Source organism: Parasteatoda tepidariorum, chromosome 1 (genome assembly GCF_043381705.1).
Source record: "Parasteatoda tepidariorum isolate YZ-2023 chromosome 1, CAS_Ptep_4.0, whole genome shotgun sequence".
Lineage (NCBI taxonomy): Eukaryota > Metazoa > Arthropoda > Arachnida > Araneae > Theridiidae > Parasteatoda > Parasteatoda tepidariorum.
The window spans coordinates 16,240,663-16,362,615 of NC_092204.1; the positions used below are offsets into that span (position 1 = coordinate 16,240,663).

The 121,953-nt window shown below is 30.9% G+C and overlaps 1 protein-coding gene and 2 non-coding genes across 3 annotated transcripts; all 3 read right to left on the bottom strand.

Annotated features, from left to right (window-relative positions):
• Positions 1-10,867: 10,867 nt before the first annotated feature.
• Positions 10,868-71,408, bottom strand: LOC107436578 (adhesion G protein-coupled receptor L3). Its single transcript, XM_043053991.2, has 18 exons — positions 71,048-71,408; positions 45,958-46,159; positions 41,366-41,475; positions 39,960-40,148; positions 38,331-38,437; positions 37,384-37,638; positions 34,683-34,800; positions 33,627-33,828; positions 29,461-29,619; positions 27,711-27,926; positions 27,390-27,504; positions 26,453-26,606; positions 18,294-18,360; positions 16,646-16,712; positions 14,850-14,929; positions 14,645-14,771; positions 13,351-13,425; positions 10,868-12,570 (listed from the first exon to the last, which is right to left on the bottom strand). The coding sequence occupies exons 1-18, from the start codon at positions 71,133-71,135 to the stop codon at positions 12,265-12,267; spliced, it is 2,637 nt and encodes an 878-aa protein (XP_042909925.1). The 5' UTR covers positions 71,136-71,408; the 3' UTR covers positions 10,868-12,264.
• A 27,904-nt stretch (positions 71,409-99,312) lies between these two features.
• Positions 99,313-99,519, bottom strand: LOC122271727 (small nucleolar RNA U3). Its single transcript, XR_006226564.1, has one exon. It is a non-coding gene; the product is annotated as a small nucleolar RNA U3 (small nucleolar RNA).
• Positions 99,520-101,764: 2,245 nt separating this feature from the next.
• On the bottom strand, positions 101,765-101,971 carry LOC122271726 (small nucleolar RNA U3). Its single transcript, XR_006226563.1, has one exon. It is a non-coding gene; the product is annotated as a small nucleolar RNA U3 (small nucleolar RNA).
• Positions 101,972-121,953: the final 19,982 nt, after the last annotated feature.

Sequence of the window (121,953 nt, forward strand, 5' to 3'; positions counted from 1 at the left end):
TTCTATAGCTTAAACAGTTCTAAAAAATATTTTTTTTTTTAAATTAGGCTTGTTAGAAAAAAAAAAGATTTTTCGAAGAAAACTCATTGTCCTGAAAGTAAGTAATCTTAAAAAATAAAAGCATAAATTATAAATTTCAAAGAAAATGCTCAAGCTTCATGAGTTTCAATGAAAGCTAGAGTAGGTGCTTGAATTAAAATCAGATTATGATGTTCCCTTTGCAATTTTATTTATTTCTTTATTCTATTTCTTTATTCTATTTCGAAATAACAATAGAAAACATATGTTCTATAGGTTTTGCTTCAACAAAAGTTTGTCAGAGAAATGAAAGTAACAGTAAAGAAGTTGTTTTAACAGCCGTATCAGGTATGTGTGAAACAGATATTGAATAATTGAAGCTAAGAAGTAACCGTCATATTATTAATAATGTTTGTTCTCTTTCCATATAAAGGTTATGTTTAGGATTATTTTGAAAATAGAGAAATCGACAGACCTTTTTAATAAGAATCATAAACAGAATTTTAAAAAAGCCATAACCATGTCGAAAAATATAAAGGTCTCTGACTTATTCCGGGGGAGAAAAAAAACTTTGTATAACATGCCAAAAAGCCATTTTATCTTTTATGCTGTCAGAGAAACTCCGGGATGAAAGTGAATTTCAAGATTCAGAAAACTTACTAGTTCTGTCAAAATCTTCAATGGAAAAAACTTAACGAGAGCTGTTGATTACTTGAAATCTCACAATTCAAGGTTTCTGAAATAATAAAAGACACGCATTCAGGATACATACGATCTAAGTCTTGGAAATTAGCATTAAAGTTTCAGGTAGCAGCATTGCCTATCCTTTTCGAAAATCCAACTGAAAGTCAAGGTGGGGACGAATGCCTTTATTGCAACATTTTAATGCGAAAACTTCAAGAAAGATTTCGCACGAGCTGTATTCAAGAAATAATTCAAATAATTAAATCAACTCCGACATCTTGGAGCATTGAGCAAAATCAAAACATTTTCGAACCTAACTATGGTAAAAAAATTAAGAAAATTATGTTAAGAAAGTGGTGTTAAGTCAAAAGAAAGGAAAAAGTAGGAATCAGATTAGAAAAAAGTGTGGAAACACATGCCCGGAATTTTACTACGATTATGATGTAAGTCAAATGTCTCCAAATAAAAGAGATTGTTTATCTGTTTCATCTGAAAATATTGTACATGGATAAACGAATAATTTTGCGTTATTTAAAAGATGTTCACTTATCTTTTAAAACAAAATATCATGCTGACAAAATTGGTTTTTCAATGTTTTTCGAACTTCCCTCAAAAGAATGCGTTGCAGTAAATAGTCACGGAATGCATAATGTATGTGTATGTATTTATGCAATAAATGCTGTATGCTGCAAATATAACAGAAACGTATACAGAATTGTTAAAAAAGTTATTTTGTGACATACTAAGTGAAAACTGTATGCTGCATCGTCGTTCTGAATGTCCTGGAGAGTATGAACTACATCTAATGGAGCTCAAATGTTACAAGACGTTGAATATGCTATATTCAAGCGGTGAGCCCAAACTGACTGGGCACATACTCTGGATACATTACAGGATCTAGAAGAGTTTATTGAGTCTCTAGTAAAAAAAATGAAAATACTCGACGCAGTATCGCTACATTTCAAAGTCATCACTTAAAAGTACGCGAAAAAATATTATCGGATACTTCATGCAAAATTATTTTCATTATTGTGCATTTCTCAGAAAACTATACCTGTCTAGTTCAAGATGATGCGCAAGGCTTACACTAGAAGAACATTCAAGCTACTCTTCACCTATTCATTGCTTACTACATATATATATTTTTAAAACCATAATTGAACAGCTGACACAATTTTCGAGTTTCCGACTACTGATGTTTAACTCCGTAGCCTTGAAATTTTAAGCCCAATCCAGTAGGTAAGGGAACTCGTGGAACAAATATTGGGAGAAATTTGCCTTCATGGAGGACTCTTTTTGATGGAACTAACCCGCAATTGCGTTACATGGAGAGGAAGACCACGAGAAGCTCATACGGTTAGCCTGACGGCAAAGAGACTCTAACCCATGATCCGTCTACCACTGAGGATATTTCACGTCAGAACTGTGGTCGGTGCAAGCTGGATGCGGATTTGCATCGACCAGCCATCACTGGTTTTCGAATCAGGTTCACCTCATTGGAAGGCAAACGCTCTATCTGAGAAATCATTTTCTAATTATGTCGCATAATTACGTTTTGGCATGTGTTGGTGATTGTTTCAACTATGGCTGGACCACATTTTGTGCCTTCTGGAAAACTGCTTTAGCCTTCGTTCTGGAAAAATTATTATATATCCAAAATATCATTTATTTTCTGTTCAGTCACGTCCTTTATATTGCTCAATACACAAACTTTAAAAACTTTTTTAAATTTGTGTAATCACTGGCCAGAATGACAACCGAATGGAAAAATTTTGGCACCAACAAGCAATGGAATTGGTGCTGTTATTAAGTGTTTAGCCACAGTTCACAACGTTCTTATGAAAATTCAAATTGTTTTTTTTTTTTTCATTTGCCAAAAATAGCGTTTTAGGAAAGCACACGTTTAATGTTACGATTGTAGAAGCAAGAAAATGATCACTTACGTTAAAATCGCGATATCAAAATGCTATCATAATTCCAGAGACTAGGATTAAGCATTTAGGGGGTGCCCACTGGCAATTTCATATGTATAGAATATTTTTTCAAGTCAATGGGCCATCGGACATTAATTGTTATATTAAGAAAAGATTATTTTCAAAGTTTCAAGCATTTATGCAGCTGGTAACATGCTACNCTTAACGATCAGTCCACTGCGGGACAGAAATATCCTTATTGTAGAAATACATGAAATGTCTAGAATTCTTATCAAATTTTTCAAGTATTTACAATTTTAACAAATTAAATCGTCAAACTTTTTGATAAATTTTAGAGTGCTTTGGGATTAAACATAGCATATAAGCTAATGAAGGCGTTACTTTTATCAGAAAATTAAGTGGCTCATTCCATGTGAAATCGACCGATGGCTGTAACTGTCACTTAGAGATTTTCCTCAATTTTTTTGTTAAGTACTTTATGAACTACTTCTAGAATGACTTTTTCAGAATTTTTCGATCAAAATTAGAGTTAGAAGGCCACTTTGATATTTGACTAATTTTAACAAAATTGCGGCTCTTGGCAATGTGGTTCAGATGTTTGAAATCTCTACTTCGTTTTTATTTTATTTATTAACGAGTTTTGATTTTCGGTGTCAGTAGAAAAATAAAACTATCAGTTATGTGTTCAATTAAAATGCTAAATATACACAAAAAATGTTTTAAAATTTGCTCTAAAAATTTTGGGAAAATTTTTTGGCAAATTTTAGGATTTTTTTGCTGAGAAGTTACAACTTTTAACACTTTGGCCATCTTGGCAACACTTATTTTTCCGTGCTTGGCTGTAAATTTTCAGAATGAAAAGCATTCAAAAGATGAAAAATTTTTAATTATCATTAAAATAAAAATGAATAACATAAATCCATATGTAGGTAAATAGAAGCAATTATCATGTATTTCTATAAAATTATAAGTTTATAAAAATATTTTAGTTTTTTTATTGATGTTTTTTTCCTTTGTAAAATAAACAGCTCTAGTTTTAAAACTTTTGTTTCCTAACTGCTGAATATGGTGTTAATTAAGATCATTAATTCACATAATTAATAAATAAATTCACATTTTTTAAAATTTTTTCTTTTTAAAATTTAAAAGTGTGTCCTTAGATCATTCATTAATAGGAAATATATCAATTAATAGGAAAATATATATCAAAAAAAAATTTTATGTTTTCTTTTACAATTTAAAATAAATAGTTTTAACTGAAAAACTTCTTAGTCAATGACTCACCAATTACTTTATGATTCCTGAAATAAGTTTACAAATAATGAATAATATATATTATTAGGGGGACATGAAAGTAATGTCGTGTCAGTGCATTTGATATTAGTTATCAAGATTTTACCTTTAATCAGTATTGTATTGTCTCTTGTCAGCAACAACCTTCAATGCCGGATAGAAAATGGATCGAAATATATCGAGTAAAAAAAAACAAAGAATAGGTTTTTAAAACCATGGAATATTTAATACACCAAAACAATACTTTCCGGTCCCCCTAATATATAATATATTATATTATATAATCCTATAATACATTTAGTGCAAAAAAAAATTAATCTGAAGGAAAAAACACGTTGAAACTAAAAAGAAAAAGATCATGACAAGGATTAGGATTAAAACTTCCTTTTATTTCTATAGCTTAAACAGTTCTAAAAAATAATTTTTTTTTAATTAGGCTTGTTAGAAGAAAAAAAAGATTCTTCGAAGAAAACTCATTGTCCTGAAAGTAAGTAATCTTAAATAATAAAAGCATAAATTATAAATTTCAAAGAAAATGCTCAAGCTTCATGAGTTTACAATGAAAGCTAGAGTAGGTGCTTGAATTAAAATCAGATTATGATGTTTCCTTTGCAATTTTATTTATTTCTTTATTCTATTGGCGAGGAAGTGTGTGAGTTCTAGAATCTTTAACAGTCGTTTTAGTTACAATATTTTGAATTTTTTTTTTTTGAACCGACTTTCCAGTCTTATTCCCACACCAGAATTTAATTCCTTTTTATTATTTGTAACTACACACGATCGTGGGTAAATATTTGATTTTATCATGTTTATATATGAGAGACTCTTTATTGTGGTGAATTTTTCATTTCTTTAAGAAAAAGCAACGCAGTCTATTTAAAGGTAGAGTTTTTATTTGTTCATAGAACTAGATTTCGAAATAACAATATAAAACATATGTTCTATAGGTTTTGCTTCAACAAAAGTTTGTCAGAGAAATGAAAGTAACAGTAAAGAAGTTGTTTTAACAGCCGTATCAGGTATGTGTGAAACAGATATTGAATAATTGAAGCTAAGAAGTAACCGTCATATTATTAATAATGCTTGTTCTCTTTCCATATAAAGGTTATGTTTAGGATTATTTTGAAAATAGAGAAATCGACAGACCTTTTTAATAAGAATCATAAACAGAATTTTAAAAAAACCATAACCATGTTGAAAAATATAAATGTCTCTGACTTATTCCGGGGGAGAAAAAAAACTTTGTATAACATGCCAAAAAGCCATTTTATCTTTTATGCTGTCAGAGAAACTCCGGGATGAAAGTGAATTTCAAGATTCAGAAAACTTACTAGTTCTGTCAAAATTTTCAATGGAAAAAACTTAACGAGAGTTGTTGATTACTTGAAATCTCACAATTCAAGGTTTCTGAAATAATAAAAGACACGCATTCAGGATACATACGATCTAAGTCTTGGAAATTAGCATTAAAGTTTCAGGTAGCAGCATTAGAAGCATTGCCTATCCTTTTCGAAAATCCGACTGAAAGTCAAGGTGGGGACGAATGCCTTTATTGCAACATTTTAATGCGAAAACTTCAAGAAAGATTTCGCACGAGCTGTATCCAAGAAATAATTCAAATATAATTAAATCAACACCGACATCATGGAGCATTGAGCAAAATCAAAACATTTTCGATCCTAACTATGGTTAAAAAATTAAGAAAATTATGTTAAGAAAGTGGTGTTAAGTCAAAAGGAAGGAAAAAGAAGGAAACAGATTAGAGAAAAGTGTGGAAACACATGTCCGGAATTTTACTACGATGATGACGTAAGTCAAATGTCTCCAAATAAAAGAGATTGTTTATCTGTTTCATCTGAAAATAGCAAAATATTGTACATGGATAAACGAATAATTTTGCGTTATTTAAAAGATGTTCACTTATCTTTTAAAACAAAATATTATGCTGACAAAATTGGTTTTTCAATGTTTTTCGAACTTCGCTCAAAAGAACGCGTTGCAGTAAATAGTCACGAAATGCATAATGTATGTGTATGTATTTATGCAATAAATGCTGTAAATATAACAGAAACGTATACGGAACTATTAAAAAAGTTATTTTGTGACATACTAAGTGAAAACTGTATGCTGCATCGTCGTTATGAATGTCCTGGAGAGTATGAACTGCATCTAATGGAGCTCAAATGTTACAATATGTTGAATATGCTATATTCAAGCGGTGGGCCCAAACCGATTGGGCACATACTCTGGATACATTACAGGAACTAGAAGAGTTTATTGAGTCTCTAGTACAAAAAATGAAAATACTCGAAGCAATATCGTTACATTTCAAAGTCATCACTTAAAAGTACGCGAAAAAATATTATCGGATACTTCATGCAAAACTATTTTCATTATTGTGGATTTCTCAGAAAAACTATACCTCTCTAGTTCAAGATGCTGCACAATGCTTACACTAGAAGAACATTCAAGCTACTCTGCACCTATTCATTGTTTACTACATATATATTTTTTTAAAACCATAATTGAACAGCTGACACAATTTTCGAGTTTCCGACTACTAATGTTTAACTCCGTAGCCTTGAAATTTTGAGCCCAATCCAGCAGGTAAGGGAACAAGTATTGGGAGAAATTTGCCTTCGTGGAGGACTCTTTTTGATGGAACTAACCCTTGCGGGTTAGTTCCATCAAAAAGACGCGTTACATGGAGGAAGCGTTACATGAACGCGTTACATGGAGGAAGACCACGAGAAGCTCATACGGTTAGCCTGACGGCAAAGGGACTCTAACTCATGATCCGTCTACCACTGAGGATATTTCACGGTACTGAGGATATATCAGCACTGTGGTCGGTGCAAGCTGGATGCGGATTTGCATCGACCAGCCATCACTGGTTTTCGAACCAGGTTCACCTCATTGGAAAGCGAACGCTCTATCTCCTGAGCCATCAATTTCTATTTATGTCACAAAATAACGTTTTGGCAAGTGTCAGTGATTGTTTCAACTATGGCTGATATATCATTTATTTTCTGTTCAGTCACGTCCTTTATATTGCTCAATACACAAACTTTAAAAACTTTTTAAATTTGTGTAATCACTGGCCAGAATGACAACCGAATGGAAAAATTTTGGCACCAACAAGCAATGGAATTGGTGCTGCTATTAAGTGTTCAGCCACAGTTCACAACGTTCTTATGAAAATTCAAATTGTTTTTTTTTTTCATTTGCCAAAAATAGCGTGTTAGGAAAGTTACGCGCGTTACGTTAAAATCGCGATATCAAAATGCTATCATAATTCCAGAGACTATGACTAAGCATTTAGGGGGTGTCGGGTACCCCCGCCCACTGGCAATTTCATATGTATAGAATATTTTTTCAAGTCAATGGGCCATCGGACATTAATTGTTATATTAAGAAAATATTATTTTCAAAGTTTCAAGTATTTATGCAGCTGGTAACAATCTACAGAGAGAGCCAGATATTGTGAAATTCATTAAAATACATCGAATGAACTGGGCAGCTCACATTTTCAGAAGGAATGATGACTCAAATTTGAAAAATATCCTGTTACACAAACCCCTAACGAACAGGAAAAGAGGTAGACTCAGGCTGAGATGGCTGGATTTAGTTGAGACTGATTTCCTTACTCTAAAGGAGAAAAACTGGCGAACGAGTGTCAAAAGTAGAGAGAGAAGTGGATTCGAATTCAAAGGAAGGCGCTGGCCCACCCTGGGCTGTCTAGCCAGATATGATGATGATGGTAACAAGGTAAACAATAGTTTTGAAAAGACGTTGAATACAGTAGTCATGAAATTAAGAAAAATTGGTTGAATGTTTCGATTAAACTTCATTTTAATACTAAAAAAATAATTTTTTCTATACATACAGCATTAAAGTATGTAGTCTTAAGTTTAATTTGCACAAAGAAAGAAGTTTGTATGTAAAAAATTGTTCGAGTAATTACAAATTTACAAAAAAATTGGATTTCGGGTAGCCCCGCTCACATGAATGTTGGGTATCACCGCCCAATTTTATTTCGTCGATAAATGTACGGTTGCAAAGATTATTATTTTATTGCTTCAAATTTGAATGTTATATGCATTTTTAACAACAAATATATGTTTTAATATTATATGAAACATAAATTTATATATTTAAAAATGCAAATTAAATATTTTTAAAATGTAATTGATATATCCAAATTAAATTTAATATCAAGAAATCATAAATATTATGATGAGCTATTCGCATACTTATTTATTTTCACTTATTTGCGAACGAATCAGTCTACAGAAGCATTTGAATGCAATCAAAATACAAAGTGAATTTGTAATTTTATAAGAAGTATTAAGTTTATAAGTAGAGATCAAGTTAGTAGAGTAAGTTTATAAGTAGTAGTTTATAATAAGTTGATAAGCAGAGATTAAGTTTATAAGTAGAGTATATTAAGTTTATAAGTAGAGAATATTAAGTTTATAAGTAGAGATCAACCAAATAAGTTTATATTGTAAAACAACTATTGTACACATTTTGAAAAGAGCTAAAAAACATGTTTTTTTAAATTTCGATTTTTTTTAGCTAAACTATTCTTTTTTTGGTTTATTCTTTTTGCATTATTTAATTAGATGATAAAACAATAGAAACATACAAAAAAAATTGATTATTACTCAATATTATACAGAAATATAAGCAATACTCCTTAAGTGGGCGGGGCTACCCGACACTCACCTACATCAACCATAAGTCGAAAAATATTTACTGATTAAGCATGTTTAAACATAAAATCAATATTTTCCAGGTTCACTTTGGCTTCAAGTCAAAAAACTACCTACTACGATTATAAAAGAATTTTGTGGCAGCAATCTTTAACACGTTGAATGCCATGCTAATTTTACTTACATGGCTTGCCCGTCCATAGAGTTGATACACTAACCTCAATGCAATCCACCACATTTGCTAGAAGATATCAGCTTCCTACAAATGTTCTATCTAAATGAAATAAAGAAATAAAGTTTGATGCTGACAGAATGGTCAGTGTTGTAATAAGACATATAATTTTATATTTTGAATTAAAGTGGTAGATTAATTTTTCTTTTAAGAACCATCGTGTTTTTGGTGAGCCAAATTTCTTCCGCATTTTTCAAAGCCTCAATTTAACAAAATGACAAATCAGTTAGGGGGATATTTCTTTCACCATATTAGAATGGCTATATAAGAAAAATATTAATGCTTCCTACATGGAGTACAGAGAAAATGTTTTAGTCAGATTCAAAGGATATAAGTCTTAACCGCAGATTCAAAGAAAATTCTTTGTACCAATTTCATTGAATCCATTAAGAAATCGTTCTGCACAATTTGAATAGAGCTTTCGAAAAGAAAGTGTTTATTGGCAAACCTATGTTACGCTACTTACTTTATGTTTGTAGTACCTTATACTAAATGGTATAACTAAATCGAGTGGTCGGTATGGATTTGCATTCTATGAAAAGTAACGCCTACTCCAAGTTTTCTCTAAGAAATTAGGTAATAAAAATTATCTAACAGAAAACTGAGCACGAGTGAATAAATATTCATATTCACAAACGGATGAAAGACGACTGTGCCACCAGATCGATGCGTTTTAAACCCACATGTCCAAAGAATAAGATTAATGTTTTAAAAAGCACATTTTATACAAAGTAGTTACAACAATTCCAAAGTAGTTTGCAGTCACTGCATTTCAAAAAAAAAAGTATTTGTATTTATGATTAACTACGTTTGTTACAAATTAGTTGTAGTAAACTACAGAAATAATAATAACAATGTAGTTCTAACAACTACTGTCTACGACGTAACCATAGTGCCGATTATACTGGATTTAAAAAAAAATGTGGAAGAAGCAAGTGAAAATAAGGTAGCTGCTTGGAAATATTTAAAAAATACTTGACTTAAAACTAAAATAAACTCTTTTTACCTGCAATTTCATATTCCTATGTAGTTCGATAATACTTTTTTGTTCAAAAAAATACCAACAAAATTTTAAGATTGCCAGTTCTTAAACGATTTGAAACCCATTACTGTGATAATGGGTTCACCTTTATACAATCTTTGGTTAAACCTGTTGAAGCGCACTTGGAGCGCTCGGCACGCTTCAACATTATTAACGTTTACAATGAAACTATGACGAATTTCATTTTAATCTTTTGGATTATGATTCTTGAAACAGTGAAGAGCATAATTAGATAGAAAAAAAATTTCCCGACCAACCTAGGTGTATATGCCCCCTTAAATAATTTTTAAAGTATTTTATTTATTTTATAAACTATTAAAAAAATTATTTTTATTTTTTTTTTAATTTGGGGGGGGGCATGACCCCTATGACCCCCCCCTGCTGGATCCGCCACTGAGGACTGGAAACTATAGATATCCATTTAAATGTTGAAATTGAACATTAGTTTCATATAAAATGATTTGTTTCCAATCAATTTTAATTGTATAAGAGGTTTGTTCGATTATCCGATAAGCAATTAAGTGAGGATGACGGTATCAGTTAAAAGAATAATGTATTAAATGAACTGAAAAGTTTTGTCCGCAGAAAAACACGCTTCATTTTACAGTAATGCAAACGGTTCTTTTATAAGAGAAAGTTATATGCAGTTTATCCTTTAACTCATTCATAATGTTCTAGCTTAAGGAGACAAATGATGACGTAGAAGAGCATATGTATGCATGCTTATGTGTATATCTGATATATACATTTAAGGCTAAATTAAAGGCCCAACCACTTTTGGAAGTCATTTTTTGCATCCTTGTGTAATTGGGTGTGTTCGTTTGCATAAAGAATTTTCAGGACCTAATATCAAATAATTACCAAACAAGACATTATTTTCGAACACATTTTCATTTTTATAACAATGTTTATAAATTTTGTATCGATTGAAAGTAACAGCAACTGTCTCTATTTATAACAATGGTCTTTATTTATAACATTTCTTCAGACATATTCAAGTTTTATTATCTCTATACATATAACGAAACATTTTCTATACAAAAGAGCAGTCCAGAATTCCCCAAACTTAAGAATCCCATAATCTCGTTTGAACAGGAGATGAAAGTTATAAAAATTATGTAGTTTAAATTCTAATACTTTCATCTCTAAACATGACAAATCCATGAACTCTTCGCGTTCAAATAACGATTCTGCTATCCTGTCTTCACTAACGTCTCATGAGTCACTCACCGATTTCTCTCAACAAGATTAGTGAGTTAGGCCTGCTGGTTAGTTGAACACGGTACAATAAGCTTACCACATTCTTGGGAATACTAAGAAAATTCTGGAAGTTTATAAATATTAAGTCGAAATGGTAAAGCTTCAAGTTTTGGAATATATTTTTTCAGAAATTTAACTAATATTCCATGAAGTTATCCTAGCTGCTGATACTGATAGCCACAATTGTCCACTGCCCAGTTAAAAATGGCGAACTTTTAAGTGTATTTAAATGGACGTCTAGTGATTAGTGAGGTCACTTAGCTGTTTTATTTTTTTTTATGAAAAATTTACTTCAACTTTGTTGGTATTCAATCTCAGGAAAGAGTTACAACTTGTTCCGTTCCCTCCAACATACAATGGAATTTCGTAGATATTTTTTCTAGTGGTAGCAAAGTTGATGTATTAAAAGTTTTAAAAAATTTGATTTAAAAGAATACTATCCAACATATAATGAAAGAAACATGCATATTTTACAGTCAAGTAGGGTAATAGTCATGTATAGTAAGCCATTATTTTCTCTTAATTTCTTCTGTTAATTCATGATAAAAGCTACTACGAGACTAAGTATCAAAAGATCGAGAGGAAAAGACCCCACTATCCTGAAGACATCGGAACAACCAAATAAAATGGCTATAAAATGGCCAGTCATGCTTTGAATTCTTTATAAAAGTTGTGTAAAAAATCAATTTGTTTTAAAATTTTTAGGTTTTAGCTCGTTACTACTGATAATTACGTTTGGGTCAAAATTCAAATTTCGGATGGTATGTTGTTCTGTAACTTATCGAGTTATGAGTGCTTCCCTATGGTGAAAAGGGCCAAGACGCTTCCAAATTTTACCGGTTTTAGATTGTTGAGATTTGGAACAAGGTTGGAGCAATATTCTTCCTAGCCAATATCAGAAAAAGGATAAGAGGTTGCCAGGCAGATAAAAACAGTCTTAATTTTTCAATTTTTTGCTTATTGACTAGCAGATGCTATAGCCATAGTGAAACAGTTATATCGTAAACCTTAACACCTAAAGCGGCCACAGCCATTTAATAATTTGTTAAAAGTAATTCGAATGCAAAGGGTTAATACACATTTAGTCTAGCAGGGCTTGTCTCCCAAATTGTTCCATTGTAATATAACAGGCCTAGTAGGCGTTTCTGTAGTTTTGTAAGTGCTATTGTTGTCGCTATCAGCTACAGGCATATCAAAGCAAAATGTCCATGGTTTGTGCCACTTTACCCATGCTTTCTTGCTTTTTTTAAAGGATAATAAGGAAGACTTGTTCATATCTCCGGTATTGATGGCTGCGCCATTTTGCGCAGAATCCAATTCGTCTTTAATGGTGTCTTTGGTAATGTTCTTCTTTTGAGTTCCAGAGCTACCTGTATTCACAGACGCACTTTTCTGGAAATAGATAAGATAATAGATTAATATTAGATAAGACATTAATATTATAAGAAGATAGAGATATATGGAGATATAATTTTATATAGAGATGTAAAGCAACATCTGTTTATAATATAAAAGGATTGATCTAAAACCGTGTCTCATTGTTGTCGTTGCATTTTATATGGAAGGATTTTAAATTTTGGTTATCATTAGCTAAAATTAAATAAAGTTATAACGGTATTTACTTATAACTAAATTCCTCCATCTTTAACTTAATGGCATTTTCTAGCGATATTTATTTATCAACCATTTTTTTTCTTATTTAATCTTACGTTTTGATTTCGATGATTGTTTTAAATTAAGGGATGGAAATTTAAAGTAAAATTCTTATAATATTTTTAAAACAAATCTACGATATTAACTTGTTATACAACATTTTGGGATAAAGATATTTAGTTATCATTGTAAAATGGTTAAATGATTATGAAACGATGTTTGCTGACAATATTATCATTGCAATTGATAGCATAGTTTAGAAATAATTGTATTTAAATTAAAAATAGTTTACTAACAAAAAATTACAATATTGCTTAGTATTGATAGGATTTATTGTTAAACCAACATATTTGAGATATTCATTAGAGATTAGATTTTATACATGTTAGGGGATTGTCAGGACAAAATTTTTCAAGGTATTCTTTTGAAGGAAAAATATCACTTTTTTAACTTAAATGTCTAGTTAGGTTAAATAAAAAAACTACATTTCAGTTTTTCAAAAAATACACAAACTGTTACCTTTTTAAAAGATGCTAAAACCATATTTCTTGCTTTTTTATCCAACAAGCAATGACACACAAAAATTCCGAAACCCTGAAAGAAAGAAATGATAGATGGTTTTTATTGAATAAATATAATTTAGCAGAAACTACCTCATAACGAGAGGGGAAAAATAATTAGTTAAAAGAAACAAATAAAAAGCATTAATGAGTTTTAATTAAGTATAATTTGCCAACAAACTATTTTATTATTTATTTGAATAAAAATAACTAAATTTACAAAACAGCGTTTAAAAATTACTTTGCAGGCTATATTATAAATAATAAAAATAAATAAATTTTTTATGAACTACGTTTTTCGACTAAATATGAGGGACTAATTATGTTATTGGGAAACCAGCAGGATCTGACAATAATAATCAGGGTATTAGGAGGAGGATTGAGAGCAGATACACATCTTCCTTAAGCATCCCAAATATGCTCGNCTCCCACTGATTCATCGCATCTGACGTGACTCAAGGCGATAAAATAATGACAGGGCTTGGCATATAGTCTAGTATTACCTTTGAAGGTCTTTGAATTAATTAGAAGTAGTGATGAGTAAAAACCCTATAAATAACTTATTAAATCAAGAATCGTACATTACCACTCAAAAATATTTATCCGCTGTCCGCATCTCTGCTAGTCGTCCAATAGATCTCAATCTTCGGACAAATGATGCTTGGAGCTAATGTTATAAAATGGCCAACTCGAATATCTGATTACAGAAACTCAATGAAATTTGCAAGCTCTTGATCAAACATATAATTTTATTCTTATTGCTGATGACGTCATTCTATTACATCGTGACTTATTTACATATTGCAGTTTTACCCTTTATTGACAACATATTCAAATTTCATTGGAATTGGCTTATTTTTGAGAGAGTCGTTGTTCCTTAATGTATGATAAGCAATAAATTTCAGGACAGTTCCCAGACCACTGACTCTCAAATTGACTAACTCCCATATTTTGAGGGTAAAGAATCTAAATTTGTCAACAAAAAAGTGTCTCATGTCGTCATTTAACTATTATACGCATTAATTAATTGACTTATTTAAGTTTAGGCCATCGAACCATCTTAAATAAGAAAATACGATAACGTCTTTGTTTTTAGAAAGATTTTCGATGCTTTTCGTTTTTGAGTTTTGAACCATTAACTATCTCCCCCAGTGCATTTGCTCCATTGCTGGCCATCTTTATTTTTCATTGATTTGTTTATTTAATTCAACGAAAAAAAATCTACTCGAAAGCTATTAGGGGATTTTATTTACCTGTAACGAATTAAAAATTGCAAAAAGATATCCAATAACGATGAACCTCCTTTCGACATACATGAAACCAAGTAACCACGTGATTCCAAGCACAGGAAACAGAATAAATGTTATCCGTAACCACCGTCTGTAAATAAAATTCTCAGTAATTTTATTTAATATATCAATGAAAACACAATTCAAATATAGTCAAAGTTATACATACTTGACTAATGCAACGTTATCATTTTTAACTGATATATTGCTTGCTTTATACTGAGCTAATATCAAAGCCGCTACATTAAGCTGTAAAAAAAAGAACATCACTTTGAGAATAAATAACTACACGGTAAGGCAAAAAAATAAAGAAATGAAGTTTTGATATTATTTTTGCTAATACGTAAACAAAATGACCATCTAAAATCCAAATACCACCAGTTTTCCCTCATCACTCCCGTAATACCGCCATTTTGGAAACACCTTCCCGATTTTAATTCTTCTCGATAATTTTAAAGCTATGAGGTTGATTTGGGGGAACGAAAAAATATTATGTTAATTCTGTGAAACTTCTGATGCAGGTCTAGATTTAAAAAAAAAATCTAAGAAATAAACGGTTATATCATGAAGGGAAACATTTGGAGGATTTTTCGCCGTAAATTGTTTTTAAAAAACTTGTCTCCCAGTGAGGTCGCATCCGTTTTTTTGTTGTTGTTTTTCCTGACACAACCACCCTCTAAAAACAAACGAAATTAGCCGCAATGAATGGGAGAATAAATGTATCTTTTAAACTTTTCGAATTATCATTTGTGAGACTTTCGGGTCCTCACCGCAAAATTTTCCTGGGGTAAAGTGGTAAAATATTTTAATTGATAAAAGTTATGAGTAATTGTAGGACATCTTGTGGAAAATTTCATAGTTACATTATTAAAAATGACCAATTTTTTAGTTTACTTCTCAATTTTCGACATATTTTCTAGATATTCGAGTTTCTAGTTCCCTCTTCACTCGCTCAAATACTCAGCATTATAAGAACATAAAAAACTTTGTCAAGCTTTTAAAAGTTCAGAAGCATCATATCATATCTTACTATCGTTTGATAAACTGGTAATAAAAATTGATAATAATCTGATTGCTACTTTTTTTTATAAACATTCAAAAAACTTTCTCAACCTTCTGAAAGTTTATAAGCATACATATCATATCGCTGGTTCAAAATTGAAACGACAGATGTGTAATTTTAGTTTTGAACCAGCGATATATAAAATCTTTTGATAATAATGTCAATAAAAATTTATAATAATCTGATTACTGTTTCTTAAGATATAGTCTTAAAGAGAATTGATTTCTTAATTTTTCTTCACTTAAAGACAAAAATTCTGTAAACGCTTTATGAGATTTTTCTTTCCTGTCAACAAAAATAAAAGTTATATGTTGTACCTTGTACCATATGCACGTGATCCTTCGGGAATAAAAACATTTTTAAATCTATCATGGTTCGTAAAATTTTAAGAGCTTGTACCACACGTTGACAATCACCTCATGATTTTAATCTTTAAATTAATATGTTTTAATACTCACAAAACAATTTGCCAATTAATCAGGCAAAATTTTTAAGTAGGTAATTTAAAGTTCAAAAATTATTCTATTTGCTGATATTGCATCCTGCTTAAAAGTGGGTAGATATTTTTTAGTTTTCAAAAATCTTGATAAGAAAGGGAATTGAATATTTTGGGTAGGAATGTTTTTTTACGGGCCTGAAATAGTTAAGCATAGCGTGAAATGACAATGTGTAATACTATTAATCAAAAATAAGTTCAAATTTTCGTCAAATAAATCTTCCTGCGTTAATGGAATTTTGAAATACAGAAAACGAAATTACTTCTCATTTAAAAAAAATTGTACTTTCTAATAACTTGAAAGTATAAGTGTTAAATTCAGATTTGAAAGTAGATCTGATGTAACTTAATAAGTGGAAAGCAGATAAGCATAAATATAATAATTAAAATAGAAGAGCTTTCTTACTATCAGTATACAGGCCACAGGTCCCATAAACGCAAAGATTGTTCCCTTTTCCGTAGAAAGCCAGCATCTAAGAGAAACAAGACTTGTGTATTAAATTTTCGTTTAATAATATTGAGTTGTGTAGAGTTGTGTAGTAAGTTTTTAAAAAAAAAAAAATTAATACATAACTTCTCACATTAATTTTTTTTTTTTTGTTGTTGAAAAAAGAAGAAACTTAATACACAACTCCTCATGCTCCAACTAAGTATAACACGAGGTTTACAGTTGTAAGTCAGCAAAGTGCAAATGTAAATTAAAAAGAAGCAGAACAAAATTAAAAGTCTTAGCAGTAAGCGAAATTGGGTAAAATATTTACGTTTTAAGTGCATTTAAAAAACAAAAGAGACAAGAAATGCCTGAGTGAATGAATTTTTTTTAAATAAATTTTCTCTTTGACTTAAATACAAATTACAATAAAATGTAATGTATTTTATAGTTTCAACATCCTGACAACAAGAAAAAAAAAAATACAGTTCAAAAAAATTAAGTCTAAATAAGTAGCTGTTAAAATTTCCATGCTATGTAAGAACCTGAGTTAACGCAAGAGTAAATGACCAAATGAAAAGCAGCAAATTTTAATTTCAAATTGGGCTAAAGTTAAAAGGGCAATTTCATGTTCATCTTAACAAAAAAGAATCTATCTTGAATCGTTCCTAAAGTTGAGTTTTTATATTTTCGAAAAGCTACATGCCGAGTATGTTTTGAAATATCAATACTGGAGGACAATTTTTGGACTTGCTTTCTTTTACGAAGATTTCTTTTACATATTTCACGTCGCTTATTACAAATCACTTATTAACATTAAGGGGTCCAACGTTTGGACCGCTCTCTTACCTAAGCTATTGGGACTATATTTCCCATATTTTGGATACCCACTATATTTTGGTGGGTCAGAAATCCGAATCCGTCGAAAGAAAAGTATGTTTATAGCGTTTTTGTGTCTGATTTCATGTCTGATCTGATTTCGTGTCTGAGATAGTGCGTTTTTGTGTCTGATTTCGTAACTTAAAATAGCGTCTGCTCTAATTAATTAGCATATTTTAGGTCACTCCCTCGAACCATTAAGATTGAGTCCTAGAATGTGAAGATCCGATCATTTAATCGAAAGTTATTCAGGGTGGACAGTTTATTTTTTTGCGCATTGCACCTGATCATTCCAATTGGATGCTTCTTAATGTTTACCATTCAGGTGGTGGCGATAATTTGGACCTCCAGGATTAATCAGACCCCTTAGTGTCTCCTCCCACCTATTCTATTTTCCCCTTTTACCAACTTATTTTCTTTAAATCCGATGAATCGGTTTATCTTGAAATCCGATGAATCGGTAAGTGCCACATTTCGGTGGCTGATGCCGAGATCTTGTATACATCGTGAACTGCAGTTGACTCGTGGTGATACTTAATCGAAGATTGGGTGTAATTATCCATATTCTACAAGTTTTACTATTTAATTCACTACCAATTTATTAAAACTTTTGCAGAAATTGAAGCAGTTGGCATCCCTGAGTATATTTTGTAAATTAAGCAAAATAAAATAAGATTTAAGAAAATATATTCAATGCATAAAAGAGATCAAATGAAAAAGAGAATTAAATATTAAAATTACTTACGCTTCATCAGTACCATAATACGTTGGCCTTGCTATAGCAGTGATGGCGACAACAATCAATGGAAAACCTGCGCAAATAAATAAATAAATAAAATAAAAGAAAATAGAATAAACAAATAAAATTGAATTGTACTACATTCACATTTATTTTATTTATTTACCAATTTTTCAAATATTTTTTGATTGATTTACTCCATTAAAATTCACTAGGAGGCTCCGCCCCCTGCTCGCTAACGCTCGCCAATCCCCGAGAATTGCTGTGCAATCTTATGTGGTTCACGCCGTGAACCATGGCTCGCTGCGCTCGCTCGCCAATGAACACAATGTTGTAGCACAAAGACATAATATATTATCATCAAAGACATAGTATTTTATCATCAAAGACATAGTATTTGTACTTATGTAGAAGAATTCTACCAATGTTCTTATTGGCTTTTAAAAAAGTATATTAGCTATTTAGATTGTACATGGTGAAAAAATCAAAACATTAGCTAAATAAGAAACATATTAGCAAAATAAATTATCAAATATTGCTTCACTAATATTCTGCATTTTAAAGCGTGAAAATTCAATGCATAAATAAACGCGAAATATAAAAAAATTCAATGCATTCAATACAAACACTTAAACATTTTTTAGACGTTAAGGTAGCTCCCAGGAGAAAAATATCAATTCAACAGCGGCCTTTTAAAGCATTCTCACTTCAATTAATTAATTAATTCCTAATTGAGTTTAAATTAAATATTGTCATGTTTTTAGTGCATGAATCTGAATTGAACAACCTGATAATGCTCACTCTGGTTATTGTTATCTGGTTGCTCACTACGTGTTCCTGCTCGCCGAATCCAATCAAATAAAAATGAAAACTGTTGCCAGCGCGAGAAAAGAAATATCATCGGTTTTATTGATACATACATACGTATTAGCGTTTTATATAATATAGATTGTTTTTTCTTCCTTTTTTTCCTCCTCTTGGGGGAATAGAAAATGAACCTTTAACCTTAAAGAATTTTAAGATATTTTTGTGGTGTTAAGCTGGATTTTGGACTTATTCGAAGTTGAATTCAAAAACAACCTTAAAAGACCAACCTCCCAAGGTCTATAATCAAGGTGCATGAAGATGTTTTATTCACACTTGAGGTTGTTTTGAGGTTAATGGAAATCTACTTAAGAGCAACCCAGCATAGGAAGGTTGTTTTTGAGGTATATGAACTATTTTTCTACACTTCAAGCAAATAAGTATAGTTGAGTAATAATTTCACTAAATAATTTGAATAATTCCACTCGATCTAAACTAAAATTATTTCTGAGCTATATATGAGGTTGATTTCGTGTGGTGTAAATGAGGTGGAAATTGTGCTTTATTAATGAGGTTATTTTTGGTGCAAAACCTTAGGTGTAATTTTTACACCAATCAACCTCAAAAACACCTTAATTTTTTATAAGGGTAATTTCCCTTTACTATCTTAGTCGATTAAAAGTTGTATAAGATGGTGATTATAAGATAGCATTCATTTAGAATATTCATAATCAAATTTTAGGTTAAATTGTAGGCTAAGACCTTTCTATTAACGCGAACAACAGTTTAAACTAAAAAAATTTCTAGTATCAGCAGTTTGCTAATAAAATATTGAGAAAAAGAAACAGAACTAGCAGCACGGAAGTTCTGTTGTTTAAAGTTAATAGTAATCCTGAAATAACCACCATGTCATCAAAGTTTTCTTTTTCTTTCTATTTAATTAGTATTTAAAATATCCGTACTTATTAGATGTTCTTAAAATTTAAAAGTCATGTTGGTCAAAACAATTTTCATGTAATTATCTTAATATAAATTTTGTAACCATTTTAAATATTTGTGAAGAATTTCAGATTAAAAGATGGAAAGGATAGCAAATTTGCAACTATTCGATAAACAGTACGGGCTTAGAGAAAAACGTTTAACTGCTAAACAGTTCATTAGATTTTCTGAATTTGTTTCTATAGTTCCCACATTCTTTCTTAGTCTGAAATTATTGCCATTCTGGCACATTTTTCAGTTTGCCAACGTCCAACAATAAAAATTCTTCTGTTTTGTTCTTACTTATGGCCATGACTCAACCCAATGGAAATACAATAAGCTGTTGCTATCGGAACCGTGACGGTGCTGGATCTGAGAGACAGGCAGTGCATACTTTCCTCTCTCTGCCCTGCATCCTTCAACATGCTCTTGTATGTTGAGGTGTTGGTGATTTATAGTTATCTGTGCGTGCCTCTAACTTCTTTGCTATCGGTCATTGTAAAAATCTAGTTATTTTTTTACTGTTTCTGATATTTTACCAATGCACACTTTAATTGTATTTTTGGTAAGTGCAGTACACTTTCGATAAATCGAACTTCGATATCTCGAAAACCATGTTATATCGAAAAAGTCTTTTCCCCTGCCATTGTATAACCACATAACGTTAATTTGAATCGAAGAGTTTCTTCTCAAAATCTAGTTATGCCAAATTTTTTCAAAATAGAAATTGAATTTTTTTGGAAAAATCACAAAGAAAGTTTGTTGTGAACCAATTCTTTTCTATTTAATACATAGTTATTTTTGACTTACTTTTAAAAATAAAAGTATCATTGTTGTATTTAGACTTATGGACTATTATTATATACAAGTTTAATAGCAGTTACTTTTAGGTTTCATGACTCTACTTTTTAGAGTAATATTTTAGAATATATTTTTCTACCTTTTAGAACATATTTTGTTCTGAACTTGCTCTCTCGAAAACTCGCTATCCCCAAATTTTTTTTTAGCATCCCTTCAACTTGGTGATATCGAGAGTCTATTACATGTGTGGCTGAGAGGATAGAGCGTTCGCCTTCCGATAAGGTGAACCGGGTTCGAATCGCAAGGATGTTTGGTTGATACGAATTCCGCATCCGGTTTGCATCGACCACAGTGCTGATGTAAAATATCCCCAGTGGTAGACGGATCATGAATTATAGTCCCTTTACCATCAGGTTAACCGTGGGAATTTTTCGTGGTTTTCTTCTCCATATAAAGCAAATGCGGGTTAGTTTCATCAAAAAGTCGTCCATAAAAGCAAATTTCCCTATATACTTGATACAGGAGTTCCCTTGTCTTCTGGATTGGATTCAAAATTACAAGGCTACGGAGTTGAACATTAGTAGTCGTAAACCCAAAATTGGGTTAATTGTTAAAAGAGCGGTTATAAAATAAAATAAAAATGTAAACGAAGAATATTAATTAAAGAATATTAATTAAAGTAAACAGATAATTTAATGTAGAGTGGAAATTCGACTATTTCTTTACTTCTGTGAAAGATAAAATTGTGTGCTTATTGCGCAATACGGTTTCAACTTCTTCGGAAAAAGAGAAGGCAAATGAGCACTATTTGACTCATGAAGAACCTAAATATTTCAATTAAGAAGGTGAATATTGGCAAGAATTTATTGAAAATTACTTCTACTTTTTTTTTATTTTCATGTAAAACAATATTTAAATATTTTTGGTTTTTAATCAGAAACATTGAAGTAAATAATATACAAAAATATTATTAGCTAATATACAAATAATAATATACAAAAATATTTAATATTGTATTCCTTATTTTCATAAATGACAATTTTCCCCCCATTATGTCTGCATAATGCAAAAAAATGATAATATTATAATTTTTTGACACAATTCGTATTTATTGGTATACCAATTTATGCGGTCACCTGTGTGACTGAATAGTTTAAATGTGGTCTGTCATGACATGAAAAATTCACCTTCCCCTCCTCTGGCCTAAATGAAAGAGTTATTCATTTTAATTAGAGTGTATAATTTATACATCAATTATACATTATCTTGGTATCATTTATACAGAGGCTCCCAAAATTTTTCGGCTACGAAACCTTGAATAATAAAATTTTTTAGATGAAATCTTGACTTTTTAAATAAAGTATTAAAAAACAATGCAAAATAAACTATATAAAAGCAATTTTAACCGTACAAACCTATGAAAGACGACCTTATTTTGAAACTATTTTATCAGAGTTACGGAATTTTTCATAGTTTTGTTCATATGTTCATGATATATCAGAAGTCTTAACTTAGGTTTTATTTGGCTGTAAAATGATTTTTGTTGAAATGACATCTTAAAGAACGTTGAAAATGGCTACCAAGGAAACATATTTTATTAGCGAATTTAATTATTTTTAGAAATACAAATGCAGCCCACTTCTTAGAATTTAATGAAGATATTGTCATTAGAGAAATAATAATTCTAAAAAAAACTCTATTTTTCATTAACAATTTACTTTTATTTCATAAACAAGATCAAAATATTATTACATTCAATTACAAATACAGACTTAAAAAAAATCCTTTAAGTGTGAGCTAAAAATAAGTCCTTTCTCCTGTGGAATCCCTTTCACGAAACTCTTGGGTTCCGCGGAACACCATCTGGGAACGGGCGAACTGTCTTTCTAAATAACTAGCTCACACGATCATAACCTAAATTTAGGAACCGCAGAGCACTACATTATGCACATTGACATTGGCGCCCAACTTAACTCCAACGCGTTTTAAAAAAATATTTAAACTTTTTCTTTTATTAATTAGTGGTATTAATAAATCGGACATTTTATTTATTTTCGAATCAAATTCTTTTCAAATGTTTCTCAAACTAGATTACAGGTTATTTCGCATAAAATATACTTTATATATATATATATCATACCTGCCAACTCTTCCGGAAGATTTTATTTTCATATTTAAAGAGGTAGCAATACTCAGGTTATTCCAATTAACTTTCTGAATGATAATTATAAATGAGTTTGACCACAACTACATATAAATAATTACAATAAAAGCATAATAATCCTTGAGCAAGCGAATTTTAACAGAATCTAAATATATTTTTGAGTTAGATTGTTTTTCGTTTAACAACCACTCTGACTGAAAATCCATTCTCGGAAAAAATGAAAGTTGGCAGGTATGATATATATATCCGTCGTTGAACAGCAGAAGCAGACCTAATCCTGGGCATTCTTAGTAACTTGCTCACTCACACGATCATAACCTAAGTGACTTTAGGGATCGCAGAGCATTTCATTACACACTGGACGCGTGGCGCCATCTAATATAGCTTTTAAAAAAAACATTTAAACTTTTTCTTTTATTAATTAGTGGTAGTAACAAATAGGACAATTTATTTATTTTAAAATCAAATTCTTTTCAAATGTATCTCGAAATGTATTTCGCCTAAAATATACTTTATATATATATATATGTCCATCGTTGAACAGCAGACCCAATTTTAGTCATACTACTACTAATGTTCAACTCCTTGTAATTTTGAACCAATCCAGAAGATAAGGAAACTCCTGGATCAGTACCCCCAGAGGTTTGATTTGTTATAGGAACTTGCAGGACTTAGTGACTAGACTGTTCTAACTCACATCAGTCACCATTTACTACACGGGGAGTCTCCGCTCGAACCCACGATATCTGGGACATTGGCTCAGTGCCTACCAAGGAGGCAATCCCGGCTCAATAAAATATACTTGTAATCTTTTTCGCACTATTAAGCATGTAAACTATTAATTATACTTCTATGTCAGTAGTTTTTAAATATTGATGAGATTTTAACAGCCTACAACCACAGTAATTGTTTTTTTTTTTCAGAATGGATTTTAGAATTTGATTGCAAACAAAAGCAATTATCTTTGCGCAGTCTAAAAACCATGGATTCAATAAACGCGCAATATTCTATCGTGTCCTTACAGTCGAAATTTATAAAAAAATATTATTCGAGTATTTAAAATTTTAACAAATTATATCTTCAAAATTTTTGTTACATTTTAGAAAAATGAAATCATATATGTTTCGCATAAAGTTTTATTTTGGATGGTTAAGCTCGCGTAGCACATAATCCAAAAGGGGAAATAAGTAGGCGTTACTTCGGCAAGAGAAATAAATGCTTCTTTTATTGGGGAAAAAAAAATAAGCGTCACTTTCCTTAAAAGAAATAGGCGTTACATTTAATTTTTTCTTCTTAACTTTTCTGATTAGTAATTTTCTGATTAGTAAGTTAATGATTAGTTTATTTTTAAAAGACAAAAACAGCGGTTCCTAAATGGTGTTCCGCGGAACTCTTGTGTTCCGCGTATGAGTGAACGGGGTTCCTTGAGATGGTACTGCATGTTACCAGTGATGAGTTATAAACCTTTCATTATATTTCGAAACAATCTGCAATTCAGAACTTATTTAATCTTTACCAGCTCAACGAAATATATTTTCAGACGAAAATATAATATTTCTTACATCATTATATTGAACAAATTATGAAAAGAGCAAGCATTGCTATTTCCTATTACTCTTCTCAAATCAAAATAAAAAATTAAAATTGTTTAATAAAGAAGTATGTTTTCCAAATAATCATTTTCAACGTTTATAGCCGTTAAGTCTTCATTTTGAAATTAACCATAATTCGGCTTATTCTATTCGTCTTTAGCTTATGTATACACACCAAAAACAAATTCAAAACTAGACTAGATATAGCACAAGGACTGCAAATTTAACTGCCAGACATAAAAATTAATTTAAGTTTATTAATAATCAAACGATGAAAAATATTCCTTCCTTTTATTAAATATTATCTTCTAAAGGTTATAAAGTTCCCTCTTACCTTAATACCAGGTTTACGAACGCGTGTCAATTTGACGCATGAACGAATACATATAACAGCATTAGCAAAATTTACTTTGTTATTTACCGTTTTTCTAATCATTTTAGCGTGTCCGGAGCAATTGGCATCTCTGCACTTAGAAAGCAATGTAATTATATACTATAAGAAAAAATATGAGATATATATTTATGAAATATTCTAGTATTTTATTTTTCAATACTCGAACTAAGTAACTGAAACCTTCAAAATCTGACATCAATTGACATTCTGCGTCTGTTCTTTCTATTAATGTTTATCGGCAACAGTTGTTTATCGCTTGTTTCATTACAGATAACGATATCGGATAACGGATCGAAGTATTGTCGGTACATTCCTATTTATTATTGTTGTGATGTTTGCATGTTTACTCAAAATTTTGTCTAAATTACGATCACGGCAAATTGACGCACATCCGTAGAGATAGGTATACTACAAAGAGCCTCAACGCTTTTGAGGAAAATAGACTTCAATATATATTTACCTCGATCAATGAATAAAAGTCATTACAAGAGATAAAATAAAAATGCAAACGGATTTTGTAATTTTCCTTATGAAATTCGAAATGGGTTAAAATAACTCGTCCCCTATACATAGTGTTAATAAACTTTCTTTATAAAATCCGGATACCGTCGATAGAAAGTTCATTATTTAGAGTTCCACCGTCGAAAAAAATTTGGAACTGCTGGACTAGAGGTCTCTTCTCCGTGATTATTTTATAGATCATTGTTCCCAGCTGCTGATTATGCAGGCAAGTTTCAACTTAGCCAAGAAATAATTCTTTCAAAAAAGGCTCGTATTAGCCAAGAAATAATTCTTTCAAAAAGGCTAGTATTGAGTATTGAAGCAAATTACTATACACGCTATATTTCTGCTAAGAATTATGAGATTTTTAATTGATCAAACATCTTAAAAATTTAAATAAAAGCTGTTAGCTAATCATGCAATATTTTTTTTTTGACCTAGGTGAAAATCACAAATGTAAAGACAAATTCTTAATTTTATCATATTTTTACCCAAACAATTCAGTGGTTTCAAGTTTTAGTACATAAAAACTTGAATACCACTGAATTGTTTACCCAAACAATTCAGTGGTATTCAAGTTTTTATGTATCATGTCGACAAATATTTTTTTTTAATTTCAAAAAACTGTCTCTTTTTATTACTCACATTTTGGGCCATTTTCATAATTCGCATTAAGTGTGGAGGCTGGAGATGGACTAAACTTAATCTGACAGTCATGAATGACAATTACAAACTCACAAAAATCATAAGAACAGCATTTTATTCCCTAAAAAAATTATTTTCATTGGACGAATAAATGTTAAAAACAAGTAAATAAGACAAATTTTCATTGCACGCAAACGATAAATATGGAATTCAGTTAGAAAACGATTTGATTTTGCACTAATTTAGAAGGTTCGACGGTAATTAATAATTTATATTTTGAACTCACCATAGCCGAAAAGGTAGTATTTTTCCCAGTGGGAGCGCCGCGATGCGAAAACTACGACGAGAAGCATGTAGATATGGACACCTTCCAGTAACATCCAGCTGAATGCAGATAGGAAGAAATAGTGAAGCATACCAGCTACAACAGCACACAAGTTCTAAACAGAGAATAAAAAGCATAAGAAGTTATAGTAGTAGAAATTATCAATGAGTGTAATTTAAAAAGTCGTTTATGCTGTTCTTTATTCTGTTAAGTCAGCCTGTTATTATTTTCTTCTTTATTCTATTAGGTCAGCCTGTTATTAGGTTGTTCTTTACTCTGTTATGGCAATCTCTTATTAGGCTGTTCTTCAAAGACAATGTTGTCATATGAAGTTACTCTTCTTTTATTCTAATAATAAGCTACTTATTAAATGTTGTGAGTTTGTAACAAGTATTTCCAACCATTAGGCTAGGTTCCATTTATTTTAAGGCAGTGACCTCTGTGCTAATTATGAGAATGGAGCTTCAATAATAAGATAATCCACAGTTTAAAAAAAAAAGTGCTTTCAGTTTTTATTTATTTTGTTTGGAAGTTACTTCCAACCATGCGTTGTTTGTACTCATAAAATTTTTTGTAAATTTTGATGTCTTAGAAATCTATATATTAGGAATAAAAGGGCAACTATTTTAAGGGGTTGTTTTATCGTTTTAAATCTTAAAATTTCTTTGTGGAGGGAATATGTTTTTGGCTGACATCTATTCTGCGATGCATCCCAAGTTGTACGTCCAATTTCTTCTCCGATTTTTATTTATTTTCTTTTTATGATTAATCTTTCCAAGTTTCGGGCTAAATAAAGACATATATATAAGTCCCAAGTAAAAGTCGGCGATAAAAGTGAAAGAAGGTAATAAAAGTAATAAAAATTAGCCCATAAATGAAAAATATAAGTTCTACTAACCTCATCATCTGTTTTGTCTATTCCTAGAATTAAGACAAGATTAGCTATGAGCAAAGTAAGGCACAAGTTTCGATGTATAACGTATCTAAGACCCCATGAATGCTTACTATGGTAGCTAAAATATCAAAATACACAAAATTAGAAAACAAAATAAAAAAAGGAAGACTGAAAAAAAGCTTTAATAAAAGGGGAAAGGATAGTCAAAATAAAGAGTTTTAAAAACTTCATCGTGGAGATCATTATCTCCAAGAAGAATGTTAAATTTAATCTTTCAACAAATTGTTAATATAGGGCAGCAAAAGTGATATTTATTCATGTTACCTGTAGCAAGAAAAGACTACCACGCAAAAGGAGAGGCAGATGATGGATAAAGAACAACCAATAATAGTGATCCAGTTGAATGCGAGCTGATCAACGTCATCAAGAACGCCTTTAAAATCCATGAGAACAGCGAAATTAGTCAGGTGATCGCAGACGCACAAAGTATAGCTGGCATTGTTTCCTTCCGCTCGACATCCCCACGTAGACCACTGATTTCTGAAAAATTAGACAAAATTTATGTATTTTTTTACAGACATAAATGGTTACATCTACAAGCGGTAAATGTAACCATTTACCGGGTGTCTAAAAAGTCTGGATTTTGAGAAGTACGAACCCAATAAAATAATTTAAAAACGAAATTCGGAAATATTTCCAAAAGTTGTATTCAATGATACTTGACCCCAACCTCACCCTCTAGACCATTGATTCCTAAACCGAAAAAAAGAAGGAAAACGCTTGAAACGTGACGTTATCAGAACATGACGCCCACCGTCAACTCTATTTAGAGATGTGTCGCTCTAGACAGGATAGGACTACAAACGAATGGAACTAAGTCCTTTATTGTGATGAATCCAGATAGAATTTAGGTTGTGATGACCATCGTGTAGGAGTGCGGAGGCCCCCCTTGTGAACGCCTCAATCCCGCCTTCACTGTAAAGCAGCACACCGCTTCTACAACTGGTGTGACAGTACGGGTATATGATACATGATCACTCCTTAACATTAATCCACGGGGTGTCATGAGAGTCCAGCTGTACGTTCGTGACATCCTGCAGCCACATGAATTGTCACTCAAGGCAGATCTGTAATGACCTATTTTTCACACAGCCACACAGCAAGGGTGCAACAGAAATGCTGGCAGGGAGAGTGCCACATTACCACTGTTTCTTGGCCAGTTTGATCTCCATATTTGTCACCAAATGAACCTATCTGGGACCACTCGCGACTGCAAAATAGACAACTTCCCAGTTTAGTTGATTTAGCGGAATTTTTAGAACTACTCTGGAGCGAGATGCTGCATGACATCATAAGTGACTTGTATGCCTCAATACCGGACCGTATCGCATCCTACGTTTGGGGTTGAAGTAACCAAACAGGGCTTTAAAACCTCCATTCATTTGTATTTTTGCAATAAATAATTAGTTTGCGTACATTTTTTAATCACTAACTTGTATCAACGTTGTACTTACGTAAGTAAAATTCCGTTTCATTTTGACAACTCTTTCTAGGTGTGATAAATCTTATGGAAATGAGCGTGATTCAAATAACAATGTTTTTGAATGAATTAAATATATGATTTTAACGAATCGGTCATCGGGACTAATAGCAAGAACTCTGAAACACATGGTCTCTATAAGAACCCGCTCAAATAGTCCCCAAGTGACAATATCAATATTACTTTTATTGTAATGGCTGGGAGCTTCCATACAATTACAATGTTTCCTAATATTCTTCTTGTAAAAAGATGAATTTTTTAAACTGTGAGTAAAATTTTAAGTATCACCCTATTTATAACTGGATTTACTTAGTAGGGGACGCACAAACAACCATCAATTGACAGTGGCAATGTAGCTATTGTCACTATACTAGCAATTCCGAATTTTTTTCAGATATGGAATCCGAAAGGATCGACCTTCTTTTATTAGAAGGTCATTGGAACACTTTTCAGGAAACGCTGTTCTGTACCACTACATAGTTTTATAAAGCTCATCTTACCGAAAGTCAAGGAAGGCAAGAATGCTTGACTCACTTTTCTATGCTCCAGTACACGCAGGCAGTGTCGTTTGGGTCTGAAGTCAGGTGTTCGACGAGTATCTTGACTGTACTACTGATTCCTACGCTCTTTCTTGATTGGGTGACCGTAGCGCTCACGACAGCAGAGTTTAAACTAGTTGGTATCATGCCCTTTCTAAAGGTTAAAAAAATTCTAAGTCAGTAAATGATAAAAAAAAGTTATCAGTTATGCGTATTTCTTACATTTATGTTACATTACATTTACTTTTTTAAAATTGTATACATCATATTAATTTACCACTCTGCAACTTCCGTACATTGCATACATACATTGCACAGCGTGGATGATCAAATAAAGCAGAAGGANAAAAAAATTCTAAGTCAGTAAATGATTAACCCCTTAACGATCGGTTAATTTTCAAGAAAGTGGTCATAAAAGTGCCTATTTTTTTGGCTTCTGTATTTGTATTACGCATTTGATTAGTGCTGCAACTACTCATTACTCATATGTGGTGGTTATCTTACCAGGTGCTCTAACTAATTCATCTGAGTGGGAATATAAATAATAAATCGCCTAAGCGCAAATGAATGGTGAAAGTTGGGGTTCAGTAACATTTTCTGAGTGAAAATTAAAATTAAGTAGCAAAATTAAACAAAAAAATTTAAGAGAAAGAAGAGGTTTTTGTGGCAGACTGCCTCGCCTTCCCACGAGGTTAGTGCTGCAACTAATTTAAAATAAACTAACTATCTACAATTACCTTAAAAATATCCCGGTACTGCCATCAGGTGTGCAAAATGAGAAATAAAATTTTTTCCGGGCAAAAGAAATGAATTAGTTTTATTCTTATTGGTTCGTTACTACTGAACACTCCAGGTCGTCAACATCACGGGAACGAGAAGTAATCAGTTATGCATATTTCTTACATTTGTGTTACATTATATTTAAGAAGATCATTTACTTTTTCAAAATTGTATACATTATTAATTTAACACCACTGTACAACTTCCGTACATACATTGCACAGCGTGGATGATCAAATAAAGCAGAAGGAACAAAGTCGGGGGAATGAAGTGCAATATATAGTTNATTAATTAAGCACATGACGTCATGTTGAATTTTCTTCTGCCCATAAAGATGACGTAATGATGGTTTGCTTTATATTCTCGTCTGTAAATTTTTAAATGTTAGTTGTAAAGAAATATCCTCGTTCCTCTAAAACACAACTGTTGAGTTTGAACTGGCTCAAATCAAATGCTAATGTGCTTCAATCAATGTAGTGATCAAGCCATCTAACCGAGATAAAGATATCACCTAGGAAAAGGGTTCAAATTTTCAACCTTTAAAAAACTGTTAAATAACTTAGCTGTACATAATTAACACCTTCTATTATTTCGAAGGATTGATGCTAAGAAGGTGAAATTAACTCGGTGCCGTGTAGTTCAGGAATATGAAAAATAAAAATAGAATGTGAGGGAAAGTGAATAGTAAGAATATAAAGAATGAAAGGGAACATTTAAAAGACTTGAGGCAATATTAAAGATAATTGACAGTTTTAAATTGTCCAGGTGAGCATTTTCATGAAATCAATACAATGATTTGGATGTATGCAAAATCATATTCTATGAAAATCATTCTGAAATTTCCAGACACTTGTTAAGAACTGATTTGAAAACAATACAATGCAACAATTTTTCACAATGGTAGGGTAGTATAACGTGTAGTTTATCACTATGTAGTCCCTAAGCCCTTCGTTTATACAAGCGCAGACCAAAAATAACTGTGATTTCCGTATAAAAGTAGCAACAGACGCAATGGTCCACATATGTAGGAACTTCCAGTTTTCTTTAGTTTTCTTTATTTATGTTGTGATTACAGAACTTAAAAAAAAAAGTAACACTGAGTTATGGTACCATATTAAACACATAAGTTGTATTTTATTTTTAAAATGAAAATTACGCGATTGATTTTGATAATTCTTATAATGAACGCTTTTAAAACGTCTCTTCATCAATTTTGTCTTATGCATACTGCCTTCAGAAGGCATTTACTCATTTATCTGAATTGAAAAACGTAAAAAAGTTAAAGAAAAGGGGGAAGGATAGAAATCTTGCACAATAGCTAATAGGGATATATGAAGTGGTGAAAAATGAAGAAGATTTACTATAAAATAAAAATAATTGTGGACAACTTTATACAGCTTTTAAATTGATGGGAAAGGACCCCATCTCAGAGAAAGAATGCAGTTAACGAGCTATATTTGTCCCTTCCTTCGATGATCTCGAAGTTAAAGACGTCTAAGTAGTTCGCAGTGGTGCATTTAATTCTTACACTTAGGAATTTAACCCTTCAGACAAGCAATATGCTCGTTGATGGCAGGAACCTTGAGAACTCTTCTTAGTGTGGTATTTCGAACAAATCTAAGCGATCCAAAAATTTTTCTACGAACTTAGTTCTAGAGAGTTTACTTTTACTGAGCATAGGTAATAATCGGGCTGACACATTGTATCACCTAACCTTAGTTTTCATCTCTAGGTGCGAATTATAGTTCATGAAGTCTTGATGGAGGGCGCCGAACACTCTATTCGCTTGCTACGTGATGCTATTGATGTCATCGGTCCATTGGATTTGTTGTTGATAGCCACAATCAAATAATTAAGTTTGATTACTCTTGGTATGATCTCAATACTATTATTTACTATTATGACCAATAGGGCCGATTTGCTAGTATTAATGTCAATCTTAAACTCGGTACACCACTTCTCGATGTCTGCGATAACTCTGTTGATATAGCTTTATTTGGGCAGACAGATTTGCTGATTAGTTCTGTATCGTCAGCGTAAGAGACAGTAAGGAAATAACGATTATTGTTGACAAAGGGGAAGTCTGCACAATAGACAAGAAAAAGTATATCTCCAAGAATAGAACCTTGTGGGACACTTGTTCTGATTTTCCTTATAGTTGAGAACTCACTGGCTAGTTTTATCAGGCACATCTTATAAATTTGAAAGATTCCAAGTGTAATTGTTGAGGTTTTCGTGAACTATTTTTTCCAGTAGTATGGAACCAAAGTAGATGAGTTTAAAATAAATAGAAAAATAATTATTAAACTTTAATCAGAACTTAAGCAAATAGCCAATTGAGCTGACCTTTAATATTTTGCACATTTTTTTAAAAGTCTAATTTATAAAAGTATTAAGATTATTAACTTCGCTACCACTAAGAAAGAAGACAACGAAAAATATTAGAAGTTTGTGGGTATATAGTTAACTAGTAGTATTTTTCTCTTTTAACTAGATCGGGTAATTAGCTGTTGAAAAAAATGTNATATATATAAAGTCATGGTGGAGGGCACCGAACACTCCATTCGCTTTCTACGTGATGCTATTGATGTCATCGGTCCATTGGATTTGTTGTTGATAGCCATAATCAAATAATTGGCTTTGATTACTCTTGGTATGATCTCATTAAAAAGACTATTGTTTTTGTCCTTTCTTTTACTGTTATGACCAATAGAGCCGATTTTCTAGCATTAATGTCAGTCTTAAACTCGGTACACCACTTCTCGATGAATGGGATACCCTTGTTGATATAGCTTCCTTTGTGCACATAGATTTGCTGATTAGTTCCGTACCGTCAGCGTAGGAGACAGTTAGGAAATAACGATCATTGTTGACAAAGGGAAAGTCTGCACAATTGACAAGAAAAAGTATAGGTCCAAGCATAGAACCCTGTGGGACATTGCTTCTGATTTTCCTAATAGTTGAGAACTCAATGTTTAGTTTTATCTGTCACATCTTATAAGTTTGAGAGATGCCAAGTGTAATAGTTGAGGTTTTCGAGAAATATTTTTTCCAGTAGTATGGAACCAAAGCAGATGAGTTTAAAATAAATAGAAAAATAATTGTTAAATTTTAATCAGAACTTAAGCAAATAGCCATTTGAGCTGACCTTTAATACATCTGTTTAAAATATTTATATCTAGTGGTGCACATTTTTTTTAAAAGTCTAATTTGTTAAAATATTAAGATTATTAACTTCACTACCACTAAGAAAGAAGACAACGAAAAATATTAGAAGTTTGTGGGAATATAGTTAACTAGTAGTATTTTTCTCTTTTAACTAGATCGGGTAATTAGCTGTTGAAAAAAATGTTTGCAGTGAAATTGAATATCAACACATACTTTTGAGATACCTGAGGCTGAAGAATGCCGCTTAAATTCGAATACAAAGTAAATACGACAGCGATGTTCCCCAATGCAGGATTCAGATGTTTGTCATAACCTTCATCTAAAACTATGCTGCTTTTCTTGCTGTAGTGACTGGTCACTGTCCATTGCGGAAGTTCCATTGATTCACCATATTTAGTCCGAAGAACTTGCAAAGCTGAAAAAGAAGTAAGGCTATATTTAAGGGGCTTTTGTTTTGATAATCAACTCTTCTCTCATCTTACACTAGAGCAGGTTTTTATGTTTTTAATCACACTTTTCTTTGAACTGATTCAGCAGATTGCTAAGTCTTTTTTGTGTTTTGCTGGTTTAAATCGTAATTTGCAACCTTCTAATGTGCATACTTATGCTAGTTCATTTTTGATAGTAGTTTCAAAATTATAAATTATAAAGGGTGAATATCACGGAGCATATTAAACGGTTTTTATTTGAAGTTCTTTGTAGAAAATGAAGTGTTGAGGGGGTCGATAAGCGGACTGTTTAAACGTAGATTTAGGGATTGACAAACTATGACTATTTAACAATGTTTATTAATAAAACGATCAATGAAGCCATTCTTCAAGACTTTCGACTACAACAGAACAAGAACAACAAGTGAGCTCTTCTTTAGCCAAATTAAAGAAAAAATAAAAAACGTAGCCAAAACAGCGAGTAGCGCCAACATAAACATTAAAGGTTTATAAGTAATCGTTAAACACATTAATGCCTAGCCACTGTAAGTGATCTACACGTAAAAGAAAAATTTTATACGAAACAAAGTAATAATATATATTTGATTATACGAGGTGGAAAGTTCTTTCTGTTATCTACTACTTCAGCTTAAAAAAAATTTTCTGTTCACCATCAAAATATAATATAGATAATATTAACAGAAATATATTGTCTTTGCAAAATAAATCACAATACAGAAACTTTCCAGCAAGCATGTTTTTTTCTTTCCATTCTTGAGGAAAGAACTGTCCTTTTAAAATTAGCCTCCTTTAGCGTTAAATTCAAATGATTATAACTTACCCATGTTCTTTCCAATAACACTTTTCTCCACAATATCGTCCGCCATAGTATCAGCCAATAAAATTCCAAATCCATCCACTGAGGATAACAAGTCAGTTCCCATTATTGGTTTCTGTTTCTGTTGAAAATATAGTTGAGTAACTGAAAATATTTTGATTGTAACTTACAAAAGCAAATATAATTAATTATCTCCTTTTCTACACAAAATTCCTCTACAAATTTTATTTCTGTTGAACTATTTCAAAATGTGATATATGATAGACAGTTTTAGAGTATACCATGCTTAATGTAGAGTATACCAGGCTTAATTGATTACCATGTGATAGATAAATCTTGACAGATTAAGACAGAATAGAAATTAAAGATTTAGCCACCGTCTGATTCGGTAATAAAGATCAAAATATTTGGTTTGCCAAGCATTCATAAGTGCCAAGAAATATGATAGAACAAAAACATTGTACCCTGAATGTTAAACAGTAGCAGGCCGTTTGCGATACATAAATGCAAATTACAACAGTGCATATTTACACATATAAATTTGCTTGAAGATTCAGTTTATAGGACATGGAAATTTTAGTATTGCTCCGTAAAAAACGATTAAATAAATATTAATTTAAATTAAAAAGTATCTTCATAATTAAACTGCAACTGATAAAACTTAAGTAACGGAAATTAATTCAAAGTGCTTATAAGCTCCTTTCACTTCAAATTGTAGTAGTTGAAAAAACCATTTCCGTATAATAAATTAGTTGCTTTATTTGGATTTAGAACTAATGAACAATTAAAATCATTTTTTTAGAAAAAAAAATCACAATGCATTCAGTATCACTTATAATCCATCGAAAACATGTTATTACTTTTCTAAGAGTGCTAATTATTAAATTATTTTTTAGCCAAAAAAAAGTTTCCTAACGTTTTTATCTAAAGCTGAGAGTCACGTGATTATTAACGCACTGGAGTCACCCGAACAAACATACGTATAATGAATTATGCCCTAATGTAACTTAATGAAAATGTGGGCTTAATGTAACGTATTTAAAAATACGTTACATTAAGCCCACATTTTGTTACATTTCAATGGTACCTTTTGAAATATAATAGTTGATGAAAATTTCTAGATTTGAAAATTAAAGATTATTAGTTCAGTAAGAAAGATGTAAGAATGATACGGATTTGTAGTATACAGTAATTATGCTAACAAACAGTTTGTAAGGATTATTTCAGAAAATTTAATACTTTCTATCACCTTCTGAGAAAAAAATAAAATCAATATTGTTTTCGTAGCCTAGTGATTTTTTCACGAATAAAAAAGAAACAATTTTTTTTTATCTGTTAAAGTTAGTCAATGTAACCTTCTTAATTTGACTTGTTTAGAATTAAGCTCGAAGTTTAATGAATGTAAAGTTTAACAAATTTAATATTTGCTTGACTAAATTATGTTAATGCTAATATTGAATATTCAGTGTTTTCCATGCAGAAACAAATTAATATTGCGATTTATTATCTTGAAAAAATTATGTGTCTTTATTTTAATTATGATGCACGCTAAAAAATGTTTGATTTTTATACCAGATGCATCTATTTATATTATTATTATTATTACTATATATTCAAGTGCTCAGTCTAAATAATATTATTTTACATACTTATGACATTATTAATTTTATGTCTAAAATGACATGGGTTATAAATTTCTCAATAATTTTTTTAGTCATTAGTCTAAATTTGATTGTATACGATTTTCCCAAATTCATTTGTTTAAGTGCTATAATTCGAGTAAAATAAGATAATGAGTGGATTCCAGCATACAGTGTTTTTATTGTTTTCATTTTAACATTTTCAGATGAAAGTTGTTTTGAAAATTACAGCTCTTTCCCTAAAAATGTTTTTGAATCTTTAATAAGCTTATCACAAAACTACAATAAAGAGAATTAAGCAAACACTAAATTTCGCTCCACAAGTTCCCGTAATGCTTAAAATCCCCTGTTTATGTAACACATTTGATACTTGGACTTTCAACTGTTTCTTTCAATCATCAAAATTTGTCAATGAAAAAAAAATATCATCATAGTTGGCCAGACAGCCCAATGTGGGCCAATGCCTTTCTTTGAAGATTTCTCCATAATGACTTCAGATTTATCTTTGATCTCCATTTCTTTTCATTAATAAGAAAATCAGACTCCACCGAGTAAGCCCCTCTCAACCGCGGACTTCCCTGTTTTCCTGTCCCTATGGGTTTAAAAGGCAGCATCTTTTTTATTGCTTTGTCATCACTCATTCGAATCACGTTGGCCATCCAATTCATTCTATTTATTTTTATGTAGTTAATTATATCGGGTTGTTTATTAATCTTGTACAGATCAAAGTTAAATCTCCTTCTCCAGTTATTGTTTTCATTTACACCAAGTATACTAAGTATACTCCGCAAAATCTTTCTCTCAAATATTGTGATACAATTTTCCTCCAGTTTTGTCATTGTCCAAGCTTCAGAAGCTTATGCCAAGACTTGCCTGACAAGAGTTTTGTAGATTAAGAACTTTGTTTTTCTCGAAAGAAACCTAGATTTAATAAATCTTCTCAGCCCATAGACTATCTCAGCCCTATTTGCCAGATAGAGTCGGTTTTTTAATTCAGGAGTTATTCTGTTGTCAATTGTAATATAATTGATCTTAAGTAAGTATAGAAGAAAATATATATATACCATTTCTACGTCACTCCATGTGTTATGTAGTTCAACCATGCTATCAACAAGGGATGCAGACTTTTCAACAGTGTCAGAAATGAGAGACCATTTCGCGTGAAGCGGAAGTTTATCCATTTCTAAAGACATCTTATCAGGCAAAACTTTCATGATGGACACAATGTCAACAAGATCTTCGACAAAAATTTCTTTTTCTTGATCTTTAAAAACATTTTCGATCAATGAAATGGTCTCTGATACGCTAGAATTGTCCATCTACAAGAGAAAATATTCGTGTAAATTAATGTCTGAGAAAGAAAATCATTTGTTAAGTTTTAAAACAGTTCATTGTAAAAGTTTAATATTTCTTTTGATTTTTGCTTTCCAAATGTGATGTAGATTTTCACAATTGCTTTTACTTCAAAAATTTAACTGTGGATTCTTATTTCAAGTTACTTTTTTTTATTTGTGTTTTCTAAAGGCCAAAATGTCTTAGTAAGTTGAGCTCTCATTTACGAATGCATACTTTGTTGGGAAGCAAATCACAGACGTCAACGCGACAGCACTAACTTCTTTGCATGAAATCATAAGAAATCCATATGCTAGGCTTCAAGTTTACACATTAGAATTTCAAAATGATCATGAATAGTCGAATTCGATAAATATAATATCACAGGGATTTCATCGCTGGTTTGCATTAATTAATCCTTTATTGCGTCTTCATTATCTTAAATCGAACTTCTTTTATCAGCAAACCTTGCTCTATCAGTTGTCCATATATGTAATGATTATGTGTGAATTCGGCTGTGCAAAAATATTAAGTCATCCGTTGGGGGAAAAAACCGAAATTACTTTTCGAACAATTAGAATTCATATTTCTCTTTACCCCTTATCAGCATTGTTTAGAATTCCAAAAGGCAATACAACTTTTACCACAATTTCTCTTTTACTTATTAAATTTAACGTACCTTATCCTTAATGTTGATAACATCCAAAGATCTACATTTGCTGAAATCAGGACCTCTGTGTCTCCATCTTCCGCCATTTTGACTTTCGCACACCCATTTTGCTTCCCCTAAAAGTCAAATAAAGAATTAATTGCACGAATGGAATTGCGAAAGGCAAGTTTCTGATCAATAACAGGACTCATAAGTTGCAAAGTCAAAGTATACTACAGCACATTATTATTTTTAATTGTTGTTTAGAGTTTTTCAATGAATCCAGCAATGACTTTTATTCACGGTTTTGATTCCTAGTTGATTGATTCGTATACTGTTCTTATACCTGTCTGACCACAGTACTATCACAAATACCCATAATGATAGAATAATCGCGATTCAGATTCTAATTACGGTTAGATGATTTATCTTAAATATATTGAGAAAATAAAACTTGTGACCACATAAGTATTAAAAGCAATAATTTTAAACTCTACAATAGCCTCGGTTTTTTCATCTCCTATCTTTTTATTCACATATTTAATTTCTTTATGATGGAGAGTTTAAAAGAATTATCCCAAGCTCTTAATGAAGAATAAATTTTTGCCTTACAATTGAAAAAAAAAAGAGTAAGTTGTGTTTGCGATTGAAAAATGTTCTTGATTTGCATTATTTAAAAAACAAGTATAAATGAAAACAGCCAACAATTTTTGCACAAAAAAAAATAGTTTCAATCATTTATAAAAATCTATTTGGAATCAGAAAAAGTAGAAACATTTTATTCATTTAAATTATTTGCATGTTTATCTTAGCTGAGTAAATTCAAATTCAGTAAAAGTGAATTGTTAAAGAAATATTAGTTTCTTAAATTATTACTTGACTAAACTTGCGAACCATAAGTGTATCAAATTGGAAACCACAGGTTTAATGTAATATTTACACTTGGTCTATGACTATTACTTTTACCAGAAAAAAGACTGTCGATATTCAGTAGAAGAAATTGTAGTAATAAATTCTGTTAAAAATGTGTTCTTCATTTATAACAAAATTTAATCTTATTACCATTTGAGATTTCTATGGAGGTAATTTGAGTTGCTAGATTAATAAAAGAGCGATTTTTTAAAAACTTGTACTAAGAAAAAACTCCCCAAAAAACGACAATAAGAATCGATTGACTATAAACTAAAGAATATTTAGCAAATTTGGTGCCGGTACAAATCTGTACATAAATTTAAATTTGTCATTAGAATAATTATTTTTTAAGAATAAAGGTCTCTCTCTAGGTAATTTGCATGCCTAATGGAAGAAAATCTTATAAAATATATCCTATAATCCTCATACCCTCATTTCAACTTGCGGGTATTTTTTGCTTGGTTATTTTCGTGATCTCAAAAATATCAATCGAAATCTAAAAAAACAAACAAAAACAAAAACTATCTAGTGTGTGAATTATCACATTTCGATTCAGAATATTAAAATGTTAGATATACTAAGTAAACAGCAACCAAATTTGATTCTCATTTGATAATATAATAGGTATAACAGTCAGGTATAATAGTTTGCTCAGACATTAATGTTAAAGCATATCCATTTAATATATCTATATATTTTTGAAAATACGATCAAAATTATTATTGTATGATTAAAGTTCCAATTTACCTACAGAATTTCCAGGACATGGTAGAATGGCAACTTGTCCGAATTTCGTGTTTGGCCAGTAAAGTCCTCTTCTTTTTTGTCCATGGCAATGATTGGCCAGGGTGGAGGTTTGAACTGTAGTTGTGGGTGAAGTGTCTGTATGAAGGCTTGAAGGCATGGAAGTCCATGGGGTCGTTGTGGACATATTTCCTACATAACAGACAAGAAATTCTTTAATTTATTTTTACAAAAGACATGTTAAAAAAAAGATAGTAAATAATTAATTCTAGTTTAGACTATTATATTTTAAATTACAGTAAAAGCTCAATGTATCGAGTACGGCATCATTTACTATTACGATGATATTTACAGTTACTGTTAGTTAAAGATACAAAAATTGTAAGTTGGTAACAAGTTAAAAATTACCTTAACCACAACCACTAAAAGTTTACTAGATAAAACTCGGTGTTTGTACATTTTTCATAATACCTGGAGACCACTAGATAAAATGGGAGCATAGTCTCTAAGCATTTAAATGTGACATACATTACAGTACAATAATGGAATAATTTTCAGTGCTTGACATTTTTTTTTAAATTTCTCAGTAAATACTTAGAAGATTAATTTGTGACTTGAGAGTTGTTTAGTCATGCAATTTTTCTGACTTATCAATATGGTCTAAAGCTTTCGAATATTTAAGAGACTGACTGTATTGATTACGAAAGAAAACAAGTATTTTTGAACATCCTATGAAAGAAAATCAAGCAATACGCTTGCAACTTGTATCTATTACTTTGGTTGTCCTTTTCAACAGATGCATTGAATTTCATAAACCAGCTTATTACGGAGGTACGGACATTTTTAGAAAAACTGCGTTACATTTTTTACTATAAATTTAAAAATATTGAATAAAATTAAACATAATTTTAGGATATTAATTAATTAATTAAACAATATTAATTGTAAAATTATTGTTATCAAGTTTGAAAAAAATTCGTAAAAAACTGCGCAAAATATAGATATTTAAACTAGTTATTTTATATTGCGCATGCGGGAAACAATTAAAAATATTGTGTTTTTTTCTTCATAAATTTTGTAGTGAGTCGTATTTGGCAATTTTAATTGAATATCTTAATTTAAAAAGTTTCAAACAATTTTAAGTAGCTTTTATACTTTTTAAAAAGGAAGCTCAAAATGATTAGGGGTTTTCTACAAATTTCATTATAGGGTAGTGTAATTTAAAATACTATAAAATATATGGTTTAGGTGTGTTACTTTCAAACAACATATAGTTTGAAAGTAAAATTTTTTAACAATTTTACATTAATTTTGTGTCTTTTTTTTTAAAAAAAAAGCATGTTACTTTGTACGTCTTAGACTCAACAGAATGAAGTGTAAATCGCGAAATGGATTGAGCTAGAACTTACCTTCTTTAATACAACATACAAATGGCAGCCTATTTCTGCAATCACTTTGGAAAAAGTGCCAAATACTTGATCCTGACTTCTGAATATGTAGCGAAAGACATTTTTCTTCTCTGAAAGTAATGATAATAAAATAAATAACTTCCAAAAACATAGCTCTACCACATACCAACCTAACTACATCATTACAATACAACTTGTCCTACAGTGAATCTTAAGCAGTGTTAACGGTCCACATATTTAAAATTCTAAAAAGGAGAATACAAGTTCCATGACAGAAATTATGTAAATTTTACATGTTCACTCTCCGAAAAAAGTTGATTATTTCCGTAATTAATTGTGTTATTATGCAGGTATATATAGTTTCTGAGGTAAGAATTTTATATCGTGATATGCGGCAGATTAATCGCCAAGTCTTGTCAGCTTACAACTGGGAAAAAGATCATTACAAAAGGTACCTAACTCTAAGGATAGTAAAACTCATAGCCAGCCCTAGGCACACCCCATCATATTTTTTTAAAATTTTTTTTCTTCTTAAATTTGCTAGTTCGAAATACATTTGGCATCTTGGCGATAGTAGTAGGCGCGGCAGATCACGATACGGAAATATCTCAGTTTCTGAAATTATTCATGTTGTCGAACCCTGTGACACGCTTTAAACGGAATCATTTTGGTAGAAAGCGAGCTTGGTTTGTAGGGAAAAATAAATAAATAATAAGCTATGATTCTGTATGAGATAGCGCTGTAGTTTTGGGGCAAAGAGCGTTAGGAAGTAGGGATGGTTAGTATTCGCCACCTCGCCAAATGTGTTAAAACCGTAAATTTGGCAAATAAAATAGTGTTTTGGCGAAAGTATTGGTGAATGATATTTTTTTCCACTGGAAAGAAAAATATATATTTAACTCGATCCTCAAAATTACGCCAAAATTTTTTTTTATTTTTCTAAATAAATCAGTGCTTTTTTTATTCGTTTACAGTAATTACTGGTTGATGCACCGCATAACCAATTAGAAATGGGTCCAAATAACATAAACCTGAAACAAACTACTGTAGAATAGTTTTCTATGGTAAAAAATTAATCATAAAAATTTTTCAAGATTTGCATTTGGAGAAGACTTTTGAAAGTTGGGGAATGCTTTTGAGATTTGGCTAATTTACTGACTAATAATTTGGAATCCTCAGCACAGGCGCTGCATTAATTTCTTATTTTCGCTTGTATGAACAAAAGAAAAAGAAACATTTGAATATTTTTGGGTATAATGATCGCATTTTCACATAATAACGACAATGTGATATGAAATGTTCGAAATAGCTTGAATAAACTTGTTGAATAGCTTAGAAACTTCTTGGTCGGCTGCCGCGGAGCGGCATTAACCGATCCGTCGATGTTGTGTCCATGAGTAGATGTGACGAAAAATACATGATGAAAGAGGTATGTTTATTACAACTTATATTGTATAAACTTATAAATGTTTAAAGCTGTCAATAAGTCGTGACAATACGGAGACACATCTTGTTATTTTAATACATCGGCGAACACAATTGTATGATTTTTTAAATAAAGCATACTTGTATAAAAATGTGGGATCCTTAAAAAAACTTCATATTAGTTTTAAAATAATCTCACTATTAATATTTTTAAGGCATTTGGGAACTCCGTATTGTGGAAATGATTTACAAAAATTTTAAAATTCCCATGTTATAGCAATTTAACTTTAATCATTAATTAATTAAATAATTTAAAAATAAATAATAGTTTTTGAAAAAGTATTTGCATGTAATTAATTATACGTGATGGTTAAAATTAAACTAACAAGATGCAGGCGCCGGTAGTTCTGTTTATGCTTAACGGTAATGGACAAAACGTCAAATGCAGTATACATCATACAGTTGATGTTTTCGTCGTAAAAATTTAGTTCGAAATTTCGCTAACAGTTAACACTGTACTGTATTTGAAAATATGAGTTTTTAACAGATGCGTGCAAAAACTTTTCGTAAATTAAATTTTTGCTACACAAGTCCATTACCTCAGAATTATCTATCGAAACATTACAATAAAGATATCAAAAAACTGTACGCAAAAGGATTGGTTAATAGGCATGCTGCCACTGCAGTTGCTTCTTTGTATTTAATGTAATTTTTTTCCCATGTATGGATGTGAGTTCTTATAGATTTCTTGACTCTGCTCAGAAATTGCCATTTACTATTCAGCAATGGTCTTTATAAATTGCCGCAAATGGGCGGTCTTTACGCAGTTAAACACGCCTTATTAACCAACCCAACTGTTCTCTGGCAGGTAAAATTAATATACTATGGTGATTGAAAGTAAGTATTTAGTGGTAACTTTTAATTAAAATTAATTTCAATTTCCATTGATTTGGGCCCCTCTATATATGACACGGCTAACCATAGTAAAGAAAAACGACAATTATTTAACCATTATTAAGTGAAACAGCGGACTAGATTGAAATGGTTTTTATAATGTATTGTTGCTCGCGATATACCTTCCTAAATAAACAAGACCTGTTTTCCGTTACTCTTGCGTACAATTAAATTTGGTTAAGTCGCTACGGAATTAATAGTTGGTTTCCAAAGCGATTGCCATAAACACATCAGGTTAAAGACAGATAATAAATCATTAGGGGATATTTCCGTAGCATGTCGCTCAAATTGCAATTTCCGAGGTGCCAAACAGATTTTAAACGTTTTTCTTTATTCATAAAAATAGATTTTTTAAAAAAAATATGTAGATGTTTCCCCAGGGGTGGCTACGAGTCAAGCCTTTCAAATTGCTCCCTTTCTGTAACTTTTTTTTTTCTTTCTCGCAGGCAGCTGCCCAGAAGTTGCAGAGATTTGGCGATTATTCTGCCATAGATCACGATACAGAAATCTCTCCAATCATTGCACTACACAATGAAATGAAAACAAACAGGTTTTAAAAAAAACTTGTGAACTTAATAGAAAAAAATTAAATAAATAAAGTACATTCGAGTTTTTTTCATTATTAAAAATAAATCTATAAAATTTTCAATGATTTTCGTCCACATTAAAAATTCAAATTCTGAAATCAAAAGGCATAGAAAGGCCGAGATAACTTGGTCGGTAGGACGCTGGACCCATGTTCGACAGTTCGTGGGTTCGAACCCCGCTGGCCGAAGACTCCCCGAGTAGTAAATGGTGACTGATGCATGTTAAATCATCAGTCTCCATCATCAGTTAAATCATGAGTTGTAAAGTCCTCCATTTTCCCATAACAAATTAAAACCTCTGGGGGTACTGTATTGGAGATCGATCATTCTCTAATTCAGGTCAAAATTACGACCTGTGGATGAATGAATGAGTCCGCCCTATAAACGTGTGTGACGTAGGGGTTGGCAGAAGTCAAAAACTTGGCCATAGATGGCACCACTGGAAAACAAGAACAATCACACCCCTTTGCCTAAACAGGCATATGTTGCGAGTAGAGTTTTACTGATGGAGCTCATACTATCAATCTAACAAAGCAATGTCAGCATGGCAATCGTGTGAAAAGGAATTTTTTTTAATGAAAAAAATTTATAACGCATTAAAATTTGAATTAAGCTGATATTTACTTATGTTAGCTATCAAATAAGTTTATTTTTTATACATTAAAAAAAAACACATTTATATGATTAAAAATCGATATTAGAAGCATTGCTTTTATTTAAATCATGGTGATCAAGTTATTGACTATTTCCAATTAAAGGAAAATCTAATAAAGAAGTATATTGTCGTATTTGTTCTTAACCTTTTGAGGAAAACTAATCGTAACGCTCACATTGAGTTCTAACGAGTAAACACGTTAATAGCTGAGTATAATTTATCTTATTAAAAAATGAGATGGAGGCTTTGAATTCGAAAACACCAAAATGAAAGATTGGAGACATTTTTATAGCGAGCTAGAGGAAAGTTGTCTAAATCGTACCTCTCTCAAACCGTACCGCAAACCATATAGCAGAGTTGTCAACTTGTTCTGCTTTGTAAAAATGTATTGTCTAGTGGTAGCGAAATATAAGTTATTTTTAGTTTAGAAATTTTCTTTTAAGTAAGTTTTCCACCATCACATATCAAAAATCCGCATAATCATATTAAATGAAAATTTATTGCTGAAATCGAGTGATATCACTTTTAATAATTCCGCGTGATTATCCTTAATCTATAAGCCTATTAATACTTTCGCAGAAAGCAGAGCATTCTATAGATCACATACATAGTTGATTTATAGAAAGAATTCCCCTCGCCACGAAGTCTAAGGCTGTCTGCTGCTATGGAAACAAGGTTATAGCCCATTTCAAAGAGGGGAGCTATTTTCTTTCCAGATTCCCTTGAGCTTGCCGATCCGAACCAAAAACCTGTCTTAAATTATGTCCCAGGTGAACGGAGGAGGGAGTTCTTTGCTTCGCTTCACTTATTCGTTTGAGTTCTGCGCTCCACAACATGAATCCTTATGCAACGACACGAATTATTTATAAGAAATATATTCGCATACTAATAACATTATTGTAACTGCTTAGTTACAAATCAGTTACTTTTCGATTTAGAAATAATAGAAAAAATAAATGATTTGTACTGACTCGTCAGGTCTTGAACAGTTTCTATGTGACAGCCAAAGTTCCAGCTCGGCATCACCATAAGCAGATAGCCTAAAAGCTTCTGTAATGTCATCGATTTCCTTTTTAGAATTGTAACAAAGAAGTTTTTTGTTGTCTGTTTCGCATGTATTATTTGCCGATTCCCAATCCACTTTCCAATAGTAGAAACTGCATGTGTTATAATCTGTAAAAAAAGTTGAGAATAAGTTACAAAACGGAATAAGTTATAAAACGGAAACAAAAATTTAAAAAAAAAATAGAATCAGTAGCGCATATATCAATAAAAGCCAAAACTGACTTTTCCCGATGTAACTTTCCTAAGAAACTCCTCATGATATCGCTTTGAAATTTTTGGGGATATTTGAGATTGTATCAGTTGTATGCTGTGATAATAGTTTAGCGTTAATAGAAATACTTTTTGAGTTAAGAATTTTTTTTTTTTTTGATGAAACCATTTCAAAAAATTAGAGGTTTTTAGTTTAGAAATTTTTCAAAAATTTTCTTCCAAAGATATTGTAACGAATCAAGCTATATTAAGAAACAGTTCTTTATTTTTATATAAAAAAAACACATTGATTCAACAACAACAAATAAAGTAACAAAACTAAAGTATCCGTAATTGGGTTAGTAATAACCTTGCAAACAAATATGGAAAAACCCGTAACAGGTTAGTATAAACCTCAAATTCGAAAAACAAAAACTATCTCCTCAAAAATCGCCAACTCTCAAGTAAAAATCTCGTGCTTTTAATTTTAATTTATCTTGTTATATGTTTTGTTTCTTTTATTCGCGCTTTTGTTTGCCAGATATTTTGAAATATTTTTATATTTTACAATATGAATTAATATTTATCATAGTGTAAACATGTATAAAAGCTGAAGTAATATCTTATTTAAAGGTTGAGAAAAGGTTCATCGAAAAAGGTCAGTTTTAGCAATATTTGCTTACGCCCCTTAATGCTTAATTGAAGTTATTCAGAACTAGAGTTTTGGTTTTATAATTTACAAAAGTACTATCTTATATTGCTCATTAATTTTTCACAATCAGTGGCAAACAGCAAGCCAAGTTTTTGTTTTGTGAGCCCATAGTTAAACTCCATAGCCTTGTAATTTTGAATCCCAACCACAGCCCTGAAAACAAGGATAAGAAAATAAGGTAATCTAGCTCCCGTGGAGATTTACTTATTCAACAATTACCATTTGCGTTACATGGATAGGAAAACTACAAAAATATCTTACTGTTAGACTGATGGCAAAGGGATTATAACCCATGATTTGACCCTCACAGGGGACATTTTACGAAGCATTGTGACCAGTGTGGATCGGTAGCGTCATTCGAATATGCCAGCCATTGTGAGGATTAGAACTTAGAACGTCAATATATATTCCCTGAAGGGCGGTAGTGTCGACTGAGTCTTAAAAAAATCAAAACCCTAATGACATAGAGAAATTTACCTGTAAATTTTTTTTTTTGAAATAGTTTTTTAAATTTTAAACAACTTCTAATCTTCTGAAGCACGACAATTTGCTACTAAAATATTACCTTTGTACTAATTATTACATGTTTGAAATTTAAGATTAGAAAGAGAATACCTAATATCATTCATTTACATTATTGCTTGTTCACATACGTGAACAAACAAGTTCTTGACAACCTCTGCAGAGAATCGAAATTGTTCTTTAGTGGTTAAGCTGTGCAGAACATACTTTCGGGATGCCACCCGAAAGTGCTAAATATCTTTAATATAATTTTTTTTTTATGGAATCTGTAAATATTTACGAATGTATCTTATTGTACGTTAGTTGCGGAAACCTGCTATATTTAATGTTTAACAAGCATCAAATGTAAATTAAATCAGCAGAGTTTTTAAAAAAAATTCAATATAATATTAAGATTTGATAAGTGTTATAAATCAGGCACCTAATTGTAAGTGCCCAATCAGCACATGACTTTAAGTCATAGTCTCACAGTTTTATAATTTGAGTTGGGTGATAGAGGCCTTCACATTCCCATTCATCATGTAGTACGGGTCTTGTGGTAGTAGCAATCAGTTGACTGGAACACGAATGGAAGTTTAGGGTAAGGTTTGTACATTGCTCAGAAGACAAGTGAAACATTTTATAAAGTGGTAGACCATTAAAAACCCAAGCTTTTAGAATTTCCGGTAATTTTACTAACATTTTAAAAGCCTCACCACGAAAGTGCTGGATTGAAGTGACGTTCTCTTCAATCATTTATATGGAGTGGTGTAGAAAATAGGTTTAAATGAATAAAAAATAATACATTGAAAAACTAACTTAGCTACCACTAGACCTGGCCACACCCGCATCTTTATACATTTGTATCTCTTCGCGATCGCCATTATATAATCTTCATGTAACATTTTTTGTCAGCAAACTTATTTCATCACGAAGGTGGAGTGCCATTTATACCCTACCTTCCATCCTATTTGTCCACTTTATTAACCAACCCCAAAATCCAATATTTAAAGATAAATGGGAAAAGAGCCTTTCTGAAACCTCAGACTCCCAGTTCGAACTCTATAATTTAATGCTTTAAAGTTGAAGTAAATTTCAAGGTGTTTCCCTTACGGCACCTGCATCTCCAACTAAGTTTTTTGCTATAGGCAACGAATGAATTAAATCTGAGTTAAAAGTACAATAATGTGAATTATATATAAAAGAAAAATTCTGAATATTATAATATAATGTTTACAAGAACGGAAGAGAAATATTTTCAAATAGCGGATAGAATATTTACAATTGCGGATCCAAATGAGATAGTACAAGGAAGTACAAATTCGCAAATATTCAAAATCAATGACTAATACGGGATTAGACTACATCATCCCTCTGCCTCGTGTCTCCCCGTATTAGGCTTCGCAGGAACCTTATTGCAGAATCTGACAAATTATACGCCACTAGATGGCATTTCATAATAAAAATGCTATTCAGGGCCACTAGATGGCGTTCTTATAATGTAAACAGAACATAGATTGTATTAAGAACCCACTGAAATAAAATTTTTGTTACTGTTTTAAAAGGAAAGCTCATCTTTGAATTTTACACTAATAACTATGAGAACTTTGCCACAAGCGACTAGAAGTGTTAAAAGTAGTAAGAACTCAATTAATTTTTATTTAATTATTGTCTCTTTAATTATTCAATCATAGCTGCCACTATGTATTACATTTCAAATCAAACATACTGTATGCTCTTTTAATATTAAGCTAAAGAAATAATATTAAAAAGTTGCTAATTTTAATCTCTTTTAATAAGATTTTGGCTTCTGTTACTCACCGCTATTTGTATTTTTAGTCGCTCGTGGCAACATTGTTATGTACTCTACTCAATTGTGCAGAAATAGTAACGCCTACTTTCGACTTGGGATTTGACAAAAACATGCAAAATCGAGTGCGATGGACTACAGAAACAAGTCATTACGCTGCGTGGGACCTTTTGTCACAATAACAACTGGAAATTCCGAATACACATCCCTACTATCATAGATTTTATGTTTTATTTTAAAGTTTAATTTCATTGATAATTCTTTGTGCACAACAAACTTTTGATGATACAGTATTATTTGACATTACGAAACCTTTTTAAAAAAAGGTAGAAAGTAAAAGGCTCGCTTAATTAGATGAAGAGAAATAGCAGTTGATAAATTTTAGAATTTTTGTGGGATATTACACAAAACTTTAATGACCAATAAGCTGTTTTGAATGAGAAATTTAAAACTACATATTACTCAGCTAAACTGAGCCAGATTATAGATTTTTATTTTTATTTTATTTAAACTGACGATCACAGATTTACGCGATGGTTTAAAAATTATTTTATCGCAAATTGCACAAAAGCAAAGGCAAATTTCCAAAATCTAAAAACAGACATATTTATAATATGCAACTACCATTCAAAAACTGCTGCTTACAGAATAGTATAATTTTGTCCGGTTATAATTTTGTCTGAATAATTAAAGAATCTAAAAATAACCCTGACTTTATATTTAAAATTCTGATTGGATGAAGGTCGTGTATTTTACATATATCGAAAGATACTGACAAATATAGTAAATATCCACCATCAGTTTACTTTTTAAAATTAAATAAAGAGGATAGTAAAGAGAAAGGTCTTATATATTAAACCCAAACTGAAAAATCAAAGCCAAGCCAAAGGTCACTCCACCAGGTGGCAGCAAGAGGCTGAACTGAGGGATGTTAATTATCATATGATTATTTTATGCATCGTTTGATTATGTTCATCTTTAGTGTAGGGGAGAGTGTCGCAATTTTTTTATAAATAAAAAATTTAGTTTATGAATGAAAAAATCCACTTAAAGTATATTCACACTACTCCCACGAGGCATTCGTTTATTCTTTCGATTCATTCGTTAATTCGTTTTTATTCGTTCGAAATCTAAGAATTGGAAAAAAAAGCCCATAGGTTGCTGTGACTAACATTATAACAATGAGTTATGACTCTGTAAGCGAAATCAAAACAAAACATGTTAAATATAGTGATCAGATGATCATCAGTCTTCATAGTTCTATACGTATATGTTAAACACATGCTTAACATCAAACTCAAGGAATCGATTAACAAAAAGAAAGAGTCGATTAAAGTATAGATTCGTTTGTTTTTCAATAACTGAATAAAATTTTTCATAGCACAATCATTTAATATTGTAAATCCACAATATATTATAATATTTTCATTATATTTTATAACCGTCATGGAACAGCCGTCTCAATTTTGAATTTTCGACTACCAACGTTCAACTTCTCAGCATTGTAATTTGAACCCAATCCAGAGGACAAGGAAACTCCTGTATCAAGCTTCGGACGAAATTTTCCCTTCATGGAAGATTCTTTGATGGAAGTAACCCACATTTGCGAGGAAAGCCACGAAGACTTCTCACAGTTATCCTGACGGCAAAGGGACTCTAATCCATGATCTGCCTACTACTGAGAATAATTTACGTCAGCAATGCGGTCGGCGTGATCTGGATGCGTAAGTCGTATCGACCGGAAGTCGCTGGGATTCGAACCAGGGTAAGCTCTTTGAGAGGAGATTGCTCTATCTTCTGAACCGCCACGGATGACATTAAAATATTAACTTAGTTGAAGCACAAATATCCTACCAATTTTTTTCTATGAAGATAGTTTGTTTTCACGAAAAGTTGTTCACCTTGCTAGAGAATGGATTAAAAAAAGGAAATTTTTTGAAAAATTAATAGAAAATGTTTTGATAAATTTTTGTAACACACACGCAAAAGGAAAGGGAAAAAATAACGACAGGTCAAATTGAACTTTTGATATATAATTACGAAGTTAAATGCCATTGTATTTTTATTAAACTTCGTATTTTTAATAAAAAAAAATGCAAGCTCATTATTTTTGAATACAGTCAGCTTATCTTAACATCTGTTCCATTTTTCTTTTAACACCTACTTGTGGCCTTTTTAAAACATATTAATCCACTATCTCAAACATTTGAGGAGTGAGCGATAATTTTGTCAAGTTTTATCTGAACTCTTCCTTTTCGCTTGACAGGTAGATCTCATAGAAATGATTTAGAAAAGAATAAGGCCACAAATTTAATAGAAATGTTGATCGACCTTGCTGCCCGACTCCAGTGCAATCACGTTGGGATGTATTATAAATGTTGATGTCGCACGGAACAGACGGTAGTGATAAGCGGAGACATTCTTTTAAGAGATAACGCCAACAGATATCAGGTGTGAAAACCCCTTAAGATAGTACTTCGATTTATAGTTTTGTGTACAAGTGTAATTTCTGATGTCTTGCCACCATTAAATATTTTTGAATCATTTATGTGCAGTTATGGGCAAAATTACCTAAGGTTTATTAAGGGGGATAAACAGAGAAGAAGTTTTAAAAAAATTTTTAAAAAAGTTTTTTTTATTGCATTCTTTGATATTTAATCTTTTAATGATTTATTGTATTAAAATATGAAATTGATTTTTGTAAAAATTGTAGAGAAGCCAACTTGCTCCGAACAGCAAATGAATATTTTAAAGTGGTAGTTCATCAGTTGTGATTCTTGGTTTAATAAATTCAATTTAGTAGATTTTCATCCACCACTATTACTAAATAATTCGTAGGCTTATATAATTCACCACTATCAGAAATGCCAACTGCTCCGGACAAGCCAATATTATTTAAAAAACGGTATATAACTACAACTAAAATTTGCACATATTTGACTAATTTTGCTTACTTTTTACTTGGCATGCCTTAACTACAGCGAAGTGGTGAATTATATAAGCCTTCGAATTATTTAGAAATAGTGGTGACTAAAAACCTAACAAATTGAATTTATTAAACCAAGAATCATAATTAGTAAACTACCACTCGAAAATATGTATTCCCTGTCCGGAGCAAGTTGGCATCTCTGCACTTTAAAGTACTTACGTTATGCTATAGTATACCCTTCAAAAAGCAAGCAAAAATAGTCAAATATTTGCGAAATTTATTTTGCAGTTATTTACCGTTTTTTTTAAAATTATTTTGCAGTGTCCGGAGCAATTGGTTTCTCTGAAAATATAAAAATTACTGCACCATATGCCGAGCGAGGCAAGTGACACAAGTGCGCTCAGTTGATTAATGGATTTGGTAACTCCTATTAAGATATTTTAGTAAAATGCTGTTATTTTAATTGTTTTATTGAAATAATTTAACTAAATAACGTAAAAAAAATAAGTAGTGCTACTTTCAATATAAATAGTTTAAATTGAAACTTATTTTGCTGCAAATTTTAAGGAAGGTTGTCAAGGGTTTAGGCAGTAATGGAACAATTAGAAATAAATATTGGCCCACCAGTTAAAGAATATGATCAAACTAAAGTTCACCGCTGAATTACTGTTGCTGCACTAAAAATATCTGAGGAGTCACAGAAGGGTAGATCAAAAAAAAAAGAGCACGAGCACTTGATACTGCTGAAAATGATTGCGGCGAAGCCTATGAACTTGCTATTGATACTTTATAGTTAGTTGTAAGGTTTCATGCTTGTATTTATATGGATTATTAATAACAAAATTTTAAACACATTTTACTCGAAACTATGTTTCTCTTACTTGCGGTATCTCTAACCAGTATAATTTTCAAAAGATTTACTTCACGTTTTGAATGTTCATGATAATAACAATTTTCGTTGCACCTAGGTATTTTTTTTAAATGGGTAGCTGGTTTTGTGTAATCCAAGAAAATGCAACCTATTTTATGTCATTTTTTGAATTATTTTTGAAAGATCGGTGTTTTATGGAGAAGAAAAAATATTTTTTTAAAAGTCCTACAAACAACGAGAATTACATTCATGTAGTTTAAAAAAAAATCAAAATGGAATCAAATTTAATTCTTTTATTTTTGTTAGCTTATAAGAGCTACAAGCTTCTTCATTTAAAAATATCTGTAGTAAGCACATTGTATTATCTAGGCAATTTTTTTAAAAAAAATGTTTCTGCTTAAGACATGATAAATTTAAGATAAAAATATGTACAATAAGATAAAAAAAAAACTTATTAAGTTAGTCACAATCGTAGCAAAATTCATTAAAATATCATTCTGGTTTTACGGGTTTCTACTGTGTTGCCTCCCCCCTTTAAAGCAAGAAACATAACTAAAACATAAAATTTAAAAACCACCAGATAAATTTTTTCTTAAAGCAGAGAAGTTGGCATCTCGTCCTTTCTGCATGTTTATCAGGCTTTATACATTTGTTTAAACTGTATATACGTAATCATTGTCGAAATATTAAAAAAATGAATGTTAAAATATAATTTTTTATGTATCTAATTTACTACACAGGATCATGAAGGATACTGATTTAATTTTAAATTAGCAGAACACTTAGCTTTTAGCTTTTGAAATTATTTTAAAATAACAAAGAAATTATTTTTAATTCTAAATATTCAATTCCCCTCTCATAAACTATTCAAAAACAGCATCGAAACTGTGGTCTTCCCTAAATATTGTGATCTATAATTTTTTCCATAAATTATACAAAAAAAAAAAACAGCATCGTAGCTCTAGTCTCCCTTAAATATTGTGAACTGTACATTTTTTCCATAAATTATACAAAAAAACAGCATCGGAGCTCTGGTCTCCCTTAAATATTATGAACTGTAAATTTTCCCCATAAATTATACAAAAAAACAACAACATCGGAGCTCTGGGCTCCCTTAAATATTCTGAACTGTAAATTTTTTCCATAAAATATTCAATAAATATTTCATCAGAAACCAGGGCTTAGCTTGAACATAGTCAATCTCTAAAAGCAATGTAATCAAAGCGGCACGGGACTGATTCTTTATTAGCTGCTCAGACTGAAGCTGCTAACTTATAAAATACTAAAAAATAAAATAAAATTGCAGACATTTTTATGCGCAGCGTATTGATATTATGACAACATAGAAAAAACAAAAACGAATAAAATATGCCTTCATTTGTGTTTTATTACGTAAAGGGAAACAATTTTATTATTAGTTTCGTTAGGTTTTCATTTCGCAGCACGTTTTGTTAGGAAAATGCGCAATTCACTTGACATATTGGTTAAATTCGTGACGTTTAAGAACGATTTTGATTGGCGAAAAACGTTTCTTTGTATTCCCTAAATTCTGCATATAACGCAACACATATTTTTTTTTACTGAAATGATTGTTTTTTTATAGTATTTTTTACGCAAGAATTTTTTTACAGAACGTCATCAATCTAGTGACCAGTTGTCACGTAAGTATTAAAATACCTGAAAAATATTCAATTTTTTTTAATGTTTTATAAAATTGAAGATAATGAAGCCGTAGTAAAATATTCTAAATTAAAGTAATTGTACAGTGAGAGAAATCTTTTATAGCGAATTCTGCTTCACTAATATTAGTAAGTAAAATAGAAATTAAAGTAGAAGTGTTTAATCGAAATTAAGTGTCATTAGTAAGTAGAAATTAAGTTGGCAAAAGTGAGTTCAGATAATCTAAGAGTAAACCACGAAGCTTTGAGATCTGAACTCTTCTTTTCAATATAGCAAATCACAAACGAATTATAACATCAATCGTTGCAGATACTTAAAATCTTAGACATAAATTCAATTTCGAAAATTCCAAAATTATTTCCACACCAGTCACATCAGCTCATCTTGGTCTCATGATTTAATGAAATCTTTGTTCATTCATATGAGTGAGGAGTTTCTCATTAATGATATTAGTTTATCGCTACATCTCCATAACTCCTGGAAATGCATTTTACCCTAATTTGCCCCCACGGCCTCCGCGACTGTTTTTGTTCTGTTTTTTAATCTTTTTTTGTCCCACAGTGGACTGATCGTAAGACACTGTTCTCAATAGAACATCGAAGTCAAGCATCACTGTCTGCGCTCATTGTGTGGGTGACATACTACTTTGATTGGGCTACGAAAGGACCGAGGGTGTGCGGAATAGGTCCTCGTTAAACTATTCTACCGTAAAGTACTCGACTTCGCGCACAGGTTGTTGCGCTACCAAAGTGGGGGAGCCATCACCTCCGCAGAGGATTAAAACTGTGATGGCATGTCTTCGGACCATCCTCAGGGATATTTGCTGGACCGTTGTCTATAGCCCATTGTGTAGCTCTTGTGTGACGTAAAAAGACAACTACAGCTATTCATCTTTTTTTCATTCTCGGTTACTGTTTTTTTTGTTGTTTTGTTTTCATTTTCTATTTTTCGTAGGTAACTTTACGTTTTATATTTTAAATCTTTCTTTTTTCACTTCTCATTCACGTCTGGCATGTCTTCAGAATGGGTGCCTAGTTTTGAGTGCTTACAACATGTCGACTTTTATTTCCATCTGCATATTTTTGAAGCCAATGAGGATTTTAAATGAAGCAAATTATGAAAAGATTACTTAAGATTACGCAGGAGGTATTCAGCCATAATTTGATTCACCTTTATAATCTAAAAAAAAAAAAAAACATTCATCATTTAAAGTTTTATATAATTTCTCCTCTTGATTTTATTGAACTCACTTCTTTTATATTTTAAATTATTAATGTAAGAACGACAAAAAATGAAGAAAAACATTCAGCATTTAAAGCTTTATATAGTTTCTTCTCTTGATTTTATTAAACTCACTTCTTTTATATTTTAAATTACTAATGTAAGAACGACAAAAAATGAAGAAAAACATTCAGCATTTAAAGCTTTATATAATTTCTCCTCTTGATTTTATTGAACTCACTTCTTTTATATTTTAAATTACTAATGTAAGAACGACAAAAAATGAAGAAAAACATTCAGCATTTAAAGCTTTATATAATTTCTCCTCTTGATTTTATTGAACTCACTTCTTTTATATTTTAAATTACTAATGTAAGNTCTATGTATCTATATCTATGTATCTATATCTATGTATCTATATCTATGTATCTATATCTATGTATCTATATCTATGTATCTATATCTATGTATCTATATCTATGTATCTATATCTATGTATCTATATCTATGTATCTATATCTATGTATCTATATCTATGTATCTATATCTATGTATCTATATCTATGTATCTATATCTATGTATCTATATCTATGTATCTATATCTATGTATCTATATCTATGTATCTATATCTATGTATCTATATCTATGTATCTATATCTATGTATCTATATCTATGTATCTATATCTATGTATCTATATCTATGTATCTATATCTATGTATCTATATCTATGTATCTATATCTATGTATCTATATCTATGTATCTATATCTATGTATCTATATCTATGTATCTATATCTATGTATCTATATCTATGTATCTATATCTATGTATCTATATCTATGTATCTATATCTATGTATCTATATCTATGTATCTATATCTATGTATCTATATCTATGTATCTATATCTATGTATCTATATCTATGTATCTATATCTATGTATCTATATCTATGTATCTATATCTATGTATCTATATCTATGTATCTATATCTATGTATCTATATCTATGTATCTATATCTATGTATCTATATCTATGTATCTATATCTATGTATCTATATCTATGTATCTATATCTATGTATCTATATCTATGTATCTATATCTATGTATCTATATCTATGTATCTATATCTATGTATCTATATCTATGTATCTATATCTATGTATCTATATCTATGTATCTATATCTATGTATCTATATCTATGTATCTATATCTATGTATCTATATCTATGTATCTATATCTATGTATCTATATCTATGTATCTATATCTATGTATCTATATCTATGTATCTATATCTATGTATCTATATCTATGTATCTATATCTATGTATCTATATCTATGTATCTATATCTATGTATCTATATCTATGTATCTATATCTATGTATCTATATCTATGTATCTATATCTATGTATCTATATCTATGTATCTATATCTATGTATCTATATCTATGTATCTATATCTATGTATCTATATCTATGTATCTATATCTATGTATCTATATCTATGTATCTATATCTATGTATCTATATCTATGTATCTATATCTATGTATCTATATCTATGTATCTATATCTATGTATCTATATCTATGTATCTATATCTATGTATCTATATCTATGTATCTATATCTATGTATCTATATCTATGTATCTATATCTATGTATCTATATCTATGTATCTATATCTATGTATCTATATCTATGTATCTATATCTATGTATCTATATCTATGTATCTATATCTATGTATCTATATCTATGTATCTATATCTATGTATCTATATCTATGTATCTATATCTATGTATCTATATCTATGTATCTATATCTATGTATCTATATCTATGTATCTATATCTATGTATCTATATCTATGTATCTATATCTATGTATCTATATCTATGTATCTATATCTATGTATCTATATCTATGTATCTATATCTATCTGTCTATGTATCTATATCTATCTATGTATCTATATTTATCTATGTATCTATCTATATCTATCTATGTATCTATATCTATCTATGTATCTATCTATCTATATATATCTATGTATCTATATCTATGTATCTATATCTATCTGTGTATGTATCTATATCTATCTATGTATTTATATCTATCTATGTATTTATATCTATCTATGTATCTACATCTATCTATGTATCTACATCTATCTATGTATCTACATCTATCTATGTATCTATATCTATCTATGTATCTATATCTATCTATCTATCATATCTATATCTATCTCTAATTTGCTTTTATTATTTCCGACACTAACTCAATTGCGTGTATATAAAATCTATATCTGGAGATAAAAATAAAATTTTCTAAGGCAATGTTTACAAGTCAATAAGTAAAAAAAAAAATGCTAGAAAAAAATTGCGAAAAAAGCAATTAGAAATGAAAAGTCCTTACGAACAAATCGGAATGCCGAAAAAAAAAATCCCTCTAGTTTTGTTCATAAAAAATGGTCCTTTCGGTATGTTGAATTTCAACTTGTGAGATGCTTTTCTGTGGGCAACCGAGTATTCTTTACGAAAAGCTGGAAAATTAATAATTCTCGAATTATTGAATGTTAATTTTTTTTAAATTCCATCGCTCCCTGTATATTTTTCTACACGCCTTCCGTTTTTGCAAAGTAAAATAGCAGCAGAACATTCAAAACAGCAGCGATTAAAATTTTTTGAAATGGGGAGACTATACAAATTTACTTTTTTAATTTTTATGAACTTCTAAAGAACGCAATCTTTCATTTTTTTATAAGAAGGGTTGTTATGAAGCCACATAAAAAATAATCCGAAACATATTATATCAATATAAGCCTACGCTTCATTGTAAAGAATTCGATTAATTGAAACCGCTTCGTTTCAGATTCTGAACGGTTGTAGCTTATAAAATATTCTGCGAAAACTGTTTTCGAAATCTGAATTTTTAGAGGAGTTTGGATTGTTTTATATGCTGCTCTTACTTTTTTCATGTTTCTAAAAAATCTAGTTTTTTTTTAAATTTATTTTTATTTATAATTTTTTTACCATGCTTAATCACTACAGTACCTCAGTAACTATTATACAGTTACAAAGAATCAATTTCTTTATCATAAAACATTTTATTTTATTTTAAATTCCGACGTTGAACAGTTGACCCAATTTTGCGTTTACGACTATCAATGTTGAACTCCGTTATCGAAAACGTTCAAAATCCTCGAGGATCTTTCAGTTTGTGCGAGCCGGGAACAGTATCAACCAGCCATCGCTGGGATTTGAACCTGGGTCTCCTTATTGGCAGGTGATGCTCTATCTCCTAAATCCCGACGGCTCTTATGTAATATATCTATATATTCCTGACAGTGGCTTACATAGATTTAAGTGTGCCCCTTACAAGATTTATAAATGCAAGATTTATCTTTAGATTTAGCACAATTTTTTTAAAAAATTATGATATGAAACAAGAATACTATGAATAGACAGTCAGGTGTTTATAATCATTCATTTAATTTTCACTTTAATTAATTTGCGAATTTTGCTTTTAATTATTTTAATATTAATTAATAAATAATTGTGATGGATGGGCGAATTTTTGAAAAATATACTAAATTGGAACATTGTATACATTTACCGACTTAACACATTGAAATAAATTTAATAATAATAATACGAGAAAATAATTCAATCTCTTACATTAATTATGTTCAAAGTTTAATTAAGGGTTATTTTTATTTGCAAAGCGAATTATAAAATATCTAATTGAAGAAATTTTTTTATATTTCAATACACAAACTATATGAATACATAGGAGTGCACAACCTTTATCAATGTGGGGCTCTGCGTGTCCAAGTATTTAGACATGATGATGGCAAATATGATAATTTTAATGTAAACATCAGAGCTTCAGACAAAAAAAAAATCAGCTAACTTAATAAAATATTTGCAAGATAATAAATTATGTTAAATATTTATAACTTTTTTTATTAATTTCATTTTTTATTGATTTCATTTTTTTACTATTTTAATTTTTTTCTTCTGACTGATTATTTTTTTCCTTCTTTATCAGTCGACTTAGTTATATATTTGCATAAAATTAATGAAAACTCAGAACTGAAGAATAGTAAACTGATATTTTTCAAAATAAATCTATTTCCTTTTAATCAAAAAATGGATTTATTGAAAAAAAATATAAAGATGTTGCAAGAAAGGTTTTTATCACATCACATTACACAAAAGTGTATTTTAAAATAAATTAACTTCAATATCCGTGAGTAAAAGCAAAAAATAAAAAAACAGATAAATATTTTATTGAGCGACAGAAATTGTATGAGATCTAAAATGATTTCAAATAAAACAAACGCTTTATAGCTCAAAATAAGATTCACAATTCAATTGAAGTTAAGTATATTTTTAACTTTAAGCTATTTATATTTAATGAATCATGAGAGATTTTATGAATTTTAAATCTTACGACTGGTTTTTAGAGACTTTTAGCTACAAAAAATTACAAATAATGTTCGAAGACATAAATAGTTTGAAAACTCACGTTCGAATTTGCGCGTTTTGTCAAAACGTCGCGTGATAAGATAATGAAAAAGGCCCGATTCGATCAACGCAAGTAATTCGATGATCCATCGCAAGTTTGTTTGGATGAGTTCATCTCGCGTCATAGCGAATGCTCAAAAGATTGAACACTTTACAGAATTTATATCGAAATAAATATTTCCCCCCTGCTGTTTTTGAATAATTACGGTGTTTAAGCATATTCTGCAAAAATGATTTTCTGATACTTGTATTTTTGGAGGAGTTAAAGTTGACACGTTTCCAAAAAAGCGTGTTTGAGCAAAAGCTTCTAGAAACCATGTTTATAAAACTCGCCTCGTGGGTACCTCAGAAATTATTCATTTGATTTATATTTTTATTTCGTGATGTTACTTACAATCGGAATCCACATAGAATAGACTTTCGCTCAACGGACCGGTATTTTTCGAAGGATGATGAGCCGCTGGGGTTGCGGAGTTTTTATTTACGTCACCGATTCCTGCTGTTTAATTTTTAAGAAGCTTTTTTAAAAGTTACCAGAAACATCTTGAACTTTAATAATTTCTACGATTATTTCAAAATTCATTAAAAATGAATAGTTTTTGAACAGTCGGTGAAACTAGATTTTTAAACTTTAACGGATTTGAAATTTGATTTAACGGATTTAAAATTTTAAAATAAGTACTGCTTGTAATTTGAATCTCTTTTAACCGCCTAAACTTGACTAAAAGTTCAAATTACGAAAAATCATTTTTGCATATTACCATTAGCTTACACAATATAAGTACACAGTGTAAGCTACGGATGTAAAATGCTCAGAAAGCTTACACAATGTAAGCTTTCTGGAAAAGAAATATTGAAATTTAAGAAATGCAACACAATGCAAATAATTTTGATAAATTTTAAGGTGAGGTTTCCACTTAAGGCCTTCTAATTTATTATCATTATTATTATTATAGTTAGTATTTTTATAGTTATTATAATAGTAACTTTTATTATAGTAATTATTATAGTATATTATAGAGTCAGCATTATTATATATTGTTTTTGACTCCTGTATTTGATACTCAGGTTCAAAAACTAAGGTGTTTTTTTCCGTCTAGATCATTTGTAATGTATTATGGATTTAGTTATTTGTTAAAGCATTGAATGGTTGATGAAGTCATTAACATATAATTATACTGTTAAAAATATTCACCTTAGATTTTTTTTTAAAAAATGTTTGCATTTTTTTAAAACTGTTACCAATTGCAACACTGTTACCAAGAAGAATAATACCACTGAACTCACATGGTTGGGCCTAACCACGTAGTTGTCATTGGCGTTTTAACGTTACAGCTATTATGCTTGGTTTATTATCACGCTGAATCAGATTCAATAGAGTGCCTGCAAACGACGTCACACGTGTATGTCGAACCTGATTGGCTGCTGAATCGTAGCTAAAATAATTACCACGATATACCCACGCTTGACGTCGCTTGCAGGCATCAAATCGTACTACAAAAATATTTTTCAAGCTTATTATTATTAACTTTCATTGATTGAAATCTCAAAACCCATTTTCATTTGTTGCTGCGCTACTTGGAGCTATTAAAATGTTGATGTGATTCCTAACGTGTTAAGATAGTTTTAATCATCTTGACTGTCAAATTCATTATTTATAAAGTTTTTTAACACTAATAATATCAAGCACTGCTGATTACTTTTAAATCTTAATTAAAAAATCTTCGTATGTAATAATAATATTTTTTATTACATAATGTGTTAATAATACCATACGGATGTTTATTTCTATATAACTTTTCGTAATTCTTAAAAAAATATTTTTAAAAATCAGAAATATTTTTCAGTGTTTTGATAATCTAAACAATAACAATAATAATAGCAACGTACTTTAGCATAAATACACCAAAATTCTTTATCACTTAAACGGTTTTAAATTTACTCCAAATATTTTTACATTAAGATATTTCTTTTCATTATTTTTGTAGATGAAGATTTTTAAAATTAATTTAACTTTTACAAATAAAAAATTATTTTATTTTTTTATCGTTATTCTAATGCGGACATGGTTTACCATAGAAGTGTAAATTTAATCATTAAATAAAAGGTTAATAATAAGGGAGTTAACAAATATAGACCAATTTTTAGCAATCTAGCGACGAATTTCATAACACCTAACCACATTTTATATTCTATTTACAGATGAAATATCAAGAACACTTGAAACTAGAGAATGCAGACGATTAAATCACTAAACAATCAAAAATAGTGCGGCGCGATTACAGTTTTTCTTTCTATTGCACAGTTCATACTTAATTTTCTTTATTGAAGTTTTCAATTCAATATAATCGTTAACCAAAACCGGATGTGGAAAAATTTTATTGCGCTTGGATATCGGTCTTATTAAATTAACAATGTGTTTTTGATTTTATTTAAAGCAAATTAAGTTATACTGCTTGAAGTGCCATTTGTTTGATCTCTCATTGTTTGTTCAACTTTTTTTACTAATTATAGCTGCATATAAAGAGTTTAAAAATACCATTTAAAAAGAACGACGTTATTGATCATTCGTTTAAGTTAAAAGAGATTGTTAACTATTGTATCCGTTTGTGGATACAATATTATTCAACAAATAATTACATACGTTATTTGTTTTTGAATTGATGATTTTGGAAAACATTATATATATATATGTATATATTTATATTTCTGGAGCTCTAATTACAAACAAAAGTATAATTTGGCAATTTTTAACTATGAAAAACAGTTAAATAAAAACATTCCTACTAAGAAAGTCTGTTAGATTATAGGAATTATATTTGTTTGTACTAAAATATAAGATCTAAAATATAAGATCTAAAAAAAGTAGTTCGAACATTTTTTTATTCTTATTTAAAAATTTATCACTAATTGTTTTTGTAAATTAACGAAATTTCAGTAGTGAATAAGAACTAAATAACTGCAAATCCCTCTTTGAACTAAATAACTGTAAATAAAGGCAAATTTGAAAAATTCATTGTTTGGAAGTGAGCCGTGTTTGTAACATTTGACTTTTAACGCAGAAAAATATTGGCAAAATCACCAAAAATTCTGAAAGCTTTAGTTTTTAAATGCCAATCAGTCTATAAAATATATTTTAAAAAGCGTAATAGTTTGCAGGCCTGCTATTGTAATTGCAGAGAGTATCACTACTCAATAACAAAAGTTTTTTTGTATTTATTCTAAGCAATAAAATGCAATTTTTAAATCAATACACCAAACATGGAACTGCATCATTTTCAATCAATATCCCAAGCATCAAAAACGCAATTTAATGTCAATGCATCAAGCAAAGAAGCTCTATGTTCTAAGCCTAATTTAAACGTAACGTTTTGTTCAACGTAATTTTCAAAGAAGCGATACGTAATTTTGTGATAGATATTCGAAGCATCGAAACGTAATTTTTCTGACAGAAATCTCCAATTTTTTAGTCAGTGTTCTCATCATCGAAACGCAGTTATTAAACAATTATTCCAAGCATGTAACTCAATTTTAAATCAAAATTTCAAAAATCAAATTTAAATTTTCCCACCCATAATCCGTATTCGAAGCCGAAATGCAAGTTCAAAAACAATTTTCAAAATTCCACATTTTTAATTTTATTACTTAGAAACTACACAGTTTAAATTTAAAAAATATGATTATGAACTGAAAACAATGCACTCGTAGATCATTATTATATAGTTTAAAATTGTTATCAAATGACTATAAAAAATAATTAGTTAAAAAAAATTTAAATTAATAAATAAGTAAAAAAATAATTTAAATTAATGAGAAATAATAAAAAATTTATCAAAATATTGCGCATAGCCCAGGAAGATAAAGCATATATGAAACATAAAAACTATTACTATTATTAAAAAAATATATTAATTTTGCTTATTTCTCATTTTATAGATTTTAAATATGGTATATTAATTCTGTAAGGTGTTTCTTTAAAAAGTATTTTGCGATTTCTGGGACAAAAAATCTCAAAACTCGAATAATGATTAATTTTAAAACATCAATTCTAATGATACTTCTTTTTAAATATAAAAAATATTAGTTTTAAATTAGAATTAAGAAGATAATGTCTGTGTATTCTAAAACTTCTTAAGTTTATTTCAATGATCAATTTATTTTCAGTATTAAAAATTCAGATTACAATGAAGAAATAAATTTTCAATTGTGAAATTTTTTGATACCGGGAATTTGAAACTCGTTTCTCATTAAAAAAAAAAAAGAAAAAAAGAACGAAGAAAGAATTAACGCGCATTTAGCGAATGTGAAAGACTTTGAATGAGATTTAAATATTTGAAAATAAATTATAGGATTTTTTTAAATGTATAACAGATATTTTCTAAACATACACGCATTAAAATGTATCATATATAATCATAAACTTTATAAATGTGAAACTGTATAAATGTTAGACTTCAAAAATTCGAATATAAAATGTAAGATTTCATAAAATGCATCATGTATATTTAATAAAATTATACTTATATAAATATATCATATATATACGTATACCTTATAAATGTATTAGATTTTGAGTGAGATTTAAAAATTCAAAAATAAAATATATGATTTTATAAGATGTACCATGCATATTTTATAAACGTATACTTAAATAAATGTATCATATACTTTATATGATACATGCATTTAAGTATACTTTATAGTATACTTAATGTATACTTTATAGTATACTTTATAAATGTCAAATTTTGAATGAGATTTAAAAATTCAAAAATACAGGATTTTATAAAATATTTGATAAAATTCGTGATTTAAAATTGTGTTTAGAAAAATATATGTATATTTCAAAAAAAATTTATTCCTATTCATTAAGCATTAAAAATGAAAATTCGATCGTGCTGATTCACCAAATCCGTATTGTTTGAAATTTTTTAGACATTTAAGTATAAAAAGTAAAAACGCTATCTAAGCAAGAGAAACGGAAAGACTTTTATATATATATATGTTAACTGCATTCAGGAATTCCATCGAAGCAGTAAATTATATCACGTTTTGTCATATTACCTGTTTTGAGTGATTTGCTCCTACTTCCAGTAATAAATATGCAGGTATTGCACACCTACTTATGATGAAGTATAAACAGAATTTTCATTCATATTTCCTTTTTTAATAAGATAGCTAAACCCGGGGAGCAGTTTTATTGCTATAAAACTAAGTATATACTTTAATTTATCACAATTTTCACTCATAATTACAAGATTTTTTTTTCTCCGTAAAGCTTCGATTAGTTCTATTTTATTCAAAAGTTCTAAATGTAATTGCATTGAAAATTTATCTTCGGTAATATAAATTTTTTAAAAGACAAATTTTTTTTTATACTTTATTATTTATACTGAGTTAGAGATTATTCATTAATGTTTGATTTCGAAAGTGTTATTAGGAACAAAAGAGGAGGGAAAAAAAAGAAGTCTGAAAGCTTTAACTTAAGTGCTAGCCGTCTTAAGCCTAACACAGTATTGTGATTTCGCTTATAGGATGTTCGATTATCACCATTCTTAATGTACAGGATGTTCCTTAAGCATCGCCTTTATTTCATAAAAAATATTTTAAATAAAAAAAATAAAATAGCTCATTTTTATCTAAATAAATAAGAGAACTTTCTGAAAAGTTCTCTAATTGCGCCTTTTGAAAATTATAGTAGATAAATATGACAAACATGACGTACAAATACGATTTTTGGATATTAATAGAGTGTGACTATTACGTCATAAAATATCGATAATTTTTAAAAACATTACACTGATATGTAACAAATGCAATCCTAAGATATGTCGCTAGTACTATAGGTGGTAAGATATATTTTGGATATATACGATTATTGTAATATGTACTTTAGAATACTCTAATCATTATCCATTACAATAATTATAGAGTACAAAACTATCTGGATCATTGTAGACTGCTATAAATATTGGAGATTCAAGGCTTATTGAATAACATTTATCGAATATGCGATATTGTAGTGTCTGCTGAAAAAATTCAATGGTTTTATGAAATTGAATAATGAAAAAGTAATGCAAATAAGCTGCAGTCTTTATATATATATATATAAAGATTTTTTGACCCAATTTTGGGTTTACGACTACTAATGTTCAACTCCGTATCCTAGTAATTTTGAGCCGATACAGAAGACAAGGAAACTCCTGGATCAGTACCCCCTAGAGGTATTGATTTGTTATGGAAACACGGAGGACATTGCGACTCGACAGATTTAACGTGCATCAGTCACCATTTTCAACACCGGGAGTTTTTGGCCGACGTGGGATCGAACCCACGAACTCTTGGACATGGGCCCAGTGCTCTACCAACAGGGCTATCCCGCCCGAAATAAGCTGTGTTGTAAAAAATTGTGATAAACCGTTAAATTAAATGTTTTCTGATGACATATCTGATCGCGATATTAAAAATTCCTATATTTCCCAGCACTAGAGGAAAATTTAATCAAAAACAATAGTTTCTATCTTCGAAGGAAGGTGATGAACCGCTATTGGTGGTTTTAAATTCTGTTTAAATAAAATTTAAGAATAAATTTAACTTGAAAATACATCTACAAAACTAAACGTATGTGAAAAAAATATATAATTCAACGGGAAAAGATTTCTATTTTTGTATGTTTTCTAACTCTTTTCTACGAAGAGTTTCACCATCGCCCAATTATCTTTTTTTCTTTTCTTTTACTGCGCACTGTCCCTACCAGGGCCGTGATTTAAATATAAAATATTTTATTGCGTGTTTATCTTAATTATCACATGCATTCATGAGGTAATTGTAGATAATTTAGCTCCTTCCTAGAAGTTTTAGATATCGACGAAGACTCAACAGTGGAGATATCAATGATACCTCTCAATGTGATTTAAAATTTGTGTACGGATTGTTTCGAATAGACTACGCTTGATATATATTTTTAGACACTTTGTTAAAAAATGAAGACAAAACATTGATGCACATTGACAATATTATATTATCATTTTAAGTAAGGAAAAAAAACTGGTACCGGAATCTAATGAATCACAATTTGGGATGCCGGGTGTACAATTTCCCAAACGAAGTTTGATTACATTTTGAAAGTATTTCTATTAATTGTCAATTCCTACTTGTTTCCTCCAGCAAACAAACAAGTTTTAATGTTTCGTACACTCTATTCCATCAGTTGTGATTCATCAGATTTCGAAAGCGTTCTTGCTTTTTCTTTCCTTGAATATTTAGATGCAATACCCAATAAGTATATTTATTTAATCTTCATTATTTACAAATATTACTAAAACAATGTGCACCGAAAAGTCATTACATTACGACCACCCTCCATCTAGTTTTCATGGTTTCCTCTCGCCCAGGTTTTCATGGTTTCTCGCCCAGGAACAATGTTTTCATGGGGTACATTAGGGCCCATAATCCTCATAGAACAATCCCTGACGTCTGTAAGCTACTTAAACATAGTTGCAGACCAGGTTTACCCATGCATGGCAACAGTTTTTCCTGCAGGGGATGGTGCTTACCAACAGGATAATGGACCATGTCATAAGGTTCGAATCGTCGAGGAACATTCCAGTGACTTTCAAGTCACGTCTTGGTCCCCAAATTCACCTGATCTTAATCCAATAGAGCATTTGTGGTCCTACTTGGAAAACCAAATTCGTGCTGCCACGCTACCCCCTCGCAATGTGAGGGAATTGCAGGACCAGTTGGTGACGCTTGGTACCAGATACCTCAGACTACCTATCAGCACCTTGAGGAATCAATGCCACGGCTGGTGCTAGCAGTTTTGAGGACTAAAGGTGGTCCTAGATGCTATTAGCAGGATGGTCATAATGCAATGGCTCTTCGGTGTATATTAAAGATGGCAATGGGAACATACTATATATTATGAATAATTTATTAATGAAAACGTTTCTATAGTGTAAAAAAATTATTTTGAACAACATAATTTTATTTACAATTTACAGTCGCGCAGAAACAATACACTGCCTAACTACTTCTTTAGTTACCATGATTCCCTGTACCCTACATCGATTCTAAATACGAAAATACTCACTAACTTTTACTTATAAATTAAGTCAAACTTTAGCACGGCATTTTTTCGTGTAATAATAATAATTTTTCATAATAATAATAATTATAATTACTCATAATGAATGATAATCACGCATAATGAAAAATTTTGCACATCAAATTTTGGAACTGCAAATTATTGATTGAATGTATTGGCTAAGGACACGAAAACAGAAGATGGGTATGACATAGCAAACTCAATATAACGGCGTCACATAGAAACTATGTCTGATGCAAAAATAAAACGAAAATAAATAAATAAAAGTAAACGTAAATTAAAATTGCGAAAATTGACTGAATTACGCGTGTTGGAATTACTCTGAATAGATGTAACCCTGATGGGGAAGTGTCAGAAAAAAGAAACTTCAGTAACAAAATATATCTATAATCTTATTAACGCAATTTTAGGCTGGAAATAATCACAAATGTTTATTAAAAAATAAAAATAAATAAAGTAAATAATAAATCTATAATCTCATAAACGCAATTTTAAACTAGAAATAATTATAATCATAATTATCAATTAAAAAATAAAAATAAATAAAGTAAATAATAAATCTATAATCTCATAAACCCAATTTTAAACTAGAAATAATCCTAATCATAATTATCAATTAAAAAATAAAAATAACTAAAATAAATAAATCTATAATCTTATAAACGCAATTTTAGACTGAAAATAATAATAATCATCTATTAAAGAACTAAAAATAAATAAATAAATAAGTAAAGTATGATTAAGCAATTTTGCATTTTAGGATACTTCAGGTTTTATTAAGAGTAATAAACATTATTCTTTTTAATCATAACCATAATTAGATAAACTATCCCAATAGTATAGTGGTTAAGAAACGGTGCTGTCTTTGTGGTAAACCGGGGTTCGATCCCCGTCGAAAACTTATTCTATTCTATTCATAATTATCTATAAAAAAATAAAAATGAATAAAATAAGTAACAAATCTATAATCTTATTAAAGCAATTTTAGCCTGAAAATAATCATAATTTTCTATTAAAAATAAAAATAAATAAACAAATAAATAAATAAAGCATGATTAAGCAATTTGAATTTTAGGATGCTTCGATGTTGTTGTCGTTAATTTACGTCGCACTAGAGCCGCACAATGGGCTATTGGCGACGGTCTGGGAAACATCCCGGAGGATGATCCGAAGACATGCCATCACNTTTTTAATCATAACCATAATTAGATAAACTATCACAATAGTATAGTGGTTAAGAAACAGTGCTGGCTTTGTGGTAAACTGGGGTTCGATCCCCGTCGAAAACTTATTCTATTCTAAGCATAATTATCTATAAAAAATTAAAAATGAAGAAAATAAATAACAAATCTATAATCCTATTAAAGCAATTTTAGCCTGAAAATAATCATAATTTTATATTAAAAATAAAAATAAATAAATAAATAAAGCATGATTAAGCAATTTGAATTTTACTATGTTTCGATGTTGTTGTTGTTAATTTACGTCGCACTAGAGCCGCACAATGGGCTATTGGCGACGGTCTGGGAAACATCCCGGAGGATGATCCGAAGACATGCCATCACAATTTTGATCCTCTGCNTACGGAGTTGAACATTAGTAGTCGTAAATCCATGAAATTGGGTCGGCTGTTCAACGACGGTTATAAAATAAAATACTGCACACCCTCGGTCTCTACGCAGGCTGATCCAAGTGATCGCCCACCCGCACACTGACCGTAGCCAGAGATGCTTGACTTCGGTGATTTGCTGAGAACCGTGTCTTAACGATCAGTCCACTGCGGGACAAATAAAATAAATAAGTAAATAAATAAAGCATGAGGAAGCAATTTGAATTTTAAGATTTCTCGAGCTTTATCAAAAGTCCTACACATTATCCTATTTAATCATAACCGTAATTAAATAAACTACCACGATAGTTCAGTGGTCTAGAAACTGTGCTGTCTTTGTGATAGACTGCGGATTCGATCCCCGTCAGGGACTTGCAGAATAGCACACTTAATCAGGGTATACTATGTTGTTTAGTAAGTAAAAGTGGCTGCTGTACCATCGTGTTATTGATCATGAAACTGTGAAGCCTTAACCGCTATGACCTCTTTGGCCTACCACTGGCTGCTGTTGGACTGTTTCTATATTTAAATACCAATTGTTTTTCTTGATGAAAAATACCTATATGCATTATTATACTCATAACATCATTTCGATATAAATTATACTTTGTAATAATATAAAGTATCCATTTAAAAAGGCGTATATATACAATCTGAAAATTTATTTTAAAATTTTCGAAATTCATCAAAAATCGTGCTCGTTATCATATTTAAATATTAATAATTTTTGAATTAAAAAAAGCAATCTACCGTTATATTTAAATAACCATGATGAAAATTTAGCATTTAAAATAAATAAATAAACAAACAAAACGTCACTCACCTTGTTCTGAATAACTTTGATGCGTTATCCACAGCAAACACAAAATCCAAACAATGTATATCTTCTTAATAAAACACATTTTTGCCATGAAACACACACACACACAAGTAAACACAACTTTTTAGACACACACACGAAAGAAAAAAGGAGAGATAATCCTTATTCTGTGGTTTCACATCGCGCAAAAAGAACAGAGATCACCACAATTTTGACCATACAGCAAAGAGTGATGTAAAGCATGAATTATTTTTTCTTGTTTTGTTTCAGGTAGTTGTCTTCTTTATCTCGCTTTACATTCAAACAATGAAAGACCGTGATTGCGGCGGATACCGCAAAAAGATAATGTATGAGCAGAAGAGAGGGCGCTGGTTGAAAAAATTTGATCAGGTAGATTGTGATTTGACAAACACTTGTTTACTTCTGTTAGAGATAATTAGATTTTGACGGCTATTACGTTACTGTTTTGAATATTCGGGAGCATTTATCATTGTTTATTTAAGATTTGAAATTTGAAGGCATTTTTATTAATAGATATAATTTAGAAAGTCTTATTTTTGTAAATCTACTATAGTTTGGTACTTAAATATTAAAATTATTATATTTTTGAGTAGATCTGTGAAATGATCTGTAAAATTAATAGTAAGATTTTGAATAAATTTGTAAATGTACTGTAAGATTAATATTCAAAATTTAATATTTATAATGATTAAATTATGACAGCTGATATGCCATTTTTTTAAACATTTCTCATTGGTTAAGAGTTAAAATTTGTAGGCATTTGAGTACAAGAGTAATGAGAGAAATTGTGAAAGCTATTGCTATTGTGATTTGCTATTACAAACAAATAAAATCATTTATTTTTTTTACTCGCAATTATTTGTTATTAATAAATTTATCGTTAAATTTTTTTTGAAAAATGTAATAGTGGAAGCTATTTTTCATTCAAAATACATATTAAATCATTTTTAAATCCACTTAGTATTAAAATAAATATGAAAAGAAAATATTAGAAGAAATGACATAACAATAGTCTCTAAAAAAAGTAATACATGTATACTTTTGACAAAAAAAAAAAACTAATTTATTGTCTATTAACTTAAAATAAAACGAATATAGTTTTAAAGTTAAATTATCAAAATAAGCAAATGTTATATTTGTAAGTTAGGAATTAAAATTTATATACTTTCTAATAAGTATTAAAAATTAAGTATTTTTCATCAAATACAATTAAGTAAGTCTAATCTTTGAAAAAAAAAAACTTTCTGCTAAATGTTAGCTTAAAATAATACGTCCATTTTTTCATAGTAATAATTAATCAATAGGATTTTTTAAATCTTTAAGAAGAAACGAAGAAATATTTTATTCGTTTTAATTTATAATAGAAAACTAATACTATATGAAAATAAAAATTGAAAATACAAGTGTTAACTTTATACCTCGATTTAAAGCCAGAAAATTTTGTTAGAATGTATTAATAGTTATAGTAATAGGTATTTATAGCTATAGTTAATTATAGTAATAGTTAAAAGTACTTATACTTGTTAAAATTTACATTTTGATATGTAAAGATATATACATACATATTTCTTGCTATTTTTAAAACTTAAATTAAGTATTAAATTCATAATCATGGAGCTAACATGCTAAATACAAAGTTAAACTTTGTCAAATTCCCCATACATTTTACTATTTAAAAATCGTTGAAAGAAAGCAAACTTCGTAAAATTTCACAAACATTTTACAACTGAAAAACTGTATTTGGAAGCAAATTTTGTCATTTTCCACAAACTTTTACAAGTAAAAATTGTTCTTCCAATTCCACCTTGTCAAATTCCACAAAAATTTTACAATTAAAAAAATCATTCCCCGAATTCAAACTTATCAAATTCTATGAAAAAAATTTCTGACAAATTGTTCTTCGAAAGAAAACTTCTTTAAAATTCCGAAATCATTTATAACTGAAAAACCGTTCTTCGAAAGCAAATTTCGTCGATTTTCAAAATAAATTTCACAATTGAAAAATCTTTCTTCAAAATCAAACTTCATGAAATTCCACAAGCATTTTAAAACTGAAAAACCGTTTTTTAACTGCACATTTTGTCAATATCCACAAAGATTTTGCAGTCGAAAAATTTATCTTCCAACGCTAAATTTGTCAAATTCCACAAAACATTTTAGCAATTGAAAGATCTAATCTTGACATCATATGCATTTAAATTCACTTCATTTCATACATCAACACCAACGAAAAATTCCTGGTGACACTTTCTACACCCATCACTAACACAATAAAAGTTGGAGAGTAAATGATTACGAAGGCCTCTGAGTTTAGATTACTAGAATCATCCACTCAATCAGAATAAATGAGAAGGAAGTCTTGCCTTCACATTGAAGAAGGAAATGAAAATTTTCTTTTATTAGACTCTAACAAACGGTTCATCATAATGAAGTCCTCGTTTGGTAAAGATGACTAAAGTCCTTTTCTTTCTTTCTTTTATTTGCTTGATTTCATTATTCGGTCACTGCCGCCATATTCTGAGACATGAGCCTCTTAGCCTCTCTGTTAGTCACGTTTGGAATACGAAATATTTTTTTTTCTACGATTTTACTACGAAATCTAAGATACATAGAGGTTTTCCTCACTCCTATGACATTCAGATCAGTTGCGGATTACGCGCTATAGTCCCTATAGGGTAAACACGCTATAGGGTAACACGTATAGGAATTACACGCTATAGGGTAAAGGTTAAAATTAATGGATTAATGGACACGATATCCGGAATGCATGATATATGCATCGACAGTAAATAGGTTCTCTTCCCTCAAATGATGTTGGTATCAGTGACGGATTTAATGCATTATTGTTCAGAATATAAATCCACAATGATCGGAAGAGAGCCGCGATGGCTCAGGGATTAGGTGAACCGAGTTCGAATCCCAGCGATGGCTGGTCGATACGTATTCCGCATCATTCTTGCACCGACCACAATGCTGATGGGAAATATCATCAGTGGTAGATGGATCACGGGTTAGAGCTCCTTGCCGTCAGGCTAACCCGTGCGAGGTTCTCGTGGTTTTCCTCTTCATGCAACGCAAATGCTGGTTTAAAGCAAAAAAGTCCTCCATGAAGATAAATTTCTCCCAATATTTGGATCCAGGAGTTCCCTTGTCTTCTGGATTAGGTTCAAAATTATAAGGTTGCGTAGTTGAACATTAGTAGTTGTAAGCCCAAAAATAGGGTCTGCTGTTTAACTACGATATATAAAAATATAAAAATGACCAGAAGAGACCCAAAAAATGGGTCTGCTGTTTAACTACAATATAAAAATGACCAGAAGAGATACATATACCTCTATGCTAATTGCATATGTGCTGACGCATATTTATTCCATGCACTGTCGTCCCTATAGAAATATTTATTTTGAGTGAAAACGGAATTTATGACGCAATGTATCATATTAAGAAGTGAGTTCGGGCTCACTTTTGGAGATCCAAGTTCTCCTGAGCCTGAAGAAATTTAATCTGAGCCAACCCAAGCTTGACATACTTAGGATTACTTAAAGCCCGAATCCGCCTGGCATATGCGATGGATAAAGCCAACTTTTAAGCAGCAAGTATTTAAGTTGAATTCATAAGATTAGTTAAAAATATATAGAAAACATGGGGAGAAAATTAAGATTTTTTTCAAGGAAAAGGAGAAAAATTATTAAAGTAAAATATTTTTGAAAAATATTTAAAAATTTATTAAATTCCAACAAAAAAATGTAAAACAGAATAAATAAAAAACCAGAAAACGAAAAAGGAAAAAATATTAACTTGTCATCAGCTCTAGCGATTATAGCAGCTAAAAAAAGAGTGCTTTCTAATATTACACTATTATAGCCATAGCAAAATATATCAATACAATAGTGGCACGAGCACCAAAAACTTAAAACGAAAATAGAACAAATTAAGCAAAAAATGCAAAATAGAAATTCAAGAAAAACACGGAAAATTTAATAAATAAAGCGAGTGGCAAATTCATATGTGATTACACTTACCGGCATCTTTCAAAAATGATTTATTTTTTTTATTTTATTGAAATTACATACATTTGCTGACTTGTGTGCTCAATATAGGCTTATAAGTCATTGTCAAGTAGAAAATACAGATAGAACAATTCAGAGAAAGACATCACAAAGAATACATCCAGGGTTACGGCGGGATTCGAACCCGCTACCTCCACGCTTAACAGAGCGTTTGGACCGGCGATACCGCTCGGCCAGGGAGGCCCGCAAAAATGATTTAAAATATTTTCGTAACTTGTTTGCTTGATTACAAAATATGAAAATAGAAGCGTAAATAGAGGTAGGTGAGATCATTTAACGGCGCATTCTTACTGAAGAACAGAAGCGTGTTTGATCTGTTATTTTAGTTAGTATTTGTTTCATTAAATGTTAATAATATCTTTAAAATTATCAATATTAAAAAATTTTTAATTAAAATTAAATTCTCTTAATTATAAGCTTTTAATTATCCAGTATATTATTATTACAAGTATTAATAATATTGTACTGGATTAATATTTCATCCAGATTCGGACTAATTCAAGGAAACTAATCAGGCAAAATTGTTGCGAAATTTTTTTAAAATTATTTTCAAATGAGGCCGATAAGTGTGAGAATAAATTCGCTACACGCGTAATATATTATATTTTCTATTTTTTTTCCCCTTCATATTTTTTTATTTCGCATTTTTTGCTTAATCTGTTCGATTTTCTTTCTTCAATTTTCGAATTCCAATTTTTTTTAAATATTCTCATATTCTCTAAATATTATTTCATTTTTTATAATCTGATATTATATTATATTATATTATATATTTTCTTATATATATATATACATTGAGCACTTTCTTTGAAAGATTACTATCGTATTTCATATTAGAGTTAACATTGAGAAATCGGTAATATGAAACACGTGCGTCTAAAAAATTACTTATCAAATTGTCAGTATTTGTTTGATAATGTTGTATATTTCTTCGAGACAAAAACTATAAAATATATCATCATTCTTAGAAAACTTGAAACAATGCTTTTATTGGAGGTTCAGAGAAAAATAAAATATGCGAGATTAAGTTTTTAATCTTGTAAGAATGAAAGATATCCAAGAGTTATTTATCATAGACATGTTTACTTTCTTTTATTTTATGTCAAAAATGGTTTTATTCCTGAAAGTGGAAATAAAGCAAAGATTAGAAAGCAAAAACTCCGAACATCATAAATCTTACTTGGAATTTCATTTATATAAGTATAAAACTTTAAGGCAAATGTAAACAATAATTTTTTCTTCCCTCTGAAATAATAATATATTGAAATTCAAATTTGGTTGAATTAAATGTGAAATCAAGGGGAAAGGTAAGGTTTATGCCCGTTTTTCAGAAAAAAATGATTATTGGATCCCCACCTGTTGCATTTTGAGGGATTACTAAGATTTGACAAATAAATAACAGGTTTTCCCAGCGAGTGATTACACAGTGAAGATGGACAGCACTCTGAAATGAAAACTTTTTTCTCAACGAGCTAAATTGTTATAGTGATTGTTGTATTGTTCATGGCTTTCAGCCTCGAAGCTTTTACCTTTTTCATCTTTATTTGTGAAATCACGAAGTAATTTTCCTCAGGAGTTTTGGAAATAAGAAAGAAAAATAAGGGTAATGCAATCATGCCATAGAAAAAAGTAAAAATAATTATGAACTATTTGCTGCAATTGCAGCGCCATTGGCTGAATCGCTGCACCAATAAGAAATCAGAGTTATGAACAGTTAGAGGAACAACTGCAGCGCCAATCGCTTGAAGTATTACAATTTCAATTTATAAGTACCAATAAAATATTAAAAATAGTGAAAGATTAATTGAATTTATCTGATAAAATAGCATCGCTACCAAAAAAGTGGGCTAGATGTCTAAATTTTGGAGTCTTTCATCAGCACTTCTGCTTTGAAAATATTATTGTGGTTTGTTTCAGAGCATTTTTGTGTTTTTTTGTAAAATTGTGTGTTAAGTGTGCTAAAAGTTTCAGCGAGGGTCTTTAATTTAAAATTTCTATGTATATCTTTGTTCCGAATTATATATGGGGCTCTACACATTTTTCTTATGAATTTATTTTGGAAGGCATTACGTTTTTTAGCATTTATTTTGCTGTAATTGCACCAGGCAGGGTGACGCATAAATAATTATAGGTTTGACGTATGTGAGATATATGTATCGTTTGTTTCTAGGTGACAAATCGGAGTAAGGAACCAGTAGACATTTTAATTTATTGTATATTCCAGTGGCTTCAGCTATTATTTTCTTATGATCATTCCAGCTTAGATTTTTATTTACTGTAAGATTTTTACGAAAATTATCTCTTTCTGACTGAGGTAAAGTTGCAGAAAAATGTGTATAGTATAGCAGATTAATTCCGTAAATTCTGCTTCCTTGGCAATGTCTAAAATTACTATTAAATATCATTTTATTTAAAGAACTTCGATTAACACAAGTAAATTTTATGTTTTACAATCGGACAAGTTTCAAGCTCTGCTGTTATACGATTTTTAATTTATGACATCTTCGACCTATACTCTGCACTGCATACATATTACATGCACACACTTTGACATATCACATCCCCTTCCTACCATGGTCAAGCACCTAGTCCCCTTTTTGGGGCTATATCTGTTTGAAGTTCATGGTTGGAATATGTCACTCAATTTTGACCTTCAGCGCCTGAGCTCCAGACTTCCACACCGCAACCAACAAAAGTATTTTCAGTATACGACAGATTTACCGTGCACCTTGCTATGTATACAAGCGAGTGGTTTTGTCGACTGCCAGGATCGAACTTGCTGCTCCCAGCTCACCAACCAGCGGAGCGAGCAACGTCTTAACCACCTGTTCTAGCGGAGCGATTACACTCTTTGACATTTCAATCTTTGCATCAAACAATAGATTTATTAGACTTCTTTCTGGCATAAATATGATTGATTTTGAGGAAAGTATACCCATATACTGTATCTTTTTTTTGTATATAAACTTCGATCTAACTATAAAATGACGAAATATTACTACTGAAATTTGATGGCATTTCAAATCGCAGTCAATTTACAAATGAAAAAAAAAAATTTTTTTTGAAAGTGGAAAATAAGTCCGTTTGGAAAGTGATATAAGTCCTTTTGGAAAATGATATAGGTCCGAGACTTTAAGGGTAAATGCTTGATTGAATTTAAAAATATTGGCAAAGACTGTTCAATTTGGTTGATGTTCTTAATACTGTAATTTAATGAAATATCGAAATAAGAGACGGATCATTTACATTCGGAAAAGATTATTTAAATAAATAAATAAACGAATTTTTATTTCCAAATGCACTTATTCCACTTTAATTAAAAAAACGACTTATATAAAGTAATGTGTACAAGATTACTACTTGGATTCAGTACAGCGGTTATAAAATTGGAAGAGATAGATACTGCACATCCATATAGCAAAATGCTCTTCTTACTTCTACGGCTTAGCCTTAAGGATTGAGAATTTCATTGCAACCCATATGACCGAAATTGCTATCGTGTGGGAAAATTTCTGTATCATGATCTGCTGCAGAATAATCGCAGTAGCCAACGAGAAACTAAAAGAAAAATAGATCAAAGAAGGGAACACATTCGAAGGGTGCAACTCGTAGCAACGCCTGGAAAAACCTCTACGTTTTTTACAACTCCTACGCAGGCCGACTGTTGTCAGCGAGATCGATCACAATTCAGAAATATTCCCCATCGTATGAATCTATGAGCGCTTTGATACTTTGAATTTTACTTCTACTTGGATCAACGTTTTACTTTAAACAAGTATTTCTATTAAGGCAGGAATAGCCTGGTAGGTAGAGCTCTGGGCACATGTCCAAGAGGTCGTAGGTTCGATCCCCGCCAGCCGAAGACTCCCCGTGTATAGTTAGTTAATGGTGACTGGTGCATGTTAAATCCGTCGGATCACAAAGTCTCAATGTTCTCATAACAAATTATACCTCTGGGGGTACTGATACAGGAATTTCCTTGTTTTCTGGATTGGGTTCAAACTTACAAGGCTACGGAGTTGAAGATTGGTTGTCGTAAATCCAAAATTGTGTCAGCTGTTCAGCGACGTTTATTAAAAGAAGCACTTCTATTTATTGTAACTGTTTTATCTGAAAGTTACTTTAATGTCATATAATAATGACTGTGAAAAACTGCATTCAAATAGGCTCAGAAATAGCTGTTTCGTCGTAATTTAATGATTTGATGACTAACTTGCAAGTTCACCTAGTTGGTGAACCCAATCATTAAATTATGTTAAAATAGTTATTTCTGAACCTACTTGAAAATATCGACAATAATTATGATATGAAGTGAAATTAACCAATAACTGAAACAATTTAGGAAAATAAATGTATCAGTTTAAGGGTGCAGAGACACTAGATTCATAATAAGAAACGTTCTTTATAGTAGCGTGAAATGACATTCTATCAATGGTGATGAATCAATTTATTACCACAGTATTAGAAGACACATATTTTGCTAATGACATTGTTTTATTTGCCAACAAGTTTAAATATCTGCAATTCAAGAAAGCTGTTTTGGAAAAATATTCAAGAAACGTTGGATTGGAAATGAATAAAAATAAAACAAAAACTATGATAATAAATAGTAAAACATAGCGTGTAATCAAAATTGAAAGTGGTGAAAGTGTTTACATGAATATATTAACAATTTTTGAATTTATGTAGTAATGCATCACATACATATATATATATTTTTTTTCTAGAGATATATTGTAAATTAAGGTATTTAAATGAATAAGAATTGGAAGCTCCTTTAACGTAATCTATAAACATGAATTTGACACCCTAATAAAAAACAAATATTGTCCTTGGAATTATGCAAATAACGCATATCGTTATAAGAAACACTTTATTGTTTTATTTATTTATTCTAATGCTGTGTCAATGAACTTTACTCTCTTCTTTCCATGTCAATGGTATCTATTGTAAAATTTTTTCCCCATCTGTCATAAATATGACAAACATTATCACCAATTTTCTTCATTATAAAATTTCTTGAAAATAGATCCTTATTTCAATATCTTTTGTTTTTTGTACATTTATCCGTTGGTGATAAGTTCGAGCAAGAGAATTAAGATTGCTTGACATACCTTCATAAGCATAGATACAATGATAAATACTTATCAAAATTATTCGTATGTTTCGCAATTGATAGAATATCAAATATAATTGGAATACACACAGGAGCAACAGCATAATTTTTAGAAAAATACTGAAAATGGCACTGTTTAAATCCTAGATTGTAGCAATCAGTTCCGTTAACAAAGTATCAGGTATAAATCATTTCCAAATATTTTTAATAAAGCTGAACAACGCGTACCGTTCTTTACCAAAAAAACAAACAAAAGAGAGCTCAAGGAATGTGATAGAGCTCTTAAACTGCAATTGTTTTCCATTGGAAAAATATTAAGTACTCGATGAGTAGCTTCTAGTCTACCACAAACTGTGTTAGCCGTTTGGAAAAATTATGTTAAACTGCAACAACATTTTTCCAATAATTCTCTGAAAACATGCCCTTAAATTCAATTCAAAAGCTTGCTCAAAAGTTTCAGGATTAAAACTAAGCCTTCTGGAACTTTTTGTGTATGATTAAGAACTTTTTCTTGATGTTCTTGCATACCTAGCAGATTTATCCGTTGATCTCAATTAACGTGGTTTGATCCCAGCTGAAGCCTACGAATTAACTCGTCAAAGTGCATGTAATGGACAGGGTTAGTGATGACGTAGATCATGACGTCGACAATTATCCCCTCCCTCTCAGTGTTCCAAATGTTGTCTTGAACTAAATACTTAATGTGTCGTTTCCCATTAAATGTAAAGGGCTGTATTTTTCCCGTCAAATTTTTATAACTAAATAGCACATTTAATTGCATTAAAGAGCAATTAAGTGGTAGAAAATAATCAACAGCATCATATATTTTTAGCTCAAAAATAATTGAAATCCGAAAAAAATTAGGAAACGGTTATTACTTTCGGTTTTAAAGGATTGTTCCGACTTATTACAGAACTGCGATTTCTGTATAAATTATAATTCGATTCAATAATATTTGATTAAACGATAGATATTGGTGAAACTCTAGCATTGTTCCTAATACTTTTTATCATGAATTAAAATATGTATTTCATTTCTTTATTGAGGAATTTATTTAATTTTTGAGAAATTTTTATCCTATCTTAAATAAAAAGAAATTTTTAATGCAAAATTTATAATGCAAAGCATTAGGATCGTATCTAATACTGTACAAAGTAATCTCAACGAACTTGAAATAAGACTTGCATTATTTGAAGTATTTCGTTATTGTATGTATGTGTCGAATTTATTTTAAGCGAACACAACTGTTTTTGAAATATTAATTTGTATTTTCACTAAAACGTTCATTATTTCCTAAGTTAAAAATGAAACGTTGCAATTACTTTTATTTTATTAATTTTTGCTTATTTTATTACTATATAACTTTTATATATTAAAAAAATTATATTGATCTTTTTTTCCTCATAAAATGTTTTACGCTATGATAATGCCAATTTAATGGTTCCTTCAAAAAAAAAATTAAAAAAAAAAAAACATGAGACATTAAGTTTATACATTATTTGAATATCTTAAACCTTCTCTGAAATTATAATTGTGAAACATTATCAACTTTCAAAATAAGACTATAATTTTCAAAATAAGACTGTCTGAGATTATGTATTTTACGTATGTATGTTACGTATATATGCTACGTACATATACTTTACGTATGAAGTATCCAGGATCCTGAAGACGATAAAAAGGAAAAGTTACATGCATTTTGAGAGACACTGTCACAAAGTTTTGGTTATTGTAATGATCTTTAATCTGGAACTAGACAATCGTTATTCTGCAGGTCTGATTCTTGTGCGTTGAAGGTTAATATATATAAAAAAAAATTAATATTAGCTATATAAAGCGAAAACGAAAGAAAATTAATTATAGTCATTAATTAATAGCTCTCACACACAATAAATATGATTAATTAATAATGCTGATAATCAATAATGTTTTTCTTTCGAAGAGATTAGATATTGTTACACCGGGTTAGTTATATCACTCGTGTTTTTGAATTGATTACAATGGGTCAATAGAATTAAATTTTTTCCTTCCCATTTATATTAGCTTGCAACCTTTAATATTTCTCAACTTCCTTTCCTCAAAGGTTTGAAAAATGTATGTTACATTTGTAAAAAATTTATCCCATTAAAAAATAATTATAAAATGGATATTCACGCTGTCTTTAGCTGTTAAAGAACTTATTATAAATAGCTTCAACAACCTGTAAAAATATTCTTACTAAGTTGGAAAAAATAATAACCATTTTTGCCTCTCAAAAAACTTACCGATGTAAGAAAATATCCGGTTAAATAAAAGTATCCGGATAAAGAAAAAAAATCCGGATCAAGAAAATATCCGGATAAATAAAAAAAAATCAATTTTTCGCTATCTTTGTAAAACTTTATAATCATAATTGAAAGATGTTCCTAATAAAAGTTATTCTAAAAATTTTCATTAGTAGGTAAAACAAATTTTAATTAATTAGAAGCATAAATCGTTTGAGGTATCCATTTATTTTTCTAATTATGTATCTTCGTTGACTTAATTTACGTTACCTTAATTGCGGTAATAAACAATTGGAAGTTGCAACCATTTTATTAAGTAAACAATTAAATCTTATCGCAATGTTATGGGATATGATGTTTTTTCAATCAAGAAGTTTTTTAATTACAGTATTTATCACGACCTGTTTGAAAAAAAAAATAATTAAAGATTTTAGTAACATCAATAACATGTTTACCACGAACAATTCAATTTCTATTTATATTTTATAGACGGTAGCAATCAAACCAAAAAAAGTAACCGAAGAATAATAAGATAAAAATATCCTAACGATGACAAAGAACAACTTAATAATCGATGCCTGGTGAATATCTTTTATAATATTTTAGACAATTTCAGCGCAATCAAAGAGAGAAATAAAAGCACACAGTTATAAACAATTGTAAGTCTTAAACATTTTTTTAAGTAAGCCAATTCAATGTAATTAAGATATTTTGCTATAAAAGGTATTTTCAACCAACAAGTTTTGTAATTACAGTATTTATTAAACACAATTTTTTTAAAAAAATATAGCAATATCAATCTAATCAATTCCCTTCTTGTTTACGTTTTGCAGTCAATGGCGACCCAAAGAAAGAAAAAGTAACCAAAGAAAGAAAAAGTAACCAAAGAATAATAAAATAAAAACATCAGAAAGATGACTAAAATTAATAATTGATATTTTTTTTTATAATTAATTCAAGTATTCTTAATAAAAAATTTCATTGCAAACTATTGATTCATCCGAAAAAAAAGAGATAATAAAATTTCAAAACATAATAAAAGTAACCTAGGGACGACAAAAATGAAATCAATGTTGGTTAACTGTAATGTTTTAATAATTTTATGTTTCACAATTGTTAGTAACTGTAACAATAAGAGCCAAAATCCAATTTGCGTAATAATGGGACCCGAAAATAATGGGAATTAGTCTCCTCCCAATTATAAACTCGCAAATTTCGTCACAATCTATCTCGAGAATCTTTCTTGAGAAAAAAAAAAAGTAGGGAGATTTCCGCATTGTGATCTGAGGCAGAATATATCGCCAAGTCTTGGCAACCTACGGGCAGCGGCCCGCGAATGCTGTATCAATGAANAAAAAAAAAAAAAAAAAAAAAAAAAAAAAAAAAAAAAACAAATGAGGACCAACTCGAAAGGTATAACTTGAAGTCAATCCCGGGCAAACGTCTACATGTTTCTTTTTAAAAAAAAATAGCAAATTTAAAATCCAACTGGCACCTTCTCGATTATAGTTGGCAGGATCAGATCATATTCAACCTACGAAATTACCCAATATCAAGATTTTTTTATTCTTATTCATTTTACTCACACCGCAGGCAGATAATTAATCACCGCAGCGCAAGTTTTTCGAATAGTAGCACTTCTCAACAGACGATGCTGACATTAAACATTTAGGAAAATAAGAATCTAGTATATTTATAATTTTTAATAAATGTGGTAGATATTTAAAAGCGAAATTAGCAATGACTTTTTTCTAGTATCCATTCTAACAAACAATGTAAGAATAATCTTATTTTCTTAACGTTATATCAACCAATAATTTATGACTTAATTTATAAATTTCTATTGAAGCGTCTTTCGGGCTATAAATTGTGATTAAGCACGCGTTAGTGCATGATGTTACAGTAGTACATGATGAGGGAGTCTCTTACAAGAAACGCCTACTTTCTACTCGAAGCATTACTCGGAATTGCGAGAAGCATAATGATTGACTTTACCTTAATGGTAAAACTGGGGAACAAATTTTTTGTTGCATTATACAAATACTGATCGCGTCTAACTCAAGTATGGGAATTTCAAATCTGAACTGATGATGCAATATCTTTTCAAAGTGCATTTTTAATCTAGTTTTTGTACAGAAATACAATTTGAAAAAACGTTATAAATAACTGGAATTATGGCTTAACCCTTTCGCGCCGACTGTCACAAATATGTGCCAGCATAAAACCGTATCAACCGGGGTAAAAAGATAAAACTGGTAATCAAAGTAATTTATTAGCAGTTTATTTGTGGGCGGAGTTATAATTGTTTGATTTATTTAATTCACCATTACTTTGTAGAAAATAAAACTATTTAGTTATACTTTGAACTAACATTGATTATATATATGATTTAACAAACAATAATTAAAGTAAAAACAAAGTAAGTCAGTAAAATTAGCAACGACTACATTTAAGTTACCGTTTTTTATTTAATTACATCCTGATTCTGATTTGGTATGAATTCTTTTCTGAATCATCCGTCCCCAAGGGGCTAAATGTTGAGACAAACTGTTCGGGGAGTAAGAACATATCATTAGGATTAAAATTGCACTTTAAATCATGCCTAGAAATGTCGTAGTATGCGGTTAAGGACGATTCCCTAACATGAACTGCTCAGAAGCTCACGAAATAGCAGTAAAAACAAGTAATTGGCAGGCTCCCCTAGCGGCGTAGGATGAATTTCTCTTGCATGGGTTCCTGCGCAATTTTAATAAAGATGATGCGCCCTAACTACCATAGAAGTCTGTCGCAATTCCCTTTTATGTAAAACAATTTTAATCTTCTACAGTTCGACAAAAAATGTCAATTAAAAAATAAATAAAAATACAATTCACAACAAAATTAAGTAAATTGAGATCGCGATACGACGATAACAGGTTACCCATTGGCAAAATGGTTGCTGTCTAATTTTTTTGGGAAAAGAAACTTTCTTGTATTTTCGTCTTGGACATCTTTAACTGTTAATCCTGAACTGTTGATCCTGAAATGTTCTATACACAATTTCACAGACATATTTAAATGCAGCCCCAACACATCCTGTGTAAATTCTTTTCATGACTGAATAAACATTGAACAGCCGATCGAGATCAATATTTAGATTTTCGGATTGGTACAATGGTGTTTGATGAAGATTGTAAGCTGCATCATACACCCGTTTCAGATTCACAAGTACATATATGAAGTATGATTTGAAAGTTAGACTTTTTTTTTCTTCCAATTTTACATGAATAGTGAATTTTATACTGCGTGGAAGACAGTCTACGGTCTTTTTCAAGTTAATAAGTACATTGATAATGAATCCTTTAATCCCTAACTGGTGATCAACACCCAATTCGAGTATTTACATGAAAGGGGTTCGGAGAGTCACCATTTGCTCTTTGTAAGGGTTCAATTCTCTCAACCACTTTGGTACTTTGAGAGGGACGGGCTTCACGCTATCGTTTGCGAATGGAATCCTTTCGTTTTTCCGTTTGTGTGAAAAGATTAGGATATTCCCGTCTACGTTCTTTGGCTATGGCTTTTTCAACCTCGGTAAGTTTAGACCTTGGCATTGTTATTTTTCTTGCTTCAACTCTAGCTTTTGGAACAGTGTTAATCAGTTAGGCCCTCTTTATTTGTAATATTCACCTAAATTAGTATTGAAAACGATCCAGTTTGAACTGCATGTTGCAATTTCTGATTCTTAATTAAAACAATAAAAACAAAAATATCGCTCAAATGACGAAATTCTCTTTTATTCACAACTCAAGAAGTATTTATGGGATCTCGCTGGTCCCATATCTCAAAAATTAACTCACCAACTTAATGCATAACAAAATTAAAAGTGAAAAAAAGAATTCTAAAAAAATTATCAGACAACAGCGGTCGCCATAGCAACGCATGCGAACTGTTTACTATTACTCTTGAGTATTGTGGTTTAAAAGGGAGGACGCCATGAAATCCAAACCAAGATCCAATGGGCCAATGGGCAAAAACTGTTGCATGGTGAAGAAAACTGATTCCAGATTTGAAATCAGTGATCTGAAAATATATAAGGTATTTAAAAAAATTTAATGCAACAGGAAAAAAGATTGTTCCCCGGTGTAATCATACATGAAATAATACACGTAGTTAAAAGGATTTCTTTTTCCTCAAACTTAACAAGAAGAAGGCACATAAGGTTTCTGGAAACTAGCTTTAGACATTTTTGATGCTCTTACAGACCTTGCAGATTTATCTATTGATCTCAAAAAGCCTGGTTTGACACTAACTGCAGCCCACGAATTAATTCGTCAAGTATGTGTAAAAGAGTCAATCGCAGAGAAAGGAATGCATTATGATTATTTCAAATATACTGAAAAAATTATCTTTGTATCGACTGTTAAATGGCCACAGTATGTGAAACCTAAAGTTTAATTTTGGGAAAAATTTACCAAGGAATTGTGCAAAAGATTTCCTTTGAATTGCATAAAAATGTGTTGCTGGCTTTATAAGTAGCAAATCACATTCACGATACGAGATTCAGTAAACTTAGACTTCTCTCTTTACGAATAATCTGCTCATGCGATCGTAACCTAAAAAGGGATCGCAGAGCGCAATTGTTATTGTTGTACCAAGAATGATGTTTTAATACATGCATTTTACTTAAATATTTAAATTAGTAATGTTTTCTTTTTTATATTAGGTGGTAAAACACAAATATGAATTGTGCTATTTTATTGATTCCTAATTAAGGGAAATCTTTGTAATCTACTTCTTCTTATACACCGCATGTAATAAGATTTTTGTCACGTAAAATGCATTTTAGAAATTTCGGTACACTGTCAAACAGGTAACCTACAGGATAATAAAATTAGAATAAACCAATGTAATAAATTCTTGTAACTGAATGGCAATGCTTATAGCTTAGGCATCAAGATCGATCTCTTTCCAAGCAAATTTGACAAGTAAGCGGCAAGAGGAAGCATTCACTGATTTAAAATGAAATTTAATTGCTTCGCATTATGTTTTATGTTGGATCATTAGACGTAAAGGTTTTACCAATAACATTTTAACACTTTCTGAAGAAAATAGGCGTTACTTTCCTCCGTAAAAAGCATCTACAGAAGAGAATAGCCGTTAATCTTCATTTGCCTCGCATTTCATTATCTATTAGTATACTACTGCATTATCCAATAGTATAGGGTATGGTAATGCTTTAAGAACTCTTGAAATCTAATAGTTTAGTCAGATCATCCATCGGTGAATGCCTGTATTTCTCATCCAGACTTTTCGGTAACTCTGTTCGATAAAACGGTCGAGTTACGGTTACCTGCTATATATTCAGCCTACTTGCTATTAATTACAGTCTCAATGTGTTGTGTATCGGTCCATAAAAATTTCCTTATTTTTAAAACCTTATTTAAAAATTTACGAACTTTTCGAAAATTAAACGAAATCGTAACATCTTTGAATTTGAAAACTGAAGTGCAGTATCATACAAACGTGTTCTAGTGATGTGCACTAGGTCTATGGGGATGGATAAGTGCGAGCAAGAGAAGACTGTTAAAGATTTTTTGACATGCCTTCATAAGCTTAAATGCAAAAATTAATATTTATCATAAAAATTCGTTTGTTTCGCAATTGATTGAGTATGAAATACATTTGGAAAACACATAGGAGTAGCGACCCGATTGCTTGGAAAATACTCTGACTTAGAAATGTGGTGCTGTTTAATCCAAGATTGTAGCCAACAGTTTTGTTTACAAAGTATCAGGAATTAATCATTTCGAAATATTTTTGATAAACTTTACACTTCTCACGATGCTTCACCAAAAAACAAAAGAGAGCTTGAGATGGGATTGTTTACCATTGAAAGAATATTAACTGCTCGATTGATAGCTTCAAATCTACTACGAGCTGCGTCAGCCGTTAGGAAAAATTATGCTGCACTGCACAGTCATTTTTCCAATGCTTCTGTGGAAATGCCCTTAAATTCAACAAATTCGGCAAAAGTTTCAGGATTTAAACTAAGGTTTCTGGAAACTAGCTTTAGACATTTTTTGATGCTCTTACAGACATTGCAGATTTATCTATTGATCTCAAAAAGCCTGGTTTGACACTAACTGCAGCCCACGAATTAATTCGTCAAGTATGTGTAAAAGAGTCAATCGCAGAGAAAGGAATGCATAATGATTATTTCAAATATACTGAAAAAATTATCTTTGTATCGACTGTTAAATGGCCACAGTATGTGAAACCTAAAGTTTAATTTTGGGAAAAATTTACCAAGGAATTGTGCAAAAGATTTCCTTTGAATAACATAAAAATGCGTTGCTGGCTTTGTCAGTAGCAAATGACATTCATGATACGAGACTCAGTAAAGTTATACTTCTCTCTTTACGAATAATCTGCTCATGCGATCGTAACCTAAAAAGGGATCGCAGAGCGCAAATGTACCTGTTGTAGAGAATTATGATATGCAATTTACTTAAAATTTAAGTAAGTAATGTTTTCTTTTTTATATTAGGTGGTAAAACACAAATATGAATTGTGCTATTTTATTGATCCCTAATTAAGGGAAATCTTTGTAATCTACTTCTTCTTATACACCGCATGTAATAAGATTTTTGTCACGTAAAATGCTTTTAAGAAATTTCGGTGCACTGTCAAACAGGTAACCTACAGGATAATAAAATTAGAATAAACCAATGTAAGAAATTCTTGTAACTGAATGGCAATGCTTATAGCTTAGGCATCAAGATCGATCTCTTTCCAAGCAAATTTGACAAGTAAGCGGCAAGAGGAAGCATTCGCTGATTTAAAATGAAATTTAATTGCTTAGCATTATGTTTTATGTTGGATCATTAGACGTAAAGGTTTCACCAATAACATTTTAACACTTTGTGAAGAAAGTAGGCGTTACTTTCCTCCGTAAAAAGCATCTACAGAAGAGAATAGGCGTTACTCTTTATTTGGCTCGCATTTCATTATCTATCAGTATACCACTGCATTATCCAATAGTTCAGGGTATAGTAATGTTTTAAGAACTCTTGAAATCTAATAGTTTAGCCAGACCGTCCATCGGTGAATGCCTGTATTTCTCATCCAGACTTTTCGGTAACTCTGTTCGATAAAACGGTCGAGTGACGTTTACCAGCTATTATATTCAGCCTACTTGCTATTAATTACAGTCTCAACGTGTTGTGTATCGGTCCTTAAAAATTTCCTTATTTTCAAAGCCTTATTTAAAAACTTGCGAACTGTTCGAAAATTAAACGAAATCGTAGAATCTTTGAATTTGAAAGCTGAAGAGCAGTATCATACAGCCGTGTTCTAGCGATGTGCACTAGAGCTATGGGGATAGGTACGAGCAAGAGAAGACTGTTGAAGATTTTTTGACATGCCTTCATAAGCATAAATGCAAAAATGAATATTCATCATGAAAATTCGTTTGTTTCGCAATTGATTGAGTATCAAATGTGTTTGGAAAACACATAGGAGTAGCGACCCGATTGCTTGGAAAATACTCCGACTTAGTAATGTGGTGCTGTTTAATCCAAGATTGTAGCTAGCAGTTTTGTTAGCGAAATATCAGGAATTAATCATTTCGAAATATTTTTGATAAACTCTACACTGCTCACGATGCTTCACCATGAAGCAAAAGAGATCTTGAGATGGGATTGTTTTCCATTGAAAGAATATTAACTGCTCGATTGATAGCTTCAAATCTACTACGAGCTGCTTCAGCCGTTAGGAAAAATTATGCTGCACTGCACAGTCATTTTTCCAATGCTTCTGTGGAAATGCCCTTAAATTCAACAGGTTATGCAAAAGTTTCAGAATTTAAACTTAGATATCCGGAAACTAGTTTTGTGTATGATTTTAAACACTTTCTTGATGTTTTTACAGACCAAGCAGATTTTTCTATTGATCTCAAAAAATCTGGTTTGACATTATCTGCTGCCCAAGAATCAACTCGTCAAGTATGTGTAGAAGAATCAATCACAGAGAAAGGAATGCATGCATGATGATTATTTCAAATATGCTGAAAAAAATATCTTAGTACAAACTGTGAAATGGACACAGTACGTAAACCCTAAAGTTTTATTTTGGGAAAAATCTACCAAGAAAATGTGCAAAAAATTTCATTTGAATAACATAAAAATATGTTGCTGGCTTTAGAAGTTAATATCAACATCACACATTGTCCACACGACATTCAGTAGACTTCTCTGCCTCTCTTTTAAAATAATCAGCTCATGCGATCACAATCACACCTACCTAAGTAGGGACCGGAGAGCGCCACGCTATACATATTGTAATTGTGTGTTACAATGTAGCTGCTGCTCTAAACTTTCTTTTCATCTTATCTTACCTCCTCCACGTGCTTAAGCAGAGAAAGCTTTAAGTTAAATGGTCACATCGATAAAAGAAAACATAAAGGGTGAAACTTACAAAATATACTTAAACTATTTTTTTTTTAAAAAGTGGTAGACAATTTATTGTTTCAATTAAATAATAGATAATATGTCATTGAAGAACTTCGTCTTGCAATAAATGCAACATTGTTCTCCATATAATGATGTTAAGGCAGAATATTATCTTATACTCTCGCATCCCACTTGAGTTTTTAGGAGTTAAGTAGGAAGTAAATGAATTGCAACTTAGCTTAGGGAAAATAATATCATGTAGAACGAAAAGTAACACCCATTACTACCCAGCCTTAACCCCTTGGGGACGGGTGATTCACCCCGTTCCCTAGGAATACATAATGTAAGAAGAAGTCTAGCTTCTCCAATACGTAGCAGGGGCCAGCAAGGTCACTCTGTATGACAAGAAAAACGCTAAAGGTTTTTGAGCCGACGCATGCGCACATCGTTCATCCATCATAGCGTCTCTAAACTTGTTTAACAACAAATTTTTCTCCATTTTTAAAGTCTATATCTATACACCTATGATATCTATTTAAATTATACACCTATGTTAAAATTATAAATTATATTTATTTTTTAATGAATTCATCACAGGCAGAGCCGGATTATACCTTTCGTAGGCCCTAGGCATAGCCGTTTTTGCCCCCCCCCATTCCTCCCCTCTTTCCCCGCTAAAATTTTCTTGCATATTTTTTTTTTACATTTTTATTAATATGGGTTTTAATTTACGAATTTGTTTATCTAACTTTATCTGCAATACCGACATACTGCCGATATTGCAGTTGATATCGATAATACCATTTTTGGTGAAAATTTACTCTTCCGATTTAGAGGAAAACTTTGTAGATGAATTTTTACTATTTTCAAATTTGTATGAGCATAAATCTGCACAAGAAATGTTGAAGGCTCAAATTAAAGATAAACTTGTGAATACTTTTCCTAACGTTCACATTGCATTAAGAATATATTTGTCGATTCTTGGATCAAATGCAGAAGGAGAAAGATCTTTCTCCAGATTAAAATTGATAAAAAATTATTTGCGTTCAACAATGAATCAAGATCGTTTGGCATCGCTCGCACTTATGTCTATTGAATACGACATTTTGCGTAGTTTGGAATTCGACAGCATAATACAAGATTTCGTTGAATCCAAAAATCGCAAAAAAGTAATATATTAGATCATAAGATTCTGCAAAATAATTTGTTACCGAAAAATATTATATTTTTATTTGTATCTTCATAATTTTGTGCAAAATACACTTGTTGTTTTTAAAGTTAAATTATTTTTGTCAACGAATTTTTTTCTCGCAAGTTTTTCGTAGGCCCCTGAATTTCGTAGGCCCTAGGCACGTGCCTAGTGTGCCTATAGGTTTATCCGGCCCTGATCACAGGTAAATATTTTCTTTGTTTAATAAGTAAACCTTTTTCAAAACTATATAAGTCTGTAAAGAACAAAAGCATACGGGTTTTGAGTCACTCTTCATTAGCTGTTTACACGAGCTGGGAATAACAAGGAGCTGAGAGGAGTGGAGTTGAGAGGACAAGGAGCTGAGAGGACGGAGGGACCTTCTGTTAGGAAGCAGGTTTTTTTCCTAGCAATACTTCACCTCCTCGATGGAGGTAACCGTTACCTCTGGAACAGGTTTACAACATTCCACTCGAGTTTTTAGGAGTTACGTAGAAAGTAAGTATTGCTACTAAGTATGAAAAGTAATTCGCTATTAATCTATTCAAACAATTTCAGAAAGCAGAGCAGTTGGCATCTCTGTTTATATAAAATAAGCTACTGTTACGTGGAAACTGAGAAATTTTGAAAATTAATTAGCTTAGAAATTCCTGAAGTTCATCGAATTTGGAAATCACGAAAACTTTCGTGACATTCTGCCTTAAACGCATGAAATCTTCACATTTTTTGCTGTTGATAGTAACACATTAATATTATAAATTATTTTATAAAAAATTCTTTCCCTTATTAAGGATCCCTATAATTTTACTTCATGTGAACCGCTGCGAGCATTTTACGAACAATTCTCCTCCCCCGAGTAAATAGCAACGGGCTTAATTTCTGCATGAAAAGATAAGGCAAGGAATTGGTGCAATTTCAGCGAGATCAAAAATTAGGCAGTTGAATGACCCATATACACCATCATTGAGATAGTACATGTTAATTGAATCAACTGAAAATAAAGAATTTTTTAGTGAAATTGAACTGTTTTAGAACAAAATCTTGATCTTCAACAAAAGTGATAAAGAATAATATTTAAACCCTTGCTCACGGAGCAAACAAATTTTCTTTTAACCAAATTTTCTTTTAAATTTTCTTTCTAAACCTTTACAAAATCTATTTTAAAATTTTTGAGAAAACGTAGTAATAAGTACAATTCCTGTACATGGTTGATTCAAATCATTTCTTTTAAAGCTATGTTTCCTTAAAAACATATGCGTGAGACAATTTTAGTTGTTGCAGTTCAAAAATTAGCACATTGGTTAAATTTGCTTTGCCAGAAATTTCAAGAATAGTTTTTTTTTTTGCTTTTTTTCTTCTTCTTCTTGACTTTCTTGACTTTTTAAACTTCCGCCATCCATGTTTTAAGCATCTGACATCTATTTAAGCTATTGTCTTTAAATGCAACATTTAGTTAGTTTTGTTCAATATTTATTTTGTTCTTATATTGCTCCAGCGCAAAAACATATGGATATCTGCATGAAAATTTAGCATAGTACATTTAAACGAAAAGTAAACTGATAAATTGCAGAATTGGAAGAGAAAAAAAAAACACTTAAAAAAACTTAATTCCCGCGCTTTTGCGACGGATTTTTTTCATCCTTTGATTTTTTTTGGTCTAAGTCCTTGTTTTATGAGTTGCCATTTCCTCTTGAAATAGTTCTTTTTAGGTGGTTTGGATTTTTCAACACTTGGTTCGTCGTCCTTCACACTCAATGGTTCTTTGTCATCCAAGTCCTTCCATGTGTCAACACAAGAATTCTCTTGGCTTATAGAAGCTCTTCCCTCGCTAAGTTGTAGTTGTAACGGGGTGAGCTGTGAAACATTACAGGTGTCAGATGAATTTCCCCGCTTCATTTCGCCAGAGTAGATCTTATTGCCAATGTTCAGTTGGTTAGCACTAGCTTTTCCATCCATTTGTTGAGAGGACAATTGAGGAATATTGCAGTTGTTTGTCGCATTTCCTTCACTTTTAAATTCTGTGGGTACATCAGAGATGGTGTTATTCTCTGTGTCCATTTCATTAACATAATTAACTCTTCCCTGACTCACTTCCTTCCGGATCAGGGCGAGCAGTGAAAGAAAGTAGATGTTAGGTTTGTTTTCCTCGTGTCCAATTTCTTTGGTTATGTCAGAGTTGGTGTTGTTTTCTGAATTCTTCTGATTTACAAAGTAAACCTTTTCTTCACTCAGATCTATTCGAATTTGGGGGAGTTGTGAAAAATCGCTGATGTTAGGCGCATATTCAACAATCTCCCTTTCTTTGGATTCATCTCTTTTTTTCTGAGAAAGATTAAAGTTCTCAAGTACTTTTCGGTCAAGTTTAATTTTGTCTTCCTCGATATGGTTGTTTTTATTATCTTGATTAACTCTTCCCTCATTTAATTCTGTTTGTAATGGGGCGAGCTGCGAAACACTGCTGATGTTGAGAGCATTTCTTTCAAGTTCCATTTCTAATTCATCCTCTATATTGATTTGATTAACTCTTCCCTGGCTCAATTATATTTTTTGCGGGGCGAGCTCTGAAGTGTTGCAGATGGTGATTGCAGATGGTAATGCTAGGTCCGTCTGGATCCCTTTATCCACTTGATTGTATAGAACTCTTCCTCCGCTGTTGCTCTGCGTTGGCCGGGTCAGCTGAGAAACGTTGTCATTGTCCACTGTTTTTTGGAATTTCTTCCCTTTCATGCTAAAATAATTTTTAAAGTAAACTTGTTAGTTAAGATGTAAAATAAAAATAAAATCTATTACATATCTCTTTTTCTTCAAAATTTTAAGTAGAGATCGACAAATCTTTCTGCCATTCGCAAATTAGTTTAATCTCAATTTCCCTTTCTTTTTTTATGTATAATGTTCAAAACTTTTGTCTGTGTATGCTCTGATGGAAATTTTAAAAAACGCACACAATTTTTTTTCAAAATCGAATTCGTATTAGTAGTTTTCACAGAACAAATCTGATCCCGCATGGTTTTTCCAGACGAGTTAAGTACCGTTAATGTCTACGAAATTGACACTTCTTCAGTGCTTAAATCTCCACTTTAAATAAACACCTTCTTCTTTTTGACTTTTTACCGTTATATTTACTAAACTAAAAAATCTTTTGGTATTAAAGTCTTTTTATTTTATAATATTTTTCGCTCGATAAATGGGAATAATATGATGGTATTTTTTCTCCTAATTGATTCATTAATACTTATCAATAACAATTAAGGTAATTATTATAGCAACTAACAAAAAAAAAAGAAATAATAAAATTTGAGTTAATATTGATAATAAAAACTGATCACAGTGTTATTGTTTGAACATTCTGAAATAGCACTATAATGAATTTCTGGATGAGCAATGATTATAGTCAGACAAGTTTAAGACTTTTTTTTATACAAATTAATCAATCATCATTTCAGCAAGAAAAATCGTTTGGGTTTGACCTTAACCATACTCATAGTCAAAAGTAATGCTGAAAGTGAAAAGTCAAAGTGCATATTAATGGCAGTCGGCAATTTGCTGGGAACAAAAGCACATTAACAGAAACATTATGGAATGCCTTTCAAAGTTAATTATTAAGCAATAAATGGTTTATTAAATCATGCTTTTGATTGCACAGTTCTTTGATTGTACAGTCCATTTTTTTTTCTATTTTAAGAAGATAGTCAGTTTATTGGTTGAATAAGGATATATTTTAACTGATAAGAATTGATAAACAATGTATTGGCATTGAAGTAAGTTATTCAGTTACACAGCTGAATGATTTTTTTAGATACTTATAAATGATTATAAAACAATTGTTTTTATTGTTTATCTTATTTGAAGATTCTTTTGTCAAAATTTGTGTTTCCATAATCATTTTACTCCGAGCATTATTTTTTACATAAAAATTATCAGCATGATTTGCAAATTACATTTGTGATAACTTTCTAATCAATTCTTTTTGTAAACGATGCACTTAATCGCCATCCTTCTGGTCAATTTATAAATAAAAGGAGTCGATATGTAAGCAGTAAATAATAAAAAAACGTGTTTAAAACATTTTTGACAAATCATTTTTAGAGGAGCTAAGATTCAAAATTTGAAAACCTTTTTATTACTGGAAAAAAAACAAGAGCCCTTTCTCCTCCCTGTGACTTCCACAAAAATATTTTTTTACTTCTATTAGGACAAACATTGTATAATTTAGTATAGCATTATGAAAGATACGAATTTCAAATACTGTCGTCATTCATATGTTGCACTTAGCCCACGGAAATTTTAAGAACATCATAACGTTACAAAAGTAAATTTCAAATGTTACATTAAATTTTTTTCTTCCTGTTTTTAATTACAATGGAATTTTTTGGATTTTTTTTTAATAAAATTAAAATTTTTCATCCTTAATTTTACTTATTTATTTCCTAATTAACTTAATTTATGTTTTGTAGCACTCATTATGGTGAAACTTCAAACTAAAAGCGAATAGAGTTATTTAACAATAAGTAATGCACTTCAGCTCCAAAGATAAAATACAGAAATATAATACTTACATTTTTCTCCAGATGTAACGGAAAATATTAGGCATGATTGCTTTTTGAAACTTTCTAAAGTTGGTAATCGTAACTAAGTCGCAAGAGGTTTTTGAGGAAATGGAAGGATTATATTGTTAAAATGACAAACGATGATTTGTCTCGTTTGGAAATTATTTTAAAAATTCATAAGTTTTGATTGTTATTAGATACTTGGAATTTGTGGATGCAACAATACACTTCTTTTCCATTATTTAGTCACTATTTAAACTGAGTGCTTTTAATACTTGTAATGAAAAAAATACTTTTGATGTTGCTATAATTTAATTATATTTTACCTTTACTTTTCACAAATTTTCCCCTACCTTTAAAAGAAATTAATTTAATATTAAACAAAATATTAGCTCTGAAAATTCAACAGAAGAGCTAATTTTACCCAAATATATAGCTCAAATAGCTCAGTGGTTTAAGCGCTAAATTGTCATTATGAAGAACTTGGCATCCCCAGGCGTCCCCAGGCGTTGTTTGAACCCTAATTAGCTCAACTGCTAGCGGTCCCAGCTTGTCTGAAAAATAAAGGCTGCCAATGTGCCATACCGACTACATTGCGGTAATCATGTTGTTGATCAGAAAATTGTGGATCCTTAACCTCCATGATCCTTCAGGCCCTCAACGGGCTGTTGTGGAATATTTTTTAAGCCCGTTTATTTAGTCGCGATTTGAAAAATTTTATTTCAATGGAAGGACTTGAGCCGTGGTAGCTCTGGGAAAGAGCGCTGGCCTTCCAATGAGATGACCCGGGTTCAAAAAAACCCAATTGCTTAGCCTCAATTTTGATGATATTATTTCAAAGTGATTGTCGATGGATTGGTTTAATTTGAGTAGAAAATTTTTAGACTGCAAAAGTCGATATATTTTATTTTGAAAGCTCGCAGTAAGACTTAGTATCGTAGGTCTAAAAATTATGTGGGTCTAAAAATTTATCCCCTTCATGTTGATCTTAATTTGTCATATTTCATATCATATTTTGAATTATTTATAAGCGAATTTTATCCAATCAATTAACAGTTAAAATGCTGATAGCATTTTTGTTCCCAAAATCAAACACTGGAAATGTATGCGGAAATGTACCACTGATAGGTGTATACTTGCAGATGGAAAGCAATGTGGAAAAGAAGGGCACTGAATTCATATAGGCTTAGGTGGACCAACTGCTGAATGATTAGTACTTCGTCTATACATTGTTTTAGTAGCGTCAAAATGGTGTGGTTATAAAAGTTTCTTATGTATTAAAATGAGGCGCGATGGCTGAGTGGATAGAGCGCCTTTCAATGAGGTGAACTGAATTCGAATCCCAGCGATGGCTGGTCGATATGAATTCCGCATAACGCTTGCACCGACCACAATACTGGCGTAAAATATCCTCAGTGGTAGGCGGATCGTGGGTTAGAGTCCCCTTGCCGTTAGGCAAACCGTGAGTGGTTTCGTGGCTTTTCTCTCCGTGTAAAGCAAATGCGGGTTAGTTCCATCAAAAGGTCCTCCACGAAGGCAAAATTTCTCCCAATACTTGGTCCAGTAGTTCGCTTGTCTTCTGGATTGGGTTCAAAATTACAAGTCAACGTAGTGGAACATTAGTAAACGCAAACCCGAAAATTGACTCGGCAGTTCAACGACGGTTATGAAATATACAAATAAAATATATACTAAAAGCGGCTCTGCAATCCGAGTTTGTACGGAGGTCGGGACTGGTGGTAGCTAGTGCAAACCCAGGACATCTGTGTACTGGTATGCTGAAGAGTTATAGTAGAGCGCTCTCTGGCTTCAGTTGATGCTCCAGATCTTGTGGCTCATTCAAGAAGTCAAGTAGTCCAGTTGCATATGAAAAAAGAAGCATTTTGAGTAAAAAAAAATACTATTCAAAAAGATACCTAACATATTTACACATTATTTGAATGTATTTACTTTTAAAAAGAAATATTTTTGTTACCAAACATTAGATATTGATTGACAAAAAAAAAAAGAAAGAGAAAAAAAAAACATAAAAACAAATTATTTGTTATTTTCTCTCTTCTAATTTAATTAAAATTTACTTCGTTATCATGTAACTCATTATTAACAAAATAACTTAATAAAACTTATTACGTTTTCTCCATTACTTGTTATCAACTTATTTAATTAAAGCTTGTTATGTTACTTTCTCATTAAAACTAATTATATACTTTTTGTTGTTCTTGTAACAATTATTGAGTGGTTTTACTGCGATTCTGCAGAAACTACGTCAAATGAAAAATTCGAAAGTTTGTCAATAAAATACCAAATTTAAGCGCGTACACCATCGGTAATAGCCAATACTTTTTTTCAATCTCATCTCACTTGTCTCAAAGATTGCAGCATGCATCTAATTTTACCATAAAGGAAAGAATTACAGTATGCATATCCCAGTGCTACTGAAAGTTAATTTTAGCGCTGTTGTTGCTACTTATGCCGTATGCTAATTCCAGCAAGCCTGATTGAAATCAAGCAAAATTTAAAGGCAGAGGGTGCGTTTCTTGTTTTTACAGTGGGGCCAACTAAAGTCTTGTTTTTTGCATGATGGAATTCCTCATGATGTTTCTTTCCTTCCTAGTTCTTTCCTTCTGTTTCAACTTCTCAGAATGAGCTTTATCCATCTATTTGGCGTAATGCCAAACAGTGCGATCATCAATGTTGTTCATTCCATTTAGGAACGAAGCAACCGCTTCACGCTCAGGAGAAAGCCCCATTCCACATCATCGTGGTTGGGTTTTCTGCGAAGTTCGGTGAGTGAACTCGCTAATCACACTATAGAAATGATCCTATGAAGTATGATCTTAACTTGCTTGCTTGATGCTTGATGCTTGATATGGATTGTAGCTCGGTGTTTGGCGCGAAGCGCCACTTACCGATTCATCGATTCTGTTTTGTCGTATTCTAAGGAGGNTGTAAGGTGATAAACATTTAAAACAGCAAAATATTAAAAGTGTCAATTAAAAGAATAATTTAAAAGAACAATTTAAAAGATAAACGTGCAAAATTTACAAAAGAACAAAATTGTAAAACATTTAAAAACAGTACTTTAAAACCAATTAAATAGTACAAAAGTAAATATCAATAAAATTGGAGCAAGTAAAAGAAGAAGAGTTTAATTACGTATGCGTTATTTTCAAACTTCGCAGTATCCAAATTTTGAGTTTGAACCAAGTTTTAGCGAACTTGATGTCACCGTTTTTCGCGATAAGCTTTTAGCCTCAAAATTATATTTCTTGACATAAAACATCACAAACTTGAAGCATACATATTTCACAAACTCCCCATCACCGAGAAATTCATTATTTTCAGCTATATTGTATGTTACAATGTAGCTGCTCCTTGAACACTGTTTATCTTCTCTTCTAGAAAAAAATTTGTCGGCCTGATAATTCTTTAAGAAGACTTTCAGCATTTTGTCTTCTCTCACATTCAAACACTGCTTCGTAGTTGGCATTCTTGTGCTTGACTGTCAAATGTCGGTCAATGTTGTATTCCTTAAAAACTGCTGCAGCTTCATTGCAGATAAGACACACTGGTTTATCTTTTATACAACTGTAAAAAAATATTTTCAAGTCCATTCATCATTGAACACTCGGCAAATTGAATCAACTTTGCGTTTTTTAGTAGCCGTTTTAGGGTTAAAAATTTTTTCAAATAACTTAAACAAGCATTAGCTATTTTATACATTTAATAATATCACCATTATTTACAATAACGGTTATAAGTGTGCAATCTTTCCATACGCAATAAATAATTCTCACCAGCAGAAATATCCGCTCGCTGGAGCTAAAAATGCGCAGTCTGCCACATATGAAGTACAATTCACCTATATTAGATTCCGTATGTCTGCTCCTCGAGAAAGAGAAACGCCCGTTGTCGCCATTCTACGGCTATTCTATAAAGAACTTCTGCTTTCAACATTTTACCAATTAAAGCTATCTCTGCTAGCTATTTCTATGAATTCATGTTTTAGAGGGAAAAAATAGCGAAAGTAAAAAGGTCATCAGTACTTTGTTAAAAAAGAAAGAACAAAAGTTGCTTTAAACAAAGTAGACAAGAAAATGGAGGCATAATGTATATTGTTTACATCCACCACGGATCGGCAAGTTACAATTCTATCCGCAAGTCGGACGAAACCTTCCAGCGGACCTTAGTTAGCCCGCGAACCGTAGTTTGCCCATCCCCTTTCTATCTAAACTTTCTTTTCATCTTGTCCTTACCTTCTCCACGTGCTTAAGCAGAGAAAGCTTTAAGTTAAATGGTCACATCGAATAAACAAAAACAAAGAAGTTAAAACATACGATAGATTCTTGAACTATTTTTTTTTTTTTTAAATTGGTAGACAACTTATTATTTCAATTAGATAAAAGATAATATTTCATTGAAGAACTTCGTCTTAATAAATTTAAAATTGTTCTCCATATAATCATGTTAAGGCTGAATATTATCTTATACTCTCGCATCCCACTTGAGTTTTTAGGAGTTAAGTAGGAAGTAAATGTAACTAAGCTTAGGGAAAATAATATCATGTAGAATGAAAAGTAACGCCCATTACTACTCAGCTTTAACCCCATGGGGACGGGTGATTCATAAAAGCATTCGTACAAAATCAGAATCGGGATGTAAAAAAAATAAAGACGATAGCTTAAATGTAGGTGTTGCTAATTTGTCAGACCTATACTTTGCTTTTACTTTAATTATTGTTAGTTTAATCATATATATAATCAATGTTAGTTAAAAGTATAACTAAATAATTTTATTTTGAAATAAAGTAATGGTGAATTAAATAAATCAAACAATTATAACCCCGCCCACAAAAAACTGCTAAAGAACTACTTTGGTTACCAGTTTTATCTTTTTACCCTGATTGATACGGTTTTATGCTGACACGTATTTGTGACAGTCGGCGTGAAAGGGTTAAAACTATCTTCTAAGTAACTTAGCTTCCTTCTTTGCCTAGGTGGAAAGAGCTTTTAATGCAACACTAATCGCAACGCAAAATAGCTTATGTTTATGCAGCATAGTTCTTTCCTTCTGTTTCAAATATAACCACTCAGAACGAGCTTTATCCATCTATTTGGCGCAATGCCAAACAGTGCGATCATCAATGTTGTTCATTCCATTTAGGAACGAAGCAACCGCTTCACGCTCAGGAGAAAGCCCCATTCCACATCATCGCGGTTGGGTTTTCTGCGAAGTTCGGTGAGTGAACTCGCTAATCACACTATAGAAATGATCCTATGAAGTATGATCTTAACTTGCTTTCGATTTTGGTAATACTTATACTTAAAATTCAGTAATAATTGTTGGTAGATATTGTTCTCTGCAAAATTATTTAATATGATTTTAGACTTTATGCTTTGTAAATGATCTCTAATGTTTCACATTAAGACACAACATAATTATTACATAAAACAACTCATGCATTAATTACTCTACATTTAACTTTTTTGAGACTGAATAGTAATTGACTCACATTCAAAGAGGCTTCTAAGAATCAGACAATAGGCGTAACTTTGCAGATTACGCCTACTCTTAGGGTTTACTTTGAGAAAACAGGCAAGATACATTGCACTAAATAAATAACAATGTAAAGTAACGCCTACTTTCTACTCAAAATTTGACTCGGGATATGGTCATCAGTCGTGTGCAGTCTTGGAAAAACTCCAAATTCATGAAAAATTATTTAAAACGAATTCTAAGGTAAAATACTTTTCTCTTTCAAATATCCCCAGTTTTACTTGCTTAATTACGGGCCCCATAGATTAAAATTTTCATTCCATTTACTTAAAAATTGAACAGTACTGTTAATACTGTCGTTTGTTTTGCACGTGGGTTTTTTATTATTTGTAACGAATAGGTGATATGTTGAGTGAAAAATATCTTCATAAAAATCGTGTATCATCAATAAAAAAAAAGAGCAATCGAAAACATTGATAGATTTGATTCATTGATTGATTGTTTATAAGGGTACTAGAAGCTACATCCTAAGTAGCACCTAATAACATCAGCAAAACCTAACGTTATCTTGCTCAACTTCTAATATTAGAAGCATACAAAAGGTCGCTGTTTGCTCTGCATTATATAATATTAGATTCTATGCAAACAATTTGTTTCCTTAACATCTGGGTGGGGGTGGGGGGAGCATTGAGCGCAATTTGTCTATTTGTTTTTTAAAATCAAAATCTTATAGGATAATCAAAGTAATCATTTTGGTGCTATTTAACTTTTTAAGAACTTTTTTGTGAATACTTTTTCTGACTTTAAGGTATGCATTTATAATACTGGAATTAGAAATACTACTGATGGAGGAAAACAAAATCCAATCATTGAATCATATTTTATCCTTTCTTCCAAATGTGTTTATCAATTAAATAATTTTATTTCTTAACATGGCGAAACATGGTCTTAAACATGGCAATTTGGATTTAAAACTAGATAAATTGAACCGGAGCAAAAAAGAGAAAAACATTACACTTAAGATTGCTTTAATTTTATTCAACTTTCCACTTTTTTTAAAACATATAATATTTTTTTAATTAAACATTAAGATAATCTTTACTGCAACTAGTGTTTAAGATATCAAGTTCCCTAAGAAATCCCTAAGAAAAAAATTGAAATGTTTTTTTCAAAGTTATTGTATTTTTCAGCTTCATTGACAAGATAAACCATAGGGGGGGGGGGATTTTAATGAGTAATAAAGCTTTGTGACTTTTTCTCTTATTTCGTTTTAGAATGTTAAAAAAAATATTAGTCTCGTGTCATAATTATAATTACATGACATATTTACATTCAAGATCACAAAATATAGCTATATTTTTAGGACCCTGTATATATTTGAGTAAGGCAACTTCATTTTTTAATCGATGTTGCCCTATGACGTTCTAAAAAAATGAATGTAACTAAAGAAAACTTTTGGCTATTTTTTAAACGTGGGCATATAAGATGTATATAAAATAAAAGCTTATAATTTCATTCACTTTCCATAATAAGTGTTGAAATTGCTAGATTTGAAATTAATAGATAATATTAATTTTTTGTGGTTTGTCTTGAAAAGACCTTCCTAACGATACGTTAACCGTAGTCAAGAGTATTTATAAAATTGATATTATATGATTAGCATTATATTTAAGGAAAACTGGCGGGTACTATGGACATGGAACAAGAGTAGACAGCATGCTTTGAGTCAAATTTCCTCTGTGAAATATCATAAATTTGGATAACATTAATGTACTCTACCATCCAGTTACACAATCAGACTGTGTGTAGAAATTTAAAAAGTATGTCTTAAAGGTGTAAAAGTAACTTTCAATTTTTTTTCTTTACTCTTATTTAACATATTTTATTTTCAGAATTTAAACAAAAAGTGCAAAACGTTATAAATTATACTGTTTTTTTCACCCATTAAGAAACTAAGGTTTGATCTGTATACATTCTATTAGCAAGCATTAGGCGCAAACAAACCCATGTCTTCTTGGGGTAAGTGTACATACTTGGCGATGGGGCTGGAGTGGTTGGATTCACACCATAGGATTCACACCATAGTTGGATTCACACCATAGAGTTGAAATAGTATTTCAACTCTATGATTCCCACTGACACTATTCATAATTCAACGGCAAAAATATTGGTTGCAAATGCAATACATTTAGTGTTATTTCTTTCCAAATTGGAATGATTTTGCGCAATAATATACAATTACGATTAGTGGTTTCGATATCAAGTTAAGAAATTTAGTATGTAACCCTTACATTAATTCACTCTTTAATTGGTTAGGGAAAATGCGAAGATTTTTTATCAAGTTTGTTAAGATTTTTTGGCATGCATTACAATGAAGCATAATATCAGTAAACAGTACCGACTTGTTTCTTTGCGAGTTGTTTTCATTTGCTCCAGTACAGAAAATATCGCTAAACAATACAGTCCGTGTGTCGTACTGTTGTCCATTCGGACTGTTTCATCCTGAAATTAAAAATGATTTAACTTAAAATTGGTTCTGTGCTGTCAAATAAATCTAATTGAATAATGATTTTCTAGTTGATTGATTTACTTTCAAAATGTCTTTTTTAGTATAGTGAAACGCTCAATTAAGAATTAGTATTTTTACTAAAATCTGTCAATATTTATTCTCCAATAAAGCGTAGATTAAAATCAATTTAATTTTGGCTTAAGATATACTTTTATGATTAATAATAAATGAATATTAAATAAGTTATTAAGTTTGCCTACACTAATTCCCATGCGATGAGGATAGCGTAGGAAAGAACAGCGTTTCTTTAAAGAAAATATGTCAGATCTCGATATAAGGTCATCCGCATATAAGGTCACTTTTCCAAAGTCCCGGCTCACTGAATAGGAATTCTTTATTACAGATTATCGGATATATGGTCAAGTTTTTAAAATCGTTATCGCTTATAAGGTCATTTTTATCTGAGGCTAGGGAAGCTCTTTTCTAAAAAAAGTCTATTTAACTTCCTTACAAGGCAATTACCCCTCTCGAGTATAAGGAAAATGTTGTTGCCAAAGAACAAGCTACAACTTCTGAAATTGTTTCACAAGTTATGAACAAAAAGAATACAAAAAGAGAACAAAAAGAGTACGTTTTTGCGCATTACTTTTTTTTCAGTAATTTCTTAAATGTTATTCTGAGTTCCGTTCTCAACGTTGATAGAGATTGCATCGGTAGCTGAAAGTTTTGATTTCAGAAAAAAAAAACGACTTTTTCCACCAACCAAATATCTAATAATTTGGAATAAATAGTATTTTTATTTTTAAGTTCTTAATGGTACTGTCAGTATGGTATTGCTAATGGAATTCATTAGAGTAAATTTATGTCAATTTTTTGCGGAAAAAAATTCTAATTTAAATTTGTAACAATTTAAATTTTATGATAATAATGTTAAAAATAAGCAAACTGAAGTCTATTATCTCCATAAATAATTTAATACCAGTAAAAGTATAAGATAGCAATTCCAGTTTATCAGAGTTCTAAACAATTTATTTAAAAATTTTGTTATTCGATTATTTACCCACTTTTGCAAGGAACAGTTGTTAAAGCATTTTTTTTTTAAATGGGACAATCTAAATTTTTAGCGCTTAATATGTTTAATTATTGGCGATAATTATGGGACAATCTAAATTTTTAACGCTTAATATGTTTAATTATTGACGATAATTATGGGACAATCTAAATTTTTAACGCTTAATATGTTTAATTATTGGCGATAATTATGGAACACAAAGTAAAATTACTTTCCTATCTCACCTATATATAAAATACACTTTTATTTACAACCCAGTGTTTTTATGATTATTGACTGTATTATGAAAAACTAAACAACTTTGTTAATTTAGAGATAAACCAGAATGTTTGATTAATTATGGTTAAAAATTATTGTTAGAAAATACCTCATGCATGAGTAAAAATTATATTAAATATGTTTCTTTTTAGACAAATTCGTAAAAAATTTCCACATTATAGCACCACTTTCCCCTGGCTTGTTGAGTAATGATACTTTACTTATGACTCTTGTATAATAACTTTATTTGTTTAATTTTAAGTTTAATGTTTCCATTGCACATAAGTAATTTAAGCACTTGCCTTATACAGGCCCGTCCTCAACGGGGGGGGGGTTAGAGGGGTGTCTCATCCCCCCCCAGCGATATCACCCAGTCGGCAAATTCAGGTAGAGTCGGCCTTTTTTTTCTTTTCTTTTACAAGTCAAAATCCCGACTTTGCCGAAATTCTTTCGTTGTCGGATTTTTTATTGGTGATGAGATTTCAATGTTATCTGAGTTTCGTCCATTTCGGGATCTAAGACCCGACTCGGTATTGGTTATTAAAAATCATACTACTATATTGCGTACTACGATATACATAGTTTATTAAAAATCATCACTTTCCATAAAAATGACTACTCAGTACAACGATTAACTACTTTAATTAACTACATTAAAAATTGATGATATAGATTAATTTTACTAAAAACTAATTATATAGATTAATTTTGCGAAAAAAAATATTATATCGATTATAAAACAATATAACAACAAATAACATAAAATTGTGCTACTGGCTTTGCAAGTTGAGTACATTAACATCACAAGTCATAAAGGTATCCAATATCTTATGCTGTGGAAATAGATCTATTTAACATCACAACCTACAGTTGAAGGGAAGAGTTTTAAAACGTACACTTTTTATTTAATAATCTCGCTCTTACGATCAATCCACGCGGGGAAATCGCAGAACTTGATTAATACAGATCAGGTTACGTGTTAAAGATATGTTGTTAAAATAATTGCTGAAATATAAAAATTAGTAATGTTTCCTTTTTTATATTAGGTGGTAGAAAACAAATAAGAATTGTACTATTTTACTAATTTCTTATTAGCGAAATATTTGTAATCTATTTCTTTTTATCCACCGCAAGTAATGCGATTTTTGTTATGTAAAATGCACTTTAGAAATTTCTCTGCACTCCCAAACATTTAAACTACAGGATGATAAAATTAGAATAAGCCAATGTAAGAAATTCTTGTAACTGAATGGCAATGCTGATATCTTACCCATCAAGATCTATCTCTGTCCAAGTAAATTTGTAAGACAAGCTGTCAAGTATGTGTAGAAGAGTCTATCGTAGAGAAAGGAATGCATGATGATTATTTGAAATATACTGAAAATAACATCGACTGAGAAATGGCTACAGTATGTAAACCCTGAAGTTTTATTTAGAAAAAAATCTACCAAGAAAATAAGCAAAAGATTTAAATTGAATAACATAAAAATACGTTGCTGTCTTTGTTGTAAGTTCAACATCACATTCACGATACGACATTAAGAAAATTTAATCTTCTCTCTTTTGAAATGATCAGCTCATGCGATCGTAACCTGAACAGGGACCGCAGAGCGCTTATATTGTGGTGCCGTTCCGTTATAAAATTACAAAGGAAGCTCTTAAAAATATTTAAACTTTTCCTTTTATTAATTAGTGGTAGTAACAAATCGGACATTTTATTTATTTTAAAAGCACATTCTTTTCAAATGCATCTCAAACTAGATTACAGGTTATTTCGTATAAAATATACTTTATATTTTTTTTATGTTTGTCGTTGAACAGGGTTTACCCCAATTTTGGGTTTACGACTACCAATGTTCCACTCCGTAGCCTTGTAACTTTGAACCAATTCAGAAGACAAGGAAATTCCTGGATCAGTACCCCAGGAGGTATTGGTTTGTAATCGGAACATGGCGAACTTTGCATTTCGGACAGATTTAACGCACATCAGTCACCATTTACAACACGGGGAGTTTTCGGTCGGTGAATATTGAACCCACGAGCACTTGGACATGGGCCCAGTACCCTACCAACCAGGCTATTCAGACCTGGACAGTATGTTTGAAGACAAAAGCATTATTACAATTCAACAAGAAATCCCATGTAATTTTTTATGCTGAATTCAATGAGATAAAATTTGAGTTAATCGCAGAAACAGTTTTAAAGTTACATGGGGATTTTTTCAATTCAGAAATAATAAAAAAATAGTACTTTTAAGTACACTTTAAGTAATAGTACTTTTAAGACAAAAAGTACAATTCCAAAATTGCTTTTTTTCATTAAAAAAAAAAGAAAATCATTGCACATTTTAAATTATTAGCTTCTTTTACTAGCTTTTATTGTGTTTATTCTCACTCGATTACGCGTGAAAAAATATATAGAAAACAGTACTTCGAGCAATGGAAGATGCATAAATAATAGTCAATACAAAAATGCACATTTTGTGAAAGAAACCCATATTAATTTCTTAACTTTTTATATTATGCATTTATGTTTCGTTTCATTCCAATCAGCAAAAAAATAAATAAATAAGTTTATTTGAAACAATATTGTAAATTTTTATGTAGCAGTGTCAGATTCGTAACTAGGTCCTAGTACAACAAAGTACTTTTTTAACATGAAACTTTAATAACCTTCCAATTCTATGGTTTCGATTATCTTGGAATTGGTCTAATTCAATTCAGCTAGAAAAATTACATAGGTGACCATACCTAAATTGAATGTGTAGAAAAATTAAGTTTTACTCTCAAATCACCACCATTTCTCGCAAAAGAATGGGAAGCGAACAGATGGCAGTTTCGCTGAGTCATATATAAGAAGTTTCCACGATGAAAAAATAAAATAAAAAAAATCTTGGGTATTAAATTTTTTTGAAGAAAAGCCCTTATTTTCCAGGAATATAAAGGAGTTTATCTATACCTGTCCTAAGAAAAAATTTATAACTAATATGCGAAAACTACAATAATTTTATACAGACACTTTTAATATCATTATCCTGATTTATGACGTCGAAATCCGATCCCTCCTTGCCTCTCTAATATTTTCAATGAGACTATCTGACTTTGGTTTTCAAATCAGATTACCATGATTTAAATTAGAAATGAGCAACACCCTGCCCATTTACGAAGTATCTTGTTCAAAATGTGCACTAAACAGGAAACAGCGCTGAAGACTGAGATAAGCTTTTATCATTTGCAAAAAACATTATAACTTAAAAAGCGATGTCGAACGTGTAAAAAGTTTGTTAGGCCACGCCCAACCATTTTCCGCACACCTAAAAAGCCAACTAGCTGCACCGCGAATCGAATCCGTTAGCTAATTTATTTTATCTGGATTCTACGCTTATTTCAACATATTGCCGTGCTCTCACGGTCTTAGCCAATTACCGCACGTGGGCGGTCTTAACAACGGTTCAGCTGCGGCGCTGCCTGTTAGCCATAGCATATTATGGTTATTATAATATTTATATAATCAATGCTTAAATTTTTTAAATGACTGGTAGTAACAAAAGAATTAATTTTGTAAAATATGAAAACTGCAATTAAATTCCAAAGATGTAAGATATTGAGTTTAAATAACAAGTTAAGCTTAATTCAAACGTTAAAAAAATGCATCAATCATTTTATTGACCAAGTAGCTTTACATGCGAATAAGTGTTTGGAAAGCTGACATTCGGAAATCAGCAAAAGCGTCATTTAGAACAACAACTTAACTTCAACATAGGCTATAAAAGCCCACAATTTTAGACTCCTTGGATTTCTTCTTGAAACTGGGTCTGATTTATCATTAGGCCTGAATGAGCAATTATTTGAGAACCAACTGGCCCCTAACAGTTTGGGCCTAGAGCCTGCGGATTTCTAAATCTGATCCTTTATGCAAAATAAAAATAATTGAGAATCATTTTCGATGCTCATATTCTTTTCGCTTGTGGATTGATTCCAATAATTTTAGCTTAATTCATGGTTCGAAACTTTATTAAATTCAAAAAAATTAGAAAGTATCTAATTAATGCCAAATATTGAGTCAAAATTTAAACTATGGATAACATTGGACTATGAATAGTTCCGTTATTTTGTATCTGTGTGTTTCGTAATTGTTAAGGTAATTGTTATGCGAGTAAATTATAAGAAATTATATTTCCTTACCCTAAACTTTTTCTTTTGATCTCTTATTTAATTGTTACGTAAGTAAATTATAAGAAATTATTTTTCCTTACCCTAAACTTTTTCTTTCGATACATTATTTCGGTGTTTCCCGAACTTAGGACTTTTGTGTACCCTTTCTAAATTTTTCGTAATGCTGTGTACCCCTAATAAGAAAAACTAATGTATTCTTTACTATAAAAAATTGCACAAAAAGAAATCACAACTGGCTGTTAACACCACTAATTACGAGAATTAACTGTTAACTCTGCAAAAAATAACCAATAGAAATTTTTTTTGAAAATTTCGTTTGTTGCAAGATATTCCGCATAAGAACGCGTTCCCCAGCTGTTCCGTACACCTGGGGGTACGCGTACCACACTTTGGGAAACACTGCCTTATTTAATTTCCACAGCATTTTTTGTACAATATAACCTAGCTAAAAAAAATAAAAATAAATTTCTCCCTTAAAACGAACAATACCTTGAATATTTTCAAACTACAAAAGCTGCGACAGCCTGTTTACACCATTTTGTAATGGTTTTGCCGCTATTCTTAGTGGTTGTTTTTTTATCGCTAAGGTTGCCAACGTTTTAAAATTGAAACTGTTACTTAAATCATTTTTACAGAGAAAAATAAGCGTGTATATTAATCAATATAACTACTTATGTTTTCACTGCTTGACAGGAAAATGCTCTTTTTTTAAAAAATAGATTTTAGATTTATGAGAGATAAATTTATACACTCATACGAATAAACTTATGCTACAAGCACTATCCGAAGCATAACCATCTATTATTTTTTTAAAAAAATTAATTAGTAATGAAACAAAAAAACCCGTTTCAACCCATTTACACGTTGTAAAATAAAAACATACAACGCGTTTGTAAAATAAAAACATACAACACGTTTCTCATTCATAACTAGTTACTCCCGCCCTCTGACTACGTGGGTATGAATTTGTGCAGAAATTTTTCACCTCAATTAAAAGGTTAAGTGAGACGTAATTTAAAGGAACGCCTAGTTTCTTCTTTAAATACTTTCCAGTAAGAAACGTAACGCCTACTTGTGTGTTTAATTTAATGATGACGTCGAATGATCCAAAATCAAACACGTGGTGAAACAATTAAAATTTCATTTTCCTGAAATTTAACGACATCTTCAAAGTCAAAGTATTAGTTGTTAAATTTTAATTTTTTTAGAACTTTTGAAGAATTTTAGATTATTATGATTTTCGATAGTAATCAGAATGATGAAATACTACTTTTTGTTGAAACCCCGGCAATCTTATACTGACGGTAAATCAGTTAATGTTTCTGCTTGCAGCATATTTGTCTAATTTGATAGTAAAGACGCAAGTCCCGAGGCGTTGGCTTTAGGGCTTGTAGTTTATTCATTGTCATTCAGTTTCAAGGATTTCTTTTACCGGTTTATTCTTCACTGATTAATCTGTTATAGCTTACCTGATTTACAGTGAGAAAATTTTCGACAGAGTATGGCATACTGGTCTTATATATAAAATGATACAGCAAAATATTCCTGATGATCTTGTTCATATTATTAATAATTATTTAATCAATAGAACATTTCAAATTAAAATTAATGACCATTTCTCTACAAGGAGAAAAATACAAGAAGGCGTACCACAAGGCTCTATTCTGGGGCCCATTCTCTTCCTAATATACTGCTCAGACTTCCCAGTTAACAGGGGAGATATAAATATTCAAACACCCTTCTATGCGGATGATACCGCGATACTCAGCAGATCCTTAAATGTAAATAATGCAATTAAAAGACTACAAAACAATGTAAAAGATATTGAAACCTGGTGCAGCAGGTGGAAGGTTAAAATCAATAGCTCCAAATCAAACCTACTCATTATTCGCAAAACATATAAAAAGAAAATTATCAACTATGAAAAAATCTTATTATTCAACGAAGAAGTTCCCAAAGTCTCTAACGCAAACTATTTAGGTATCACTATAAACTGCACCCTAAATTGGAAATATCACGTCTCTAATATACTTAAAAAAGCTGAAGCTTCTTATCAAGCTTTGAAACCCATTTTAAATAGCAATAGCAAAATGGCTTTTAACACGAAAAGGCACATTTATCTAATGTGCATAAGACCAATCCTCAGCTATGCATCCCCGGCATGGGGGACGCTTACAAATACACAAAGAAAGAGACTCAGAGTCTTCGAACACAAGACCCTAAGACGAATCACTGGGGCTCCCTGGTTTGTCAGAAATAACACCCTCTATAATGACCTCAAAATCGACAAAATAGACGAGTGCTTTTTTAAACTCAATGCATCCTTTTTTAAAGGTGCCAAAAATTGTTCAACATGTAAATTCAATAAGTTATTAGACATTGATTTCATAGATGACAATAAAAATTTCAGCCCGATAACCGCTTTTTTCTTAAGCGACTGTGTTCTCTCTAAGCATTTCGGATAATCATGACTATCCCCACTGCCCTAGACAAACTGTGTTCTCTGCACCAATGAAGCCCGGCTATACCGGTGGGAGGCGAGAGAGTGCACAGGGAGTCTTCCCCCTTTTGTAAATTTNCGGTGAATTACGACCAGAGAGTGAGACCTTTCCACCACGAGCTGTTTTATGATACGGCATGACTTGAAAAAACAAAATGGCGGGCTCAAAATCCAGACATCAAAATGGCTAGTTGACAGTATTATCTCTCCCTACTCCAGAATCTGACGAGATCAAAAACAGTATCACTCACCTTGTAAAGTTCAGGATAATCAGCATCAATTCAACATAACCGGCATCACCTTTGAATGCCACGGGTCAGGCAGGATTTGTATTATGCCGGAATCAAGGATCAAAAACTTCATCTTGGAAAAGAAGCTGTTTTATATATATGCCAGAATTATAAAGGAAATCTTGATAGTTACAGATATTTCATTTTTTTCGTAAAAAAATGCTGGAATGAAATGTTTTACGAACCAGGTTTTTCTCTTTTCCGTCTTGCTATATAAGGGCTTTCACCCATGTTTTTAAGCGTGGCAGGGCAGTCTATGATTGACAACATTCGAAAACAAAGAAGCATTTATTTTTTCCGATCCGTTTTTCGCATTTTATTATCTGTTGCCATTCTCAGTCATAGAAACTTACAAGTGCAACCAATCTAGAGTTTGGTAGGTGGCACTACATACTTACTTATCCTAGAGTTGGTATTTGGCGTTGGTATTTCACATAAAAAGTGAAAGGAATTGAGAGGGAGAGAGAGGTAAGAGATAGATAGATAAAGATAGATTAAATGTTACCAAATAAATCTTATTCCATTTTTTTATTATATTTTATTTTGAAATATTTAAACGCAACAGAAAAAAAACTCAATACAAGAAAGAAAAAAAAAACATTCTCTATATAAACTGCTGTAAACCTCGTGACCAAGTATAATTACTTCGAACCAAAAGAATAAATAAAGAAAAACAATGAAAAAATTATTTTATTTCATTTTATTATTTTATTTATTAAAATTTATATTATTTATTTATTAAAATTTATATTATTTATTAATTAAAATTTATATTATTTATTTATTAAAATTTATATTATTTATTTATTAAAATTTATATTGATTTATTCATTGGCTTTTGTTTCTTCGTTCTGAGTAGCACAATTTCATACGTCCTATTTTATTTTAAAAAGTGGAAGATTGTTTTTTCAAGTCCAGGTAATTGCTTACTTGTTTACGATTAACATATTGAAAAAATATTTTCATAAAAGATTACAAGAATGTAATACTTTCTCCTTTTTTCAAATCAGATGGCACATTCAGGTTGAAAAATCTATACCATTTTAGTAGTTCCATTTTAAATAAGTGGAACCATAAAAACCTTCGGATGCTTTTTAGTAGATTGACATTGCTAAAATTATAACACAAATAAATTAACGATTCATTAGCTGATAGATAATTTTTTGAGATGAACTGATGGATTCCTTAGAAAATTTGGTACTGATTTAAGAAAAGAAGAAGGGAAAGCAGGGAAAGAAAGCGTTGCTGTTCGATAGCATACCACCCTCAAATTTCTGGAAAATGTTCAAAGACAATTTTAAAATTATCAGTATCACTCAGTATGTCAGTATTACTCAGTTTAGAGATATTCAAATGCAGCACCTCATTTGGGGGAAGAAGTAATTTGCTAACGTACGACGGTCGTTCTTTAACACGTTCACGCCGGGGTGACTCACCGGTGGGTCACTCTAGATAGTCTCATCGGGATGTGCAAAGGAGTAAAAACTGGTAACAAATAAATTTCATTTTTTAGTTTTTTTTCCGGGAATAATAAAAATCCATAACTACCAATTGTTTTTAACGGATGCAATTTTTATATTGAATTGCTTCTTCACCGTGATAAATTTCCTGGCAGTGAATTGTTACTGTTGAGAATAGATTAACTCCTCCCGAATATTGTCTAATCTACCAGTATTTTCTCTTTTCCGTCCCGCTTTCAGGCGCAACACCCGGCGTGAACGTGTTAAGAGAGAGTCCTTTTGTTGTGTCTCGAAAGGCAACGAGTGCTTGTGTCCCGGCATTCCTTGGGAACAACTGCATTCAGTTGCAACTGTGTATGTAAACTGTGCCTTTAAAATGTTCAAATTTAACAAATCTTCCGCCACGAACGAGATACGGTCAGTGCTGCGTTTTTAGTCTGTAAAAAACCTGTCTGCTGCATGTATTCAATGCCAGATTTGTAAAGTTACGATTTGTGAAGTAGCAAAATTCCCTTCCATGCAGACAGAGAATTTCACTAATTTTTGACAATGACTCTCCCCACAGATCAGATCGCATGTTTATTGGGCTCTTTCGGTTGGAAAGTTTTGGACCACCCCTCCCTACTGCCCGGACCTTGCGCTGAGTGATAGTCATCTTTTCCGATATTTCAAACATCTTTTTGGCGACCACATCGTGACAGCAAACGGCCGTGACATCTTGGAGGAGGTGGCAAGCTTGTATGAAGAGGGTATTCTAAATCTAGTTTTAAGTGTCTAAACGAACCTGGCAACTATGCTGAAAAAAGAAAAAACAGAATCTGTAGAATCTGAAAATAAGTTTTCTACTTGAAAATTTTCTTTCGTTCAGTTTCTATTTTCGATCGGTCCTTACTTAAAAAACAACCCTTGTAAGAACAATCCCATTTGAATCTCCAAAGACAGCGGTACCTCACAATCCTGGTAATAAAAATCCTGGTTTGAATCACTTGATTTGAATAATAGTAAAACATATCAAGCAGGTAAGAATTTTACATTGGATACTAAAGGAAATGTTAAAGTTATTTCATTGAGCAATAATACAAAAATTAGTAATCTATTATATGTTTCAGAATTACGTCAGAATATACAGTCGCTTACATGTTTAATGGATAAAGGTAATAATGTTAAATTTAAGTCAAACTCAGCGTTAATTATTGCTGCAAACGGACGTTTAGTTTTATAAGTGCCGACCGGATGTGTAGTGGTCAGGCAGCTGATCTCACATCAGAAAGGTCCTGCTTTCTAATTTTAGACTAGGCATGGATGTTCTTTCATTTTCTGTACTATCTGTCCTTATAGTGGCAGCAATGTTGGCCCAACTAATATGGTGCCCCCTGCAAAAAGTGGCCTACAAATCTGCCCTACTGATGCCTGAATGACGACTGTCAATCAATCAGGTTGGAATAGGAAAAAAGTTTGAAAAGCAAACAAAGATCTGAGTGCCGAAAATGTTTTCAATTTTTAATATATCTACTCAAATTATCTCGAATTTGTATTAAAACAACTAAAAGACTATTCACACTGCATGCGAAAAAAATCGAAAATGTATAATCGTAGATATGAGCGAGAATCTGATTGGCGAGTTTCTCGCGCATTTCACAAATCGGGCTGGGCCGAATTCAATGCATGAATTTTTCGTATGCATCATTAATGGCTCTTAGTTGTTTTTTTATATGTAGTAAAATAAAAAAGAAAGAAAGAAAATAAACAAATAAAAATAAGAATCATAATTGCGAATGTTTTTTTTCCAAACAAGATAATTTTGCCTTTCGGAGAGTACGAGCGAAAAACGAATCACTTTGAAACTAGATTGCGCTTTTAAACATCTGTTGCCATTATAATCACAAGTTCTTCAGTAATTGTTATTTGGAATTCTAAATGACTTCTGCAGTAAAATTGCAGCATCTCCAAGGATATCATGTTTAACTGAAGTTAAATTAGTTTGAAGTCGCATGGATAGAATGGGAATGGTCTTAACAGCTCCTGTAATAATATGTCTTGCCTGGTTCCGGATTCGTTCAAGTCTGCTTATCATAGTATCAGCAGCAGTCACAGGTTTTCATTACAGTAACAAAAAAAACGCGTACAGTCCCCTGCCAAATTATTAGACGCACTATAATATTTTATGCAAAATATTAATTATCAGGGAATACTATACAGTTTTATTGTTTTTACGCGACTGAAACCGGTTTGCACAGTTTACGTTCGTGTATCAATTGGTTAACATTGTAATGCAATGCATTAAAAATAAATGCAAATAGGAAGTATATAAAAAATCTCCTGAATAAATATCCATTACATTGTATGCTTAAATATGAAAGTATTGCATATAAACTCGGGCGAAACATTCAATTATTAAAACACTACAGTTCTACTAAAAATTTATTCTAATTATTATAATATACTATTAGAATAACTGATATAATAAATATTTTGTATTTCTATAATATATCGTCTGATTTATCCAATCGTAGACATGAGTAACTGCGAAGAGGAACACCAATTCTTTGCTATACTTACATGCAGGAAAATTGTGACTCAAATTATTAAACACACCCTCGAGGACATTTTAGCCCCAGATCAACTGACCCCAGTCATGAACCAACAATAGAACATGTCATCGTTAATTTATACTAATCAACTTTTAGCCTTACATTTTGAAATTTTATCTACTTTTGATTTTAGACTTCATCGACTTTTAGTCAGACTTTTACTTTTCGACATTTACTCTTAGGACTTTTAGCTTACATTGATTTTAGTTTTGAGATTTTTTGTCTCTTGTTTCCTTATTTAATTCTCGACATTTACATCGGTGCTATTGGATTTCATTGCCTTTAAAACATGTTTTTAATTGTCAAGTGTTATAGTTAATACACTTTTAACTGATCACCACCACTGTCATTTGGCAAAATTTTGCTGCAATTTTAGTTTTTAGAGAAATTTTTATTGTAATAATTTTACTTCTATCTCCGTATACCCCCTGGGGTGGGTCGGAGTTCAACCTATCTTATCCAATTGTAGAATTTATATTGTATATCGTTTCATTTAACTAATTGATGCAAAAACGAAACAAGTGCAAATCGGTTTCAGTTGCGTAAAAACAATAAAGCTGTATAGTATCACCTGATAATTAAGATTTATAGTGTGTCTAATAACTTGGCCAGGGACTGTAAGTTGTAACAAGAGTTTCCCTGCTGCTTCCCCATTTACAACCATCCTACCTTATCAGAACAGTCCATCTTCTCTCAACATTTTTCTCGGACAGAAGCCACATGTAGAGTCTAGTTAAATTTAGAATACAGTACACAATCTAAATAGGTTGAGTTGTCGACTGTAACTCGCCCGTCATGATAATAATTATATAACTGGAAATTAGATGATGAAGTAAGAAGCATTTGAAAGAGTAACGCCTATTCTCTTCTCAAGATGCTTTTTACGGAGGAAAGTAACGCCTACTTTCTTCACAAGGTATTAAAATTGTATGGGTAATGTTTTTACGTGTAATGATCCAACATAAAACATAAGGAGAAGCAAATAAAATTTAATTTTAAATCGGTGTATCGGCTTGGAGCTTATTTGGCAATTCTACTTGGAAAGAGACAGATCTTGATGGGTAAGCTATAAGCATTGTTATTCAGTTACAATAATTTCTTACACTGGTTTGTTCAAATTTTATTATCTTGTAGTTTACCTGTTTGACAGTGTAGAGAAATTTCTAAAAAGCACTTTACAGGACAAAAATCGCATTATTTGCGGTATATAAGAAGAAATAGATTACAAAAATTTCGCTTCATAAAAAATCAATAATATAGTACAATTTATATCTGTTAACTACCACCTAATATAAAAGAGTAAACATTAAGAATTTTTATGTTCGAGCAATTAATTTATCTGGGATTACAACACAGTTAATATCATACAAACCAAAGCTCTACGATTCCCATTTCCGTACGCATACCTGCCAACTTTTACGCATTTGGCGTGAAATTTTATTTTTATATTTAAAGTGGTAGAAAATCTGTGCTATTTTTCTCTCTTATAAACTTAATTTTTACAAGATTTTAATCACCACTATTCTTAAGAAAATTGAGCACATATATTAATATGTGTTACTATCATGATTATCAGCTTGAACTTTTTCAAATACGACGCATTTTTTTGCTTAAAATTGAAATTTTAATTCCATTTTAATACCACTGGGAAAAACCATAATGGAAAGGATTAAAAGTTGGCAGGTATGCGTACGTAGATTCGGATTTATCGGAACAACGAGATTATTAAATAAATATTGCTCTGTCCGTTTTATAATTTTTCCCTTCACTTGTCACCCCCCTCTAGGGTGTGATGTTAAATAGATCGGTATCCCAGCATAAGAAATTAATTCCTTCATAACTTGTAGTAATGAAGATAGAAATTTTGAATCTTCCAAATGACATTATCCTCAAAACTGTTATATCAGATAAGAAATTCTGAAATATAGTTGACAGAAATAAATTCCATTCTTAAGAAGAGCAGCATATAAAATAAAGTAGTCTTTTGGTTCCACATACTTGTATGAATCATTGCTTTCGACAATAAATATGATATAATCAAAATGTAGACCCGACTTACAGATAAACACCTTAATGATTACTTGCGAGCAGGAATTCATCATATTCTCCCAATTATGAAGAGCTGGCCAGTGAAATGCAATGCCAAGGATCACACTGACTTTATTTTATAGATAATTTTTATACTTTATATGTTTTGAAAGCAATTTAGTAATCATTTATTTTACACTAGAATATTAATACTAATTATATTCGTATGTTAAATCAATTTTAAAATTAAATTTTTTGTGCATTATAAATAGTGTGTCTATGAACTATAAATTTATCTTGAAAAAACAAATAGTGACCGCCAATCGATCGATATTCTGGTATAGGCTCTTATTAGGTAGAAAAAGGTTGGGGACCCCTGGTATAATGCAACAAAAAATTTGTTCCCCAGTTTTATCATTAAGATAAGGTTTATTATCATGCAGTTCGCAATTCCAAGTAAAGCGTTGAGTATAAAGTAGGCGTTTCTTGAAAGAGACCCCTCTATCATGCACTATTGTAACGCGTATTGTGTGCTAATCATAATTTATAGTCCGAAAGACGCTTCAATAGAAATTTATAAATTAATTCATATATTATTTGTTGATATAACGTTAAGAAACTAAGATCATTCTTGCATTTTGTGTTCGAATGGAAATTAGAATAGAGATATTGTTAATTTTGTTTTTAAATATCTACCACATTTATTAAAAATGTATGAATATAATATATTCTTATTTTGTTGTAGTAATTGATAATGGTCACTACGTCTTTAAACTTTGTTAAACACACTTGCACTGCTGTCATTAACTAACTGCGGAGTGAGTAAAATTAAAAGGAATGAAGAAAATTTAAACTGTGGTCAATAACTGCGGTCTGAGTGAGTCTTTATCTATCTCGCGAACTACAATCGCTAAAGTGCCAAAGAGAATTTAAATTTGCAAATTTAAAAAAACTTATAGATGGTTGCCCGTTGATGGCTACGAGTTATACCTTTCTATATTGTCCCTTTCCGTGTTGTTGTTTTTTTAATTTCTCGCGAGGCGTTGCTCGGAATTTTCCAAGCCTTTGCGATATATTCTGCCACTGATCACGATACGGTAATCTCCCCACTTGTTTTTTCTAAGAAAGATTCTCGAGATATATTGTGGCGAAATTTCAGGTTTATAATGCTCGACTTCCAATATTATGCAAATTGAAACAGAGTCCCATAGATTTAGGCTTTCAGTGTTATACAGTTACTAACAATTGTAAAGCATAAAATTAATAAAAAACTTCCGTTAGCCAACATTGATTTTATTTTTGTCGTCTCTAGGATACTTTTATTATGTTTTAAATTTTTACTATCTTTTTTTCCGGATGAATCGATGGTTGCAATGAAATTTTTTTAAGAATTAATTTTAAAAAAATATCAGTTATTAATTTGTTTTGGTCATCTTTCTGATGTTTTTTGTTTTATTATTCTTTGGTTACTTTTTCTTTCTTTGGGTTGCTATTGATTGCAAAACTTAAACTAAAAGGCAATTGATTAAATTATCATCTTATTGATATTGCTATATTTTTTTAAAAAAAAATTCTCTTTAATAAATACTGTAGTTACAAACTTGCTGGTTGAAATATCTTTTATAGCAAAACATTCCAATTACATTGACTTGCTTACTTAAAAAAAATGTTTAGGACTTACAATTGTCTATAACTGCGTGCATTCATTTCTCTCTTTACAATTAAGATAAGAGATTCCGAATAATGCTTTGAGTGGAAAGTAGGCGTTTCTTGTAAGTGGCCCCTTCATAATGCACTTCTATAACGCCTATCGCGCGGTAATCACAATTTATAGCCTAAGAACGCTTCAGCAGAAATTAATAAATTAAGTCAGAGATAATTGCTAATATCGATCATTAAATAAATAGATCATTTCAGTAACAAAAAACGCGTTTTATAATGTACAGTTCCCGGCCAAATTATTGGACGCACTATAAGATTTAATGCAACATATTAATTATCAGAGGATACATTACAGCTCTATTGTTCTTACAGGACTGAAACCGGTTTGCACTGTTTACGTTCGTGTATCAGTTGGTTAACATAATAATACAATACGTTAAAAATAATTACGAGTAGGAAGTATATAAAAAATCTCCGAAATAAATATCCATTACATGAATGTTTAAATATAAAAGTGGAGTAAGCGAAGATAGCTCCTTTGAGATACTAATATTTTATTAAACATATTTACATTTATATACAAGTTGGTTTGAATTACAAGAAACCTCAGCACAGCAGGTGATGGGAGAAAATACTGACAGGCTGTCATGTACGTGCTGGTATTTATACAATTCTAATATGATGACGTCAAAACTCTTATTTCAGTTTACTTCAAAAATAAGTAAAAACACAATTGATTAAAGACAAACAGATAACAATATGAAATAAACTTGATTTTACGATGAGCGGCGAACCTATCACCACACAGTATCCCCCCAGTGACAAAGTCACGATACCAATAATGATTGTTTAAAAACAATCATAAAATACAAAGTAGTAAATTCAAATATAGGGGAGAGTCGGGTAGCACCACCCAGCGGGTACCCCCGCCCACAGTCAATTTCATGTGTATAGAATATTTTTTCAAGTCAATGGGCCATCGGACATTAATTGTTATATTAAAAAAAGATTATTTTCAAAGCTTCAAGTATTTATGCAGCTGGTAACATGGTAAGCAATACTTTTGAAAATATGTTGAATACAGAAGTCATGAAATTAAGAAAAATTGATTGAATGTTTCGATTAAACTTCATTTTAATACTAAAAAAATAATTTTTTTTATACATACAGCATTAAAGTATGTAGTCTTAAGTTTAATTTGCACAAAGAAAGAAGTTTAGCATAATTTGACA

Coding starts and splice junctions, on each gene's coding strand:
- LOC107436578 (XM_043053991.2), bottom strand. CDS start 71,135: ATGGCAAAAATGTGTTTTATTAAGAAGATATACATTGTTTGGATTTTG. Junction 29,620..33,626: donor CAGCCTCAGGTATCTCAAAA/GTATGTGTTGAT, acceptor TTTAACCTTTAG/AAAGGGCATGATACCAACTA. Junction 13,426..14,644: donor CAATTTTTAATTCGTTACAG/GTAAATAAAATC, acceptor TCTTTCTTTCAG/GGTTTCGGAATTTTTGTGTG.